Raw genomic sequence first — 121,896 nt, 5'->3', positions numbered from 1 at the left:
GTCAGCGTCGCCAGGCGTAACGTCATCACAGCGCGCCGGAGCCGAACGCCGCTCCCCCGCGGACGCGCCAGCCCGCTGGCGGCGCTGCGCGCGCACACACGCCGGAAGTCAACAGAGATTTCCTCTTCGAGACACCGGAAGTGCCTACGGTGGCCGGCAGGGCAGCCGCGGCTGGGCATGAAGCCGGGCAGCGACGGCCGCGGGGGCGGCGGCGGCGGCGACGGCGGCGACGGCGATGAGCGACATCGTAGAGAAGACGCTGACGGCGTTGCCGGGACTCTTTCTGCAGAATCAGCCTGTTGGAGGGTCCCCCGCTGCCAAAACGTCCTTCTCCTCCAGGCTGGGCGGCCTCATCCGCGGCATCACCGCGCTCACCTCCAAGCACGTAAGTGAGCCAGGACACTGGGGGGGCCTGGAGGTCAAGAGGCATCGTGGAGAGGCCCCCCCCCCCCCCACCCCGTGTGCGGACGCCCTATGTAAGGAAGGCTCTGGCCAGCTGGCCCCATGTGAGGAGACCTCGCATGGTGAGGCTACTTGATGGGAGAGGCGCCCTGGGGAGGCCCCTGCGTGGGAAGGCAGGCCCTTGCCCCGAGACCCCAACCCCCGACCCCGCGCTTTCGCGGGGCGCAGGGCCGCCGGTGTGGCACCTTGTCGTCCTTTGATCTGTCTGGGAAGCCTCACTTTTCCTGCTTTGATTGGCAGCAGGGAAACCGCGTTTCCACCGTTTGGCTTGGATACACCTGACTTATTCGGGTCCTGGAGACACATTTCTTTACCCTCTGACCCGCCCTATGTTTTCGCATCGTAGAGGCTATAGGTTGTTTTGAGGATCAGTTGAGATGTCAAGTCTGTGAAAGTACCCAGTGAGATGCAACTACCAGGCACGAATTCCTTTACTAAGTTCCTTTCTCTAGCCTCTTGAGCGGAACAGATCTGTTCACCTCAGCCTGCTGTTGAATACTTTTGGGGGAGTTTAAGGTTCGTAGTCAAAAGTCATTGGGGTTGCCCCCTGCCCCCAAATAACAAAAATGTTCCCAAAGTGAAAAATGGGCTGAGAAGGTCCCTACTTCATTCAGATGGACTTTGAAAATGAGTCATTATAATAGAAGTAATTAGGGCGGGTGGTGTGACTCAAGTGGTAGAATAATTTGCTTAGCATGTGCCAAGTCTCAGTACTAGGAAAAGAAAAATTTTAAAAAGTAATAGAAGTTATTACGTTCCCATTGACTGTAGGTGGTTGCATGGATTTCTCAAGATACTGATTTAAAGCCCAAGTATTGTGACATTATTCAACAGGTATTTGTAAGTAAGAGTTAAACAGATTCTTTTTTTCCCCCCCTTAAGGACCAGATGACCATCTGTTTTGAGCTTAAATATAAGCACAGATATAATGCAATATAAATAGCAGGAGAGAAGAAAAAGAGAATGAATGAAATGTTCTAAAGGTTCATGTCTGGCATCCATGGCTCAAGCCTGTAATCCTAGCTACTTGGAGGCTCAGAGAGGGAGGTCAGAATTTGAGACTACCTAGGGCAGAAGAATTTGAAATAATTGGCAAAACAAATTTGGCTCAAGTGACAGCACCTGCCTGGCAAACACAGGCCTTGAATGTAAATCCTAGTACCTTAAAAGAAAAAGATAAAAAAATTTGCTATAGTGGATAGTGTCGGCCTAGTGTGCTTAATATATTTTTGTTCTTTACTAATTTGTATGACATGCCCAGTGAACTTTTCAGAAAATTATGTGTGGCTTTAAATTACCTGTTGCAATTAAATATGGGTATCCAAATGTATCGGTTTCTCACTACTAATTCTTGATTAGTAACTTAACCAATACCTGCTAATTTAAAGATAGCATTATAAAAAAAAAAAAAGAGATAGCATTATGTTAGCCCAAAGTGGGACCAATATGCTTAAGGAGGTAAAATACAATGCAAACATTGAAAGTGACTCCATCAGTGTGTGTGTCTGTGTGTGATAGAAACCACCAGAAAACATTGAGAAAAAGATAAGGAAGAAGAAAAGATTTAAAAGAAAAAGGCTCCATTTTTTTCTGTATCGATTGTATAAGCTATTTCTATTCCATGAATACTTTTGACTTCTAAGGGGAAGAAAATATGTGACTACTTGTAAACTAGGAGAATTTCTTTTAACTTTCTCTACTTTTAATTTTTTTTTCTGTGGTGCTTGTCCTGGGACTTGAACTCAGGGCCTAGGCGCTGAGCTGTTTTGCTCATGATTTGTTTTCTACTATTTGAGTCACAGCTCTACTTCTAGTTTTTTGCTGGTGAATTGGAGATAAGAGTGTCACCGACTTTCCTATCCAAGAAGTTGGGCCCATCCTGGCTTTGAACTTCAATCCTCAGATCTCAGCCTCCCGAATAGCTAGGATTACAGGTTTGAGTTACCCATGTCTAGCATTATACTTTTATTGTTTAAAACTTTTTTTTTTTTTTTTGCCAGTTCTGGGGCTTGAATTCAGGGCCTGGGCATTGTCCCTGGCCTTCTTTTACTCAATACTAGTACTCTACCACTTGAGCCACAGTGCCACGTCCGGCTTTTTCCATTTATGTGGTACTGAGGAGTCGAACCTAGGGCTTCATATATGCTAGGCAAGCACTCTACTGCTAAGCCACATTCCCAGCCTTTTTAAAACACTTTTAATGGTTATTACAAAGGTGATGTGCCAGGCGGTTACAGTTTCATAAGTTAGGTAATAAGTACATTTCTTTTTGGACAATGTTGCCCCTTTCTTTGCTCTCTCCCAGTTTTCCCTTCCATCTCCACCTACATGTTGTAGAATTCATTTTCAACATAGTGTCTAGTGAGTACCACTGCTGCATTTGTTGCCAGCACAGTTCCACTTTTTGCTTTTTGCTGGCTAATTGGAGATAAGAGTCTCATGGGCTTTCCTCCCTTGGCTGGGTTTGAACCATGATCCTCACATCTCAGCCTCCTGATTAGCTAGGATTACAGATGTGAGCTACTTGGGCTCATCTTTCTGTCAGTCTTTTTTTTTTTTTCCATCTTTTTTTTTTTTTTGGCCAGTCCTGGGCCTTGGACTCAGGGCCTGAGCACTGTCCCTGGCTTCTTCCCGCTCAAGGCTAGCACTCTGCCACTTGAGCCACAGCGCCGCTTCTGGCCGTTTTCTGTATATGTGGTGCTGGGGAATCGAACCTAGGGCCTCGTGTATCCGAGGCAGGCACTCTTGCCACTAGGCTATATCCTCAGCCCTTTTTTTTTTTAATTTATTGTTGTTATGTTTAATGTACTAGGTGAACTTGAACTTCCTTTGGCATACTCTATGTGCTTACTGCATGTGATTTTGATACACTGGATATTGTATATATGCTTACCTGAACTAGGGAAGGGAAAGAAAAATGAGGGAGCGTGTAATAAATATGACAAGAAATTTGCTCACTACTTTATTATGTAACTGTACCCCCTCTGTACATCACCTTGCCAATAAAATTTAATCTAAAAAAATAAAATAAAATTTTTTTCCTGGTCCTGGCCTGAACTCTGGGCCAGGGTGCTGTCCCTGATCTTTTGCGCTCAAGGCTGACACTCTACCATTTGAGCCACAGCTCCACTTCTGGCTCTTTTTTTCTGTAGTTAAATGGAGGTAAGAATCTCTTGGACTTTCTTACCAGGCTGGCTTCTAACCGCGATCCTCAGATCTCTTGAGTAGCTAGGATAACAGGCTTGAGCCAAAGGTACCCAGCTTTCTGTAAGCCTTTGAAAGGGATAGCATCTGAGCAAAGAGAAGAGGAATAGTGGGTTAAACTCTCTTCAGGGATGCATCTGAATATTGGGTCAATGCTTTTAGGGAAACATATAAACACACAATATATAAATCTCTTATAATTATGTTTCTTTAAAATTGAAATTATTAAACACTATGTTTTCCCCTTTAAAAATCCTGCTAGTTTTTTTCTTTTTCTTTTTTAATGATACTGAGTGTCAAACCCCGAGTGTTGTACCTGCTAGGCAAGCACTTTGCCACTGAGCTACACCTCAGCCCAATCCTGCTAGTTTAAAAAGAGTTACTTAAACATTTAAATATGTTTACTTTTTCAGGAAGAGGAGAAATTAATCCAGCAGGAATTGAATAGTCTGAAAGCAGCTGTCTCTGCTCCCACAACAACACTGGTAAGTTTGCACAGTTAGTGCAGCACATTGGAATTTGAAATCTAGGTTACTGGGGACTTGAGAGTATCATCTAACTGATGGTTTCCAAATTTTGATGTGTTATGGTCAAAGTCAAAGGCTTTAACTTGGGTTTTATCCTCAACTGGCTGAGTCATTAGGATTACAGGCATGTGCCTGGCCTGATGCCAGTTTTTAAAATGAAGTTTTCTTCAACATTTGTGCAACAAATATTTAATAGAACCTTTTGTGTATTAATCATTGTGGGAATGTTTCTTCTCTCCCCAATAAAAATATTAAGGTAGTCATTTTGCATGAGGATATGATCATGTACATGAATGATACTTGTAAATCTGAAAGGATACATGTATTCCCTTCAGTGATCATAATAATATAGACAAAACTCAAGACATCATTAATCTGATACATTTATAGTACATATGTATGTGGATATTTATATGTGGATGTGTGTCTTTGTGTGTGTGTGTATAACATTTTTGTGCTTCATGACACATAATAGCAATGTTTCAAAATAGTTTCTTCCTTTTTATTTTGTTAGGTTTCAGTTTTCTACAGTTGGTATTACTATATACAGTTTTTCTTGCTACAAAGCATAAATCTGATGTTGTGTAAATTGAGATTAATAGTTTGGAAGTTAGGGAGTCAGGGTTTAGAAGGAAGCGTGTGTAATAATTATGGTCACCCAGCTATGGACATGTCTCATCAAGTAGTCTGTTTCTATGATGATCTTATAGAGATAGGATGACTGTTAAAGAAAATGTAAGGAGAATTTCTGTGTTGAGGAAAGGTGCTTTTTTTCTCTAAAAACAAGAGAATAATAATATATGCAATAAACTTTCTTAAAGCTCATAGTGATTTCTGAAAATTTCTGAGATATTTCCATCTTACTAGGATTACAAGAGTGTACATGGATTGCAATTTGATATTGAAATGTGAAAAGTATTTTCATTACAGAAATCGTTGCTAACTTCTGGGAATTTAATGCATATTTTTATTTGACAATATATTAAAATTTTAGATGTGGTGCATTTTAGATGCTGAATAAGATTACTATGGATGAGGTTTTGCTCAGTGTGATATGTTCCACATTGTAACCAAAAAATTTGCACACATAGAAGTAGTTGCAACTTAGTTATTTTGTAGTATTACTGCCAGTAAAATATTTGAAATGACTTTATTAACATTAATACTGACTGCTGATAATTAAGATTGAAAAGAACTTCTATTTCTATATTCTGATATTCGGTAATTAATTTCTAATGTCTCCCTTATCTCTTCAGTGCCTGGATTAAAAGATTATCCTGCTAAATAATTACTATACACAAAAATATAAAAACATTGCGATTCTGAATATAATAACTGGACATTTTGTTTTTTAGAAAATGATGAAAGAATGTATGGTGAGACTTATATATTGTGAGATGCTTGGATATGATGCTTCCTTTGGCTATATACATGCAATCAAGTTGGCCCAACAAGGAAACCTCTTAGAAAAAAGAGTAGGTATGTATGTGTTATGTTTATGACTTTCTTCATACTTAATGTTGTCCTTGAAGTTCCAATTATTGTATAAAAATGAATGATGGTAGGTATATAGTTGGTTTTTAGAACACTGCATTGTATTTTGCAATTTCCAAAGATTTAAATGCAAACACTTCAGAAACCCCAAGTCTATATAAATGATCAGTTTTCTTGAGTCATACCACTTTGGAGTTACAGAGAAGATTAAACCTGAGCCGGGCAGAGGTGGCTCACGCTTGTAATCCTAGTTACTCAGCAGAGATCTTAGGACCATGGTTTAAAGCCAGTCTGTTCAGGAAAGTCTGTGAAACTCTTCTCTCCAGTTAACCATCAGAAAACCAGAAGTGGTGCTGTGGCTCAAAGTGGTAGAGCACTAGCCTTGAGCAAAAGATCTCACAGATAGCACTCAAGTCATGAGTGAAGCCCTGTGATCAATGAAAACAACAATAACAACAAAACCCCAAACAGATTAATATTGGCTTAATCTTATGTTAGTGGTTGGATGCTTCAATATTTGTCAAAATTTAGTACACTTAATATAGGTAAATTTTAAATTATACCTTAGTAAAATGGATTTTATGAACTTGGTCTAGAAGTAGGCTATGGCTCAAGACATAGAGTCCTAGACTTGAGCACAGCCTTGAGCCTGAGAGACAGCTCCCAGCAAGCCCCAGGACTGGCACAAAAAATAAGAAAAGAAAAGCACATCATAGTTGGTAATTTTTCTTTTGCCTCTTCAAAACAGTGTCTTACTATGTAGCTTAGACTGAGCTCAGACTTGTAATTCTCCTTCTGCCTCATGAGTACTGGGATTATAGGTATGAGCCACCATACTTGGCTAATATTTCTGCATAAAATAAAACTAAGGGCTAGGATGTGGCTTAGTGATAGCGTGCTTGCCTAGCATGCATGAAGCCCTGGGTTCAATTCCTCAGTACCATATAAACTGAACAAGCTGGAAGTGGCTCAAGTGGTAGGGTGCTAGCCTTGACCAAAAAGAAGCTGGGGATAGTGCTTAGGCCCTGAGTTAGAGTGCCAGGACTGGCAAAAATAAATAAGTAAATAAATAAACAAAACTGAGGGCAAGGAATGTAGATCTGTAGTAGAGTGCTTTCCCAGCATGCTCAAAGCCGTAGGTTCAGTTCTTATCACTTCAGATAAGCATGGAAGGTAGGAAGAAGAAGTGAGGGAGGGAGGGAAGATGGAAAGGAGGAAAAGAAAGAAAACAGAAGTGGACTCGTGGATCTGAAGGGACTCTTAATTGGGTTACATTCAATATCTGCTTAGCAAAATAGCCAATAAAACTGAAATTGACTAGAATAATATTAAATATCTTATTCTCACTTCCACAGATGTTAGGTTTGAGGATTAGAGGTGCCTTTGTAAAAATTTTTGTAAAGGTTTAGTATTGGAATTCCCAGAAAGAAGGACTAAAGAGTAATGTAGGAATAGAATGTGTTCTCCTCTCAATGAGATTGGCAATGTCTTGTTGTTAGGGTCAAGCATTCTGCACAAATTGTATTAACCAGTGTTATCATACGATGGAGTGGATATGAAGGACGTTTTGGTAGAGTCAGAGGTTACATGTATATAATATTCTACTTGTTGAACCCCACTCCACCTCAAGTATTTTTCTATGTCTTAGATTTGTTGTATCCTATTCTAGTATTCTTTAGGGTCTTTTCTTCTTTTCCATATTCCAAATCAGTAATTCCAAATCCTTCTGGTATTACTCATATGACTTCCACCAAAAAAAAAAAAAAAAAGAAATCTTATTAGTTGTTTCTGTTTCTTAAAATACCAAATTTTCTTAAAGATTATAGAAAATGGAAACGTTGTAGAATTTTGTGGCCTCGAGATTGCTCGGCTTGTTTGCTGGCCTGGTGCTCTCGCTCGGGCTGCGTTTTGCTGGTTATTTTAGAGATGGAGTCTTAACAGGATGCATTTTGCTGGTTATTTTGGAGATAGATTGATCCTGCTCAGGCTGTCTTTGAATATCAGTGCTCTGAATCTCAGCCTCCTGAGAGTAGCTAGGATTATAGATAGACATGAGCCCATCTTTTTTGCTGTTAAAATAATATTGCAGTGCCCCACCAGCACCTGGCTTACAATTTGTTTGTATGTTTGCCTATGACTGCTATGTTTGACACTTATAACATAGACTATATTATTGCTTTGTATAACTTGGGAACAGTATATTTTTGGTAGGTACTAATGAGGCGTTACCTTTTTTTTTTGTAGGCTATCTGGCTGTTTCTTTGTTTCTACATGAAAGTCATGAACTGTTGCTTCTCCTTGTGAATACAGTGGTAAAGGTAAGTACTATGTGTCAGTTAATATGTTTGAAACTGTTTCTACTGTTTCTTTCTTTCTTTCTTCTTCCCCCCCCCCCCCCTTCCCCCGCCAGTCCTGGGCCTTGGACTCAGGGCCTAAGTACTATCTGGCTTCTTTTTGCTCAAGGCTAGCACCCTACCACTTGAGCCACAGCGCCACTTCTGGCCATTTTCTATATATGTGGTGCTGGGAATCGAACCCAGGGCTTCATGTATACAAGTCAAGCACTCTTGCCACTAGGCCATATTCCTAGCCCTTTCTACTGTTTCTGACATGGCTCCTTGATGTGATTCAATGGTCCTTGAACAAAAAAGGGAAAGACAGAAAGAGAGAGAGAGAGAAAGAAATAAGGACAGAAAGAGAAAGAAGGAAGGGAGGGAGAGAATAGAAAAAGAGAAGAGAGGAGAGGAGAGAAAAAGAAAAGACAGATAGGCAGACTATGAAGTTGTAGCTCTTCCTGCTGCTGCTCTTTTTGTCCATATTGTCATTGAGTTTGGAGAGAGCAGTTGGAATGATAGCCCCATCACCAGGCTGTTTGCCAGGGCACTGCGTGCTGTAGTCTTTTTCTCTAGGATTTATCTAAAGGGCTATTGATAGAAATGGAATAATTACAATCTTTAAAGTTCAAAAAGTCATTTCAGTGGGTATAAAGCATAATCGCTTATCTGAATTACACAAGTGAACATATAACTTAGTCCACACTTACAATTTTTTTCCTATTACATTTCTGATCAGATTTAATAATGAAGTATAATTAAATTATCGAGCCTTTTCCTGCTTTTTTTGTGCATTAGACTTTCAGTATGTGAGCATGTATACTTGTGCAATATTCTCTGAAGTTTAAATCATGCACCATATTTTTTTCAAGTTTTTAAAAATGTATTTTGAAGCTGTTATAGAATGACTTACAAAATATGTGCATTAAGTTAATATGAGTATATGTATTTTATTGTACAAATTCTGAAGTTACTTTTTTTTGGTGTCAGTCTTGGGTTTTAAACTTAGGGCCTAGATACTACCCCTGAGCATTTTTTTACTCAAGGTTAGCACTCTACCACTTGAGCCACAGCTCTACTTCCAGCTTTTTCTTTTGGGTGGTTAATTAGAGATAAGAGTCTCATAAACTAGCTTCATCCCCAAACTAGCTTCAAATTGTGATCCTCAGATCTCAGCCTCCTGAGTAGCTAGGATTACAGATGTGAACCACCAGCACCCAACTAAGTTTACTTCCTCGTATTTAACTAGAAAAATTCTTATTGGTTTTGCTATTGGTTTGGAAATGTTTTAAGCACTATAATAAAGGAGACAGAAATGGTTACCTTTTGTATTAGTTGCCATTTATCTATCTATATCTGTCTGCTATCTACCTACCTACCTATCTCCCTATGGGTTCTATTGAGACACATGAAACAGATAGGGATAGTTCCATAAAATGTGACATAAGTATAAATGAAAAAATTAAATAAAATCTGGGAGGAAATATATAGGCCTACTGTAGTGATAAGTTTGCCATCCATAGTTTGAAACTTTACACTGAAAGTTTTCTTTGTAATCATGCCAGGACTTGCAGAGCACTAACTTGGTGGAAATATGTATGGCTCTTACTGTTGTCAGCCAAATTTTCCCTCAAGAAATGATTCCAGCTGTTCTTCCTTTAATAGAAGATAAACTTCAACATTCTAAGTAAGTAAATTCTTTTGGCATGAATGTCTATACTGTATATTTCAAAATAAAAACATATACTAGATTTATTATAACTCTAACTTAATGCTACTGTAAGAGACAATATTCTTTGATTATCAGATATTACACAAAAATTTCCAATAGAATTAATTTTGCATTTTTGCAGATTTAGAAAATGTTAGGTAGCTCCCTAAAGTTAAGGCCTCTCTAAAGTGAGCATTACTATCAGGAATCCTTTGCTTTTCTCTAATTTCTGTTCCTCACAAGCAGTGGTTCTGCTTTCCTTTAGCTATAGAGTCTTGAAGTTTCTTAATTCTCAAAAATTATTTAGAAGATAAAGAAAAATAATAGAAAGCTGAAAAACAGTTGAAGTGCTCTGAACACAAAGCTTCAGTATACTGGGAAGGATCTTCTTTCCTCCACTTTTTTTTTTTTTGGTACTGGTATTAGGGCTTGAACTCGGCTGAGTGCAGCCCCTTAGCTTTTTTGCTCAAGGCTGGTGCTTACCACTTGCCTCACAGCTCTATTTCTGGCTTTTTGTTGGTTAATTGGAGATAAGAGTCACAGGGACTTTTTTGCCTTGCTGGTTTTGAACCTCAGTCCTCAAATCTTAGTCTTCTCAGTAGCTTGGATTATAGACATGAGCCACTGGTGGCTGGCACCCCCCCACCCCCCCACCACATACACTCACAGTGTATTGTTATATCCCAGGCTGGCCTGGAACTTAAAACTGCCTCAGACTCTCCTGTCCTGGGATTATAGGCACTCTTTCCTGTAGCCACCTAGTATATCATCTCTGTAGTTTTGCTTCGTGTTTGCTAGATTTTATCACTACAAATGAACAATGAGACTAGCATGTACTTTTCTTTTGGTATCATGAGGTTTTTAAAACAAGTATGGTGGGCTGGGAATAGGGCCTAGTAGTAAAGTGCTTGCCTCCCATACATGAAGCCCTGGGTTTGATTTCTCAGCACCACATACATAGAAAAAGCTGGAAGTTGAAAAAAAAAAAAAAAAAAAGCTGGAAGTTGGCGCTGTGGCTCAAGTGGTAGAGTGCTAGCTTTGAGCAAAAAGAAGCCAGAGACAGTGCTCAGCCCCCAAGTTCAAGCCCCAGGACTGGCAAGAAACAACAACAACAATGAAAAATAAGCAGGGCAAGGAGAAGAGTAATACCTGCACCTCCCCATCTCAGAAAATTTGGAATATGCTTGTCCATAATATAAAAAAGGTTTTCAATTGAGTTTGGTGGCTCATCCTGAAATCCCAACAACTTAGGAAGCAGACATGGAATCTTGAGTTTGATGTAGGCTGAGTTTGATGCAGGTTATCAAGACACTGTTTCAAAGAAACATAAAAAAGTAACATTTTAAAATATTAACTTATTGGCTGGGGATATGGCCTAGTGGCAAGAGTGCCTGCCTCGTATACATGAGGCCCTGGGTTCGATTCCCCAGCACCACATATACAGAAAACGGCCAGAAGTGGCGCTGTGGCTCAAGTGGCAGAGCGCTAGCCTTGAGCAAAAAGGAAGCCAGGGACAGTGCTCAGGCCCTGAGTTCAAGGCCCAGGACTGGCCCCCCCCCCAAAAAAAAAATTAACTTATTTCATACATTATTTTAATATTTGTAAATAATATATCTTAAATTTTAATTATAAATACTAATTTAGCTGAAAATCCTTATTACTGATTTAAACTTATTATTGACTCTTGTCTCAATTTCTAGAGATAATGCTTTAAAAAATGAAACTAGAGAATTAAGAAATGTGTCTTATTTTAACTGATTTCTAAAGTAATATTGCACTGGTGGCTCACACCTGTAATCCTGGCTCCAAAGGAAGCTGAGATCCTGAGGATTAAGGTTTGAGGCCACCCTGGGCAGAAAAATCAGTGCAACTCTCTGTCTTCAAATAACCAGAAGAAAGCAAAGCTGGAGGTGTAGCTCATGCTGTCATGGTTAAGCAAGCAGGCCAAATGACCTTGAGATATTGCGTTCAAATCCCAGTACTACCAAAAAAAAAAAAGTGCTAGAGCTAGGGATATTGCTAAGTGTTCGAATATTTGCCCTGTATCTACAAGGCCCTGATTTTTATTTTGATTTCAAGCACATTAAAGAAAACATTCTAGGGGCTAGGAATGTGGTAGAGTACTTGCCTAGCATACATAAAGTCCTGGATTTCAGTTCCTCAGTACCACAGAAAAAGCTGGAAATGGCTCTGTGGCTCACGTGGTAATGTGTTAGCCTCGAGCAAAAGAAGCTCAGAGACAGTGCCCAGGCCCTTAGTTCAAGCCCAGGACTGGCCAAAACAAAAAAAAAAAACCCAAAAGCATACTAGAGGAATATATAATATATCATATAGGCAGTTAAAGACTTTTGATCCAAATGTGGCTGTACACATCTGTAATTCCAGTACTGAGCAGGCTGAGGTAAGATAGAGTTTGAGTCCAACCTGAGCTATGTAGTGAGACCTTATTTCAAAAAGGAAAAAAAAAAGGTCTATAGAGATTTAAAAATAACTACTTTCTATAGTTGGTGTGTTAGAATAAAGAAACTGATAAGATATGTATCATTCTTTGTTTCTTTTTTGACTAGATAATAGCTGATATTTTGAAATCATCTGGCCCATAATCTGTTCAAACTAAATGTCTGATGGCTCAGATTCTCTTGGTGAAACTTCATTTTTCATCCTTAGGGAAATTATACGAAGAAAAGCTGTTCTAGCATTGTACAAATTCCATCTCATTGCTCCTAATCAAGTACAGCATATCCATATTAAGTTCCGAAAAGCACTTTGTGACAGAGATGTTGGAGTCATGGCTGCTTCATTGCACATATACCTTAGGATGATTAAGGTAAGTTGGAAACTTCAGCAAGTACTGAGGAGCAACCATAGGAAAATATAACTAGAATTAAAGGAAAACTCTTATATTTCAACAAAATGCCTCATTAACATTTTTATGCTGTTAATGTGACTTTCTTTTTATTGTAAAGGTGATGTACAGAGGGGTTACAGTTACATAAGTCAGGTAATGAGTATATTTCTTTTTAAACAGTGCCTTCTCTCATTTTTCCCCCAGTTTTTCCCTACTGACTTCCCCCCAGTATTGACTTTCTAATAGTAATTTTACCAAGTTGTTGAATTGTGAGTGCATAATAGAATTAGATCTCTTTGAATGTGCAGTGCTTTTATGTTACAGAAATGTGGAAAAATGGTAGCTAGGGAAGATGATTGACCTGTGCAGGTTTTTCAAGCAGTGAGTCTGTTTAATACAGCTTCATGGGATACCTAACAGCTGATAGAAGAGAGAAGAGCAGGTGCAGGTTGTGCCAGGTATAGTTGGCAGTGTTTGGGTCCCTACACTGAGACTGTTTTAGTCAAGGGAAGAGGAAGGTTGAATGGTATGGTAAAATATTTTTCTAAATAATGATGAAAACTAATTCAGTAATTCGGTCTCAGTGTATTGCCTGAAACTCTTTGTGTTCAAAAGTATACTCAGTCCCTAGTGTTACAAAAATTCTTTATATTTGTATATAAAAACATAAATACATATCTTTGTGGGAGGTTTTATAAGTGCCTGCTATCACAAAATGAAATGTGTTGTTGAACTTATTATGATTGTGGAACCAAAATTTAGCCAGGTGCTCCTGGCTCATGCTTATAATCCTAGCTACTTGCAAGGCTAGGATCTGAGGATCACATTTTGAAGCTAGCTTGGGCCCGAAAGTCTGTGAGACTATTATCTCCAGTTCACCTCCTAAAACACCAGAAGTGTAGATGTGGTCAAGTGTGGTAGAGTGCCAGCCTTAAGCAGAAAAGCCAAGTGAGAGTACGAAGTCCTAAGTTTGAGCCCCAATACCAAAAGAACCAAAGCTTATTTTCTTCTGTTTCATGCATTTTGTTACAAAATGGTATAGTATAAATATATTTGACATTAATTCTCATTCTCTATTTAATGTATGCGAAAATTTCCTTTCCAAAAATTTGCCCTTGATAGCATCATTGCAATGGCAAACCTCACATTCATTGCAAAGAGGATATATTTTATTTTCCCGGTTCAAGAGATTAGTCAGAGATACTCGACATTCTCATTCAGAAATAAAGTATACTTACATGCTATATGGGTAATTGATTTTTTTAATAGCAGCTCCCTGATTTTGAAGGCTTTGAATGTTTAAGGCCTTCAAATGTAGTCTCCATTTCTCTTCCCAGAATTTAACTCTTAAATTATGTTTTTACATACACATTTCAGAGGTTGCAAACAGGCCTTGATTTTTATTCAAAGTCACGGCGTTACAGCTTTTTATCAATATGCCAATTATTTTCACTTTATACTTTATTTGCTAACATTGTCTAGTGAGGATTCTAAGATTTATTATAAAAACTTGTAAAATGAGGTTGAACTGTGAAGGAAAAAGTAGGAAGTATAGAAGCTTTTCTGGGATGATGCCTCTTTGGATTGGGTAGCCAGAGGAGTCTCAACATGGGAGAAATTATGTATATCAGAGAACTCTTCTTAAATGTGAACATACACTAAGTGAGCATGTTTTTTTGTTTGTTTTTGTCAGTTGTGGGGCTTGAATTCTGAGCCTGGGCACTGTTCTTGAGCTCTTCAGCTCAGGGCTAGTGTTCTACCACTTGAGCCACAGTGCCACTTTTGGTTTTCTAGTGGTTAAGAGTCTTACGGACTTTCTTACCCAGGCTGGCTTTGAACCGTGATCTCAGCCTCCTGAGTAGCTAGGAGTACAGTTGTGAGCCACTGGCACCCAGCAGTGAGCATATTTTAAGGGAGGTTCTACATGACATTTCAACCAAGCTTATTTTATATTTGATAAGACCAACAAAATTGCTTTTTTTTTTTTAATGTAGGAGAATCCATCTGGATATAAAGACTTGACTGGAAGTTTTGTAACCATTTTAAAGCAAGTAGTTGGAGGAAAACTCCCAGTAGATTTCAATTACCACAGTGTGCCAGCACCCTGGTTACAGATTCAGCTTTTGAGAATACTTGGACTTCTAGGAAAAGATGATCAAAGGTAAACCATTCTAAGTAAGTTACTTAATGACTCCATACCATAGCACTTAGTCACCTGGAGGTTTTAGGCTTAGGCTTTAGTCACTTAGAGGTTTCATGGTCATCCGCATTTTGCCAGCACTTTGTTTACTTAGTAGTGATCAATGAATGTGAGAAGTTCATAAATTCTTGAGTAGTCACGATAGTCCTGGAGGTCCTTTACATCCTGTTCTACATCATCAATTATTCACATTTGCTTTATCATTCTCTCTCTTTCTGTGAGCATATATTCAGGATGTTTTTTTCTGAATTGTTTGTCCAATTATATATTAATTCTTTATAATCAGGAGGCTTGGTTAAAATAGTTGCTAATCAATGTTCTGACATTGATGTCATGTAGTATGGTGTATTTATGCTCTGATTTGGAGCCTAGTACTATAGAGGGACTGTCTTCTTTCTCTATTGCTCCTAGAAATGTCTTCCCATCTTCATACCAGCACCTATCTTCTGTGAGGTCCTCATCAGTGCTAATTGGGCTGTATCACTTTTGATTACTGTGTCAACTTTTTCCTGTGTTTATCAGTCTCAACTCCTGATGAAAATCTGGAGTGCAAAACCCAAGGTGATAAGGAAATACCCATTAGGAATGTTTCTCCTCATTTTATTTTTACGTAATTCCACACTTTGCTAATACAGAGTTCTGGAATTCATTTCTCTTTTATTTTAATGCCAGTCCTGGGGCTTGAACTTAGGGCCTGGGCTCTGTTTCTGAGCTTTTGTGCTCATTGAACTATGGCCTTACTTCCAGCTTTTTTGGTGGTTAATTGGAGATGAGAGTCTCACTGACTTACCTGCTTGTGCCGGCTTTGAACCACAATAATCACATCTCAGCCTCCTGAGTCACTAGGATTATTGGCATGACATTTAGCTAAATTGTGTTCACTTGGGCCAGTAATTGGCTTTTTTTTTTTTTTTTTTTTTTGGCCAGTCCTGGGGCTTAGACTCAGGGTCTGAGCACTGTCCCTGGCTTCTTTTTGCTCAAGGCTAGCACTCTGCCACTTGAGCCACAGCACCACTTCTGGCCGCTTTCTGTATATGTGGTGCTGGGGAATTGAACCCAGGGCCTCATGTATACGAGGCAAGCACTCTTGCCACTAGGCCATATCCCCAGCCCCCAGAAATTGGCTTTTAAAATTGAGAAACTTTTCTATAATCTAGAGGTGGTATTAATGATTTTTTTCTCTTTGAGGATTGGTATTATCTGCTATGGTGGAAGAATGCTTAGTGTAATAGGTTTTGTTTGTTTGTTTTTTTTTTTTTTGGTCAGTTGTGGGGCTTGAACTCAGGGCCTGGGCACTGTCCCTGAGCTCTTCAGCTCAAGGCTAGCACTCTGCCACTTGAGCCAAAGCACCACTTCTGGTTTTCTGGTGGTTAATTGGAGATAAGAGTCTCACAGACTTTTCTGCCTGGGCTGACATTGAACCATGATCCTCAGATCTCTACCTCCTGAGTAGCCAGGATTGCAGGAGTGAGCCACCAGTGCCCAGCCTGTAATGAATTTTACACTGTGGTTCTCTACTGTCTTTATTAGATGGTCAAGATAGAAAAAAAGTACTTGCACATAAAGTTGACTTTTCTATTTCTGTATTTGTAAAAAAAAAGGAAAGGACTTAGAATGTGGCTTAGTGGTAGAGTGCTTGCCTAACATGCATGAAGCCCTGGGTTTCATGCCTCAGTACCATATAGCTAGAAAAAGCCGGAAGTAATTCTATGGCTCAAGTGGTGGAGTGCTAGCCTTGAGCAAAAGAAGCAGCTCAGGGACAGTGCCCAGGCCGAGTTCAGTCCTCAGGACAGGCCAAACAAAAAAAGTTTCTGAAAGGAACGTATGTTAATGGTATCAAATTTATATAGCCACAGGTTATTTTGATGTTTTTGATCATTTTACAGGCATCATTTCTCTGCAACACTTCTGTATAACCTATGTGGGGTTTTGTTTGTTTTTTTTCTGATACTGGGGCTTGAACGCAGAGCCTCATGCTCTTGTTTGGCATTCTTGCTCACAGATGGCACTTTCTACTTGAGCCACACCTCCACTTCTCTAGGGGTTTGGTGGCTAATTGGAGCTTTTGGATTTGTCTGCTTGGGCCGGCTTCAAACTGTAATTCTCTACTCTCAGCTTCCTGAGTAGCTAGGATTATAAACATGAGCCACTGGTGCCCAGCTTCTGCTAGTCTTTTTGTCCATTACTGTTTTTGAATTTGTAAAGCATACAGAAATACCAACTGGGAAGCAATAATTTTCATATAGGTTTCTCTTAGCAGTTTGGAGGCTGAGTGCTTTGGCCCTTAAAGTACCACATGATTTTTGTTTTTCTCAACTCAGTTGCTGTTATTGTTATCAGTGACCATAAAGACAGATAGCTGGTACATATTTATTAATTTCACAAGATGTAATAATTTTAAAAATAAATGAAGGTTAAATTTTACTTCCTTAAGAACCTAGTAGCTCTCTGGGGAAAGACTAGACTTTTTTTTATTTTTGTTTTTGCCAGTCCTGGGGCTTGAACTCAGGGCCTTAGACTGTCCCTGGCTTCTTTTTGCTCAAAGCTAGCACTCTGCCACTTGAGCCACAGCGCCACTTCTGGCCATTTTCTATATATGTGGTGCTGAGGAATCGAACCCAGGGCTTCATGTATACGAGGCAAACACTCTTGCCACTAGGCCATATTCCCAGCCCCAAGACTAGACTTAATATAAAAAAAAAATAAACTGGATAAAAAAACAGGTAATTTCAGAGTTATTACTAGAGTAACTTAAATGTTACAAAAATACTGTTTGTTCAATCAGATTATAACAAGATTTGACTACTAAGACCAGATGAAGGAAGAGTTGACTGAGCTATGTATGTTTCCTCAGTTGCTAACTAGCCAAGTTTGGTAGAACAGGAAATTCAACTAATGAAAAGAGCAAATGAAATCTTTTAGAAGTAAAGTTTGGTAACTTTACCATAAAATGAATTTCTTTCACTTCTCTTCTGTAGATCCTCAGTTTTAAAGAGAGAGAAGTTTGAAAAACTATGTTTTGTTGGGTTAGAATACTATAATTCTACTGCAAATAAAATATCTTTTAAACAGGACAAGTGAATTAATGTATGATGTTCTTGATGAATCCTTACGAAGAGCTGAATTAAATCACAATGTCACTTATGGTAGGTAACATATACATGTTCTTGTAATGACTAATGTCATTTCTAGTATTGTAGCTAAATCTATGTCAGAATACTATAAGTTCAAATAGAATTTTATGCATTAATTTAAGGTGTTTTTTGATTAGGTAATGAATAATAGTAATAATTTCAAACTATAACTTTTTCTAATGTTGATTGAAATTTATTATTATCTATAAAACTTTTGTGTGCCTGCTGGCATTTTCAGATTTTTTTTTTCCTGCTGTTTTTGGCCTTAATTTTGTAGACAATGACTTACCTTGAAAGTTTTTTTTTTTTTTTTTTTTGCCAGTCCTGGGCCTTGGACTCAGGGCCTGAGCACTGTCCCTTGCTTCTTTTTGCTCAAGGCTAGCACTCTGCCACTTGAGCCACAGTGCCACTTCTGGTCATTTTCTATATATGTGGTGCTGGGGAATTGAACCCAGGGCCTCATGTATATGAGGCAAGCACTCTTGCCACTAGGCCATATCCCCAGCCCCCATTTTCAGATTTTTGCTTGCCAGTCCCCCCTCAGGATGTCACGGTGCAGTTCAGACTGGGTCTGTGTCACCCTCCTCCTGCCCTTCCCTCTTCGTGGTGGGGATCAGAAGCAGGGGAAGCTGCCCCCAGTACACAGCTCTGCTTTTAGGTCTGATTCTGTGCCATTGCTGTGTCTTATTTCTGATACTGTGACTGTTTAGGATATACAGCACTTTATGGTGTTTCAGTGGTTCTTCTTATCATGGCAAAACCCAGCTCTTCAATTCGTAGGGCTTTTGTTGTTGTTCGTTTTGTTTTTGGTACTGGTCTTGTGGCTTGAACTACCACTTGAGTACAGCTTTGCTTCTGGGTTTTTTTGTTTGTTTTTAATTAATGAGCAATAAGAGTCTCACAGACCTTCCTGCCTAGGCTGGCTTCGAACTGATATCCTCAGATTTCAGCTTCCTGAGTAGCTAGGCTACCACTGCCCAGACAACTCTTGTTTTTGGTTTTTTTGTTGTTGTTGTTTTGTTTTTGTTTTTGTTGGTTGTAGGGCTTGAACCTTAGGGTCTGGGCACTGTCCCTGAGCTCTGTTGCTCTAAGGCTAGCTCTCTACTATTTTGAACCACAGCTCCACTTCCAGTTTTTGAGTGGTTAACTGGATAAGAGTCTCATGGGTACTTTTCTGCCTGGGCTACCTTTGAACTCGATCCTCAGATCTCAGCTTCCTGAGTATCGAGAATTACAGGCATGAGCTACCAGTGGCTCAGTCCAACTCATGTTTTTTAAGGAATTTGAAAAAAAAAATTAGTGTTTCCTTTAATCACTAGAGTGGTAAGACTTGTGACTATCTTAGAAAGTCCATCTAGCACATCAACAAGAGGTGCAATAGGGTGCTTTATATATTTAACATTTATTTAAAAGTAATTGCAAGATTTTTGATTAGTAACCCTCTCTGAAACTTAGGCCAACCTAAAATTATTATATTGCAATGAACTACATATATAATTTCTGTGACTAAGTGGTAGAAACTATTTGAAAGTAAAATATTTTAAAGCATTCAAGGAGTGTTGGAAAGATTGTCTTCACGTCCATTAGAATGGTAGCTTTGTGGAGGGGAGGGTGTTTTGAGTTTTGCTTGCTGCTGCTTCCATGGTATTATTAGGTATTGAGCACACAGTAGAGGTTTAATAAATACTTTGTGCATATGTGAATGCATCAGTCTTATTACTGTTAATATAAATTTCTTTAAATTGTAATAACTGTGGAAGACTAAAAACAATGAAGATTACTTTTTTGAAAATTTTCTGTAGAAAGTTTTGTTTTAAGTCTTACAGAAATATATTCTTTCCTGAGCCTTAACAAGTCTGCCGTTGTTGTATTTTTTTTCTTCAGCTATTCTATTTGAGTGTGTGCACACAGTCTATTCTATTTATCCTAAATCAGATTTACTTGAGAAGGCGGCCAAATGCATAGGCAAATTTGTTCTGTCACCTAAAATAAACCTCAAGTATTTAGGTAAGGAAACTGGTTCTTTTGTTGGGAATTTTAAACATTGTTTGCAATTTGCTGGATACTCACTGTAAGTCACTTCATGTACTGTAATTTTTGTGTCTAGGACTGAAGGCTCTTACCTATGTTATCCAACAGGATCCCACTCTGGCTCTTCAACACCAGATGACAATAATTGAATGCTTAGACCATCCCGATCCTATTATTAAAAGAGAGGTAAACTGGAATTTTGAATAGTGTACGTAAAGTGTTAAAATTTCTAAACTTTTTGGTGGTGTTCTGGAGATAGTAAAGTGGCAGGCTGTGTTTTAACTTTTCAGTATATTTAATTCTGTCAACATGGATAAGAATTTTTATTTTGCTTTAGTTTTGTATTTTGAGATAGGGTCTTGGTAGGTATCCCAGGCTGGACTTGAATTCATAATCTTCCTGACTCAGCCTCGTAAGTGTCAAATTCAAGAGTTTAGGTCCAGTTATCTATCCAAGTTAATTAGTTATCTTTATAGCCTAAACATGATATAGAGGTCTTCTTATGAGTATGTATAATAAACAGTGTGTGTGTGTGTGTGTGTGTGTGTGTATGTGTATATGTGTATATATATATATATTTTTTCCAGTTCTGGGGCTTGAACTCAGGGCCAGAGCACTGCCCCTGGCTTCTTTTTGCTCAAGGCTAGCACTCTGCCACTTGAGCCACAGCGCCACTTCTGGCCGTTTTCTATATATATGGTGCTGGGGAATCAAACCCTGGACTTCATGTATATGAGGCAAGCACTCTTGCCACTAGGCCATATTCCCAGCCCCCCCTGGCTTCTTTTTGCTAGCACTCTACCACTTGAGACACAGTGCCACTTCTGGCTTTTTCTGCTTATGTGGTGCTGAGGAATGGAACCCAGGGCTTCATGCATTTTAGGCAAGCTGAATGTGGCTACCATGAAGCCACATTCCCAGCCCAACAGTATAATTTATGATGGATAAATTTTACATATGTAGAAGCCATTAGCTTGGGCCAGTCTTTTTTTTTAAATTTAATTTATTTATTAATTGAACACAAATTTTTTTGACAAGGTGTTGTGCAAAAAGGGTACAGTTACATAGTAGGGCAGTATGTACATTTCTTGTTGGGCCAGTCTTGAACTGCAGTCCTCCTATCTTTGTCTCCCAAGTAGCTGGGATAATAGGAGTGTGTCACTACGCCAAGCCAGAGCTTTTTATTCCTGAGTTTTAAAAATAGTAAAAATAAAGCTGGGCACCAGTAGCTGATGCCTATAATCCCAGCTACTCAGGAGGCTGAGATCTAAAGGATCACGGTTCAAAAGCCATCCTGGACAGGAAGGAAAGTCCGTGAGATTCTTATCTCTAATTAACCACCAAAAAGCCAGATGTAGAGCTGTGGCTCAAGTGGTAGAGCACTACCCTTGAACTAATGGAAGAGAAACAGCACCCTGGCTCTAAGACCCAGGATTGGCACAAAGAAAAAAATTCTAAATCTAAAAAGAAAAGAATCCTAAAAGCAAAGGGATAAAATAGAACTTGAGTGAATACTATATTTTACTTAATGACTGTAATTTTAAAAGGTCATGAATTTTGAATTTTAAAAGGAATTTTTGAAATAAAAATATTTATAAATTTTCATTCATTTGATAAGTACATAAGTATATTTATTCATAAATAAATAAATATATTTGTAGTACTGGGGCAAGAACTTAGACATACATGTTGCTTAAGGTGGAATTTTCTTGTATGTGGTTTTGTTTGCTTTACTATCAAGACTAAAGAAGGCACTATTACAGCTGAACAGAAAAATGTCTAGCCACGTAATTCCTAACTATACTCCATTCAGCTCTGGAAACAAACAGGCCATGGATTAGGAAATAAATTTGATGTAGATAATGTGGCCTATATAATGCATAATTAAGAGCTCACAGAGAGTAAGTTTGAAAATGCTCCCTACACAGCGAACTGTGGATGGAGGACCATATGTAAGACTGGATTTATAGAAATGTACACTTACACATACATGTATGTACACAACACAAAGGCATAAATAATTCACTTAAACTTTTATACCTTGAGAAAATATAAGCCTTTAACTTTTTAGTTTTTACATGTTTTGACATGTGGAAATCTCAGGTCTCCATTATCTCAATAATAATTGTGATCAGTTTGCTTTTTGACAATTTTACTTTAAGTGTTTTTTAGATAAAAGTTTTATTTCTTGATCATCTATTAACTACTTAGTAGACCTGTATAAAAAGTAGGCCACTAAACTGTTTTATTATCAAATACGTTATTGTATTTATTGATGTTTTCCTGCATAGGTTTTTAATGCTGTTTTTATTTCCCTTTGCTACATAGACACTGGAACTTCTTTATAGAATTACAAATACACAGAATGTAACAGTAATTGTTCAGAAAATGCTTGAATACTTACATCAGAGTAAAGAAGAGCATATCATTGTCAATTTGGTTGGGAAAATAGCTGAACTGGCTGAGAAATATCCTTTGCTTTGACTTTGAGTGATAAAGTACCGTTAGCTATACAGTTATTTTTAAATGATTGGTACAAACTTGCATGTTGGCTTTAGGGATCTAGTAGTAATTTGCATTTTTTTTTTTTTTTTTTTTTTTTTTTTGCCAGTCCTGGGGCTTGGACTCAAGGCCTGAGCACTGTCCCTGGCTTCTTTTTTGTTCAAGGCTAGCACTCTGCCACTTGAGCCACAGCGCCACTTCTGGCCATTTTCTGTATATGTGGTGCTGGGGAATTGAACCCAGGGCCTCATGTATACGAGGCAAGCGCTCTTGCCGCTAGGCCATATCCCCAGCCCCGTAACTTGCATTCTTGATTTTTAAACATTGTTTTTTCAAAATTAAGTGATTTATTTATTTTTGGTTGTGGGGCTGTTAAGCTTAGTTTCCGGACCCCCACAAAGACCACCAAAGACCCACACCAATGCAAATGCAGAAGGAATCTTTATTGCAAGCTCGCTCCGTCCTCCATGCACCTGGTAACTGGTGATGCTAGGAGGCCCCGAACATCGATTCAGCTCAGGTTTTATAGCATTAAACAAAACAACTTTAAGGAAATGTTACAGGATTGGTTAACAATTAAGTCAAGCTAACTTGGGCATACATGATTGGCTGACTATATTTAATGAACATAAAAGCGGTAAGGGGTTACTCATTACTCATAGGGGGTTGTGGTTGACATGCTCACTCACGGGGTGGAACATTCTGTGCCAGGAACACCCTGACCTTCTGACCTTAGGGGAGGTTGTTCTGGTCTTTGTTCAGACATTTTGACATCTCATCCTAAACAGGTTTAGGGAGTTCGTTCCCTGGTAGTGGGGTGAGCTAAGGGTCACAATACAGCATAGGGTCTTAACAGCATAAAGTTTCCTATATTCCTAACAGCAAAGCAGTTTACAGAAGCAAAGTTAGCAGGTAGTAACTACAAGATGGTAGTTACTATTTTTAGTCTCTCAGGGCTTGAACTCAGGGCCTGGGCACTATTCACCATTCCTGAGCTTTTTCACTCAACGCTAACACTCTATCACTTGAGCCACAGTCCCACTTCTGGCTTTGTTTGTTTATGTAGTACTGAGGAATCAAACCTAGGGCTTCATGCATAGTAGGCAAGCATTCTGCCACTAAGCCACATACCCAGCCCTTTACTCTTTTTTTTAAAAGTTAAGAACCTTACAAATCATAAGAACGTCACTGTGTTTTTAAAAAGACATGTATCATTTAATCCCAAGAAAAAAGAATGAATAACATTAATCAAATTCTTTCGATTGCTTATATATACAATTACATTCTAGACCTTGTTAGAAGTCTACAGCACAATGATAGAACTTTACGACTGATAAGAAATATAATAGAAAGGAGGTTAAATCACTTGTTCAAGTAGACACTGTTGCATACTAGATACCCAGGTGGGCCTCGAACCCACAAAAATAGTCACCAGCACTCAGTCAATTGGGCTAGGAGTCTTTATTTAGCTGTGTACAGTGTCTGCTCGCCACCACCGGGATGGTGACAACAGCGCTGGGGCCAGATAGGGCTGGGCTTTTTAAGGGCAAGTAGCACATGTACCACTCACCAGTGGTGGTCGTGGAGGAAGAATCACATTTACCACATACAGGTGGTTGTGGAAGAAGTATCACATGTACCACTCACAGGCGGTCATGGGGTAAGAATCACATTTACCTCTTGCAGGTGGTCTGGCAGGTTAGGCAAAGCAAGCAAGCAGACATACTGGAGCAGAATTGCTGTTAGTGATTACAATTCCAGTAAACTCCATAAACAAAGCAATCAAAGCAATACAATTCCAGTAAACCCCGGTAAACAAAGCAATCAAAGCAATACAATTCTTGGTTCTGGGTGTGACTAGTCTCTTAAGCTTTCTTTTCCTAGAACTTCCTCTAAACTGAGTGGTCTTTCTCATCCCTTTTTTTTTTTTTTTGCCCAGGTCCAGCTGCTTTGGGCTCCTGTTATTCGGCTTAGGTTTGCTTCTCCCCAGGCCCACTACTTTGTCTAAGCCTGCTGTTTCTAGGGACTCAAAAAAAGGGGGTTCCCTATACCTTTCACTTGGTTTCCTCAGATACACCACAGTACTTAGCCTATCTGACATGGATCTAATTTCTCATTATTTATTTGTCCTTAGATGTTTCATTTATTTGAAACAATTTGTACTTATTGAATGCTTATTAGCATATTATATAATTCAGGTTGTTAGATAAATTTATTAGCCTATGTCAGTAGTACAAGGGAGCCTGATTATGATAATTCTATACATGTATACAGTGTTCTTTGAACAGATCCACTTCAACTTAATATTATTGAGCACCCATTTTATGTAAAATGAAGTATAGATCCTAGGGCACAGAACATTTTGGGCAGAGATTAAAGATAAAAATGCCACTGTAGGCGGAGTTGGGATTATTTTGTAAAGGATTGCTGCAGAAGGGATACTTTTAATTAATTTGGAAGTATACTTATTCTTAACACTTTGGATACATATGCTCCTGATAATTCTTGGTTTATTCAGACAATGAATGCTGTGTTTTCAGTGGGCGGAGATGTAATGCACCCTGATATTCCTAATAACTTTTTGAGACTGCTAGCAGAAGGTTAGTTATGATTTAAAAAAATTTTAAATTATATTACAAAGTCATTTGGAAATGTAGGGATATTAAAATGGTGTTTCAATGTCTTTGTAGGTTTTGATGATGAGACAGAAGATCAACAATTAAGACTCTATGCAGTTCAGTCTTATCTCAATTTACTAGATATGGAAAATGTATTGTACCCACAAAAATTTCTTCAAGTTATGAGTTGGGTGAGCAAAGTATATTACATCATAAATTTTTGTAACTTCTTAAAGATAAAAACCAAATACGATTCTATATTTCCTCCAAGGCATCATTCAGCTGTACTTAGTTGTCATTCAGCTGTCAGGGTTTTTTTTGTCCATTATTACCTTCTCTTATTTGTTTACTTCTCTTCTTTCTGCCTCCTCATTTGTCTTGTCTTTTAATATGGTGTTTGCCTAGATATCATATCCATTTATGTTTACATTGTGTTGGTTTTCACATGAGGCTAGCGAATAAAAGGCTGCATTTTATGAATTCGTAAGTATGCTCACCTGAGAGATCCATTTGTTGTACGTTCTTACCAGAAAATAATAACAGTATGAAAGTATTTGTAAAAACTAACTCTAGATGTGCAGAAGAAAATAACTTTATAAAGGTATTTTGCTTAATACCTGGTTAATGATAAAGATGTAGAAAACATATCTATTGAATTCCATTTCTTTTGTGTGAAGTTTATAACTTTTGATGTACTCTTACATCTAAAATCTACAGTTTGTTTCTTTAATTATTTCTTCACTATGGGAGTATGTTTAATCTAGATTAAATACACTATCAGTATGCACTTCGTTTAGACTACAGTTAACTTGGTATAACATCTCTTTTTTTTCTCATAGGTTTTAGGAGAATATTCCTACCTCTTAGATAAAGAAACACCAGAGGACATTATAACTAGGCTCTACAAGTTACTTATGAAAGAGTCCATTTCTTCAGAAACAAAAGCCTGGTTAATTGCTGCTGTAACCAAGTTGACACCCCAAGCACACTCTTTTGATATAGTTGAGAAATTAATCCAGGAATTTACCACATCTTTGGATACTTGTATGAGACAACATGCCTTTGAATTAAAACATTTGCATAAGAATGTAGAGCTTATGAAGAGCTTATTTCCATTTGATAGGAGTTGTGAAGACATGGTGGTAAGACATCTGAGTTCCATGTTTTAAAAATTTGTGTTGTCTAAATTGTGTTAGCTTAGGTGTTAAAATGTTGTAGGTGTCATGTATTTTATGAAAGCAAGTTAGCTAAGTGGTTATGATAAAAGATAATCTCAAGGATCAGAGAAAAGGCAAATAAACAATTGAAGAAAGAGTGAAATGATGTGGCCATAAGCCAAAGAATGCAGGCATCTCTAGAGGCTGAAGGAGACAGGAATTGCTTCTCCTCTACAACATCCAGAAGTCACCAGCCCTGCCAACACATTTTGGCCTCCTAGCAACAGAAAAACTAACACAGTCAATCTGACTTGTAGTATGCATGTCTATTTCTTTTGGTATTTATAGAGCTCCTGAGGGTAGAAATTGATTCTGTCTTTGTCTCATTCATAGCACCTGATAGATGTTCTAACAGGTGCTCAGAAGCATTTCAGGGCTGAGAATGTGCCTTAGTGGTAGTGCTTGCCTAGCATACATGAGGCTCATATAAACAACAACAAAAATTTTTTTTAAAAAAAGCATCTGCTTTCACTGCATTGGAGTAAAATGAATACTAACACAAAAGGTTTACATTACTTAGTTCTTAGCTTGGTGAGTTGATGTATCAGAATGCTAGAATTGAGTAGTATTGTTAGAATTAAAGGTTCTAGTTTTTACTTCAGCTTTTTAAGGATATATGAATGTACAGTAATTTCTGCTTAACTTTTAATACAGGTAGATGCATCTTTATCTTTTCTGGATGGCTTTGTAGCTGAAGGACTCAGTCAGGGGGCAGCACCTTATAAACCTCACCATCAGCGCCAGGAGGAAAAGCTTTCTCAGGAAAAAGGTTGTTTTTTGTGAGTTTATATTAAGTCAGGTTGTAGGGATATAATTTTTTTGGATGTTTGTATAGTTATGTAAGTAATGATTAGGGGCATTTACTTTTTGTTATTTTCCTTTAAATCTGCCCGTGATTTGTTTACCTTAACTAGGTTTTCAGATAAAAAAAAAAAATTAGCCTTGAAGTTGTACCAAAACCAAAGGCTCCAAATAGCCTTGAACTGCTATCTTTCCATTCTCAGCCTCCCAAGTAGCTAGAATTATAGGTGTGAGCCACCAGCGCCTAGCTTAGAAGATACTTTTGCTTATAATGTATACAGTCTGAAAAAAGGTAAATTTACCATTTAGGATTATGCTAATTGCAAATAAATGAAACCAGTGGCTTCCAGCTGTAATCCTAGTTACTGAGTAGGCTGAGATCTGGAGAATTGAAATTTGAAGCCAGCCTGGGAAGAAAAGTCCAATAGACTCCATCTCCAGTTAACCATGAAAAAGCTAGGCTGGAGGTGTGGCTTAAGTGGTAGAGAACCAGCGGTGAGCAAGAAAGCTGAATGAACAGGTTTGAGGCCCTTAGTTCAAGCTCCAACATCCAAAATGAAAGCAAGGAAATGGGAGGCATAGTACACACTATAGAGGATGGTTATTGTTCTCTCATTAAAAAGAAAGATAATTAGGCATTTCATTGTGGATGACACCTTTATGATTATAAAAAGCACTGGCTTATCTGCTGTTCTCTCATCCAGAATGTTTCCCTTTGTGATCCAACATGGCTGCTTGTGCTCCAGCAACCAAGTTCCATGCTAGCCAGAAGGAAAGAGGAAACGGGGAAAAGAGACCATTTTTCCTTCTAGGAGGACTCCTCCTAGATGTTCCGTATAAAATATGTGTATAACTTCACTGGCCAGAACTCAGTCACAGGGCAAAAGGACTCTAGGACTGTCTCTTTTCTGGCTACCCAAGTACCTAGTTAAGAATGAAGGGCTGGGGTTGGGGCAAGAGTGCTCGCCTTGTATACAGGAGGTCCTAGGTTCAATTCCCCAGCACCACATATACAGAAAATGGCCAGAAGTGGCGCTGTGGCTCAAGTGGCAGAGTGCTAGCCTTGAGCAAAAACAAGCCAGGGACAGTGCTCAGGCCCTGAGTCCAAAGCCCAGGACTGGCCAAAAAAAAAAAAAAAAAAAAAAGAATGAAGGGCTGTATTAGAAAGAAAGGGAGAGTGGATGTTGTCATCTGTTCTGTCACTGTAACTGAATTTTCCTTGGTTGATTGAATTCACTTAAGTTATAAAGACTCAAAAGAATTAGAGCCTGAGTATACCTTGTTGCTTGTCAGTAAAGAAGATTTCACAGTGAAGTCTCTGTAAGTTCGTTTGATAAAAGAATGTGCCTAGGAACTTTTGTTACGCTAACAAGGTCATGTCTTCATTTAGAGCTCATTAAATATTTTTGCATGAGAGCAGCAACTTTTTGCATGGCCTGTAAGAGAGGCAAAAATAGAAAAATGAAGGGCAGCTTGTTTCTGATCATCTACTGTATAAGGACTTCAATCACCAATAGCTGCTTTACTATTATTACTACAAATGATTGATCATGTCACCTTGAAAGCTCCTTACCATGAAAATTTGTCACTGGCCTCCAATTTCAATTATTTTAGTAGTGAGTAGAACCTCACAATGTCTGCTTTTGGGTTTCCTTTTAAATATGAATGCCTGTTACTGTTTTAAAATTCTAGTTCTCAATTTTGAACCATACGGACTCTCCTTTTCTTCATCTGGTTTCACTGGACGGCAGTCTCCTGCTGGCATTTCTCTTGGATCCGATGTATCTGGAAATAGTGCTGAGACCAGCCAGAAAGAGTAAGTGGCTTTCCTATTAAAATGGAGAACTTTGGAGTGTTTGAATGTCTTTTAACATCCCATTGCTTTCTGTCTCAGCTTTGGGGTAATCACATCTTTGTATTTTGTAGGATGACTTTCCAGAAAGTTTAGTATTTCAAGGGTCTTCAAATTATTCAAAGGGAGAGGCACATTTGTGACTGTGTATAAAAGTATTTGAACCCTTTGAAGGGTTCCTTACACTGTTCAGGTTCTCATTCCAGATTGCTTTCAAGGTGTTGCTAATGTCCAGAATGCCCTTATCCTTTAAGAGCTTGCTTTACCTGCCAAGACAGCATAAGATGTGTATAAACTTTACATTGTAATCATGTTATTGCTACTTTTAAGAAGCACACCAAAACTCATTAGTAGGTATTAAGCATATTATTCTACATTCCGCACAATCTATTTATGTCTGATAAATTCTTTTTCTAACCAGCTCATTGGAAGACTGGCCGCTATTAGATGAACATACAACAAAGTGACTCTGACTAGTGGAAGCTGGATATTTGACTGGAAACACTTCCATAGCTTTTGTTCAGCTCCTTTGAATTGTTTCACCTTAAATACCTTAAATAGCTGATTTAGAGCCAAGTTTAATTTTTTTAAGTAAACTGTGCTTTTGGGCATGTAATCGAATTACTTTTAGAAGCATAGTTAATAGGATGAAATTATGTGTGCAAAGTGCATAAACACAATGCAGTCCACATCATGTGACTGAAACTGGTAACTACCACTATTAATAATACTTCCATCACTCTCCTTATGCAAAAACGGAGTTTAGCAAAGAAAATTTGTGATCATTCTGAACTATTTTGGTCAATATGCATGACCTTATTCAAAATAACTACAGTAGAAAAGGGATGAAGTTGTGGCTCAAGTGGTGTTTTGAGCCACCTAGCAAGCATGAGGTCCTGAGTTCAAACCCTAGTACTGCCAAAACAAGCAAGCAAACAAATAAGTTTTACATAGTAGTGACAAAATTGAGGCAAGATGACTCATGTTTTTAAAAAATTCTTTTAGAATGTGTTTCATATATTTAATAAGCATATTTTGTGTATGAATGGCGTGATGTTGCTCCTATATATTTGCCCACTTACAGACTGTCTCCAGGTAATGCATGACAGAAAACTTATGTTGGTAATAGATGTATATGTAAATAAAATAATTGGTAAAATCTTTATTTTTTCATGTGCTTGTATTGGGTTTGAACTTATGACCTCATGCTCTTGGTTGGCTTTTTTGTTTTATTTTGTTTTTTGCCAGTCCTGGGGCTTGGACTCAGGGCCTGAGCACTGTCCCTGGCTTCTTTTTACTCAAGGCTAGCACTCTACCACTTCTGGCCTTTTTGTATATATGTGGTGCTGAGGAATTGAACCCAGGGCTTCATGTATAAGAGGCAAGCACTCTTGCCACTAGGCCATATTTCCAGCCCTTGCTTGGCTTTTTTGCTCAAGGCTGGCATTCTTCTGCTTTCAGCTTTTTGCTGTTGTTTTTTAGAGCTAAGAATATCACTGACTTTTCTCCATTAAACCAGGATGCTCAGATCTCTGCCTCCTGAGTAGCTAGGATTAAAGGCATGAGCCACCAATGCCTGGCTCCTGGGAAGTATCTGCAGTGACATTTAGGATGTCAAATATTAAAGAATGCCTATGAGGGTCACACCTGAGGAAGGAAGGGGGAAAATCACGTTTGGAAGAAGATGAAGAAAATGTAGTGCAGTGTCTATGGCAACCTGTGCTGGCCCCATAGGGAGCTCTACAGCTAGAATGACCCTTCTAAATTGCCTTGAGTTAAGTCAAGACAGAGGCCAGAATGTTATACTTCTGTCTGCCAGTGGGCTGCCCTGGGTGAGGCTTGAGCTTCAGTGAAATACTCCCTACATCCAAGATAGTCTCTAAACTGGCTGAGAGCTGACAGCATTTCCAGTGGCTGGGAAACAGTCCTTTGTTAAAGCTATATCTGGATGGAACAAATTCGTGTCCCCCACACCTGTCTTTATTTGTTCCTCCTAGTCCTGCAACTGTCCCTGAGCTTTTTCAGCTCCAGGCTAGTGCTCTACCACTGGAGTCACAGCTCTACTTGCAGCTTTTTGGTGATTAATTGGAGATAAGAGTCTTACATATTTTCCTGCCCAGGCTGGCTTTGAACTGTGATCCTCAGATCTCAGCCTCCTGAGTAGCTAGGATTATAGACGTGAGCCATCAGCTCCAAGCTTCATGCCTGCCTCTTTTCTTTTTTTTGTCGGTTGTGGAGCTTGAACTCAGAGCCTAGGCTCTCTGTCCCTGAGCTCTTTTGCTCAAGGCTAGCACTTCACTTTGAGCCATAGCTCCGCTTCCTCACGCCTGCCTTTTTAAAAAGAAAAAACTCAATGAAAGTACATTTATGATATGTACAAATGCAGTTGGTGTTTTCATTAAGATAAATACTTGGAATTAAAAGTAAATGTACCACATAGGAAGGTATTTAAATAGTGTTTTTGCTTTTAGTGGGATTTTATGTCATGAATTTATGTTTATGAATTAATATTTTTATGGATTTATGTTTAATCCCTTTACAGGAACTTGAATCATTTCTGATCTTTGGCCTGTCAGACTCAAACATGAGTTTTTTTTTTCTTTAAGTCAGTAAAGGAAAGAAACTGATTTACAGTAGTTCTGTTTTCATACAACTTATTCAAGCAGTTAAGTGAAAAGGAAATGATCTCAGAATTCTAAAGTTTAAGAGTGCTTGGCTGGGGGTTGGAGAAGTTAATTATAATGAGAATAAAATTTGAAGATTGGGTTTACTTCTGATATGTAAAATATAATTTAAATGTTTGTTGTTTTTTTTCCCCTTAAAGCTCTTGGGCAATAATGTGTTTTGAGAAGGTACTCAAGGAAAGTAAATATTTGTCAATTATTTAGGTTGGCTTACTTTCCTCTTCGATTTCCTTAGGACAAATAGCTTGAAGCTAGAAGGTGTAAAGAAATTATGGGGGAAAGAGGGATATCTTCCAAGGAAGGAGAGCAAAGCAGGCGATGAAGCAGAACTGCCCCCTGTTCCACCAGAGATGGCAATACTGGAGAATAGAGATCAAGCTCTAGCAAGAAAAGATCTGTCTCAAGTCCTTACCCAGTCTAAAGAGGAGAAAGAAAAGCAGATGTTGGCGTCATCATTGTTTGTTGGGTTAGGATCAGAAAATACAATCCATCTGGTAAGTAATCTGTTCTTTTTTTTTTTCTTTAAGAGTCCATCTCCTGTTTGTACAGAAACCTTACTCTTGGAAATCTAGTTTTCATGTATTCATGGTAGGAAATGGCTTTCCCAACTCTCATTTGCCATCCTTTAGAGCTCCAGAGCTGCCAGTGACATACCATGTATATCCCGGAGGGGAAAAAATCTGGTCAGACTGAGTCAGGTGTGCTCTCGTCCATCCAGCTGAAGTAGAGGTCAGGGTCCAAATAAAGTGACAATATGACTAGGGGCACTCCCACCCCTGTGGGTAGCTGGGATAGTGAGAAGAAAGCTCTAAGGGAAGAGGGCTTGGTTGAAGTGCTGTTAGTAATACTCAGTATGCTTATTGATAAGCATACTGTGAAAAAGTACATCTCCACATGGCATTTTTAATAGTGAAATTAGTTTAGATGTACAACTGTAGGAGATTAATTTCATAGATTATATTTTCTCAGGTACTTAGCCACAAAAAAATCATTAGTATTGCTTTGCAAAATGAAAAGTACAATATATTAAATAAAAACTATAGAGTATAGGTTGAGGGTGTAGTGTAGCTCAGTGGTAGCTTGTGTAGAATCCATGAGTAATTGGGTAAAATCCCCAGCACTGCAAAAACAAAAACAAAACAAGATGTAAAGTTTTGGAGCAGTATTAGAGTTGAACTCAAGGTCTTATGCTTGCTAGGCAAACCCTTATGTTTGCTAGGCAAACCCTTCTATCTTGATAATTATTGTCTTCAGATGTTAGGATTATGACTTTCAAATTTTTTTGTGCTGATATGTTATTTTTCGTAGTAAAATATTGAGTTGTATAGGACAGGTGCTATGCTGAGCATTTGAGAATCCCACATAATCCTTCTCTGGGAGGGTCGTTGAAGTCACCTAGTACCAGGTTATGATTGGAGAGACATAGTTCCCTCATCAGCTTTCTGTCAGTGCTTGGTCACATGTTAAACTAAGTCACATGCCTTATCTGTACCTAGACTCTCCTTTCGGGTCTCCTTTCCTTCAGACTTGATGTGAGCTCACTGTCTTCTGACCTGCTTCTGATTAACAGCAGACTGCAGGCTTCTTTGAAGACAAAAAATACACAGTATCCAAAATGAAACATATTGAATGAAAGAAAAGTCCAAGGCAAAGCAGCAATACATCATAACAATATAAACAAATAAACAAAAAAAGCAGCATTGACCTTTTCATCTATCCCCTTTCTCTTGTTTTTCTCCTTTGGGTTAAGAGAATGGTAGTTCTTAAATGTCTTCTAAATTGGTAAGTGAGACTTCTCTGTTGAGAACTGGAAGGTGTTGGGGCTTGAGGGGAATGCAGAAGGTATGAAAGGGGAACTAACATTCTGATGGAGTAGTAATGTATAAAAGGTGCCATGTAGTATCGAAGTCCCTAGGAGCACGGAGACATGACTTGAGAACTAAGATTGAGCTAATAGTTCAATTTACAGAGCTGTCAGAATTTTACAATTTGTACTGATCAAGATGCATTGTACTTCATAAACTGCTATGCTAAATGGCACCTCCTTTGTACAACTACTTAAAGATAATAATATACTAAAAATTTTATGATTTAACATTTTATTGATGTCTGATTTCTATTAATGTATTATGCTTTATAGCTAGAATCTTATGTTCCATTTTCAGCTAGGAAAAGCAGACCCCGTGTCTCACAAGTTCCGAAGGAAATCAAAACTCAAGGAAGTGAGAAGTGGAGAAACAGCCCATTCTTCCCTTAGTTCTTTGTCAAATGTGGCCTATGAAGATGATGATGATTTGAATACTTTACAGGATAGAGGAGACACGGAACTAAAGAAATTTTCTCTCAGTTCAGAACTTTTGGATTCAAAGTCTCTCACGGAGCTGCCTTTGGTTGAGAAACTCTCAAATTGCAGCCTGTCTGCACCTTCTTTGTTTGCTGATAACAACATGGAGATTTTTCACCCTCCTCCATCTATTACAGCCTCAGTTGCCAAGGAACTCTCTGTAGTTTCTTCTTTGTTGGAAGAAACTACTGAGTGCTTGCATTCAAGTCTTATGAAAGTCTGTAGTAATGAAACCATATCAGTGTCTTCTTACAAAATTTGGGAAGCTGATTGTTTATTGATGGTCTGGCTAGTCGCCAATAAGACTGATTTGGAGTTGAAAAGCGCTCATTTAGAAATTTTTCCTGCAGAAAATTTCAAGGTAAGACAATGAATGATTTCTCATTTCTGCTGTTAGCTCTTCTATGTCCCTCTTGCCTCTTTATTAAAACAGGTAAGGGGTGTGACGATTTTGTGAGTAGGAACAAGTTACTCAAGAGAACAAGAAGGAAGCATATTTAAGATTGGCAAAGGCCATAAGTGAGTTTTGACAGACCACAGGACAAAGCCCAGACTCACACTGTTACACGGACAGCTGCTTTGGCCTGTTTGTCTTGTTTAAACAAAAATGTTACTTCACATGCTGTGAGGATGAAATGAGTCAATATCTGTAGAATTCCTAAGACATTTTGTTATGTTTCAGTGCATATTTTGTGCTCCTCCACTCTTTTTTTTTTTTTTTAAATCAGTCATGGACTTGAACTTGAGGTCTGGGTGCTGTCCCTGAGCTTTTTTTGCTCAAGGCTAATACTCTACGACTTTGAGCCACACTTCCACTTCTGGTTTTTGAGTAGTTAATTGGAAATAAGATTCTCACTGGGACTTTTCTGCCTGGGGTTGTCTTCAAGCTGCAATCCTCAGATCTTAGCCTCCTGAGTAGCTAGGATTACAAATGTGAGCCACCAGCACCTGGCTTTCTTTCACTCTTTAAATATCTCAATCAATCTTATACTCATGGCAACTACATTCTCAAATTATTTAACAGAACACAGTGGAACATTAAGGAGTAAGACTACTGTAGGATATATGGATATCCTGTCTCCTCTTTTCTCTCATTGATTTACTTTTTATACAGAGTACTCAGATATTGGTTCTGTTTCTTTCCTCCAACATATCACAAATTAAAAAAGAAATCTAGTAGCTAGGCTAGTGAGCCTCTCACACTTGTAATCCTAGCTGCTTAGGAGGCTGAGATCTACAGATCACAGTTCAAAGCCAGCCTGAACAGGAAAGTCTATGAGACTCTTACTTCCATTAAACCACTCAGAAAAAAACAGAAGTGGCACTGTGGCTTAAGAACTAGCCTTGAGCAAAAGAAGTTCAGGGACAGCTCCCAAGACCCAGAGTTCAAGTCCCAGGACTGGCAAACATGAAAAAAAAAAAAAAAAGAATTGAGTGTCATATTCAAATTTAATATTCTTTGAAACAATTTGGTGGTAGTGGATCAAACCCAGGGCCTTGTATATGCTAGTTGTTTTTTTTCAGTCATCTTCATAATGTAGTTTATTAACTTCTCATGTTTGTAGCTTTTTGTGCCACTTCAATTAAGTGAAAAATTGGGATTCATAGAATAGAGTATTGATCCTTAACATAATGTTTTTATCACTCTGTTTATAGATCACAGAGCAGCCTGGATGCCATTTGCCTGTGGTGAATGCAGAAAGCACCACAAGCTTCCAGCATCGTGTGCAGGTCGAGCAACCTTTCACGGAAGGGAATCTCTCCGGTTTCCTAACTTATCAGATGGTGGATGTGCATCCCGTTCAGCTAGACTTTTCCATCAACTTATCATTATTAGATTTTATTAGGTAAATATTTTCTAGAATGTTAATTTCAGTCATTCATTCTTTCAGCAAATATGTATTAGACTTTCTTTCTAGACCAGCACTACTCAAAGTGATAGAGAGTAAACAGTTAAAGTAGACACAGTCTCCCCCTCAGACAACTTTGATCTAGGAGGAGACATAGAAAAGTTACATGAATATGTATGTAATTATGATTGGCGAGATGAAGGGGAAAGAAAATGGCTGGGATGCCAAGGAATTCTGTGACCTACTTAAAGTGGCACTTGTTGGTGACCTATAGAAACTTTAGCATTTAGCACCATATTAGGCATTGTGTATATTGTAAGAAAGTTGGAAACTATTTTTCTATTTTTCTTATATTTTCTATATTCATTCACTTCTAAAAATGTGTTGTTCAGTATTTGAACAATTTGAAATGAACTAAGAATATGAAATACTTGTATTTGAATTTTTTTTAGCCTCTACATACTCACTTATGTTATGCTGCTGTAATTTTTGCCCATTCTTTGAAGTCTTCTAGTAAAAACAAGTCTTACCAGTTGTCCAAGAATATTTAGATCAATACTGTAAGATAAAATCCAGCTTTAAAAAATCTTGTATTTGCTGGGTGCTTGGTAGCTCACACATGTAATCCTAGTTACTCAGGAGACTGAGGTTTGAGAAATGCAGTTCAAAGCCAGCCCAGGCAGAAAAAAAAGTCCATGAGACTTATCTCCAGTTAATCACCAAAAAACTGGAAGTAGCACTATGGCTCAAGTGGTAGAGTACTAGCCTTGCATTGAAGAGCTCAGGGACAGTGCCCAGGCCCAGAGTTCAAGACCCAGGTCCGACAAAAAATATATATATAAAATAAAAAACCTTATATTCTCTGACTATGAAGGTATGCCCCATGATGAGCACTAGTAATCTGAAGAATGGTAAAGTGTATCACACGATTGTTTTGTGCATAAAATCCTCTGTATCTTTGCTTGTTTGTTTTGTTTTTGTTGCCTGTCCTGGGGCGTGGACTCAGGGCCTGAGCACTGTCCCTGGCTTCTTTTTGCTCAAGGCTAGCACTCTACCACTTGAGCCACAGCGCCACTTCTGGCTTTTTCTATATATGTGGTGCTGAGGAATCGAACCCAGGGCTTCATGTATATGAGGCGAGCACTTTTACCACTAGGCCATTTTCCCAGTCCCCCTCTGTATCTTTAAAAATATCTTTTTTCTTAAATATTGAATTATTGCATACTTGTCATAACAATTCAAATGCTATAAAAAATGTAAAATATAAAGTTGCCAATAATGTCACTCCAGGGATATACAGTACTAATTATTTGTTCTGTAGGCCTAAAAATAGATAATTTTGTTTTGTTTTGAGGCAGTGTTTTACTAATGTTTCTCATGCCTCAGATTTCTAGGAGCTGGGATTACAGGTGTGTACAGTCACACCCAGTTTTCATAACTGTCTTTAAAGTATATTTGTTAAAATTCTTTCCCTTAGCCTCGTTAATTAAAAGTGCAGGGTCTTTTGCTTGTTCTCTCTTTTTTTTTTTTTTGCTTGTTCTCTTTTTGTGACTTTGGTAGAATATCTTGTAAGTCCAATGTATATATAATAGAATGATTCATGAAATTACTTACTATAACCTTATTAAAATGACTTAATTCCCTGAGATAAAGCCAGGTAATACATTGAAAAAAACATTTTGCAGGTCAATATCTTCTACTTATAGTATTCAGGAATGTTGGAGGATAAAATACTACATAAATTTTGTGAAACCCAGTGATTATAATTGATTTCCATGAGTCCTTTGACGTGTATTTGCTTGTTTAGCATTATTGCATTCTTGTACATAAGCCTAATTTTAATATTTTCAGACCTTTAAAAATCTCAACTGAAGACTTCGGAAAACTCTGGTTATCCTTGGCAAATGACGTGAAGCAAAATATAAGAACCTCAGCATCTCAAGCTGTTCTGCCTTCTGCCCTAGAAGTGCTGCAGCAGAAACTGCGACTTCATGTTGTTGACGTTGTAGGTTAGTACAGTTATGAAGACTTAGAGCAGTCCTGTCACCATCAGCACACAAATCAAGTCTTGCAAGTGTTAGATCTCTTACAGCTACATTTCTTAATATGAGTATCTTTCAAATAAGTATATTTTTTATAGTAAGGATATTTTATTCGAAAAAAATAAAGGTTACCACTTTAGCCATGTTTAAGTAACATAATGACACATTAAGTACATTCATGTTATTTATTGTGCCGCTATCGCCACTGTTCATTTCTAGAACTTCTTTTTTTTTTGGTGATAATGGTGGTAGTACACTGGGCTTGAACTCAGGGCCTGGCACTGACCCTTAGCTTTTACTGCTCAAGGCTGCTGCTCTACCACTTGAGTCATAGCTTCACTTCTGGCTTTTTGGTGGTTAATTGGAGATGAGAGTCTCGCAGACTTTCCTGCCTGTACTGGCTTTAAACCGTGATTCTCAAATGTGAGCTTCCTGAATAGCTAGGATTATACACGTGAGCCACCAGTGCTCATTTTCCAGAACTTTTCTTAACATTTCATTTGAAACTCTGTACTCATTGAATACTATACTTTTTCCCCTTCTCAGTCTCTGGCAACCATGGTTAACTTTTTGTATTCATGGACTTGAATGCTATAACATTTGTCTATCATGTTTCAGCCTAGTATCTTCATAGTTGGTCCACATTGTAGCATATGTGAAGATGTCAGGCCAGATACTGTTCCACTGTATGAATTATCATATTTTGATGATCCATTTGTCTGTCAATTTGGATTACTTCCACTTTTTGGCTAATGTGAATAATACTGCTGTGAATATGGTTATAGAAATAGGTTTCTGTTCCTGCTTTCATTTCTTTTGCTTATATTGTGGATTAATTCCAAATTCATTTTTTGATAAGTCATCATATAGTTTTCATAGCAGCTATACCATTTTGAATTCCTGTGAGCAACACATAAATGTTCCAGCTTCTCCACATCATCACCCACACTTTGGTTTTCAGTTTTTCTTGTAGCAGCCATCTGCATGGATTGTTTCTCATTGTAAGCTTGATTTACATGTCCCTAGTGATTAATAATGTTGAATACTTCTTTATGTGCTTGCTGCCAATTTGTATATAATATTCTTGGAGAAATGTGTGTTGAAGTCTGTGTATTAAGTAGGTTTTCATTCTTGTTTTATTGTAGGCAGTGAAGGGCTGTTGGCCTGTCAGCTACTCCCATCAATCCCCTGCTTACTGCATTGCCGAGTTCACACTGATGTGTTAGCCCTGTGGTTCAGATCCTCCTGTGCTGCTCTTCCGGACTATTTATCATATCAGTGTCAAAAGGTGATGGAGGGATCCTAGCAGAAGCTCTGCTTCATTTTACTCTATCAAGATAAATGGTTTACATCGCGAAACTCATTTTACCAAAGTGAAAAGAACTCATGGTACTTTTTTCCCCCTTCTTTTTCTGTGCCACTACTGGGGCTTGAACTCAAGGCCTGGGTACTGGCCCTTAGCTTTTTGCTCAAGGCTGATGCTCTACTACTTGAGCCATAGCTCCACTTCTGGCTTTTTGGTGGCTAATTGGAGATAAGAGTCTCACAAACTTTCCTGCCCAGGCTGACTTTGAACCATGATTGCACAGATGTCAGCTGCCTGAGTAGCTAGGATTACAGGCGTAAGCCATCTGTGCCTGGCTTTTAATGCAAATGTACCTTTAATGCAAATGGGGATTATTACAAGTTGTGGTTTATGTGATTTGGTTTTGTTTTTTATTCCTAGTCAAGAAAGAGCCTCAAGAAAGTAATCCCTAACCTTTTACTCAGGATTGTACAGTATGTTTGGGTTCCAAAACAGTGACCTAAGCTTATGTTATAAAATGCTAGTGATTTATATATCATTTAGTGTGGAGTTGCTGAAAATATTTATTTTGTTATACATAATTTTATAGCAAGTTTACTCTAGCACTAACAATTTGTAGTAAAGCCAAGACTCAATTCTTACTATTAGTGGAGGGAGGACATGAAATTGATAATCCCAAACATAATTCTAATTTGGCTTTGGAATGCAGTGTATTTGGTGGTAGGTCAACCAGTATTTTAATCTAGTTTTGTATGGGTCAGTGTTGAACCTGTTTGACATCGCACACACTAACAGTTGTAGGAATCCATGAGCATGCTCGATGTTGGACAGATTCAATCTGTGGTAGGTTTCTTACTGTAGATAACTTCTTCCATGTAATTCCAGATAGTTTGGCTATAACTTTTTTTCTCTTTTCCTTTTGCATTTCTATTTTATTTTAAAATTGAAAATGGATCACCCACATCCTTATTTTAAAAATCCAGAGCCATTTACAAAATGTTAATAAGTAGAAACAGAGCTCAAAAAAGCACAATATAAAAACACACCGATATGAAGTACTTTTTGGTATGACAAATATGTTAATTACCACCTAGGTCTTGGCAAATTAAATAATTTGTGACTGTGGTACATAAATGGCAAAACTCTTTCCTGGCCTTTGAATCCACTACTACTTACTCAGTGGGTGTCGCCGAAGCAGTGGCCTTGTAAGTATGCCATACAAGTTCTTCAGCAAAATGTGTCATTTTCATGTTATAATTGTGCCTACATGGCCTCTCTTCATGTAAGAATTGCTTTCAGTAAGAGAAGAGGTTATACCTAAAAGGAATGATAGACCAAAATCAAGATCATACAGTACTGAAATAGTATTTTTAAAACCTTATGGTGCTGTGGGAAATGTTTATTATTTCACTTTTTCTGGCTTGTCACCATGGAGACTTTTCAGGTCATATAACACAAGTCAGTATGTGTTAATTGTGTTAGTTGGTTCCATTTCTTATGCAGGTCAGGCATTCTGGTTTGGGTTCCTCACCTATCATAACTGATAAAGGGGATTGATTCTTCAGAGCTGATAGATTTCAGTAGTCATATATATCTGTAGCAAAAAACACAAGCAGTATTTCTTTTGCTTGATTAAAGTTAAAAAATGTAACATCTTGTTAATTTCAGTCTTTTAAAAACATTCAGGGAAACCTTGCTGAAAGAGCAATAAGCGACTGGAATTTACTGGGTAATAGGTTCCTCCATTTGCCTCGAGGCTCAGATTCATTCTCAGGCTCCCAGCACTGTCAAGATGGAAGGGCATGTGCATACTCGGCTGTGGTAGACACTGGTAGCTAGCCTCATCACTTCCCCTCTCCTCTTCCTTTCTGCTTCGCACTAGGTTCCCCTGCCCCTCACCTGATCTTGTGCTCTCACTTTGCACAGCAGTGCAGCCTTTGACATAGGAGTCGCTTCCATGTGTTTGTGTGGTCATGAGGCTCGGTCAGGTATGGAGCAGTGGGGTAAGATACTGGGAAAGGTCACAGTTTTCTCTGCTGCTTTGTCCCAGGTGTGTTCATGAGTGGCAGCAGTAGTTGTCATGAGACATGCTAGGCATGCAAAGACACGTGATAGGAGAAGTATGTTTAGGGCTAGGAGCATGATCTTGGATCTGCCAAAGGGAATGTAGTGTCACTTTGTTCTTTCTGAACCCACTACATAAAAAGTTGAGTAACAGGGTTTCTCCTGAAATGTTTAGTAAAATGTTTACAATTTTTTTATATTTTTATGATTTTTAAGAACTAATAATAAAAGAGTAAATATTACAGAAGTTTAGATCAATATATATTTTATCTAAGCTCATTGAATATTTTAAGTTATAAATCAGACACAGTCATAATTTTTTTTGCCTTGTTGGGTGATATAAACAAAGTAGGGAGAATGATATTTATAGATAGACTCCTTTTTATTGGATAGCTATCATTTAGTCAGTGGAGGGCAACATCTGGGATGAGAGCTGGGATGGATGCTCAGCTGGGTGAGTTTTGTGCCAGGCATCATTCCAGGAGAGAAATAAGGGAAGAGAGAAAGGCCATAGGAGCAGGTAGAGGAAGAAGGAGCAGAGGAAGTTCCTGAGGAGTAGTTCCTGAGGAGGCAGGTGGATGAGGCTCATGGTTTGCAAGCAAGTCCCGGTTAGAGTCCTTTGAGAAACTTCAGGGGAAGCTGAGCAGTTAGTGAGCACTAATATGCGAAGAATACCACGCCTGGATATGCTTGCCAAGGTGGAGTTCTGTCAACTCCCCAAGTGATTGTGCTTAAAGTGCAGTATTTTATTTTTAGTTCATGTCAGTAGTTTTTAACGTTATTGAACTACTTGTCTTTTTTTTTTTTTTTAATGGATACACATGGTCTCTATGTCATGATTGTGAGCCACTGAAAGTGCACTGAACCTGTTCACGTGTCTTTAAGGAGTTTTGCTGTGTCAAAATTTTAGGGGCAAAAAATACAAGTAACAATTTAGTATACATTAACTACTTTATTTTAGAGTTGATTTCTGTTATTTCAAAGAGTTCAGTTCAACGTAATAAGTACAAATAAATACAATGTTGTTCTTTGGTGTACATGTTCTTTATTTAAATTGTTGAATAATAAATAACTATTTAATCAGTAATTTGGTAAGCATTATTTAACCCCTTTGTACAACTCCTTAATAATAACAGTAAAATAAATTGGTAAGCATTAGTTAAGAGAATAGATGCAACTGGAATGGGATGGAAAGAATAATTGACATCAAATAACCTGATCTGATTAATTGGTGGTATTCCTCTATGTGTTGTCAGAGAAAACTTGGTGGCTTTCAGGCAGATGAAAGCACACTTTGGTTCTTACTATACCTGTCCATTGCCTGTACTTTCATCCTCATCTGACCAGATTATTCAAAGCAGTGTTCTGTTTCTATATGGAAACTTACGTTGTGGAGACTTCAGGATACAAGAAGCTCAGCAGACCACTTACAAATTTCGTAACCAAAGAATCTGCGTGTGTTGGCTAGTTCTGTGTTTTGCATCCTAAAACACAAAAGTTAGGTCAGAAATGGAATTTAAATCCCTCCACTTTATGACTGGTTGGCTACAGTATTTAGGAGGCAAAAAGTCCTCAGACTTGAAGCTCCATCTTTTGAGCACTGAGGAAAAAGAGATTTCAATAACCATGGTAGTAAGTGAAAAGAAGGCAGTTGTTGAAAGGAGGAGTGGCCTACAGCCAAATGGGCCAGGGTTAGTAATTGAGTGATAGTTACTTGTGTTGTATTCATAACGAGAGATTGTGACCATTTCTTTGGTAGGAACTGTGTGTGCATGTATGTGTATATGTGTGTTTAAAATAGACTATTTTTAAGTTGTTTTTTTTTTTTAGGGCAATTTTATGTTCTCAGCAAAATTGAAAGACAAAATAGAAATTTTCCCATTACTTTCTCCTTCAACATCTGTATAGCCTCCCCCATACCAACATCGGCCACCAGAGTGGCGCATTGTGACAACTGTTGAACCTACACTGACACATTATTATTACCTAGAGTTCACTCTTGCTACAAATGCTGAGTTTGGACAAATGTATAAGGACATATATCCACATTATAGTAACATCCAGACTATTTTCACTGCCTTAAAACAAACAAACAAAACCTGTGCTCTACCTATACATCCCTGGGCCTACCCTGGTTTTGACTTTTCCACAGTGTCACATGACTGGAATCATAAAGTATATAGCCTTCTCAGATTATTCTACCTTGCTTTGAAATTTAAGTTTCTACCATGTCTTGCTAGCTGATTTTGTCTTAATGCTGAACAACCCATTGTGTGGATGTACCGCAGCTTTTTTTTTTTTTTCCTGTCACCTACTGAGGAACATTTTTGGTTACGTTACTTCCAAGTTCTCACAGTTTTGAGCAAAGCTACTATGAACATCCATGTGCAGGCTTTTGTGTGATCATTAAGTTTTCAACTCCATGGGGGTAATTTAAACCAGTTGCTGGATTGCATGGTGAATGCCATTCCTATACCAGGACTGTCAGATACTCTCATTTCTTCTGTGATCACGGCAGGCATGGCAACCTATCACTTTCTTCCTGCCCCTGTGTTCCAGACTCAACCACAGAATCCTGCCTACCACAGTACTTCATGTTGGAGTTGCTGTTCATATGAAATTGATAGTTCTTTTATCTTAAGTAGTTCCTAAACAGCTTATAACAATAACCTCCCTCACACTCAAGCTTAGGGGGAGGGAATTCTTCTAGCTTGTAGACTCCAGTTATGTTTTACATTTATATTTCGCTTCTCTGTATGGTTTATCTGCTATCTATGATGACTTTTTGCCTCTAATTAAATCCTAAAAGCCTCTGAGGAATAGAAGTTGTCGTCATAGCAGTTAGGAAATTTTTACTGAGTCCAGCTGGGTCAGAAGCTATTCTAAATGCACCCAAATATCCCCAAATCCTTCTAACAGGTATTTGTTTTCTATTTCACTGATGAGGAAACAGTGTATATAACTTGCCTAAGGTCACACAGAAAACTGTGGTGGAGTTAGGACTCACACTGGGATTTCATGATCTCCCTGAATATCCTTGGCCTTTTCTTCTTCATGTCTCCATTTTTTTTCTGCCACACCTTTGGCTTTGGTGGAGCAGCTGGCTGTTTGGGAGCTCTGCCAGTAAGAGTGTCATAACATCTGTGAGCAGATTGACAAGTCTCAGCCTGTCAGAGGAAGGAGGCGTTCTCCCTACTGGAAACATATATTGTCTTGTCTTTTCTTGGTTACTTTCATATTTGAAGCCATTCTGACTGCCAAAAGTCCAACCAGAATTAAAACAAACAAACTGAGAGTTTACAGGAACTTTATTATTTTAGATTAATTTGGCAGTTAAAGGAGGACATTAGACAATGCTATGATTAATTTATCTTATTGAAGTGGGTAATTGTAAAGCCAGATAAAAACTATTTTCAACAAGGTAATCATTGATTACTCTCTTGTATTTTTTGCCTTGTTTTGTTAGAAGAATCATCACCAAAAATGAGTGAACACATAAATCTGTCATATAAAACACATATACATATATGTGTATTTAATGGAGTGAGCAAGTTTGAAGTGATTAACCACTGTATTTATACATGTGAGGCATCTTTTCCCAGTTGATGGATTGGTTCGGTCACATCACATTATTCAGAAGGTTCTAAGGCCTTCTGAAAATGTTTCTCAGTCAGAGTGCTGTAACTGATCCCCAACAGTAGTGTGAAGAAAAAAAAAAAAAATCAGCTCTTACCCGAGTCCTGGCAAGAAGTCCATGGCTGCCAGAAGCCTGGAGTTCAAAGCTGTCTATGTGAAGCTGGTGTCAGATCAAAATGCAGCTAACTGTCTGGTCCAGGACAGCCCAGCTGCCAATCTTAGACATTACCAGCACCAGTTATCATTCTAACCTCCCAGGGGTTCTCCAGGGACTCAGTGCTTGAGAACAGAAGGGACATGACCTCACACACAGTCTTTGGGAGATTGATTGATGTTACCCACTTTACCCCCATTTTAAGGAATCTATTAATGGGATTGAGTCATCCCTTCCTGGGTTTGCTGCACTTGATCTCCATTTTCCATCTTCTATCCAGTGTTCCATTACATTGTTTTCCAAGGAGACAGCCATTTGACATCCAGTTATGAGGCCAGGGTACAAAAGCATGATAATGATGATAATGGATTGCTGTGTATCTGTCTTAGGACTATTCAGACTCCATCATGGCTACTTAATGCTTTACTTAAAAGGAATTCTGATGTTGGAATTTCAGGCTTTTCCTAGGAACTCCTGACAGTTCATGAAACCTATAGCGTTTTCCCCACAAGAATTCAAGAATTTGGAAAGTTGAACACGAAAGAAGATGGGAAACCATAGATTGAAAATGGCAGTTTTTATTTTTTGTAGCTTGTTTTTGTGAAGTAAACTTGAAGTAAGTCCTGATGATCATACTAGCTGATCAAAGGCTTATTCTAGAGGTATACATGTAACGTGGAGGAATACTTTGGGTTTCGTGGCTAGGGAAAGGGTATGGCCATCCAAAAGTAGAAATGATCATATTAGTCATTGTGTTTGAGCTCTGAAACCATCAAGGCATAAAGAGATCTAGAATGAGAATAGAGGTAAAGGAAAGAGAAGGATGAGAAACAAAATCAAGTGGACATATGGTTTTGTGAATCTCCAGCTCATTTCAAGAGTATAACCTGAGAACAAGAGAAATCAAAAATCACTTTTAACCTAGCCAGGATCAAATCCCGATCCTACGCAGCCTGACCACCTCAATTTTTAGGATCAGCCTCCTTTTAACTAGATTAAGTAGAATTTCCTCCAGAGGACAAGTAATATTAAACAGTGAATAATGACCCACACTGAGAGATTCTTCCAAAGCCCTAAAATTAGACAGTACCCAGAATAGGCACCCAAAGTGTTCTTTTATGACTTGCCATAAACACCAGCACTGTCAGTAACATCTTGATACGAGGAGGTGGCTTCACAGAGCTTCAGAAAGTTACAACCTCATAAATATCTATGAACACGTTATTTCAGTTACTCTTAACATTTTTTGTTCCCTGCTCCAACTTGGTTCTGTCCAATTTTAGAAGTTTCCATGTAAATACATGAATAAGATGGTAGGGGAAAAAATGCCAACAGAACAAAATCAGGTCAAGTATCTCATTTAATCCAGAAAAACTATGATACGCTATGAAATTGTTTTATGGGGTTTAGTTAAAATAGAATGTTCTTTTTGGTGGTACTGTGGGAGAGGCTATGTCTTTGCCCATCTAAAAAGAAAGGTTGCCTGAATAGGGGATGAAACGGGCATCTTTTTAAACCCTTTTTTCTTTGTTTAGGTACAAATGATTTGGTGGTGTCATAAAATATTAGACACAACACACAGATATTTATATAAGCGTATACTGACACTTCACAATGCTATTGTCCAACCCTCAGTACCTCTGAATCAGAGTTGATTCCCATCTGTTGTCACCAAGAGTCATTCAGATAAGAACAGTTTTAGTTCTACAAAGATATGACTTAAAGGAGCATTTAAGAAAGGTAATTTTGGAGCTGGGGATCTGGCTCAGCGAAAGAGCGCCTGCCTGGCGAGCGCAAGGCCCTAAGTTCGGTCCTCAGCTCTGGGAAAAAAAAAAAAACTATAAAAGAAAGGTAATTTTTTGTAGTGTTGGGGCTTGAACCCAGGGCCCTGTATATATATACACAGGTGGTCTACCCCTGAGCTGTTCTCCCAATAAAGGAGCATTTATAGAGAGGAGCTGTTTACTCAGTAATGCAGATACATGCCTTGAGTGTGGCGTAAGATTCTTTCTTCTTTCCTTGAGTCTGGAATCCTCTCCTGCTCTAGATTAGTTTTCCAATGACTTGGGGTGTTCCTAATGCTTTTGATTTGTGTTATAGGTTGAGAGCAGATGGATTTCAGGTTGAGGAGGCTCAAGTCTGTTTCTGCAGGAATACATTAAGGAGAGTTCAGTGCTATCTGATTGTCTCCGTTGTTTAGATTTCTTGGTGATAGGATAGATTAAGAAGGAAATACGTGGGCTGGGGATATGGCCTAGTGGCTAGAGAGCTTGCCTCGTATACATGAGGCCCTGGGTTCGATTCCCCAGCACCACATATTCAGGAAACGGCCAGAAGTGGCGCTGTGGCTCAAGTGGCAGAGTGCTAGCCTTGAGCAAAAAAGAAACCAGGGACAGTGCTCAGGCCCTGAGTCCAAGGCCCAGGACTGGCCAAAAAAAAAAAAAGGTAAATACGTTAAGTGACTGCCTTGTTTCCTCCAGTCTTCCTTTGAAGGCTCAAAGGAAGCAGACTAAAATTATATATAAACGAGTGTGAAAGTAGACATGGTCTTATTACTAATTTGGAGAACACAGGATGAAGAGGAATACCTAGTTGTGAGAAATCTAGTTCTCCCTTTTCTCCGAATCTCCTGTACAAAAAGGCAGGAGATATGGCTTTGGATAGCCATAAAATATGCTTAGAAGAACGGCAACAACAAGGAGAGAATGAAAAATACTAAAGATGACAGGTGCTGGTGGCTCATGCCTATAATCCTAGCTTCTCAGGAAGCTGAAATCAGAGGATCCCAGTTTGAAGCCAGCCTCAGTAGGAAAGTCCTTGAGATTTTATTTTTATCTGCAATTAACCACCAAAAAAAGCTAGACGTGAGGCTGTGGCTCAAGTGGTAGAGCACTAGCCTGAGTAAAGAAGCTGAGGGACAGTGCTCAGGCCTGAGTTTGAGCCCTGGAACTGGCACGCATGCGCACGTGCTACTATTCAGTCTAAAAAAAAAAAGACCTTACACTTATGTTATTTTTTGAAAAGTGCTAGTTCTGGACAACAATACCTGTCCAGCAGTGCTTTTAAAAACAGTTCCTATTACTGGGCAGCCATATGCAGAAAACTCAAAGTAGACCCAAGCCTATCACCATGCACCAAGATGAACTCAAAATGGATCAAGGACCTCAATATCAGACCTGAATCCTTGAAACTACTGAAGGACAGAGTAGGAAAGACGCTAGAACTTATAGGCACAGGAAGGAACTTCCTGAATATAGTCCCAGGGGCACAACAAATAGGGGAAAGACTCGACAAATGGGACTACTACAAATTAAAAAGTTTCTGCACAGCTAAGGACATAGCCACCAAACTAGAAAGACAGCCAACCATATGGGAAAGGATATTTACCAGCACAGCAACAGACAAAGGCCTGATATCTGTCATCTACAGAGAACTAAAAAAACTAAGCTCCTCCAAGCCCAATAAACCTATTAGAAAATGGGCAAAAGAGCTAAAGAGAGACTTCACAAGAGAAGATATAAAAATGGCAAAGAAACACATGAGGAAATGCTCAACATCCCTGGTAGTAAAGAAAATGCAAATAAAAACAACCCTGAGATACCACCTCACCCCAGTTAGAATGGCCTATACCCTGAACTCAGGCAACAACAAATGCTGGAGGGGGTGCGGGGAAAGAGGAACCCTTCTCCATTGTTGGTGGGAGTGCAAATTAGTACAATCACTTTGGAGAACAGTATGGAGGTTTCTCAAAAAGCTCAGTATAGACCTACCCTATGACCCAGCCATACCACTCCTAGGCATCTATCCTAAACAGCAAACCCCAAGATATCAAAAAGACATTTGTACTTCCATGTTTATCGCGGCACAATTCACAATAGCCAAAATATGGAAACAACCCAGATGCCCCTCCACAGACGAATGGATCCAAAAAATATGGTACTTATACACAATGGAATATTACATAGCGATTAGGAATGGTGAAATATTGTTATTCGCAGGGAAATGGTCAGAACTCGAACAAATAATGTTGAGTGAGACAAGCCTAGAACACAGAAAACAAAGGGGCATGATCTCCCTGATATATGACTGTTAACAAAGGGAGACGGAGAGACAGTAGAGACCAAGTCTGTGAAACCAAAAACTGCTTGTCAAATAGTATTCCCCACAGGATTGGGGCAGCGACCCAACATTATGTAACTAAAACCAAACAATTACTCAACATATAAAGGTCACAAATTGACCTCTCAGGGGAATACAATAGCTCAAAAGCTATGTTTGTATGTTCATATAAGACTACTGTCGACATATTGTCTAATGTCGACATTACATTTAAAGCCCTAGGCAAACTTTCTTGGGCGTGGCCACGTGGCTACTGTCTATGTTCTTGATACATTGTATATTGTATATATGTCTACCTGACCTAGAGAAGGGATAGAAAAACAGGGTGTAAGATATCACAAGAAATGTACACACTGCCCTACTATGTAACTGTACCCTTTTTGCACAACACCTTGTCAAAAAATTTGTGTTCAATTAATAAATAAATTAAATTAAAAAAAAAACGGTTCCTATTGCTGGGCGCTGGTGGCTCATGCCTTTATGTAATTCGAGCTACTCAGGAGGCTGAGATCTGAGGATTGCAGTTCAAAGCCAGCCCAGACAGGAAGGTCTGTGAGACTCTCATCTCTGGTTAACCACTAAGAAGCTGGAAGTGGAGCTATGGCTCAAGTGTTAGAGTGCCATCCTTGAGTGAAAAATTAGAGCCCTGAGTTCAAAAGCCCCATGACCAATGAAACAAAACAAAACAAAATCTCCTACTTCAGAAGTCGTTTTCTCTCCCCCTGGTTTCCATGGGAACTGCAGCTCTTGGGCCTTTTATAATTTAGGGCTTATAATGAGTAGATGACTAGGAACATTAACAGGTATATGCATTCCATAACCGCTACACATGATGTAGGTACACGTGCTAGATGTTCAGGAAGCTTTGGAGGCTGATGAGTAAGTACACCGAGGTGCTAGAACATGGGGGAAATCATTTCTGAGATGAATAACCCTTATTCAAACGCCACAAACACTGTTTGTCTAAACAGAAAGCCTTGAGGCCCCACAGTTTTTAATCCTGGAGCAAAAGATTTGGGTCAGAACCAAAGTTTTAAAGACTTTATTGAAGAAGTTCAAAGATTTCATTTGGCCAGCAGCCAAAGTGTGGTCTTGATTTGTTTGCATTTCCTCTGGGAATTCACAGGCAAGTGAAGAACTGGCTAGCCTTGTCTGTGAGGGTCACCCATTGTGCTGGCGGCCATTGCTTCCTGGGCAAATTACAAGGTGGAGGTGGAGAGCCAGGGAGAACCCAGTGTCTGTATTGAGCAGCCTAACCCTGGGGCAGTTCATTCTGGGCTGAGGAAGTCTCTTGTATCTGCAGCGTCTCCCCAGCACACCACCTCGTATCAGTGAACTCAGTAATCCGTGACTCCATGATGCTGCGGGTGAGAAGCACGGAGGTGGGCAGTGAAATCTCACCGCTGCTTTCCTCCACTGGGGGTGGATGAAAGACTTGTTCCAGGCCCTGTGGCACCACTCACATGTGCCAATGGACCAGTTCTCCACATTCAAGTTTTTTTAGGGGGGGGGGATGTTTAATTTAGGCAAGAGTTTTGTTTACACAAGCGTCTGTCTGATCATCTTCAGTTAATTCTGCAGGTGTGTGGGGAAATGGGTCAACTGGATTTAAGGTCTTTATTTTTTTAAATCTGTGTGCCAGTAGGGGGGCTTGAACTCAGGGTCTGGGCGCTGTCCCTGAGCTTTTTCTCACAAGGCTAATGCTCTACCACGTGAGCCACACCTTCACTTAAGGCTTTTTAGTGGTTAATTGGAGATAAGAATCTCACGGACTTTCCAGCCTGGGTTGGCTTTGAACTGTGATCCTCAGATCTCAGCCTCCTCAGTAGCTAGGACTACTAGTGTGAACCACTGGTACCCAGCCCAGGAGCATTTGTATTCTTTTGATAATCACAGAATTTGAGATATAAGAAATTTAAGTTGGCTGGGGATATGGCCTAGTGGCAAAGAGTGCTTGCCTTGTATACATGAAGCCCTGGGTTCGATTCCCCAGCACCACATATACAGAAAATGGCCAGAAGTGGTGCTGTGACTCAAGTGGCAGAGTGCTAGCCTTGAGCAAAAAGAAGCCAGAGACAGTGCTCAGTCCCTGAGTCCAAGCCCCAGGACTGGCAAAAAAAAAAAAAAAAAAAAAAAAAGCCCTCTCTACTGGCGTCAGCAAACTTCACTGTCTGAATGCCTTGCATGACAGCACCTTCAGGATGGGACCATTGACTTTGCATCCAGCCATGGACAAAGGAAGCTGAGGGAGTGGCCTCTTTGAGGGGGCTGGTCCATTTTGTAGACTCCACTTTGTGCGCGCGCGTGTGTGCGTGCGTGTGTGTGTGTGTGTGTGTGTGTGTGTGTGTGTGTGTGTGTTGTTTTTGTGGTACTGAGGGCCTCCTGCATGCTAGGCAAGCACTCTGCTACTTAGCCACATTCCCAGCCCCTGTAGACTCCACTTTCTTACAGAGGCCATTCCTCTGTGGAATAACAGCATTATGAGGTACAACCTAGAATACAGTTCAATACCATGCATCTTAATCACTTTGCTTTGCTTACTCTGACTCTAAGACCATCTATGATAGTTTGGTTGGGGGGGGGGTGAGGATCAATTTTTATGTTGATGGTTTGAAAGAGTAAAGAGGTGATTTTTGAAGGCCTGATACTTGATATCTTCTGCCCTCCCCCCATCTCCCTCTCTCTCTCCCTCTCTCTCTCTTTCTCTCTCTTTTTTTCTTTCCTTTTCTTTCTTTTTGGACCAGTCTTGGGTCTTGAACTTAGGGACTGAGTGTTATCCCTGAGATTCTTTTTCTCAAGGCTATTACTCTACCACTTGAGCCACAGAGCCACTTCCAGGTTTTTCTGAGTAGTTTATTGGAGATAAGAGTCTCATGGAATTTCCTGCCTTGGCTGGCTTTGAATTGCGATCCTCAAATCTCAGCATCCTAAGTAGCTGGGTTCAGGCATGAGCCACTAGCTCCTGGCCCTGATTTCTTTTTGAGGTGATGAAAATGTTCAAAAAATTATTGTAGTGATATGAATATATAAAAAACAGTAAATCTTTAAGTAGGTGACTTGTATGCAGTGTGAATTATACCTCAGTAAGGCTCTGTAAAGAAAAATGGTCAGAAAATAATTCATTTACTGGAAGAATGGCTTTAAAAATATACTTTGAATATCGATCATATCCTGTGGCATTTGATTCAAGTCAGTAATAACTTATTCATGGATTTGCTTATTCTATTCTCTGTCCAGAGATCAATTACTTGAGTCTGACAAGTCTCATTTTGACATGTATGTCTCAGTACAGGACTGGGCCTAGTGCTGAATCCCAGTGGGCTTCTGCTAGTCTAGGGGCCCCTATTGTGTAGTTTCCTGGTCTTTATGGAGTCTTGATTTTATTTTGTATTTTCTGGCTTAGAGCTTTTCCTCTCTGGAATCCATGACCTTAGTTTTATACTTAAAGGGCCTCAAGGGGAAGCACCAGGAAGAAATCATGTATCTGTCTATTTGCTTCACTTGAATAAATTTCCCTTCTAAGAAACCTACAGCTCAGAAACACCCAGGGCTTCTCTTGCCCAGGGCTTCTCCAATGCCCAGAACACAGAACCATGGGCAGGTTCTCCACCACCTTGTACAACTCTGCTTTGGCCCTTGAGGAACCTGAGACCCAGAGATAATGACTACAAGGGAATTGTGGGGGCAAGCTGTGAACCTCCCAACTCCTTCATGCTCTACTCTTTTTTCTGTGAAAACCTGAGACGAAAACTTCAAATATACCCATGTTCCCAAACCCAAACCCAACCAACCTATGTCAAACACAGTGGCAGCTATTTCTGAGATACAAAACGGCAGCCAATCTTATGTTGAGAGGAAATAGGACCCTATCGACAGAGGAGCTGGCTGCGACGTAGAGTGAGATCAAATCACACCCTAGGGACCAGCCACAAGCTCTTTCCTCATGAGTGACCGGAGCCTGAAAAAGAGCTCCTTTCCCTAACAACCTAATCACTGCTTCCCAACTAGCCTCCCGCACTTACTCTGTGTGCCAAGCCCTGGCTCCCACCCAGCCCCTCCTTGAGCCAGGAGCCAAACCCCAGACTCCCTTGTTCTAGGAACTGGTCCAGAAGCCCTTAGTAGTCAGCTAAGAGGAGCTCTATGTCACAGCCTGGGAGGCCTGGCTGTCTGGGTGGGCTGCTAGGACCTTCTGTAGAGACAAAGCTCAGCAAAGTTAGGACGGCTGAGGAGAGACGAGCTAGTAGACACAGGGCCCGTGAGTGTCTGCTCGGGATGAGTTCTCCTTTTCCTGGGACTGGGAGGAATTTGATGTCACTAGTGTTTGGGTGTCCTGCCTCCCCAGGGATTCTGAATTCCCCCCCCCACCCATGGCCTGAGACTTTCCAGCAAATGGGGCTAGAATTGGGCAGAATGTAGGCATTGAGGTGACTTCTCTTCTGCACAGGTGTCCTCTCCCTCTTGCCTTGCTTGGGAGTTGTCCAGTGGAACACTGCCACACCTTTGAGATTGAGGGTTGGGATTGCCAAATGGGCTGGTCAGTTCTTTGATCTGTTGGTTCTCTGATCTGATTTACAGGTGGTAGTCTTTCTCTTTTTGTTTTGTTGTTCTTACTACCTTTTTTTTTTTTTTTTTTTGGCCAGTCCTGGGGCTTGGACTCAGGGCCTGAGCACTGTCCCTGGCTTCTTTTTGCTCAAGGCTAGCACTCGGCCACTTGAGCCACAGTGCCACTTCTGGTCATTTTCTGTATATGTGGTGCTGGGGAATCGAACCCAGGGCTTCATGTATACAAAGCAAGCACTCTTGCCACTAGGGCATATTCCCAGCCCCTTGTTTTGTTGTTGTTTGCTGATCCTAGGGCTTGAACTCAGGGGCCTGGGCACTGTCCCTGAGCTCCTTTTGCTCGAAGCTGGCCCTCTACCACTTGAGCCACATCTCTATTCCCAGCCTTCCCTAAGTAGTTTCTTGCAGATAAGAGTCTCATGGATTTTCCTGCCTGGGCTGGTTTCAAACCACGATCCTCAGATCTCAGCCTCCTGTGTAGCTAGGAATTCCAGGTGTGAGCCACCTGTGCCTGGCCAGGTGGTACCTTTCCTTGGCCACTTTTCTTTCAAAAGGACCTTGTAGGAACCCGCCTGCATGTGAGTGCAGACCTGATGTGTCCCCCAGATAAGAGTTTCACCCCTTTTTCACCTTTGACCTTTGGGAAATGAATCACCATAATACACATGGTGATACTCATCCATCTGTTCTCTGCAAGCACTGATTCTCTGATGTTATGGCACTGTTCTTCAAAATGAATTAGGTATGGGCGCTCAAGCGATGCCTGTAGACCCCTCAGGGAGGCCAGACTTCAGTAAGTTCACTTGTGTTCTTTCACAGGAGGTACTCAGCACAATGGACACTGTAAACACAAAGGCAAATTCGGATTCTGAAACCAGATGGCATCACTGAACTATAAGGTCATTCCCACATGGTTCAGAATGTACTTATGTTGATTTACTTGTTTTGAAGTTGACAAAATGAAACCAAAAAAATTATTAAAACTCCTTTGAAATTCATGGACTCCACCTCTGCTTCTCTCCCCATCCCAGCCTTCTAGAGATTTGTAGATTTCCAGAGTGTTGTAGAAGGCTCTTTTCCCTGCCTAATGAGAGAGCCGGGAGGCTAGGCCCATTTTGAGCCGTGTGTCCTGTGACAGGTCAGAGGAAGTGGGGGAAATCCATTCGAGGTAGGACAGCCTTGCCAACCTTTCCTGCCCTTTAGGGCACCTGATTCATGACCCTGGTTGACATCCCAGTCCATTGTTTGTCAGCTCCTGCCAATACGATCTCTTTATACTCAAAGTTGGCTGCTCTAGAATTTTCACTGATTAGTTGTGGCCTTGACTTTTAATCATGTCAAAACAAAAGAAAACAAATATCTCTAAAAAATATTGGGGCAGAGGTCAAGTAGGCCTGCTTTAAGCTGCAGTGTGTGTGTGTGTGTGTGTGTGTGTGTGTGTGTGTGTGTGTGTATGTGTGTTGATACTGGGGCTAGAACTCAGGGCTTAGGTGCTGTCCCTTAGCTTTTTCATTCAAAGCTGGTACCCTACACAAAGTTGCCACAGCTCCACTTCTAGCCTTTTGATATTTAATTGGAGATAAGTCTCATGGGCTTTCCTGTCCAGGCTGGCTTCAGACGGCCAACACTCAGCCTCTTGAGTAGCTAGGATTACAGATGTGAGCCTATAACCTCTGGCTTTTCTTGGTGGTGGTCCTGGAGCTTGAACTCTGGGCCTGAGCGCTGTCCCTGAGCTCTTTTGCTCAAGGGTAGTGCTCTACCACTTGGAGCCACAGCACAGTGCCACTTGCCACTTCTGTTTCTTGGTGGATAACTGGAGATAAGAGTCTCACGGACTTCCTGCCTGGGCTGGCTCTAACCATGATCCTTAGATCTCAGCCTCCTAAGTAGCTAGGATTACAGGTGTGAGCTACCAGTACCCAACTTCTTTTTTGTTTTTATTTTTGCTGGTCCTGGGGCTTGAACTCTGGGCCTGGGAGCTGTCCCTGAGCTTTCTGTTGCTCAAGGCAAGTACTCTACCACTTGAGCCACAGGGCCACTTCTGGCTTTTTTTGAGTATTTATTGTCAATAGGAGTCTCACAGTTTCCCACCTGGGCTGTTTTAGAACCACAATCCTCAGATCTCAGCCTCCTGAGTGGCTAGGATTACAACTGTGTGTTACCAGCACCTGGCTTTTTTCTTTTAAACTATAAATGCATCAAAAAGTTCAATGAAGCAGCCAATAAGTGTCCTGATTTGTTTCTGGCAGGGGGGAAGGTACAGATGGGGCAGTCTTTTCATTTGATACATCACTGAGCAGAAACTAGAAGCTACTGAGAATGTCAGGACACACAGATGTAAACCCAGGGAAGAACGATCCAGATAACTTGGCAAGCATGGCCAGTAGGGAATGCATTTCAGCAGAGCTCAGACAGGAGGAAGGATGTCTATACCAAGGAGTGACTCGGGAACTTCAGTCGAGGTCTCCTATGAGGGCCAGGGCTGAGTGCTGAGGGAAGATTAAGACCCAGTGATGTCTCCAGATGACTGATACAAAGTGCTCCTGCCACCCACACCCTTAAAGAATGAGTCACATCTCTCCACTTGATTTGCTGAGCCCAGCTCTGTTCTCTGACGTTCTGCGAGCATTTGATCAAGTGATTTTGTACTGTTGCTTTTTTTTGAAATTGGCTTCATATCCTATCTTTTTTTTATTCAAAATGATAGCCTTTGTTATTGGTGATGTCTAAATGAACATATTCTAAGCTTTTGTGTGTCGCACAATTGGAAGATTTTTGTAGAGCCCAAATTCACATTTACAGAGACAACTGCATTTGAAAGCATCTGCTCTGTCTCTGACACGTTTAGAAGGAAAGGAGTACTGGTACTGAGCTCGAACTTAGGGTCTCATGCTTTTACCTGTTTTTTATGTGTTGTTGTTTTTTGTTTTTGTTTTTATTTTGTTTTGCTTAAGGCTGGCACACTACCACTTGAGCCACAGCTCCACTTCCAGCTTTTTGCTGGTTAACTAGAAATAAATATGGCTTTATTTGGGGGGAGGGAGGGCAATCCTGGTGCTTGAACCCAGGGCCTAGGCACTGTGTCCCCAAGCTTCTTGTGCTCAAGGCTAGGCGCTCTACCCCTTGAGCCACAGCTCTATTTCCAGCTTTTTTTTTGTAGTTTATTGAAGGTAAGAGTCTCACAGACTTTCCTGTGTGGGCTGGCTTTGAACTGGGATCCTCAGATCTCAGCCTCCTGAGTTGCTAGGATTACAACTGTGTGTTACCAGCACACACAGGGTAGCTAGGGTTACAGGCACGAGCCACCAGCTTGAGTTAATTTTTTGAATCAGAACTCCCAAGACGTCTTGTTTGAAGGCTAGGATTTAATTTATTAACAGACCAGAGAAAACAGCACAAAAAGACTCGTGAGAGACCAAGAATGACACAAAGGGAATCCTTCTGCCCGCTCTCCTGTGCACACTGGAATACAGACGTCCTGTGGCCCTCAGATGTGCAGAGGCTTAGTCCTGCAGGGGGACAGCCTGGAAAATCGCTCCTTGATCCCTCCATCTCTCAAGGCAAGTTCCCTTCCACAGGATTATAAAGCGGCACCTCCGAGACCTGACACGCACAGCTCTTGAAAAACATGTTCCCAATTCGCGACTACCTTTTTGCGCGCACCTTTGGGTTTCACTTTATTTTGTTTGAAGCAGCACACATAGAGACAGGTGACAAGCCCCGCCCCTTAGACTCTGTTATTCTTTTCTTCTGTGCTGCTTCATGGTCTAGACGCCTCCATCTAGGTTTAGCCTCTCACACCCAGAATATAGTAAGAGTTTTCCAACAGCCCTGGGAGGTAGCAGGCAGGCATCACAACTCCAGGTCGCAGAGGACGAAGGGGTCACGGTCACTGCTGAAGACGGTGGCTGAACCTATGTCCTCTGGCTCCTGGTTGTGGATTCCTTCCATTCTGAGATGAACTGAGCTCATCATTGAGATTAGCCACCCAGCATCTCTGACTAGAACAAAGTCCTTTGGGCTTACACTTACAAGTGACTGAAAGGACTAGACCTCATCATTGAGCTCAGGCGTGAACATACCAGAACTCAGCATCAAGGAGTGAAGGGGACAGAATGGGAACATCTTTAACAGGGTTTCTGCATGTTTGTTTGTGTTTGCTTCTCACTGGACCGGACAGAACGTTAACAACTTGAAAGCAGTCAAGTCCCCGAGGGAAGCCGTTCAAAGGACTTTGTCATCTAGCAATTTGTTAATACCTTCACAGATCCTCTTGAGGTTGGGCCTACAGTCTCCATCCAGACTATAGAGGGTGGAAAGGAACTCGACATCGGCAAAGTGGTTGAAGACGTGGTTGATACGCCCATGGCTCCTGGGTGTCAGGTGTCGCTGTACTAGTTCATGTACCAGGTCCTTGCACTCGTGCAGGAGTCTGGAGAGCACATTCTTGTCGAAGGTGTATTCTACCTCATAGAAGCTGACCATGGTCATGGCGGTCTGGTTCAGCTTCTTCCGGAACTTCTCTACAATCACAATCTCCTCCTGGCTGAACTGGTTATTCCGGTAGAGGATCCCGATTTTGATGGCCACCTTGATCAAGTCTTTCATGATCTTATGGGCCTCCTTCTTGTTGTGGGTGTGTTCTTTGGTGACTTTGTAGAGCTCATCAAAGATCTCACTGCTGGTGTCATCAATCAACATGTTGGCCACGGTTTTGCTGGCTATTTTGCTCAGGATCTTCTTCTGGGCTTGAAGGGCAAGACTCTTTGAACTAAACACATCAGGCCCTACGATAAGGAAAGATGAGAAATGTAGTTAAGAGTCTGAGAACTGTTCATTCCCACAAGTAAAACATACTAAGTTGAATGTTAAGTCCTTCCCAACTAACTACCACTCCAGTCTGGAGACCTTGCTTTCCTCTCCACGTGCTGTGCCTGTTCCCCCCTCTGTGGGAAGTGGTCTCCTTTCATGCACGCCACACCTCACTCTTAGCCCTGTCCTATGCAGAATGACATAACTGTCTCATGGAGAACTTCCTACAACTGCTGTCACCATGGAAACCATTCAGTTTTGCAAATTATATGAGGGAGAGTTATTGAATAGCAATAGCAATGTTAGCCCCAATGTCCAGCCCATTTCCAAGGCAGACACTCTTGTTGATGGATCACAGAAGTCTACACGTAGCTCAGGCTGGTCTTGAATTCATATGCTGGGATTATAGGCAGGTGCAACCTTCCCTGCTTCACACCCCAGGACGTCAGCTTTCTGGATAGTTTTATGATTCAAAACATTTGTTCACAGGCTGGGAATATATCCTAGTGGCAAGAGTGCTTGCCTCGTATACATGAAGCCCTGGGTTCGATTCCCCAGCACCAAATATATAGGAAACGGCCAGAAGTGGCGCTGTGGCTCAAGTGGCAGAGTGCTAGCCTTGAGCAAAAAGAAGCCAGGGACAGTGCTCAGGCCCTGAGTCCAAGGCCCAGGCCTGGCCAAAACAAAACAAAACAAAAACATTTGTTCAACGCATGCCTATGAATTCAAGGAAGATTCTAGTGACCATAAGTCTCCCAAGTATTTTTCTTCTTGTTGAGCATGGTGAAATACACATGTAATTCCAACTTTTAGGAGGCAGAGCAGAAGTATGAGTTTAAGGCCAACCTGGGCTATATAGTAAGAGCCTGTCTCAAGAAAAATAAATAAGTAAGAGAAGGTAGAGGGGGAGAGAGGAAGAAAGAGAAAGGAAGGAAAGGGAGGGAGGAAAAAGGAAGGTGAAAGAAAGGTAGAGAGAAAGAGAAGGAAGAAAAAAAGTTCCTTGGGAAGAAGGAAAAAAAATTTAATTAGGTATCAATTAAAATACATGACTTTCTGGGGATGTGGCCTGGTGGCGAAGTGCTTGCCTCGTGTACATGGGGCCCTGGGTTCGATTCCTCAGCAGCGCATATATATATATATATATATATATATATATATATATATATATATATATATGGAAAAGGGCTGGGAGGGGCGCTGTGGCTCAAGTTGGCAGAGTCCTGGCCTTGAGCAGGAGGAAGCCAGGGACAGTGCTCGGGCCCTGAGTTCAGGCCCCAGGACTGGCAAAAATAAAAATAAAAAAGTATATAAAATACTTGTATACTATATTAATATGCCCCATCAGTTTCTAGAGAGGAGACAACAGGTAGAATAATGGCTCCCAGTTCCCAACTCCATATCCTAATGCTTGGAGCCAGTGGATATGCTTTAAGTGGCAAAAGAGATGTGATTGAGTTAAGATGTGCAATCACAGGGGTTACTACCCATGAAAGGACTGGGGGCGGGGGGGAGGGGGGGAGGGAGGGAGGGGGGAGAGAGAGAGAGAGAGAGAGAGAGCATGCACTTGCACATTCATCTGTCCATTCAGTAAGTGAGAGGCAGTGAACTAAACAAAATGATGCACTTTTGGGGGTGGGTGTGGGAAGGAGATGGGAAGGTGGAAGGAGAGATTGGGGCAACTTGGCCACTGTGCTGCAGTGCAAGAGGTCATGAGCCAAGGAATGTGGATGGCCCCTAGCTCAAAAGAGCAAGGCAAGGAATTCTTCCGGAAGCCTCCAGAAGACAAGAATCCCTGCCAACACTTTGATTTTTAGCACGGGAAAGCCGATTGCAGGCTCCTTTCCTCTCTCCCTCCCTCCTAGAAAGGTCACTGCAGTTTTGTTTAGTTCACCACTTCTCACTGGATGGATGGACGGACGGACGGATGGACGGACATGTGTGCATTGGTATGCATTCTTGGAATGAGCCTGAAGGACTTAAGAAAAATCAAATCAAGACAATCTGGTCAATGAGAACATTAAAAAAAAATAATACCCAGAGATCTGTGGGGGAGACATGGAAACGTACGCATTACTACTGGTGTGGGGGAGATGAGTCCACAACATGGAAACCTGGGTCTTCTTTCCATTCTTCTGCCTCATCCTTGTACATGGAGACCATTGTAAGGGACCCTCTGGGAGGGGCATTGCAAAACATGAGGGCAGCTTCACAAGCCAAGGACAGAGGCGCTTGGGGTCTTTGGTGACGCATACCTAACTAGCAGACACATATACACACTAGTGGGGAAAACATCAAGGCATGCATGGCAAGCATTAGCACAGACTTTCTAATTTCTGTATATAAATCTTAGGAAAGCACTTTGGGCCCAAGGTAATTCTCTTAATTCTGTCTAAACAAAATTTCCCACTCTTCAGCCGTGAAAGGTAAGGGATAATTATGACATCTCACAATCTCCAAATAGAAAATTGTGATAGTGCAGCTAATGAATAGCTCTGACTAGCACAACGAGACAAGGCTGAGGAAGCTCGGATGGCCTAAAACCAAGACAGATGACAGAGGGAAGGGAAGATCTGAGAAGATCTGAGAAGTTTATAGAGCAAAGAACCATCCCCAAACCTCTGTTGGGGAGCATGGCGTGCAATGGTAATGAACTCATTTGGCGAGACATGCCAGGGCTAAATCTAAGTGGGCATCTCAACCACGTGGATGAGATCTGGGGCCAGGATGAGTCACTGCTTTTGTAAGCGCTGTGCAGCCCGAGTACAAGCCATGTTTCCATGTCTCTCGAAAAATACTAAACTCTCCCAGATGGTGACATGGCAGACTGACAAAGACAAACGGGTATTTTACCAAGCCAGGTAAATGGGCAAGAAAAGAGGAAGATGAGTGCCGGGAGAAAGCCAGGTGCTGAACTTTGGGGACAAATGATGTAAATGTTTATTGAAAGGAAAAAAAAAAAAGAAGAGGCAGGATCGGAGCTATCGGCTTACAGGCCAAGAAAGAAGGCTGAGTATCACCAGGATGAGGAGGTGGGAAAAAGTCAGGATTCTATCCTCTGACTCAGAAGACTGCAATTCTTTTCCTCTGTTTCTTCACTAAGGAGACTGTGTGGGCAACGGTAACAAAATTAGACAATTGGAAATGATTTGTAATACTCAGCCAGGGTAGATAAGATCACTTCGGTCAACCACTTAACAGGATGGCCAGTAAGAGAGTTACCTAAAAAGAAAAAGGATGAGAAGTGAAAAGAAGTGTTTAATGAGCACTGGGGTCCAAGCAGGTGGTGGGGGTGGGGGGTGGGGGGTGGGGAGAGCCCTCAGCAGAAGAAGGTAAGAGGCAGTCTGCATTTCTGGCACTCATTCACTTACGTTTTAACTCTTGGGGGAACTAGTGGACTGGGAAGTAAACCTTGAGATGGAAAAGACCACAAATGACTTTGAACTTGAACTTGCATGATGAGCAGCCATTCTTTTTCCCAGCTGTTTCTGCCATATCCTTACTATAATGAGGATGGGCCAAGAGTCCAAGGGGAGAGTGATGGTCTCCTTCCTCCCCTCCCACTTCCTTTTCTCTGATAAATGAGGAAGTGGCTGGTGTAGAGGAATGTAGTCCACAGGATGGAGACACCAGGAAAGGAAAAATGCCTTCTGGAGAGCACAGTGTCTGGCCTCTGCGGCCTCTGGCTTCAGCCCTGGTTCTTGGTTGTCTTTAAGTAGCTGCGGACACAAGACTGTTAAGGAATCTGCGTGTTTTTGAAATGTAAACCTAACACATTTGTGGTTTCCAAGAAGACAGGAGATATTGCAGTTAAATGGCATAACATTTTCCTTTTCTTGTAGAAAGCCTGCTGTTTGCCTACTTTGGGAGTATTGAAAGAAGGAACAGGGAATTGGAGGAAATAGAATGAAATAAGATTGCTAAGGGAATGGTGGGACCTTTGACTTAGGGATAAGCAATCATCTTGATTTTTCTCACCTCCCGTAGAGAAATGATGGAAACTTAGCAGTGCCTGAAAAATAGCACTTGTTCGAATATCTTTCATACTCGAGTGGGATGATACTTTAGAGGTGTACAAGAAATATCTTAATACAGTGCAACACAGATGGCCAAGGAGGGATGGAGGGCAAACTGTTCGGAGTGAAGGTTAACTTTAGGTTAATCCTTGAGGACTTCAGTGGCTCTCCCTAATCCCCCAACGGGACCAACTTCCTTGGTGAAAGATCCCATGTGATGATAGGAGACCTCTTCCAGGAAGACCTGAGGCCCCTCCATTTTCCACCACTTGCAACAAGAAGTAAGCAGTTTGTGGTGAAGTCACCACAATGTAAACCATACACCCCTAGCGGGTATGCAAAATGGAAATATTAGAACTTTCCATTTATTTCAGCATATGTTTAGATGCTCGCTTAAACAAACTACTGACTATATTACCTAATTCTAACAAAACTAACCCTCGCAAAATGAATCAGTGATTTCAAAAAGTTCCTGAAAGAAACACAACCAAGGGGACTGGGAATGTGGTTTAGTGGTAGAGTACTTGACTAGCAAGCATCAAGCCCTGGGTTCGAGTCCTCAGCACCGCATGCATAGAAAAAGCCGGAAGTGGCGCTGTGGCTCAAGTGGTAGAGTGCTAACCTTGAGCAAAAAGCAGCTCAGGGACAGTGCCCAGGTTCTGAGTTCAATCCCTAGGACTGGCAAAAAAGAAAGAAAGGAGAAAGAGACAGACAGACAAGGACTGAAGATAAGGAACTTCACACACTCACATGTGAACAGGACAGAATGGGAAAGGTGATGATTGATCATCTTCAAACTGTGCAAGTAACAATCTAACCAGATCTGGTAAGTAAGTAATGTGTCAGAAACATGTCAAACTTTTTTTTTTTTTTTTTTGCCAGTCCTGGGCCTTGAACTCAGGACCTGAGCACTGTCCCTGCCTTCTTTTTGCTCAAGGCTAGCACTCTGCCACTTGAGCCACAGTGCCACTTCTGGCCGTTTTCTATATATATGGTGCTGGGGAATCGAACCCAGGGCTTCATGTATATGAGTCAAGCACTCTTGCCACTAGGCCATGTTCCCAGCCCCATGTCAAAACTTTTAATGAGACAATTTGAGATATGGGTTTCAAGCCCTTTTACCCGCCTTGAGATACTTCCTGAAGACAGTGGTTTTCCTTTAGCTTGTTCTCTGGGTGATGGGGAGAGCAATAAGCGACCCATGGATGGCTTGGGAAAGAGGGTGAGTCAGGATGATGCTGTGTGCTTCTTCTGGCTTGGGAGACTGGGCAGGGTAGGGGGACATTAAAGCCCTATCGAGCCAGGTACCTGTGGCTCATGCCTGTAATCCTAGATATGCAGGAGGCCAAGATCTAAGGATGGAAATTTGAAGTCAGCCCAGGCAGACAAATCAACAGGTCTCTTATCTAGCCAGGCGCCGGTGGCTCACGCCTATAATCCTAGCTACTCAGGAGGCTGAAATCTGAGGATCACGGTTTAGAGCCAGTTTGGGGCAGAAAAGTCCCCATGAGACTCTTTATCTCCAATTAACCATTCAAAACCCCGACATGGTTCTGTGACTCAAGTGGTAGAGCACTAGCCTTGAACACAAAAGGGCTCCTGGACAGCACCCAGGCCCCAAGTTACAGCCCACAACTGACAAAAACAAAACAACCCCCCCCAAAAAAGCCAGCAAAAAGCTGGAACTACAGGTATGGCCCAAGTGGTAGAGCACCAGCCTTGAGCAAAAAAGCATGAAGCAAAAGCAAAAGCATGAATCCAGAATTTCAACTTGCCACAGCAGGTGAAGTGAAGGCCTGGTAGGCACTGCTGTCAAAACCTCTCAGCTCACTCAGGCAACAACAAATGCTGGAGGGGGTGCGGGGAAAGAGGAACCCTTCTCCATTGTTGGTGGGAGTGCAAATTAGTACAACCACTTTGGAGATCAGTATGGAGGTTTCTCAAAACCTCAATATAGACCTACCCTATGACCCAGCCATACCACTCCTAGGCATCTATCCTAAACAGCAAGTCCCAAGATATCAAAAAGACATTTGTACTTCCATGTTTATCGCGGCACAATTCACAATAGCCAAAATATGGAAACAACCCAGATGCCCCTCCACAGATGAATGGATCCAAAAAATATGGTACTTATACACAATGGAATACTACATAGCGATTAGGAATGGTGAAATATTGTTATTCGCAGGGAAATGGTCAGAACTCGAACAAATAATGTTGAATAAGACAAGCCTAGAACACAGAAAACAAAGGGGCATGATCTCCCTGATATATGACTGTTAAGATGGGGTGACAGAGAGACAGTAGAGACCAGGTCTGTGAAACCAAGAACTGCTTTTCAAATGGTATTTCCCACAGGATTGGGGCAGCGACCCAACATTATGTAACTAAAACCAAACAACTACTCAACATATAAGGGTCAAAAATTGACCTCTCAGGGGAATACAATAGCTCAAAAGCTATGTTTGTATGTTCATATAAGACTACTGTCGACATATTGTCTAATGTCGACATTACATTTAAAGCCCTAGGTGAATTTTCTTGGGCGTAGGCCACGTGGCTACTGTGTATGTTCTTGGTACATTGTGTATTGTATATATGTCTACCTGACCTAGGGACGGGAAAGAAAAACAGGGTGTAAGATATCACAAGAAATGTACACACTGCCCTACTATGTAACTGTACCCTTTTTGCACAACACCTTGTCAAAACATTTTTGTTTAATTAATAAATAAATTAAAAAAAAAACCCTCTCAGTTCATAATCTCATTTTGTCTGAGACCCCTTCCAGCCCACCAGCACTGAACGATCTGTAAGTCAGTTAATAACATCATAGGTTAAAAACAACAACTGAGCACAGACTGTATTCTGGAAATACTACGCACCATCTATTTGTCCCTCACAACAATCTTGGAGAGAAACTGACAGCTCCATCTCCTACGTGAGAAACGGAGGCACAATGTAAGTAATTCACTCAAAGCTATGTGACCAGTAAGTAGCAGAGATGCCACTTGGGCCTGAGTTTACAAGACATCACATAAAGCTTTGGCTTGCCAATGACTTCATTCTCTCACCTATTAGTAACATTAAATAAGCCTCAATTTCAAACTCCATCCATCTAGGGCAGAGCATGTTTCATTATTTAAAAACATACAAAAAGGATAGTTATGATAGATCAATATTGTGTGTTCCTTGAAATGGGGTAGATATAGCTTTCATTTTTCAAGCAAACTGTGTACATTTCAACGATTATGTGTTGATTTCTGCCTTTTCATACTAGCTTAACAGCCAGCTCTGAAAAGTGAATGAGCTTACCAGAGCTAACTGAAAAAGATATTTGTGAAGTCACTAGGGGGATGTGTGAATCATCTCCAACTTCACAGGTTAAATTTGCCGATCTGAGAGATATTTATGTCTCACGGTAGCAGAAGGGCAACAGTCACTTAAAAAAAAAATCTTCCAGGTGCCCGTAGCTCATGTCTATAATCCTAGTGACTCAGGAGGCTTAGATCTGAGGACTGCGGTTGGAAACCAGCCACGGTAGGAAACCACCAAATAACAACAACCCTAAAACAAATACAACAAACCAGCAACTCTACGAAAGAGACACTGATGTCTTCACCATCACCATTAGCAGCAGCATTTTACAGTCAAGGAAACCAAGTCAAGGAAAGACGATGTAACTTATCTAATAAGCCTACCGTTTGGGAAATGGCAGAGGTGGATTTTACCATCTGCCTCAGAGTCCTGTGCTTTATTTAACTCATTAAACCTGCATACCAAATTGCCATGCATGGGGTGACAAACCAATTATTTTAAATGCTTCCTGAACTGCTGCCCACTTTAGAATGGAGATTAAGCAGTGTGAGGTGTTTATTATTCCCTCTAAGATGTTTAAGGAAAAAAAACCTCAAAGCATTTCAAACATAGACAAAACAGAAGATAGTATAATAAATATCTATGACCCTCACCTAAAAGGAACACTATTGTGTGTGTGTGTGTGTGTGTGTGTGTGTGTGTGTGTGTGTGTGTCCTGGGTCTTGAACTCAGGGCTTGAGCACCATTCTTGAGCTTTTTTTTTTTTTTTTTTGCTGACAGCTGGCATTCTGCCACTTAAACCCCACCTCTACTCCCAGCTGTTTGGTTATTAATTGTAGATCAGAGTCTCTTGGACTTTCCTGGCTGGCTTGAAATCTCTATACTCAGATCTCAGCCTCCTGAATAGCTAGGATTACATCTTACAACGTCTGGCTTCAACTCTCTTTGTCTTCTGCTTCTACCTCAGATCTAATTACGCTCACTGTGTGAGTATAAACATCCACGTTATATCAGTCACAGTGCTTTTAAACTTCACATAAAAGGCATCATGCTACAAGGAATCCTATAAGTCTTCAACCTTGTGCTTTCAGGAGCTATCTAAAATGAATTTATTATATCTCCATCATACTCTCTGTTGACGGACATTTAAATTCATTCCACTTTCTGCACACACACAAAAACAGCCTTCCAGATTCTCCACCCAGAATGGATTTGCCAAGTCCTGTGAGCAGGGGCAGCCAAGTGCTCTCCAGCGAGCTGCATTCATTTTCACTCCCAGCAGCAACTGATGAGTTCCTGGGGCTCTGCTTCCTCGTCAACACTTCAAAGAGTTCAACTTTTAGAGTTCTGTCCACTTGATGGGTACTAAGTGGTAGTTTGCTTTAATGTGTCTTTCTCTGATTGCTAGTGAGATTTGCTGTTTTTGTGTTCACTGGGCATTCCCGTTTCTCTCTCCTCTAACTGTCTTGTTCTCATAATATTCTCCTTTCGGTTCCCCTGGGTTGGATGTCTTTTTCTTGTTCATTGGTAGGAGTTTGTACTTATTATGGAATCTTATCATCTGCTGAGCTGAACTGTGGCTGTGTCCTCCCAGTCAGTGGCTTTGATCTTTTAACTTCATTATGTTACCTGCAGTCATAAAGAAGATTTTTGTCTGTATATGCAGGGAGTGGGATTTGAACTCAGGGTCAGAGTGATCTTTAGCTTTTTTGGTGAAGACTGATATTCTACCACTTGAGCCATACCCCCACTTGTGGTTTTATTTTTGTTTGTTTAATAGTGAATTGGAGATAAGAATCTCACTGACTTTCCTTCCCTGGGCTGGCTTTGAACCCCAATCCTCAGATCTCAGCCTCCTTCGCAGCTTGGATCGCAGGTGTGAGCCACCCGTGCCTGGCATAATTTCCTTTTTTTTTTAATTGATTAGTTTATCCTCTTATGGAATAATTTACCATTCTGCTAGTGATTTGTTAGAACCCCACCTCCTTTTCAAGTGTCTATATTTCATGGATATGTTTCTGACTTTTTTTTTTTTACTCAATTCTATTGGTTTATTTCAAGTCCCAGTATTGGCAGGAAAAGAAAAACTAGGACTGGGCACATATCAGATGTGTGCGATTCCCAGGGACCAGGTCGCTAGCTTTCCTTTCACAGGCTGTTCCTACCATTCAACCTCTCTCTCTCTGCTCAGCTTGTGCCATCTCCATAACTGGGCCATCTCCTGCTTTGAGAACCCTGGGGCACTGACCTTAGTCCTGCCAGCTTTCCACTTCTGTGGCCTCCCTCCATCATGTCTCGGCTCTCATTTTCCTCTGGCAGACCATGGCCTGTGCTTGCCCCAGGGCAGGCGCTCAGCTGGCTACTTCTCCCCAGGGCCTCTTCCTGTGCCCACAAACCAGGCCGCAGACAGCCCGCCCCGCCAGGCTTTGGTCCCAGCGAGCTGTCCTGTGCTGACACAGCCGCCTGTGAGCGCTCTGGGGAAACCTCAAGGTCTGCTCTTCCCACTAGGCCTCCTATCTGTATCCTCCCAAGGGAAGCCGCTTGATCATTTTAGGCTCCTCGGCTCCCCAGGTCCAAGCAGCTCTTCAGCCATGCCGCCCACCCTGCCTTTGAATAAATGGTCCTCCAATCAGGGTCTCTGCTTACCTGCTTCATTTCTCCCCGGCAGGTCCAAGAAGGAAGCCCCTGAATTCTTTGCTCACCATCCTATCCCTGACATAGGGTGGGAATTATAAACTTAAACAACAACAACAACAACAACAACAAAAGGTAAACCAGGCCCTGGTGGCTCATGCCTGTAATCCTAGCTAGTCAGGAGGCGGCTGAATTCTAAGGATCACAGTTCAAAGCCAGCCTGGGTAGGAAAGTCTATGACACTTATTTCCAAGTGACCACCAAGAAACCAGAGAGAGAGAGAGAGAGAGAGAGAGAGAGAGAGAGAACACTCAGGGGCAGTGTCTAGGCCCTGAGTTCAAGCCCTAGGACTGGCAAAAAAATAAACAGTGATTGGTCAGTCCAGGAAGCTATCTGTGGAGCTATGGATGGTTTATCCTGCCCTGGTTTTCACTCCAAACTTGATAATTGCCACAAATGGTCTTTTTTTTTTTTTTGACTACTGAATACTATTTTTTTGTATAGGTCTTTGGTTTTGTTTTCTTATGCTTAATCGGATTCAGTGTGATATTTTCAATACTTGTGATCAAATCCAGCCTCTCTCAATCCACACATACCTGCCCCTCCCCTTTCCCCCAGCCTCTAGTAATCAATACCCCACATTCAGATTGGCTTTAAGGAAAATCCCACACATAAGAGGGAACATGTGGTACCTATCTTTCTGTGTCTGGCTTAACATAATGTCTTCCAGGTCCATCTATTTCCCAGTGAACAACAGGATTTCATTCTTCTTCCTTATGGCTGAAGGAAAACTCCATTCTGAGCCAGGCACTAGTGACTCCTGATTGTAATTCTAGCTACACAGGAGGCTGAGATTTGAGGATCATGGTGGAAAGCTGGAGTCAACCTGGGCAGAATCATGCCAGTGAAACTATTACCTCCAATTAACCACCAAAAAGCCAGAAGTGGTCCAGGCTAGCCTGGAAATAAAACACGAGACTCTATTCAAAACACAACTCAAGTAAAAAGCCAGAAGTGTGGCATAAGTGGTAGAGTACCTGCCTACCAAGTACAAATAAGACCGTGAGTTCAAACCCCAGTATTGACAACAACAAAACAAAAAACTAACTCACTCTATAAGTCTTACAGCATAATACCACATCCTCAAACCAGCATGATAGCATATAGCTACAATCCCAGCTATTTTCAGAGGCAAAGGTAGAAGAATCACAAGTTCGAGGTGAGGCCAGGCACAGCCGGACTCCGAAGAGAAAAAACAACACAATAACACAAAAAGGCTCAAGCAAGTGGGTAGGGGGAGGAGAGGGAGAGAGGGAGAGAGAGAGAGACAGAGAGAGACAGAGTGAGAGAGAGAGAGCAAGAGAGAGAGAACTTGACCCTTTTTGTCAGTTGTGGAGCTTGAGTTCTGGGCCTGGGCACTGTCCCTGAGCTCTTTTGCTCAAGGCTAGTATGCCTTGAACCACAGCACCACTTCCAATTTTCAGGTGGTTAATTGGAGATAAGTCTCATGGACTTTCCTGCCCCAACTGGCTTTGAATCACAACCCTCAGATCTCAGCCTCCTGAGGAGATAGGATTACAGGCGTGAGCCACCCGTTGACCAGTTTCTGATCCACTTCTTATGCTGGCTCCTTAGAAATAGAACACTTAAGCTATGATAGCTATTACATGTTTATACTGTTAGCTTTTACTTTATTTTATTGACTTTCAACTTTCTGCTATAGATGTTGAGAATTAAGCCTTCTTCCCCATTCATTTCTCTTTCTATTTTCCAATCTGGTTCTCTTCAACATTAGTTAAATCACACTTCAGAAATTATATTACTATGATTTAGATACCATTTATAGCTTAGTCATGTTGAGTTCTTTAACTTCAATGACTACATTTTGTTTCTTTTTTTTTCTTTCTTTTTTTTTTGGCCAGTCCTGGGCCTTGGACTCAGGGCCTGAGCACTGTCCCTGGCTTCTTCCCGCTCAAGGCTAGCACTCTGCCACCTGAGCCACAGCGCCGCTTCTGGCCATTTTCTGTATATGTGGTGCTGGGGAATCGAACCTAGGGCCTCGTGTATCCGAGGCAGGCACTCTTGCCACTAGGCTATATCCCCAGCCCCCAGCCCCTGCATTTTGTTTCTTGTTTATATTGTTTTCCTAGGAGTTAAAACTGCTTGTTTATTTATTTTTTGGTTATCTTCTTATGTCTAGAGCTAACTCTTAGCAGAATATAAAGTTCTCAGCCAACTGACATTGCCTCACACCTGTGATCCTAGCTATTCAGGAGGCTGAGATCTGAGGATCACAGTTCAAAGCCAACCAAGGCAGGAAAGTCCATGAGACTCTTATCTCCTATTAACTACCAAAACACCAGAAGTGGAGCTGTGGCTCAAGTGGTAGAGCACCAGTCTTCTTCGGAAAAAGCTACGAGATAGTGCCCAGGCCCTGAGTTCAAACCCCAGTATCAGAAAAAGAAATCTACCTTGTGAGTCTAAAGCATCATACCACTGCAGTCGGTTCTCAAGGGTGGCTCGTTAGCCTGTCTCAGTGGCTCAGACTTGTTACTCTTCCTGCTGTAGCTGGGGTAACTGGCTTGTGCCACCACACCCAGCTGTTCTTGTTGAAATGGAACCTGGTGAACTTTCTTGTCCAGGCTGGCCTAGAACCACAATACTTATGCTCTTAGCCTCACACATAAACTGGGATTACAGGCAGGAGCCTTTAAACCTAGCTACTGGTGGAGAAGATGTCTTGTCAACTTTTTGCCTAGCTTAGCCTGAAACCTGCATCTTCCTGTTCTCAGCCTCTTAAGTAGCTAGGATGACAGGCGTGAGCCACTGTGCCCGGCTTCAGAAATATTTTGATGTAGAGTTATTTTTCTTTTCCTTTCTCTCCCTCCATCTTATTTTCCCCTTATATTAGGAATCAAATCCAGGGCCTTGTGCTTGTATACCCAGTGTTTTCTAACAACAAAATCAAACAAAGCACCAAGGATGGCTCGAAAAAGACCTCCCTACCTAACCCTGAGACTTTATCACTGAGAGGCCTGGGATGGGGGTTTGGAGGCACAGAGTTGAGCTCACCACACTTGCTGGCCTTGGGACTTGCTGTACATCATTCTTGGCACAATGCCTGCTTTCTCCAGAGATGTACCCCTGTGTTAGTCATTCGGTCTCCGAGGTTCTCTATCTCTCCTTTTAAAAAACCACAGTGTTCAGTCACCAATGTGAGTAATACGATGGCTTCTTAATAATAAAGGGGCTGCTTTCCATGGACAAAACTAAGACTACTGTGTTTAAGTGGGAGGAGGTAATATTCTGAAAGGTGAAAATGCATACTATTCTATAATTTTGTATCTGAAAAACGGGTGAAAAGAAGTTCTTTTTCATAATGTAAGCCAAAAAAGTAAAGATAGACAACTTCCTGGCTTCCAGAAGTGTGAACCAAAATAAGCCACTTTTAACATTTTATTTTATAAACAACCCCGTCTCAGATGCTCTGTTACAGCAACAACATAGACAAAAAAACCAAATAAAATACTAAGACACCTCCCAAGCCCTCATTCTTCAGTCTCTGTCTAGAACTCCTATCAACCAATCCTTGTCCTTGGGTTACTGGAAGATAGCAAGAATGTTGACAGAACCATCCCTTCCATGTTATGAACTCTGTGGGTGCTGAGCAAGGGTTTACAAAGCACCCTAGCCACACAGTCTACTGGCAATAAGCGTTGAGTCTTTGCAGTTAAATTGGCTTCGTTTCTGTGAACAAGCTATACCATCCGGAGCAAGTTACTTAACCTCTTGGTACTTCTATTTCTTGGTCTAGGGGCTCATTTATAGTACTTAGACCAGAAGGCTGGTTGGTATAAGAACTGAATATCATAGAAAGAAGAATCTCTAAGACAGTGTAAGGATTTCATTAACATAAAATAAATGAGAAATATAACATGTCACAATGGGGCTGAACTCTGGCTGGCAAAGATCAGCCTCCCAGTGTCTCATCCTGTTTATCCACAGTTTCTTAGCACTCTAGTTTTACAGAGTTTTAATCCTCATCTCAGCCTTTTCTCTCCAATTTTCCTGAATTTTGTTGTTGTTGTAGTAGTACTGGGGCTTGAACTCAGGGCTTGGGGGCTGTCCCTTAGGTTTTTCACTCAAGCCCGGTGCTCTACTGATTGAGCCACACCTCCACTTCTGTTTTTCTGGTGGTTAACTGCAGCTAAGAGTCTCATGGACTTTCTTGCTCAGGCTGGCTTTGAACCACAATCCTCAGATCTCAGCCTCCAGAGTAGCTAGGATGACATACAGATGTGAGCCACTGGCAGGCAGCTAACTTTCTCAATCTTATCCAAAGGGAAACTAAGAAGCAGGACTCAAACATGGTGGGCAAAAACTCCCTCAGAGGGCCTTACCCTCTCCATTCCCTGTTTACTTATCTTTCCAGAAGAATCCACAGGCCCCCCAGTTGCAAGCAGGGGACATTCAGGCTCATTAGAAAAAACACTTACCAGAACTTCCTGCCTCCACTAATCAAAATCCAAGCTAGAATCTCCATGAAGTAGTATATGGCTAAAATGCTTCCTTTGAGGCCACAACAGCTCCTCAATAGCATATTTTACTTTCAAAACAGAACCCAGAATTAAGCTGTTGTCCCTGTGGATTCTCCACAATTGGACCCCAAGTTTCTGTCTGTCTGAATATCAATCTCTCTCCCTCTCTCCTCCCCCCTGGAGGACTGACTTACAAAATCCTGGTTTCTATTAGGGTGTGTCTAGCACTTTCCATGCTGCCAAACCTTCCATTTTTATAGTCTGCACACTGGTAGATTTTCCATGAACAGGCTCAAATTTATGCCCAAGCAATGAATGATGTTTAGGAAATCCAATATGAACGCGAAGTTTGTTCTAAAGCAGTCTCAGAATCTGTGCCGAGCAGTTGTCCAAAAGGAAAATTTCTGATGTAGGAGAAAAAAACAATAATGTGTTTTTATGGCTTAATGTATGTGGTGTGTGAGGGGAAGGTATTCTTATATTTTTTCGGGGGGGGGGCTGTTAGAGGAAAATTATGTTCTATATCCTTGTTTGGGGGGAGTTCTTCCTCTTCTCTCCTTTCATTTCCCCCCTTCCTTTCTCCTCTCCCTTTCTTCTTTCCTTCCTTCCTTCTTCCCTCCTTCCTTTTCTGCCTCCCACCCTGTCTTCTTTCTTTTCTCTCTCCCACCTTTCCTCCCTCCTTCCTCCATCCAGGTGTCAAAATCAGGACCTAGCACATGCTAGGCAAGCATGCCCTCCCCCCTCTGACCCTTCTTTTGTTTCTATATGTGTGTAGAATATCAGCCCAAATACCCACCTACTCGACATTTCACACAAAGAGGGGCTGAGGAAGAAAACAACCTTATTTATATAGTGTCTTCCTAGAGAAGCACATGTGGATTCTGGTGGGAGCCAATGGTAACAGTGGAGGAGTGAGATTCAGTTAGAGGAAAGTGTCAATGGAAAGTGTGACTAGAACTGCGTCTGGCTGACAAATGAAAAAGCAGATATATATATATGTATATATACATACATATATATATATAACATTTTTAAAAAAGAGGAAAAATAATGTAGGTAACAGCCTTCTCTATACCCTCATACACATTCTCTCTCTACCTCCAGAAGCCTTCCCATGACAGAAAGCCATGCTACACTGTGCATTGCTAGTGTGGGGCTCAGTTCTCCAGTCTCTGGGGAGTGTTTCCTCCCGTGGCTGCAGACATCTTGAAGGCATATCCAATTCCACTGCCGTTCATTAGCACTGCATGCAGCGCCTCAGAACACACAGCCAATGGCCTACCACTGTCTCTTGGATTGTTGCGGATTCGTGTTGGGGACGGAGCTATCTAGAATGGCTACTTGAAGCTGACCATCTTGACAGCCCTAAAAAGGTGTTAGGCAAGTTCACTGCTTGAACCATCATCCCTTGAGCTTGGGGAGCGGACGAGGCCACTGTCCCTAGTGAAAGTCCCCGTGTGTTATTTGTGGTGGATGTTGCCAGGCACCATCCAGGTTCCCCTTGAGGAAGGAAGGGTTTCCTCCACTTCCTCCACAGGCTGCTGAGAGTTCCCCCCTCAGTCATTCAAAGGGGAAGTCATGGGAAGGGCTATGTCTATGACTAATTGCCAGGGCTGGGAAGGACGGGCCCCTCACCCCAATTCAGAAGAGTTCCGAAGGGGCCTTCCACTTCCAGAGCTCCTCGCTGGCTTGGAGGCGGCTGTGGGAGGTCTACACCCAGCCTGCATTCTTCTCACCTTCCAGCTCCCTTCCCTTCTCCCTTCCTTTTTCTTCTCTTCCCTTCCATTCCCTTTCCCTTTCCCTTTCTCCCTAGGTGCCATCCTAGGCAGGGGAGTCAAGAGTCTCCATGCACTGCCCAAGGCTGGTCATTTGTGCCTGTGTCCTGCTCTTCCCGTCCCAAGTTCAAGCCCAGGAGGACGGAACAGACTGTGTCCTTATCTCCTAGCAGAGTCCAAGAGGGGGCAAGAAAGCTTTCAACACAGGAAATACAACCCAACGCTGAAAGAAGAGGTCTGGCAATTCTGCTTTACAGGCCAAGTTTCTAACCATGGCTCTGGCCTTTTTGGTGCAAACACCCCAAGAGGCTCATTCATTTATGATGCCTATAGACTCTCTTCAGACATAAGCCCCAGCTGAGGTACTGGCCATTAGGGCAGCTATGGCTTGTTGTATGCACATTTCAGGACTAAGAAATGGAACCGTAATAGCCAAATGGTTCATCATTCCCAGGTCATTCCTCCCTCCCTCGGCCAGTCCACCCCAGTATCAATCTGTTGACAAAAAAATCCTCAGCAGACTAATAAGGAATGTGGGAATCAACAAGTCCCTTAATGTCACACTTCCTCAAAACCAATGCACCTGCAGAGTTTAACCTCCAAAGAGGAAAAAGCCCTTTAACCAAAACATCACTGCCAAATGCCTGAAGGAAAGAAAGGGACGTGGTGGCCCGGAACATTTGTGGGGTGACAGAATCTGTTTCCTGCCCTTTCTCTTCTTCAGGATGACTGTCCTGCTGCTCTGCCCTCACTCCAGCTCAACAAGCCACTCAATGTGTCATGGCTCCCCCCCCCCTTTCCTTGCCTTTGTACAATCTGTCATCAACTTCTGTTGTTGATTTCTCCAAAATGCCACTTAACATCCTTTCTCTTTTACCTTCCTTGGTGCCACCACCTTCTTGGATATTGTGGTCACAGTCTGGGAGTAGAGGCTTGAAGTCTAGGCAAAACCCTACATTCCTCCATCTCTGCTGGACACATATTCTAGAATCCCACCTCAATGATCATAGCAGTTTCCTAGCATCACCAGGATCAAGTTTTTCTTTTGTGCTGGGACTGGGACTTGAACTCAGGACCTCGTGATCTTGCTTCGCTCAAGGCTAGCACTCCACCACTTGAGCCACACCTCCATTTCTGACTTTTTGCTGGTTCATTGGACTTCGGTTCATGGACTTTCTTGCCCAGGCTGGCTTTGAACCATGATATTAGCCTCCTGAGTAGCTAGGATTACAGGTATGAGCCACTACTGCCTTTTCTACAGCACCTAACCAGGCCTAAGTATATACCACCAGATGGACAGTTGTAAACCACATCATTGTGAGAGTTAGGAGTTCATCTGATCTCAGCTGAGTAGACTGTCATGGTCTTCCAAGTCCAAAGGGGGAAAAAGAAAAAGCTGAGGGCTGGGAATGTGGCTTAGTGGTAGAGTGCTTGCCTAGCATGCATGAAACTTTGGGTTTGATTTCCTCAGTACCACATAAAAAGAAAAGGCTGGAAGTGGTGCTGTGGCTCAAGTGGTAGAGAGCTAGCCTTGAGCAAAACAAAAGCTCAGAGACAGTGCCTAGGCCCTGAATTCAAGCCCTGGAACTGGCAAAAAGAGAGATCAAGAGAGCAAGAGAGAGTGAGAGAGAGAGCACGAGAGAGAGAGAGACACACACACACACACAGAAGGACAAAGCTGACATCTCTAGTGCTTACTCCCCTGATACTCCTTATGAAAGGCTCTTAATCACTCCACTTAATACACCAGTCTCTAGGATTTCTTTCTGAGCAATAGATGGTAGGTTTGCCAAAGGGACGACAGCCAAGTTGGGTCTCTGGAGTGAATCCAGTGTTCCATAAACCCTGCCTCCTTCCTAATCATAGAAAGAACCATTAAAAAAATGACAGAAAGCCAGAGGAGAACTGCAGACAGCAGAATGACACAGAAGAATCAGCCTATGCTTCCTGAAAAAAAACAAAAACATCCATATTGAGATCAATCTCATGCTAGCCCTCGCTCCCTACCCTGTACGGTCACAGGATGTTGTTCAAGGAAAGCTACATGCCTCATCAAGTGGGGGGATCTTCAGAGGAGTCCTTTGAAAAGGGATCCAGGGAAGTATGAGTGGTTTATGGAGATTGTCTCACTTCTCTGCCTATAGGTGGCCAGGAATTTTACTGTCATGGGCAAAAGGAGAAAGGTCCTGGATGCCACCGGTTCATGTCTGCCATCCTAGCTACTCAGGAGGCTGAGATCTGAGGTTCACAGGGTTCAGCCAGCTTGGTCAGGCAAATCTATGAGTCCAGTTAATCAACAAAAAGCCACAAGTGGCTCAAACGGTACATGGCTAGCCTTGAGTGAAAAGGGGTAAGGGACAATACTCAGGCCATGAGTTCAAACCCCATTACTGGCATATAAATACACTACATCACTCCTGTGTTTCCTACCATCCAGAATGGGGGTGGTTTGTGGGGTTGGGAAAACAGAAGGAAGGAAGGAGAAGGAAGGGAATTCCATCCTTCTTTCCATTGGAGGCAACAAAGGAGAAGGAGCCCTCCCATCTTTACCTTCGCAGATAGATCTGGGACTCAGTGAGAGGTTCTCTGCTTTTTTTTACAACTTTCCTTAGAGCTGGAAGAGAGGATGGTGAAAGCAGGAGGTTGGAGGGTTAGAGGTGTGGCTTCAGGGGCACAGGACTTGCCTAGGCAGCACTAGGCACCGAGTTCAAAACCCCAGTAACACCTCCCCCCCAAAAAACAACACACACAAGAGGTTGCTATGTTCTTACCTTCATGAACCGGAAGATGAACACAGATGAGCAATATTAACTAAAAGTCCTCCCCAACACAATACACATACAACAAAAAGGAGGAAAGCCAATATAAATCTCTCAAGGTAACTATATTATCATGATAATGACATTGATACTGATTGTTTTACACACACACACGCCTAATGATTGATGTAAAGCATCAAGATCCATTATTTGGCAATACTCTTTTTTTTTTTCTTTTTTTTGGCCAGTCCTGGGCCTTGGACTCAGGGCCTGAGCACTGTCCCTGGCTTCTTCCCGCTCAAGGCTAGCACTCTGCCACTTGAGCCACAGCGCCGCTTCTGGCCGTTTTCTGCATATGTGGCGCTGGGGAATCGAACCTAGGGCCTCGTGTATCCGAGGCAGGCACTCTTGCCACTAGGCTATATCCCCAACCCTTGGCAATACTCTTAAATAAATACTCCAATCCAGCAAGAATCAAAGTGATAGTTCCTAAGCCACTTTTCCTGTGTTCTTTTGTTTCTGCAATCCTCTAAGCCCTGCTGAGGTGATGGCTAGCACCATCTTACAAAAGAGGAAACTGAGATGTGAAGGGGCTAGGAATGTGCCCATTAGGTGAAAACAGAAACCAGTGTCTTTCTAATGTCAGAGTTTTAGTCTCTTAATCTTATAAAATTTTATGGCTTTTTCACAGGTTCAAACAGTGAAGGGTATTGAGGAAATAGCAGCTTTTGTATCTCAGCTAGCTATAAGGTAGGTAAATGTACACACACACACCTAGAAGATACACAACTCCACAGATGCATGCCAAGTGTCAACCCTTATGGATAACATACGTGTCATTTAAACTAATTATGAATCTGCAACAATTGCCATTTTCTGGGAGTGGTGGCTCATGCTTGTAATCCTAGCTAATCAGGAGGCTGAGATCTGATGATCATGGTTGGAAGCCAGCCCAGGCAGACAAATCTTATATCCAATTAACGGGGCGGGGGGGGAGTTGCCAGAAATGAAGATGTGGCTCAAATGGTAGAGATCAGCCTTGAGCAAAAAAGCTAAGGAAAGCATGGAAACCTTGAATTCAAGCCCCAATAGCAGGGGGAGAGAGGAAGAGGGAGAGAGGGAGGGGGAGCAGAGAGAGAGAGAGAGAGAAAGAGAGAGAGGGAGAGAGAAAGAGGATCCACTTGACAGGATGCGATCAAAGCAAGATGGCAAATTAGCATCTAGTTTTGAAGCTTTGTCACAAGGGAGAATACTTGAAGACTGAAAATAATGAGTGAGCCTAAATGCCATTTAGCAGAACAGCTCATGACATTAAAATAAATGCTCACGTTGTGAGATTCAAGCCCACGAAGAAACGTCTGTAGGAAACGTTAAGGTGCAAACAGCATTTAACAGGTCCTGAGAGCTGCCTGCCTCATTCTTCAGGTGATCACGTTTCCTCTTAGCTATGCCAGAGGCCTCTGCACACAAAGGGACAGAAATATCTACAGGCAGGAAGATGCATGGGGGGGGGGGAGGAGACAACTTTAGAGTGTGTATGAGTTTTCTCTCTCCTCACACCCAAGTACCCAAGTTACAGCAGGTTGTTGCTTACTGGGATTTTAGTGTCAATGCCTCCTGCCCTATGAGACCAGAAGTACATTTAGATACACACAAACACCTACTAGAACTTTAAAACCCGGGGAGATGATCCACGAGCCACCTGGGAAACTAAATCTCCATACTGGCCAGTCACAGACCCACGCCCGACATGTTGGGCTCTGTGGGGATGAACTATATCCTCATCTACCTGTGCAGGGCACGTGGTCTTTGTACACAGGCACAGGGATCCTCACACAGGCATTTGGGGCCTGTCACTTGTCCTCTCTTCCAGCCTTGGCCCTTTCCAGTTACCCACCCAAAGGTGACAACCACAGTGGCCAAGGGCCATAGTGGAATTTGAATTCAAGGCCTGGGCACTCTCTCTGCAGTGTCACTCAAGGTTGGCCTTCTTAATGCTTGAGCCGCATCTCTGCTTCCAGCTTTTGTCGTGTTCACTGGAGATTGGACTTGCCTCCCGGGGCTGGCTTCAAACCTCCGATCCTCAGATCTCAGCCTCCCAAGTAGCTAGGAGGCATGAGCCACCACCAGCGCTGGGCAATCAAATGTTGTAACCTCCCAATCTAGGTACAATGGAAATAGAAGAACCTCCTGGCTTGGGGCTGTGTGGATGGAAGTGAGTAACAGGTAGGGCTCCTTCCTGTCTGGTTCTGCAACCTGTCTTTCCTACACCTACGCCTGGACTTGATGAGGCTCCTGTCTCTTGATCCCCAGCCTGGGCACTTGGGGAGAGTGTGGGGACCAGATTGGGGCTTCAGTCCCAGCCAGGAGGGTTCCACGGGGCAGGTCTGTCAGCCTGGATGCCTTTAGGGCTGCGCTGGGTGGGGTTGGGGGGTGCAGTGTGTGTGTGTGGGGGGGATCCCAGGGACCCACCAGGGGCAGGAAGGGGGAGCAGGCTGGTGGAGTTGAGCTGAGTATAGCATAAGCCCCCCCCCCTCTAAGCTTGTGGGTGGGAGAGGCGAGGGAGGACGCTGATTTCTCTAAGTAAGCATTCAGCCTAACGCTTTGATAACCATCGATGGTGGGAGGCCGGCGGCGCCCCTGAAAGGCAAAGCCCGGCTCCGGGGCTCCGGGCCTCCCGCCCGCGCGTCTGGGTTTTAGGGAGGGTAACCCTAGGGGTGGGGACCCCCCCCCCTTCCCGACATGGGCGAGCACTTCTGCAGCCTCGGGAACCGCAGCCACCGGCCCAGACTGGAGTCCCGCCTGCCCAGATGCTCCCCCCCCCCCCACCACACCATGGGGTCGGCGATGGGGGGGGGGCAGGCCCCGGTCCTCCCCCCCACCCCATTCCGATCAGGCCTGGGCCCCTGCTCGGCAGTGGGGGGGGAGGGGGGAATCCCCACCACCCCCGCCACCCGAGATCGAGGACCGGGAGGGCGCCCGCAAAGTTACTTCCACAGGCAGCGAGCCGCGTCACGGCCCCCCTTCCCTGCAGCAAGCGACGGGGACGCCGATTTCCCGAACCCCCAATCCGGCCCGGGCGACCCCCAGTTCCCACCCCCACCCCCCCCCGACCCCCGAGCCAGCCGCGGGAAAGCCGCCGCGGAGCGAGCCCGCGGCCCCACGCACCTCCGCTCCCTCCTCCCGCGCGCGGCGGCGGGGTGCGGGGAGCCCCGCGGCTCAACTCCAAGGAGCAGAGACGCCCCCGGGGCTGGCCTGGCGGCGCGCCCCGACCCGGGAAAGCGAGCCCCGGCTTCCCGCCCCGGCCCCCCCCCCCACGCCTCCGTCCCCCTCCCCGTGCCCCCCTCCCCCCCCCCCGCCCCGTACCTGCAGCGGTCACCGGCTCGCCCTCGCTCTGCTCCCCGGAATCCGAATCCATGCTCCGCGGCCGCGCCCGCCCGTCTGCGGGGCGCGCAGGGGGACGGCCGTCCAGGCTCGGGCAGCCGGGGAGGTTGGAGTCGCTCCCCACCGCCCCCCTCCACCCCCCACCCCCGGTACCCCCCACTTCCAGGCTGCGGCCAGGGGCGAGCGCCGCCCCCGCGCCCCGCGCCCCGCACCCGGCTCCCGGCTCCCGGCACCCGCACCCCGCGCCCGCCGGCCGGTTCCTGGCGCGCGAGGCAGGCGAGCGCGGGGCGGAGGGTGGGGCGCTGCCGGGAGGGAGGGGCCGGAGCGACCGGCGCCCCGCAGCTGCCGGCCCGAGTTAAGTACCCAGTACCCTCCCGCCCCCCCCCTTCCCCCGGGAGGGGTGTCGCTCCTCCTCCACCGACGCCCGGCGGGCCCCTGGGCTCTGGATGAGGGGAGCAGCTATACAGCCAGCCAAGCCGAAACCCCCCCTGGCTTGGGGTGTGGCCAAGTTTGCAGGATTCCTTGGGGGTGCCAAAGCGACTCTACTAGTTACAGGAAAAGAGTTTGTGGGGTGCCCTGAGATCTTGGACGGGGGGGAGGGGGCAGAGGAGGAGGGGAAGGAGAAATAACTTTTTCCCGCATAGGAATGTTGTGCGGGTTAATAAAACAACGCATGCGAGGCCCCCAGCTCGGGACCTGGCACCTAAGGAGGAAGGAAAAGCAACTCACATGCATGCAGCTGATCTGACTACTGTGCCCGTCCTGGGCGGGGTAGGGAGGGCTGGGCCCGGCTCTGACTCACCTGGGTCTGCCCTGCCAGTCAGGCTGACCCCCACATTTCGAGATTCCGCCCCCTCTCCCCGCCCTGGCCCCACCTCCTCCCCAACTCCAAAGGCCAGGGCTGGGGTTTGAACTCAGGGCCTGGGAGCTGCCCCTGCAATTTCTTCCTAAAGGCTATAGTGCTCTACCACTTGAGCCACAGCTCCACTTCTGTCTTTCTCGGCTGATTCCTTCGGCTTCACACCTAGGATCCTGAAATCTCAGCCTCCAGAGTCGCTTGGATTTACAGGCGTGAGCCACCCAAGCCGGCCTTGGACTGTTTCAATCTGAACAATGATCCAGGAGTGGATTGAGGTTAACCATTTGACAATACCTTGGGACGGTTAAAATTTTTTTGTTGTTGTTGTTATTGAAAGTTGTCAATTTTTGTACAATCCAGTCCATTTTTACAGATGTGGAACCTGGACTTGACAGTGCGTGGATTTCAGCTCCAGTAAGCAGATGAGCTAATCAGGGTTGTCTAATGTGAGAAACCTGCTCTGTACCGTCGGGGTCTAGAGCCACATGGAAGTTTAGCTTGGAGTCTAGCTGTAGACTTTGCAGTGTACCAATACAGCTCTGGAAAAATTTTCTGGATGGCCAAATTAGTGGGTTTCAGTGATAAAAGTTGGGGGAGGGGATGTTTCAGTGATAAAATAAGGGGTCCAGGTGCACGTGGCTCACACCTGTAATCCTAGCTACTCAGGAGCCTGAGATCTGAGGATCAAAGTTAGAAGCCAAGCATTGGCAGGCAAGTCTGTGAAACTCTTCTAATTAAATCACAGAAAAAGCTGGAAGTAGCGCTGTGGGTCAAGAGGTAGAGCCCTCACCTTGAACAAAAGGAGCTCAGGGACAGGGCCCAGGCCCAGAATTGAAGTCTCAGGATCAGGGAAAAAAAAAAAGTTAGGAGAGGGGGTTGATGGAGTGGTGGAAAGTACCTTCATACTAGATGTGTGCTCCTGGGCAAATGGCTTCACCCCCATTTCCTCCTGGGTTGCTATCTCCTTCCCAGGCTGATTGTAAAGGAGTAAATAAAGTACTGGCAACAGAAGCTATTACCCAATGCCTGGCACACAGGTAATGATTGATAAATGGAAAGAACCTTATTGGATTTAATGGAGCCCTTTTAGAAAAAGCAAAATAACAACAATGATATTTTCACAGAACAGAGTGCATTGGATTGATAAAGCTATTGTGCTTCCTGTAAAAGATAGGGCATAGATTCAACAACAGGAATGTGAAACTTTTTTGATCACTACCAGGGCTTGACTCTTGACTTTTTTGATCACTACCAGGGCCTCACGCTCTGAACTCAGGGGTTTGTTTATGGCTGGTGCTCTCCAGCCCAGCTTTTTGCTAGTTAATTTAAAACAAAGTCTCACAAACATGTTACCTAAGTTGGCTTGGGACCATGATCCTCCAGGTCTCAGCCTCCTGAATAAGTAGGATTACAGTCTCCTGAATAGTTAGAATGACAGTGTCAGGTCACTAGCACCTGACTAGGAAAAGGTGAAAAATTTTCTCTTTTAACTTAAACCTCCATTCCTTGTCCTGGGAAATGAATGTTTTTGTTTATTTGTTTTGGATGTGTTTAGGAGAGAAGTGCTCTGGATTACAGAGAAAAGTATGGACTCATCTGTGTGTGTGTGTGTGTGTGTGTGTGTGTGTGTGTGTGTGAAATAGCAAATAAACAGTTACTTATGTACTGAAGGTGATCGACAGGATACAGGTCCTGGTAATATATGTTGACAGCAAATCTGTACCCTAGTCACTGGATCCCAGCTCCCCGCCCCCCTCCCCCCAGGTGCTTGAATTCTGGGCCTGGGTGCTGTCCCTGAGCTTTTGTGCTCAAATCTAGCACTCTGCCATTTGAGCCACAGCTCCACTTTGAGCTTTTTGTGGTTGATTGGAAATACAAATCTCATCTGATTTTTCCTGCCCAAGCTGGCTTTGAACCCTGATCCTCAGATCTCAGCCTCCTCGAGTAGCTAGATTTACATACATGAGCAGCTGTTGCCTGGCTGTCCCTGGATCTTTACTGAACAGCAGTACATCTTGAGGCAGAGATAAGAACCTGTGGGATGGAGACGAAGAAGAACTGGTCAGAGTGCCCTGGAAAGTCTGAGATGAGTCTAGATAAACAATGTGTCTCCAGTTAGCTGTTCCTATATTTGCTCATATTCTATTTCTGCCAAAAGGGACACAGACATAGAATAAAAGACTGAATGTGCAGTGAAACAATGGAAAAGAGACCTCCAAACTAAATAAGGTCTCCATTCTAATTTCCTATGAGATGCAACCTGTTGTGCCAGAACCACAAATGGAAACGACTGCTGGCATGCATTTGAGTTTTAATGAGGAAGGTGAATGGAGTCTATCTTATCTGTCTTCCCAGTGTGGAAAATGTATGTTGGAGGAGGAAGTCCTTACCATCGTGTTTCACAACCATCCTGCATGGAAAATCTAGGTGGTAAAAATCTCCCTATAAAATGTACATTGGTTATTTTTCTTTAACCAAAAAAAAAAAAAAAGTCCTTTGGAAAGTGAAAGAGGAATGGGTTTCTGTAGTTCCTCTGTATATTTTTAGAAGGCTGGCATCTTTTTACACACTTGAATCTAGACTTATAAACCACCTAGCTCGGAGTTTCCAGTACATCTTTGCAGCTTGGCAGTTCTTCAGACACCATGAGAAATTCTCATTCTCATTGGTCATTTCTTCATTTCAACAAACAAAATTGTTGGCTTTTTAAGGAAATCGCCCATGTTCTGGGAAACACATATCTATTTGCAAGGTGTCAAAAAAAACCCACCCAGATAATAAAATAGATCCATTTCTGTGAACACAACTATACTCCTTTAATCCCTGCCAGCGATGTGACTCATCTATCTGCCTGTCTTCCTTTTGTGGGATGGAAAGGGCTCTTGTCTGTAAACCTTTGGTGGCAGCAGGCTCTTGCTTTCCTTCCAAATTCCCTCAGTTCCACAACAGCCCCTGGGTTGAAGTGGCTTCTGGCTCTAGGAGTGAGAAATTGACCAGGCTGGCCCCATTTTTAATAATTTTCCCCAAAGTAGACACTTATCCAACAATAGCTTCTAGCCAGGGACCATAGCTCGCTCACATCTGTAATCTTAGGAAACTGAGATCTGAGGAACGAGATTTGAAGCTATCCCCCCCCCCCAAAAAAAAAGAGCCATAAGTGGAGGTGTAGTTTACATGGTAGAGCATTAGCCTTACAAACAAAAAACCCTCAGGGACAGTGCCCTGTCCTAAGTTGGAGACCCAGCATCAGCACGAAAAGAAAAGAACAAGAAACATTTCTGGCTGAAATGGCTGTGGTTTCCTGATGTTGCTTCTGTCCAGATTGCTTCATGCTGCCCTTTGTTTGGCTTCTCAGCTCTTCTCATGACTCGTTTAGCCAGTTCCCTGTGTTATATTAATTAATTAATTAATTCTTTTGAAATATGTAAAATTTGTTCCTTCTGGGAGCTTATCAGTACAGAGATAAGAAGAACATTTTGTTTCTGTTTTTTTTTTTTTTTTTTTTTTAATGATCACAACTGGTTGGTCACAGGTATTGTGAGAAGCTGGAGCCTTAGATTTTTAGGATTCCTTTGGAAGTCAAAGGAACTGAAGACAAATGGCATGTTCAAGCTTTAGAAATGGAAGAGCTGAAACTTGAACTCATGGCTGCTGATCTGTAGGCCAGCATTCTTTTTGATTCTTTTTGTTTGATGTCTCTGTCTTTTAATTCTACTCTTTTTCTTTTTCTTTTTTTTTTTTTTTTTTGCCATTCCTGGGGCTTGGACTTAAGGCCTGAGCACTGTCCCTGGCTTCTTTTTGCTCAAGGCTAGCACTCTGCCACTTGAGCCACAGCGCCACTTCTAGCTGTTTTCTGTATATGTGGTGCTGGGGAATTGAACCCAGGGCTTCATGTATATGAGGCAAGCACTCTTGCCACTAGGCCATATTCCCAGCCCCTTAATTCTACTCTTTTATGTTAATCATTCCTCTGAGGGATGGAAGGGAAAGATTGAGCCTCCTAAATTTGTTTTCTTTTCATCCTCTTGTAATTATGTGAGAACCCAGTTCAATAATGCTTACTTGTTTTACAGAGCAAATATTGCTCGCCAAGTGTTGAGAGGAAACTTATTGTTCCTCCCTTCCAAATAGTTTCTACTTAGAAGAGCTAAATACATGTTTCAATCTGGAAGTTTCCATTTATGCAAGTCTCTGATTTTGTAACATCTATGTTGAGAATAGAGGACTGGAGAAAGGAATGTTCAAGGTCATCTAGTCTAACCCTATCACTTTAGATTTGAAGAAACAAGTCCAGAATGATGGAGTGGATTCTCTAAATTTAGGAATGAACTGAGATTAGCACTCAGGTCTCTCTGGCTTGATTTAGGACATTCCATCCTATTACCATTCTCCCTTATGGCCCTTCTATTTCCATTCACTATCTTACTCCTCTTTCCAGCTCATTAGTAACCCATTTCTACCTGGAATGAAATATCAAAAGCAGGACTTAAACAAGGCAACTGCTGTTCATGCTGGTAATCCCAGCTACTCAGGAGGCTGAGTTCTGAGGATTGCGGTGTAAAGCCAGACATGGGCAGGAAAGTCCATAAGACTCTCATCTCCAATTAGCCACTCAAAAGCAAGAGACAAACGTGTATGTAGCTCAAGTGAAAGAACACTAGCCTTGTGCAAAACAACAATAACAACAACAAAAAACTCAGGGAAAGAGCCCAGGCCCTGAGTTCAAGCCTAGAACTGGCACAAAAAAGATGCAGAACTTGACTGACACTACTTTTCAGTTTCTTCATCTCAGCTATAACTCCCCCTCCTCCTCCCTTTTTCTCTTCCTCTTCTTTTCTGGATTTTTCAAATATTCCATTCCTCTCTCTAGTCTAGCCAATATTTTCCTTCCCAAGTCTTCCCTTGGCAATGTCCTTTAATTGATTCCCTCCCTTTTGGTTCAAAGCCAATCTGTGTGATTGAAGTCACCAACCCTTCTAAGGGAGGAACTGACCAAACCCTGGGCCTGACTGACCCTTGTTTGCTAGGAATCTTTATCATTCTCTGGGGAAAGGCACATTAATACCATCTCATAGTGAGATCCAATCTCCATTACTGCCCAGCCTCTTGACCGAGGATATGAGTCTCTTAATACCACGAACACTATTGTGAAGACTGGGAATCTTTTCATGTCCAAGAATATCAAATTTCCTTTAATTCAAACCATTAACACCTATCATTCATGGCCATTTCCTGTGTTTCAACAATTTTCTCCTTTAGCTTTTTGTATGCATCAGAGATAGCTTTTAGATCTTGGCAAATTTGTGTGATTTAGACATTCACAAGTGGTTAGGTTTATTGGAGGTCTTTGTGTGTGTGTGTGTGTGTGTGTGTGTGTGTGTGTGTGTGCGCGCGCACACACGCGCATACTAGTAGTGGGGCTTGAACTCAGAGCCTGGTTGCTGTCCGTTAGCTTTTTCGCTCAAGGCAAACATGCTTGAGCCACAACTCCACTTTCAGCTTTTTGCTGGTTAGTCTCATGGACTTTCCTGCCCAGGCTGGCTTCAAACTGGGATCTTCAGATCTCAGCCTCCCGAGTAGCTGGGATTACAGATGTGAGCCACCTGCACCTGGTTTAGTCTAGCTATCTGAAGGAAAAAGAACAAGTTGGTTTCTCTTTCCAGAGAATTTACGTAATCTTGTGCTCTTATTTTGACACAAAAATTAATTCAATTGGATTGTTTGCCTTATAATGCATTTTGAGAATATCATTAAAAATGAAGGAGAAATAATTAAGTAAAAGACTGTGAGCTTCTTGTTAAAAGTAATCTACATGGAGGAGAGCCCATTAGGTTCTCACTTCACAGTCCAGCTTACTCATTTTTCAACCCCAAATTCTGTGAGCTAGTGGAAGAAGAGCATGGGATGGAGCCCTGGAGCTGAGCTGGTGAGCTCTTGTGTTCACTTTCTTGATGGCTTCTTGCCTTCCTCTCAAAGTGCTAGGAAACTAAAAGCATCTCTCAAAGACAGAGAGGTACAGGATTTGGGATAAAAACTTACATTCCTGCTCCTGGCATGGGGGCAGTGTACACAGTCTTCAGTGGTCCTGGGACCACTCACCCTAGGGGTGAGGACCCTCCAGTTAGTCTACTGGGATTGGCTGCCTTCCCCTTTCCTGACACATGCCAGTCCATCTTGGGGCTTTCTAGAATCATCTCCCAAACAAATAAGTTTCCCTCCAATCAGTACTTCTTCCAGATCCTATCCTAAGACTTGCAATGAAAAGCCAGAAGCCAGGCACTCGTGGCTTACACTTGTAATCCTAGCTACTCAGGGTTGAGATCCAAGAATCTCAGTCTGAAGGCAGCCAGGGCAGGAAAAGTCTGTGAGGCTCTTATCTTCAATTAACCACCAAAACAACAACAACAACAACAAAAAAAAAAACAACAACAACCTGGAAATGGAAGTGTGGCTCACAATGTGAAAAGACAGCCTTGAGCAGAAATGCCAAGCAAGACTACAAGTCTCTGAGTTCAAGCTCCTGCAGTGGCACACAAAAATAATGATATAAATAAATAAATAATAAGGCAAGGAATGATGGAAAGGGAAAGGAGAAATATCTAAAAGCAGGAATCCTGTACTAGTCAGCCCTGAGATATGAAGACTTTTTTTTTATATACCCTGAGGCCAGAAACGTGATCTAGGTCTAGTATTTCTCTTTCAGAATCCTGGGGAATAAACTCCTATTTTAGGTTTCTATTTGAAAGGTTGAAAATCATTTGTGATGCTTAGAAGAATAATTCGTTGGCTGTGTAGATGCTTGAGTTTCTTGAATACCTTCCCCCCCCTTCCCCCCAATAGTAAGAACTTACTGGATTTTTTCAATTGAACTGAAATCATTCGCTCTCAAGCTTTCAAGCTCCTGGCTCCAGAAGTTTGGTTCTTTAAGATTTATATTCTTCATGCTAGTCTTTGGTTTCATCCTTTCCTATCCCCTGCTTGCATAATGGAGTTCTTTTTTTTTTTTTTTTTGAAAGTCTGCTTTCCCACGGAAGCCCCTTTCCCCCCCTTTGGCCACTTCAATGGGCCTTCTTGAAGGGTATAGAGATTGGCTTTGCATACAGAATTCCAAAGGCTGCTGCAAGTGAGATCCTGCGCTTCTGTTTTGTTTCTAATCCAAATTGATTATTTTTTTCCGTTTTCATCCAGATGTTTGATACCATGTAAACACAGCTTGAAAATGTGCCTGAACTGCTTACAGATGTACACCAGTGAAACCCTTTCCAAATTATATATAATGACACCCTGGGTCTATTTATATCGATGTCATAATCTCTGGCTGGAGTTTTAGTTCTAAGACTGAAGATGGAAAGCAAGTGAAAATTTCACATGTGTGGGTGATTCGTCTACTTGATTATAAAGACTCCATTTGGATACCATTTGTCATCGAATCCTGGCCTGTATTATAGCCAGTGTTAGGGTACATGACTGTGTCCCTACCCCAATTCTTGTGTAAAACCCTAGTCTCTATGTGATGTGATGGCATTTGAAAATGGGACTTTGGGAGGTAATTGGGGTGAGAAAAGGTTAGGAGAGGAGCACTCATTTAAAAAAGAAAATGCTCTTTTGAGATAGGGTCTCACTATGTTGTACAGGTTAGCTTTGAGCTCCTAGGCCTAAGTGATCTTCCTGCCTTGGCTCCCTGAGTAGCAGGTATTATAGGCATGTACCATGATGCTTGGCAAGAGTGGGGCTCTTATGATTGGATTAATGTATTTATAAGAAGAAACACACAAGGAGTCTCTCTTTCCTCTCTCTTCTATCCTTTCTCCTCTCATCCTTCTCTTCTTTGGCATTCTCTTCTCTCCTCTCCTTTCTTTTCCTCCTTCCTTCCAACAGGAGACCCTTTACCAGAAACTTCTCTGATTCTGGACTGCCAACATTTAGAATGGGAGAAATAAATTTGTGTTAAGTCATCTAGTCTGTGATATTCTGTTTGGACAGCCAGAGCTCACTGATCCTCATGAGGACCCAGATTGTGTTGATCCATTGAGTTTGTGGTCACTGTAACTTTCAAATTGGCTGTAGACCTATCTAAACTAAGCCAAGACCTTTCCACCAAGTGTTTGAATGACTCCTCGCTCAATTCTTATCAATTCTTGGCTGTGAGACTTGGAACATGGCTTAGTGATAGAGTGTTTGACTAGCATGTATGAAGCCCTGGGTTTGATTCCTCAGTACCACAGAAACAGAAAAAGCCAGAAGTGGAGCTGTGGCTCAAGTGGTAGAGTGCTAGTCTTGAGCAAAAAGAAATGCAGGGACAGTGCCCAGTCTCTGAGTTCAAGCCCTAGGACTGACACCAAGAAAGGAAGAAAGAAACAAAGAAAGAAAGGAAGAAAAACATGGCATGAAAACAGACCTGAAGACCAATGGAATAGGATAGAAGACCCAGAAATAAAGCCGCATTCTTACAGTCAGCTGATATTCGACAAAGGAGCTAAAGACATACAATGGAAAAACATAGCCTCTTCAACACTGGTGCTGGGAAAACTGGGCAGCCACATGTAGAAAACTCAAAGCGGACCCTAACCTATCACCATGCACCAAGATCAACTCAAAATGGATCAAGGGCCTCGACATCAGACCTGAAACCTTGAAACTACTGAAGGACAGAGTAAGAGAGACACTAGAACTTATAGGCACAGGTAGAAACTTTCCTGAACATAGTCCCAGGGGCACAACAAATAGGGGAGAGACTCAACAAATGGGACTACTACAAAATAAAAAGTTTCTGCACAGCTAAAGACATAGACAGTAAACTAGAAAGACAGCCAACCATATGGGAAAGTATCTTTACCAGCACAGCAACAAAGGCCTAATATCCATCATCTACAGAGAACTCAAAAAACTAACCCCCTCCAAACCCAGTAAACCAATTATTAAGTGGGCAAAGGAGCTAAAGAGAGACTTCACAGGAGAAGAAATAAAAGTGGCAAAGAAACATATGAGGAAAATGTTCAACATCCCTGGCAGTAAAGGAAATGCAAATAAAAACAACCCTGAGATACCACCTCACCCCAGTTAGAATGGCCTATACCCTGAACTCAGCCAACAACAAATGCTGGAGGGGATGCGGGGAAAGAGGAACCCTTCTCCACTGTTGGTGGGAGTGCAAATTAGTACAACCACTTTGGAGAACAGTATGGAGGTTCCTCAAAAAGCTCAATATAGACCTACCCTATGACCCAGCCATACCACTCCTAGGCATCTATCCTGAACAACAGGTCTCAGGATACCATAAAGACATCTGCACATCCATGTTTATTGCTGCACAATTCACAGTAGCCAAAATATGGAAACAACCCAGATGCCCCACTACAGATGAATGGATTCAAAAAATATGGTACCTATATACTACATAGCGATTAGAAATGATAAAATATTGGTATTCACAGGGAAATGGTCAGAACTTGAACAAATAATGTTGAGCAAGACAAGCCTAGAACACAGAGAACAAAGGGGCATGGTTAGGGAGGGAGGAGGACAGTAGAGACCAGGTCTGCAAAACAACAAACTTCTTGTCAAATGGTATTTCCACATGTTTTGGTCAGCGACTTTACATTATGTATCTAAAACCAAACAACTACTAAACATAAAAAGGTCTAGAATAGACCTATCAGTGGATCACAATAGCTCAACAGCTATGTACACATGATCATATAAGACGAGGATAAGCAAAAACAACTCTAAGAGAAGAACACAGGAGGATTCTACTGTTGACATTATCTTTAAAGTTCTAGGTGAATTTCTTGTGGCATACCCTACGTGGTTACTGTATATGGTTTTGGTACACTAGATATTGTATATATGCCTACCTGATCTAGGGAAGGGAAAGAAAAATGAGGGCATAAGATATCACAAGAAATGTATTCACTGCCTTATTATGTAACTGTACTCCCTTTGCACGACACCTTCTCAATAAATTTTTTTAAGTAAAAAAAACGAGGCATTAAGAATGTATAACAATGTTCTAGTTGCATTACCATTTGGATGGTATGTTTATGCTAATTTCTACTGCCAATCCTAATTACCAGCAGTTAGATTCATTAAAAAATATTTTTTTTTCCAAAAAAAAAAAAAAAGGAAAGAAGGAAGGAAGGAAGGAAGGAAGCTAGCAAGCTTGTTTTGGTATCCTGAGGGTTTTGCCTCTGTGTGTGTGTGTGTGTGTGTGTGTGTGTGTGTGTGTGTGTGTGCATGTGCACGCTTGAACTGAGGCTTGAACTCAGGACTTGGATGCTGTCCTGTAGCTTAGCATTATCTCCTTTTTTCTTCTTTTAAGAATTTTTCTTTTTTTAGCCAGGCGCTAGTGGCTCAGACCTGTAAATCCTAGCTACTCTGTAGGCTGAGATCTGAGGATTGCATTTCAAAGCCAGCCCTGGCAGGAAGCCCGTGAAACTCTTATCTCCTATTAATTACAGAAAAAGCTGGAAGTAGAGCTGTGGCTCAAGTGCTACAGTGCTAGCCTTGAGCATAAGGACTTCAAGGACAGTGCTCAGAACCAGAGCTCAAGCCTCAATACTGGCAAAAAAAAGTATACATATATATGGTTATAGTTATTATCATAAAGGTGATATACAGAGGGGTTACAGGCATTTCTTTTTGGACAATATCACCCCTTGCCTCACTTTCTTCCAGGTTTTCCTTCCCATCTCCACCCACAAGTTAGCATAGCATTTTCACTCAAGGAGGGCACTCGGCCATTTGACACAAACTTCCCTGCCCAGGAAACTAAGAGTCTCACATCTCAGACAGATCCTCAAAGATAGCCTGAGATCTCAGCCTCCTGAGTAGTTAGGATTACAGGCATGAGCCACCTGTATGGGACAGGATTCAGTTTCCAACTCCTGTTAGTTCAATGCTATACCCAACCCTTCTCTGGAAAATCATTGTTCCCTCAAAGAGACTCCCTGGAAAACCTTTGGGCTGTGTGCCTGCCTGTGGATGAGACTTTGTCATTCTGTAGTCTCAGAGCCTGCTGGCTTCTGGGCTGGGCCCTGTCACACAGAGAGGCGTGTGTGCCATTTCTTCACATATGGACAGGAACTGGAGAATGTGTTTTCAGTACCAAAATAATTCCTCTCAATGGATTCAGTCATGAGCAGATCAGCCAGGCATCGTGACCAAAGGCTTCCGGGTGGGGCTGGGACATTCTTGCATTTCATGTCACACAGCCTTTCCTGTAATGATGTACAGTTCGATGCCTTTTGGTTTCTCTTAAGCACCAGAGAAGAGAAACCTTGATCTGCAGGCTAGACTACATCCAAGGTCATCTCTCAAGCAGATGTTGATCGTATGAGTTGATTCACATGTTTCCTTCATGGCTTTTCTGTGTAAAAGATCTTTTGGTTTGTTATGACTCAGGGCATATGATGTAGGTGAGCCAAACAGTAAAACAGCTGGCCACAGTATACAAAATTCCACCATCTTGGTTCTTGTCACTGAATTAATAGAAAATTTCCAGGGAATATTTGGCTGATGGAAGAGACTTAGAAGTTATTTCCTAGTTGCAGTGAATAGGCAAATCATTGTGGAATTTAAAATTTTTTTTAGAGCCAGTACTGAGGCTTGAACTCAGGGTCATGGTGCTGTTCTTTCATTTTTAATTAATTAATTAATTAATTAATTATTATTATTATTAATTTTTTTTTGGCCAGTCCTGGGCTTGGACTCAGGGCCTGAGCACTGTCCCTGGCTTCTTTTTGCTCAAGGCTAGCACTCTGCCACTTGAGCCACAGTGCCACTTCTGGCCACTTTCTGTATATGTGGTGCTGGGGAATCAAACCCAGGGCCTCATGTATATGAGGCAGGCACTCTTGCCAGTAGGCCATATCCCCAGCCCTATTATTATTTTTTTTGCTCGAGGCTGTTGCTCTTCCATTTGAGGCAAACCTTCCACTTCTGGCTTTTTTGTGGTTAATTGGAGATGACTCACAGACTCTTCTGCCTTAGCTGGATTTGAACTGTGATCCTCAGATTTCAGCCTTCTGAGCAGTTAGGATTACAGGCATGAACTACTAGTGCCCAGAAAACTCCTTGTTTTAAATTTAACATTCAGTTTATTTGGGGTGTCTCTTGGAGGCAAATTGGTAGGGATATAGGCAATTGTATACATCATCACCAACTCCTCCATCACCACCTATAAATTCCCAGGGCCATTGTGGAAGATTCCTTTCCCTTCCTAGAGCCCCTGACTTTCTGCTAAGTTCTGAAAGTTGAATCTAGTCATGGTATCTTTCGCTATCATTGGTCTTCATTGTCCTTTAGATGAAGACTTAAGTCTTTTACATGACCTACAGAGCCAGTCTGAACCTATTATGTATTGATACTGTCACCTTATGGTCAGTCACATTGACTTATTTTCATTGCCTCAAGTACACCTGTGGTATTGGAACACCTAATCCTTCTGCCTATAGCAACACACACACACACACACACACACACACACACACACACACACACACCTGGTGATTCCTTCTGTTTCTTAGTTTACCTGCCCCAGATGTCTCATCATCTGGAATGTGTTCTGGCTATCCTTGCATATCTTGTAGGGTGTTGGCATGGGTGACAATAATAATCACCCTCAGATAGGAGGCTTTACTTGCTCACAGTGTGGGCAGCCTTGCTATCCTACATGGCCAGTTTTGGAATGCTATATCTCCCAGAATCTGGCACATCTCTGTAACATTGTAGGTGCCCAGTAATTATGTGTTGAATGAACGAATGGGTGAGAGAATGAATGAACGATACATGCCAATGGGATATATTCACATGGAAACAGCACTTATGGTGTTTCATCTGGAAAAGAGACACTCGGCGGAGGTGGGGAAGCTCTGCGTGATGGGTAACTCAGGTTGCTATGGGAGATGTTGGAAACCACAGCAAAAGCACTGAGCACAGGGCCTGGGACTCAGTTAGCATTCATTGCAAACATCCTCACCCTGGCTGTCCTCTTTGTGCCCATCCCCCAACCTCCTTTACCCCCACCCCACATCTGGATTGAATTTGAAGCAGTGAACAGAGTTCAGGGAGCAGCATTCTGCCTCTGGGAGGAAGAACTTTCTGATTGAATATTCTGGAAATGGACTGGATTCTTGTGACAATGACATCTCTGTACCCTAAGATGTTAAAACAGAGGTGCCCTACACCAGAAGATGGGGTCAAGGGGTGGCCCAGATGTCCTTTAGATTTCTTTCCCTCCCAAAGAAGTAGTGATTCATCGTCTTCTCTATTTTTCTTTTGTTGCTTTGATTTAAAATAGGTGGAGAAATGCTGTAAATTTAAATATGAGAGGATTCTCAGGAAAATTATGTTACTAGGAAACCAAAAAGGTTTGGCATGCTTTCAAGAGGAATTTATTCTGCCATCATATATTGTTCCTGAGGTCCTGCCAAACTGAATTATTTATCTGTGGCCAGTCTTTTTTGAGTTGGATTCTCTCCAAAAGTGGTCAAGACTTGACATCTCTGAGCACCAAATGTACATCATGGCTGTTGAGTTTCCTGTTCTTTTAAGTATTAAAATATAAAGCATGTTTTAAAGTTTTTTGGTTGTTTTTTTTATTGTGGCTTGAACTTAGAGCCTGGGTACTACACTTTAGCTTTTGTGCTCAAGACTGGCACTGTATCTCGGAAGCTATGGCTTCACTTCCAGTTTTTTGATGGTTAATTGGAGATAAGAATCTCACAGACTTTCCTGAGGCTGGCTTTGTAATGCAGTCCTCAGATCTCAGCTTCCTAAGTAGCTAGCATTACAGGGATGAGCCACCAGTGCCCCTGCTAAGCAGTCTTCTTTTTCCTTTTGGGGCCAGTCCTGGGGCTTGAATTCAGGTGCTATCCCCGAGCTTTTGTGCTCAAGGCTAGTGCTCTACCACTTGAGCCACAGCTCCACTTCTGGCTTTTGGGTGGTTAATTGGAGATAAGAGTCTCATGGATTTTCCTGCCTGGGATAGCTTTGAACTGCAATTCTCAGCTCTCAGCCTCCTGAGTAGCTAGGATTACAGGTGTGTTTATTCTAAACAAGAGTGTAGATTTATTCTGAGAACTTAGGGCCTTGTCAATTACATATATAAAAATACCTAGATCAAGATTCTTATAATATTGTAGGCAGATAGTACTTCATTCTACGCTCTTCCTTGTATTTTAGGATGTTTTGGAAATACTTTTGGCCATTACCCACTGGATCCCACCAGCATTTCCCCACTTGTCATAACTAGAAATGTCTTTAGATATGACTAATGTGCCCCAGGACAGAATAATTGACCTTGGTAGGGAACCTCTTATGTACATTAAGAAGCCCCAGGCTCCTTTCAGCGCTCAGCTCAGCGCTTACAGGATGCAAACCCTCCTGTGATCTCAGTAGTCACTCCATCTGATCACATCATGTTTCCAGCACCCTGATTTTTGGCAGCCAGAGGCATCTGCAGCCCTATTCTCCCTGTCCAGCGGGCCAGCCACGACCTACCTACAGTAACACGACCTCCCATCCTTTTGATTTAGCTTCACAGATTCCACCAAACACATACTCGGGAAGCCGACTGCGGTAGTCCCGCCCCTTCCCACCCTCCAGCGTCCTGTGATTGGCCAGGGCTTCCATCGTTCATGGGCTGGCAGAAGCAACTCTTAGGAAGGTGAGCCAAGATGGCGGCCGGGTAAGATGGCCGCTCACGTCTCCTCACGAGGTGCGGCACAGCCGCCTTCACCACGCCCGAATTCTCTCCACAAGAGCAAAAGAAGTCGGGTAAGAGGCTTTTTTTTTTTTTTTTTTAAGTCTGTTCTTAGTAGAACAAAGTGAAAAGATGTACAGAGTGAAAAAGTACAGAGCGAGTGAGGAAGGCCGCCAGGAGGAAGTTGCTGCCTCGTCCTTGCCTTCCCCCACCCCACAACCACCATCCCCAACAACAAAAAGTTCAAGCTCAAGGACTAGCACACACACCACACCACCACCACCACCACCACCAACAACAACAAAACAGGACACCATCACCACCACCAAAAAGCCTGGTACCAGGCCCGCCTTGGTGAAACCCAGTGTCCTGACCCCCAACCCCAGGCTAATACCTGAGCCAGGTGTACTGCCTTTGGCCAGATGATGGAGAGCAAACCTCACTACCTCTCCTCCAACTTTAGATGCTGGTGGAATGGGACTAGGAAAAGTAAAAGCAGGAATAGGGCAATAGGTTGCAAGGAGCCTAGTGACCAAGGTGGTAAGATTCAACTAGCACCCTGAAGGTGCCAGGCTGGCTGTGACTGTTGGTGCATGTAATCCAAGCTACTCAAGATAGGTCATGAGACCCTATCCACAGCATAACTGGAACAAAGCGCAAGTGCAATGCCCTGACCTTCTCCCCCCAACTCATTGGATTTTACCCACCCCATGTGCGCAAATATGCCAACACAACAAACAGAACAAAGAAAGCCTTGAAAGATTATGGAAGTTTCTGGAATTAGTCTATACTTGTAAAGCTAACGTTTCTAAGAAAGAAAAAAACTAAAAAGCAGAGATTGTGTCTGTAAAATAATGCACATCTTCTCAAGTGGTATTTCTACATATTTTGGTCAGTGACTTTATACCATGTCCCTAAAACCAAGCAATTACTAAATAAACATAAAAATGTCTAGGATAGTCCTAGCAGAGGACCACAGTAGCTCAACAGCTGTGTACACATGATTATATAAGATGAGGCTAAGTAAAATGAACTCCAAGACATGGAAACAAGAGGATTTTACTGTTGTTATCTTCAATGTACTATATGAATTTCCTATGGCTTATCCCTTGTTGTTACTGTATATGATTCTGGTACAGTGGGTATTGTATATGTGTTTATTTATCTAAACTAGGGAAGGGAAAGGGAACATCAGAAGGGTGAGAAAAAGAATAAAGGGCAAACCAATGTAGTAGGGATACTCATAAGACAAAATGTTGGAAAGGAACTGTACAACTAGCAGGCTGGGAGGGAGGGAAGGTGAGAGAAAAATGAGGGAGGGTGGAACAAGTACGACAAGAAATGTACTTGGTACCTAACTATGTAACTGTAACCCCTCTGTACATCACCTTGATAATAAAAGTAAATTTTTAAAAAAGCTAACATTTCTTTGAATCTATCAATGCACATCTAGATCTATATATAGTATAATGAATGTCTATAATTTGCATTTCTTTTTTTTTTTTCTTTTTGCCAGCCCTGGAGCTTGGACTCAGGGCCTGAGCATTGTCCTTGGCTTCTTTTTGCTCAAGGCTAGCACTCTACCACTTGAGCCACAGTGCCACTTCTGGCCATATTCTATATATGTGGTGCTGAGGAATCGAACCCAGGGCTTCATGTATATGAGGCAAGCACTCTTGCCACTAGGCCATATTCCCAGCCCCTAATTTGCATTTCTTTTACTAAAAGGCTTTGTGCTTGATGATGATGTCCAGCAGAACCACCCACAGACCAAACCGTGTATTAGGTTGATATGTATGCAAATCGTTACATTTAATTAAACAATAAAAGGTAATCTGTCCTCCCTACCCTTTCTTCCCTGTGATCCTGGGAATTGAGTCTAGAGTCCTTGTACACTAGGCAAGTGTTCTGCTGAGTGATATGTCCATCCAAAGTTGCATGCTTAACCTAGAGAAATAACAATTTCTTGACTTACTCTCGTATTTCAGGTTAGCAGTAAATACTTTTACAGGGAGCTTGCCTTTACCTTTACAGCTAAGTACCTGTTCATATCAGAGTATCACTCATTTTTTTATTTTTTTGTTGGTCATGGGGCTTGAACTCAGGGCCAGGGCACTGTCCCTGAGCTTTCTCACCCAAAGCTAACACTTTGCTACTTTGAGCCACAGCTCCAATTTCAGTTTTTTTGTGGTTAATTGGAGATAAGAGTGACATGGACTTTGTTGCCCATGCTGGCTTTGAACCTTGATCCTCAGCTCTCAGCCTCCTGAGTAGTTAGGATTACAGGTGTGAGCCGCCAACACCTGTCTACCGCTCATTTTTATAGGAGAGGGGAAAGGAGGCCTGAAGAAAGGTACCTTAGGAAGTAGTCTGGATTTGAATTCAAGGTCCTTATACTGTTAATTTCAGTTTAGGCTTTTCCCAGATGCTTCTAGATAGCTACATCTAGAAGACAGGTAATCTTACTCACAAAGGTACCAAAGCATAAAAAGGCTCCTTTTTACTTTTAGAATTACTTAAATTGCGGCAGGAGTTACTGCTTTAACGGTCAGTGCCAGACTCTCCAGTCTGGGAATGTAGCAGATTAACCCAAGGAGTTTTACAAAGGTCTGGATTTCCTGGCTGCACTTCAAACTGCTTATGGCAGAATTTTCTAGGGTGGGTCTTAGAACCCATACTTCTAAAAAGCTTCCAAGAAACAATTTTAGATTGAAACTATAACCATCAAATGAGTAAAAGGAAACAAAAACATTTCAAAATTTAAATTTTATTGCAAGCTAAATGAACACACAAATGATAGCTCAGGGGAAGCAGCACTGATACAAATGGAGATTGAGAGCCAGGGCCGATGGCTCATGCCTGTAGTCCTTGTTGCTCGGGAGACTGAGATCTGGGTATCTAAGTGCCTAGCCAGAGCAGATAAATCTGAGAGACTCTTATCTTCAATTAACCAGGAAAACTAGAAGTGGAGCTGTAACTTAAGTAGTAGAGTATTTGAGTGAAAAAGCTAAGCAAGAATGAGAGACAAGCCCTCAGCATTAGCACAAAGAAAGAAAACAGAAAGAAATGGAGATTGATAGGACGTTTTGTAAAGCCATATGGCATTAGTAATTAAAAATTAAAAAAAAAATAGCCTTTCAGCCTAGCAGTTTCATTCCAGGGAATCTCTCTGATAGATTAAAATAAAAGCAATATATATAGCTAGATATGTCCTAGGATAGTTATTGAGTCATTATTCATACTGACAAAAATAGGACATAGTCCCCATCAGTAAAGGGACATCTTAATGAATGGGGATTATCACTGGTATGGGAAATTTTACAGTTTTACAGAAAGTGTGACTATATTTCTGTATGCTATCATTAAATTAGAGAATCAAGTTAGCGCTCCAAGTGCCAGTGGCTCATGCCTATAATTGTTGATACTCAGGAGGATGAGATCTAAGGATCAAGGTTGAAAGTCAGCCTGGGCAGAAAAGTCCTTGAGACGCTTATCTCCAGGTAGCCAGCAAAAGGCTGAAAGTAAAGCTGTGGCTCAAGTGTTAAGTGTGCCATCCTTGAGCAGAAAAGCCAAGAGAGAGCACTATTCCTTGAGTTCAAGCCTCAATACTGGTGTGCATGTGTGCGTGCACACATACACACGATAATCAGAGAAAATTGATATGATGCCTTGTTTAAAAATGACAAAGATTGTCTCTTTGATATCCTCTCTGTCTCTCATCATTGCCATTATTATGCATGTCTGCCTGAATATATCTTCTGTAGTATTTTGTTATAGAAGTCTGAACAGATGAATGAAGTCAGGCTTTCATGGTAAATGATAAGATTCCTTCATTCCATTGTCTATGGACAGTATGCCTCTCAAGATGGTTATAGAATCTCTGACTTTCAACCTGCTCTGGACCCAGGAGGGAGACAGATCAGTAAACAGATGAGTGCAAGATGAGCCTTGTAAAGTACAGGTGCTCCTGGAGCTAAGAGAATGACTTAGACCCAGTACCTGTGACTTGGTAACTGTGTCTGCATTTCCACATGACAGCCACTGGTTAGCCTAGAGGAGGGGCTTCTGCTTAGAGACGGCTCTCAACTTACTCTCTGCTGTTCCCTATCATCTCCCTGCTCAACCTAATACTCTGTCTCTCCTTTTGCTTGAGCTTCTTGGCACAAACTGTTGCTTGCAAACACACATTAAATGTAAATGTCTCTACTCTTCCTCCTGTCTCATGTTAGCCACTGAACCAGGTTAATACATTATTTTAACCTATTTTTGCTCATTTGAGATTTGAACTCAGTCTTGCGCTTGCTAGGCTGGTACTCAACCACTGGAGCCACACCTCCAGCCTCTGATGAATGTAAACTAAAAACAGAGAATCAAGATGCTGAATTATGACAGTCATTTGGCGCTATTTTGTATCATAGACTTAGGAAATGTCTGAGCTGGGAGGGAACGTGAGGATTCTGCAATCCAAATTTCTCATTTTCCAACCTGGAAACAAAATTCCAGAGAGGTGAAGTCACTTACTCCAGGTCATATAGCTGGCTAAGTAGGAAACAGAGCAGCCAGGAGGGAGACATGATGTCCTGGTGTCTAGTCCAGTGCTTTCCCACTCTGATAAATAGTGTGTGTGTGTGTGTGTGTGTGTGTGTTTCTGTGTGTGTTTCCCTCCATTTGTTTTTTTTTTTTGTGTGTGTGTAGACAAAGCAAAGTAGCAGTTTTCCACATAGATTTTGGGAAACATTATCATGTGACTCTTTTTTTTTTTGCCAGTCCTGGGCCTTGGACTCAGGGTCTGAGCACTCTCCCTGGCTTCTTTTTGCTCAAGGCTAGCACTCTGCCACTTGAGCTACAGCGCCACTTCTGGCCGTTTGCTGTATATGTAGTGCTGGGGAATTGAACCAGGGCTTCATGTATTCAAGGCAAGCACTCTTGCCACTAGGCCATATCCCCAGCCCTCATGTGACTCTTAATCCACACTCAGGCCCCTTTCTTTTCACTGTCAGAAGAAGTGTCAAAAGAAAATTATTGGAAAGTATTAGCCATGTATTACAGCTTCCAAGCCCACAAGCACAGATGTCTACTGGCAAAACTGAAATAAAATTGGAAGAAATTAAAACTCATTTTGTTTGCCAGTCCTTGGTAATAAAAATGCTCGCTGCGGATGAGTGCTCTAGCTCCATCTCCTCCCCCTTATTACTAAACAAAAGCAGAACCCAACAAAAATAGAAATGAATGCAGAAATCTGCTTCCGTTTCTTGCTTTGTATACCAATGTTTCTTCTGTTGGTCAAATCACATTATGGAGCCTCTGTTACAATGACTTCTCTTAGATTAGGCCTCAAAGTAACTGTGAGAAAAATGAAGAATGGTCCATCTTGAAGCAGGATGGCTTGAGAGTTCCATCTCTTTGGGTTCCTTTATCCCTGAATTGGTGGTGGAAGGAGTAATTAAAATCCATAAAAGAATGAGCAGAATGAGAAGCCATAGCATCTGGTCAAATATGGCTTGTTGTCTAGCTTTGTTAATAAATAATAAAGTTTTATTGGAATAATAACAAAAAGAATAACCTTCAAAGGCATACCCCTAGTGACCTACTTTCCCCAGCCAGGTCCCACCTCCTACAGTTTAAGCTCCCCAAATAATGCCATTAATGGGGGACTGTTGTTGAAGACATGAGTCTATAGAGGACACCTCATATTCATACCATCACATTTGCCTCTCTCCTTCCTTTGATTGGCTTTGTATACTAGTATTGAAATGTGTCTTTTTTAAGCAGTGCATGCCTGAAGTGTTGTGTAAGGACCATTTACATTTAATACAATTACGGCAGCCTGGCACTGGTGGTTTATGCCTGTAATCCCGGCTGAGTTACTCAGGAGGCTGAGATCTGAGGATCACAGTTCAGAGCCAGCCGGGACAGGAAAGTCCATAAGACTCTTATCTTGATTAACCACCAGAAAACCAGAAGTGGAGCTGTGGCTCAAAAGTGGTAAGAGTGCTAGCCTTGAGTAAAAAAGCTCAGGGACAGTGCCCAGGCCCCCTGACTTCAAGCCCCACAACTGACCAAAAAAGTTAGTGTGTGTGTGTGTGTGTGTGTCTTAATTCTACTATTGTACTTACTTTGCTTTGTCTGTTTTGTGTCTTTCTTACGTTCTTTTGGACAAATAAAATATTTTAAGATATTTTAATATTGTAGCTTTCATTGAAGTGAAATTCATGTAAAATAAAAACTTTTTGTGCTGGTACTAGAGCTTGAACTCAGAGGCTGGGCTCTGTCCCTTTGCTTTTTCCCTCAGAGCTAGTGCTCTACCACTTATCCCACACTTCCCTTTTTGACTTTTTTGCTGGTCAATTGGAAATAAAAGTTTCTTGAATTTGTCTGCCTGGGCTGGCTTTGAACTACTATCTTAGCCTCCCGAGTTTCTAGGACTATAAGTGTTGAGCTTTCAGTGCCTGGCTTAAAATGAACTATAGTAGAATGAATAGCCTACTGGCATTTAGTGTCTTGTCTGTCTAGTTGCAAATTCTATTTATCATCCCACAAGGAAATCCCATACCCATTAAACAGTTGCTTCCCATTTTTCTCCTCTCCCCTGCCCTTGGTAACTGCAAATCTATATTCAGTCTCTTTGAATTACAGATACACCAGTTATTTTATCATTCATCTTCTATGGGCTTGTTATACATTCTTTTATTTATGTATTTATATTTCAGTAGTTACTTCAGACATTGTAACAAACATCCCTAACTTGCTAGATTAGTATTTTTATTGCTTTCCAGGGCAAGGAAATTACTTGAAAACACACTCCAGTTTTCATCTCCTCTACCCAGAACACTTACTGAAGGCCAGGATTAACTTCTTAAGTTTAGAGACATCATTTCCTGCTTGGCTTCTTGTTCGTTCATCCTGAACTGCTTACCTATCAGCAAATACATTGTGGAGAAATTGCTGATAGATTGCTGAGCTTACATTCATATGGTTTCTTCTCTCTGAGATCTTGTTCCCTCAGTCCTACTTCTTTTGGTGGCATCGTGTCTAGCATTTTCATATTTCTCAGTAAAGGCTTAGTCTTCAACTAGTTACTCTGCCATTATCAAGTGTGGAAACGTGGTACCTTCATTTTGTGGCAAGAATACAAAGATCAAAAGGGGAGAAGTAACTACCCTAATTTCACACTGCTAATGAAATCTGAGCTGGAATTAGAGCTCAGGTCTCCTGTACCCATTCTATTGTTGTCTCCCACAGCAAGCTGGGGTACAGTCAGTCTTGCTCTATCAGATATTCACTTAAGCTATCATTGGTTCACTTGAGTAGTTCTCAGGGAACTATTCTGTGCCAAGCACCAAGTAAATAAATACAAAAATATCTTCTTTTCCCTTTCTGCTGCTTTCAAGATTTTTGTCTTTAGATTTTTAGAAGTTTTATTATGAAATGTGTGAGGTTTGGGGGGGGGGGTTGGTTATTTTTTTTTTTTTGCCAGTTTTGAAAATTTCTCAGTTCTTAAATAATCCCTTCTGCTTCATGATCTGTATCCTGTTATTTATTCAAAGACTCCAGCACCTTCAAGAATTGCCCTTGAAGTAAGGGTCAGGGGTAAACAAGTATATTATTTAAGAACCAGATTAAGCTATATGGAGATCCAGAATAATAATGGCTTAAATAAAATATTTGTTTTGCATTGTACTTAACAGACTGGAATTATGAATCCCAGGTGGGAGGTGTATAAGAGGATTCTGTTCACTTTGTGGCAAACAGGAAGCACACTGACCCTTACCCACTAGGTGTTGCTTGAGCCAGCATGTCTGACTACTAGAAGTCCACTCCAATGAGAAGGATGGAGAAAGTGGAAAGGTCATAACCCCTCCCTTCAAAGTTTTCCATAGGCATTGTATACTCTACTCACATAGTTCATCAAGTGGAATTTGATCACATGGCATGTAACTGTAAAGGAGGCTGGGAGATATGAATTTTATTCTGGTAATTTCTTGAGCTAAACTGTAGGGATTCTATTATTGTGTGAAGAAAAGGATAATGACTACTAAAGGACAATGAGCAGTCTCTTCCCTTGTAAATATCAAGCTTAGACCTCAGAGAAATGCCTTGTGCTTGCTTGGCTTGCGTGCCACTTGAACAATGCCTTCAGCTCATCTTTTTGCTGGTTAGCTGGAGACACAGTCTTGTGTGACTTTTCTGGCTTCAAATCAAGGTCCTTTGGAGCTCAGCTTCCTAAGTAGTTAGGATTATGGGCATGAGCTACTAGTACCTAGCTTCCAGCTTGATTTTTCATTTCATTTTTTTCTTTTTGTCTGTCAGGACACAAAATTCAGGTCTTTGACACTGTCCTGGAACTTTCTTGTATTCAAAGCTAGCACTATACCACTTGAGACACAGCTCCACTTCTGGCTTTTTGGTGATTAATTGGAGATAAGAGTCTCATGGACTTTCCTGCCCATGTTGGTTTCAAAGCAAGATCCTCAGATCTCAGCCTCCTGAATAGTTAGGATTACAGGCATGAACTACCACACCCAGCTTCTAGCCTGAGTTTTATTATGCAAGTCACACTTAAAAAATCTCAGAAAGGGCCAAGAATGTGCTTAGTGATAGAGTGTTTGCCTAGCATGCATGAAGCCCTGAGCTTGATTCCTCAGTACCACATAAACAGAAAAAGCCAGAAGTGGTGCTGTGGCTCAAGTAGCAAAAGAAGCTCAGGGTCAGTGCCCAGGCCCTGAGTTCAAGCACCAGGACTGGCAAAAACAAACAAAACCTCAGAAAATACAGTCAAGGCCTGGCATCCGTGGCTCATGCCTGTAATCCTAGCTAGTCCGGAGGATGAGATCTGAAACTCGTGGTTCAAAGCTAGTCCCAGCAGAAAAGTCCTCGTGAGACTCAGTTAATCACACACAAAAAACAAAACTGGAAGTGGTGTGGTGGCTTAAAGTGATAGAGTTATAGCCTTGAGTAAAAAAAAATGTTCAGGGACAGCACACAAGCCTGAGTTGAAGCCCCATGACCAACAACGACAACAACAAAAAAAGAAAGAAAGAAAAAAAATTGTCACGAGAAAGAATTAAAATTGCTTACATTTGCTCTACCTATATTCATGTTTTGGTGAATATGGAAACAGACTTTATGTACTTTCCTCTTGTAATATCTATGACATATACATGTCAAATACTGCTCTAAGGGTTATATCTACATTTTATTATTAAAGCCTTATAGTATTAACAAACTTTTACAGATGAAGAAACTGAGGTACATAGAACACTTGAAACTTACCCATCATGAGTGTTGTTCTAGCCTATACATATATATTGGCATATTTTAAACGTGATAAAAACATTTCAAGAAATTTATATGAAAGTAGACAGAAATGAAGCTATACCAGATTCAATAACTATCAACTCCTGGTAAATCTGATTTTACCCATTTTCCTAGCCAGCCCTAACCTCCCCTCTCATTATTCTAATTCGGATCCAAGATATACCATTTTATCCATAATGCATGTGTCTCTGTACTTAGGAGACAGAATATTGCTATTGCCAGCCATCTAGGTGGAGTAACTTCCTAACATCATCCACTTTCTGTCCATGTTTTGCCTTCCTCACTGTCTCATAAATGTTTCCCTATGGTTTGTCTGACTCAGAACCATACATGCACTCTGAAGAGGTGGGTGGGACTGGAAATCATACCCAGATTGGTCTTATCCCATACCTATGCACTTTCCAAACACCAGGTCCACATTATAGCTTAGAAAATCGATAAGCTTCATTACACAGATAACTTTATATAGATGCTTGTAAGTTTCAGGGATTGATTCAAGAAGCAAAATTACACTAATATATATAAGCGGAACACCAGTGACTCATGTCTGTAATCCTAGTTAATCAGGAGGCTGAGATTTGAGAATAGAGGTTTGAAACCAGCTCAAGCAGATAAATCTAAGAAATTCTTTTTTCCCCCATCAGTCATAGGGCTTGAATTCAGGGTCTGGGCACTGTCCCTGAGAACTCTACTACCTTGAGCCACAGGGACACTTCCATTTTGAACAGTGATCCTCAGATCTCAGCCTCCTGAGTAGCTAGGGTTAGTGTACGCCATTAGAACCCAGCTATATAATCTTTCTTTACTAAGAAATGGAAAAACCACAGACATATTTTCTTTTATATATATATATTTTATTATCAAACTGAATTACAGAGAGGTTACAGTTTCACCCATTAGGCATTGCACAGACATATTTTCTGAACTGTCTGGAGCTAATTTCACTTCTTTATGACCTGCAAGACTTTCTGATTTCTAATAAATTTCTATCCTATTTTTTACTCTAGATTTTTTTTTGAGATTCTTATTTCAGGGTCTTCATAATTATTTTAACTGATTTTCATGTCTGCTCAACAAATTGAGTTCCTGTTATTTGTCAGCGAGTATGATTGACAAACATGGCCCTGTTTTGGATTTGTATTTTGTGGATGTAGACAGAAAAAGAGAGTAAGTAGAAAAAGAATTAAACCAGTTTCAAATTGTGATAAATATATAAAAGCTAACAAGGATGTACATCAGTTTGATAATAAAAATTTGAAAAAAAAAGCTAACAAGGAGTAAATGTAGAGAAGAATGAAAGCAGCTACTTTGCTTTTACTTGCTTGAAGCTCTTTTAAAGAGCAGCCTCTATTACTGGTATTTAAAAGCAATTGCACCTTTCAATATGTCTTTTGCTAACTGCTTGCTACTAACTACTTATTACTCCCCAGTGGCTTCTCTTTTTTTGTAATGCTGAAGTTGTGCTCTACACCTCTATAATTTGAGCACTCCAAACTTTCCCTCAATGTAGTAGTATTGAAGTTTTTGTACTTGACTGCTTTGGTGGAAAGAGAAACTTCTACTTTGAGTATAAGCAGGAATAAAGATCCCCCCACTGGGCAGTAACATAGTTACCATCAGGCTCGTTCAGTCATTCTTCTAAGTGATGGCTGTTCCATCCATGAAAAATTTTTTTAATTGAGTTGAGATATAGTCATTGAAAAATGTTCATACTATAAAAATGTGTGCATGAAATAAAGCCACTATCAGGACTTTTTCTCTGACTTGCAATCTTCAAGTTGGTCTGTAGTGGCATTTTGGCATGTGTCCTGCTACTTTCTATTTTCTGTGAGGTGAGCTAAGACTGTCCAGCGGGACCTCCCTGGCAGATGTGTGGGATGAAGGCTGCCTGGAGGCCTGGCTTATTACGACAGCTCTGGCACAAGCATGAAGAGTTTCTGTGACTATCACTCTCCAGGGCACTGTGAGTGTCCTTGGAATTGGTCTGGGTTGTTAATGTTCTTTGAGAAGTTTGTGTTTGGAGCTAGATGCAGCTCAGCACATCATTTACCACTTAGTAATTTTTGGAGATTAAAAAATCACAAAGCATAGTTATGATCATACATTGTGGAATTTCTGGGTATTTACCAAATTGAAAGTAATCATGGAAGGAAGGAATGAGACAGTATTAAAGTCATCAGATCTGACATAACAGACCATTTGAAGCAAGTGGGAAAAGGATGTTCAGATGTTTCAGCAGGTGTTTCAGGTGCTGGAACAGTGTATGCAGTGGGAGAAACACTGAAGAATGTGATTAATGACTAGAAAATAAAATGAGCTTACTTTGTCATTCCCCAAATGCCTTCATCTCATTTTGGAAATATGCGCCAAGAGTGAATTTATGTATGCAGAAGATTTACAGATTGTTCTTTTCACCTTACAATATCCTGGTTCCATCTCATTTCTTTTTTTTTTTTTTTTTTTTTTAATTTTTTTAAATTTTTTTTTATTATCAATTGAACATAAATTTTTTTTTTTACAAGGTGCTGTGCAAAGAGGGTGCAGTTACATAGTAGGGCATTGTGTACATTTCTTGTGATATCTTACAACCTGTTTTCCCATCCCTTGTCTAGGTCAGGTAGACCCATATGCAGTATACAATGTATCAAGCACATATACAGTGTTCACAGACTTGGTCTCTACTGTCTCTCCATCTCCTTTTGTTAACAGTCATATATCAGGGAGATCATGCCCCTTTGTTTTCTGTGTTCTAGGCTTGTCTCACTCAACATTATTTGTTCGAGTTCTGACCATTTCCCTGCAAATAACAATATTTCACCATTCCTAATCGCTATGTAGTATTCCATTGTGTATAAGTACCATATTTTTTGGATCCATTCATCTGTGGAGGGGCATCTGGGTTGTTTCCAAATTTTGGCTATTGTGAATTGTGCTGCGATAAACATGGAAGTACAAATGTCCTTTTGATATCTTGGGTTTTGCTGTTTAGGATAGATGCCTAGGAGTGGTATGGCTGGGTCATAGGGTAGGTCTATATTGAGCTTTTTGAGAAACCTCCATACTGTTCTCCAAAGTGGCTGTACTAATTTGCACTCCCACCAACAATGGAGAAGGGTTCCTCTTTCCCCACAGCCCCTCCAGCATTTGTTGTTTCCTGAGTTCAGAGTATAGGCCATTCTAACTGGGGTGAGGTGGTATCTCAGGGTTGTTTTTATTTGCATTTCCTTTACTAGCAGGGATGTTGAGCATTTCCTCATGTGTTTCTTTGCCATTTTTATATCTTCTCTTGTGAAGTCTCTCTTTAGCTCTTTTGCCCATTTCCTAATAGGTTTATTGGGCTTGGAGGGGCTTAGTTTTTTGAGTTCTCTGTAGATGACAGATATCAGGCCTTTGTCTGTTGCTGTGCTGGTAAATATCCTTTCCCATATCGTTGGCTGTCTTTCTATTTTGGTGGCTATGACCTTAGCTGTGCAGAAACTTTTTAATTTGTAGTAGTCCCATTTGTTGAGTCTTTCCCCTATTTGTTGTGCGCCTGGGACTCTATTCAGGAAGTTCCTTCCTGTGCCTATAAGTTCTAGTGTCTTTCCTACTCTGTCCTTCAGTAGTTTCAAGGATTCAGGTCTGATGTTGAGGTCCTTGATCCATTTTGAGTTGATCTTGGTGCATGGTGATAGGCTTGGGTCTACTTTGAGTTTTCTGCATATGGCTGCCCAGTTCTCCCAGCACCAGTAGTTGAAGAGGCTATGTTTATTCCATTGTATGTCTTTAGCTCCTTTGTCGAATATCAGTTGGCTGTAAGAGTGCGGTTTTATTTCTGGGTCTTCAATTCTAATCCACTGGTCTTCCGATCTGTTTTTATACCAATACCATGCTGTTTTTGTTATGATGGCCTTGTAGTAGAGCTTGAAGTCTGGTATGGTGATACCTCCTGCACTATGTTTTTTGCCTAGAATTGCTTTGGCTATTCTAGGTTTTTTGCTGTTCCATATGAATTTATGGATTGGTTTCTCTATTTCAGTGAAGAATGTGGCTGGGATTTTGATAGGTATTGCATTGAATTTGTATAACAATTTGGGCAGTATGGCCATTTTCACTATATTGATTCTGCCTACCCATGAGCATGGGAGGTCTTTCCATCTCCTTGTGTCTTCTTTGATTTCCCTTATTAGATTTTTGTAGTTTTCATTGAATAGGTCCGTCACGTCCTTGGTTAAGTTGATCCCTAGGTACTTTATTCTTTTTTTGGCTACTGTAAATGGAATCGTTTCCATAATTTCCTTTTCTGTTTGTCTATTGCTGGTGTACAGAAAAGCTGCTGACTTTTGTGGATTGATTTTGTATCCTGCTACTTTGCCAAATTGGTTTATTAGATGTAGGAGTTTGGGTACTGAGTTTTTTGGGTCCTTGAGATATAAGATCATGTCGTCTGCGAATAGGGATAACTTGATTTCTTCCTTGCCGATGTGGATCCCTTTGATGTCCTCCTCTTGCCTTATTGCTATGGCTAGGGATTCCAGTACTATGTTGAACAGAAGTGGGGAGAGTGGGCATCCTTGTCTTGTTCCTGTGTTTAGGGGGAATGATTTAAGTTTCTCTCCATTTAATATGATATTAGCAGTTGGTCTGTTGTATATGGCTTTTGTTGTTTTGAGGAATGTTCCATCTATTCCTGTTTTCTCCAAAGCTTTTAATAGGTATGGATGTTGTATTTTGTCAAAGGCTTTTTGGGCATCGACTGAGATAACAATGTGATTCTTGATTTTAGTTCTGTTTATGTGGTGAATTACATTGATTGATTTACGGATGTTGAACCATCCTTGTGACTGAGGGATGAAGCCTACTTGGTCATGATGTATGATATTCTTGATCACTTTCTGGATCCTGTTAGCTAATATTTTATTGAGGAGCTTTGCATCTGTGTTCATTAGTGATATTGGTCTGTAGTTCTCTTTTTTTGTTGGATCTTTGCCTGGTTTGGGGATGAGTATGATATTAGCTTCGTAGAATGAGTTCGGGATTTTTCCCTCCGTTTCTATTTCGCGGAAGAGTTTGAGGAGTATTGGAATTAGCTCCTCACTAAAGGTTTTGTAGAATTCATTGGTGAATCCATCTGGGCCTGGGCTTTTCTTAGTAGGGAGGTTCTTGATTACCTCCTGTATCTCACCGTAAGTTATTGGTTTATTTAGTTGATTTATTTCTTCTTGGTTCAGTTTGGGCAGTTTGTACTTCTCTAAGAATTGATCCATTTCTGTAAAATTATTGTTTTTTGTTGAGTAGAGGTTTTGGAAATAGCTCCTTATGATTGTTTGAATATCGTGTGTATTTGTTGTAATTTTTCCTGTGGAGTCCCTGATTTTACGAATATGAGTCTCTTCTCTTCTTTTTTTTGTGAGTCTTGCAAGGGGTCTGTCAATTTTGTTTATTTTCTCAAAGAACCAGCTTTTAGTCTTATTTATTTGTTGAATGGTCTTTCTATTTTCAATCAGATTTATCTCTTCTTTAATCTTTGTAATCTCTCCCCTCCTAGTCGTTTTAGATTCTGTCATTTCTTGTTTCTCCAGTTGTTTTAGTTTCATCGTGAGGGTATTCACCTGCTCTGCTTCCATTCTTTTAATGTGGGTACTGAGTGCAATGATCTTGCCCCTCAGTACTGCCTTAGCTGTGTCCCATAGGTTTCTTTGTGATGTGTTTTCTTTGTCATTGTGGCTTATGAATTCGTTGATTTCATCTTTAATTTGATCTGTGGCCCAAGTGTTGGATAGCAGCGTGGGGTTTAGCCTCCAAGAGTGTGTATAGGCTCTGTGGTATCCTTTGTTGTTGAGGGTTACCTTTAATCCACTGTGATCAGATATAATACATGGGATGATGTCAATTCTTTTGTATTTGCTGAGGTTCTTTGTGTGGGCTATGACGTGGTCTATTTTGGAATATGATCCATGGGCTGCTGAAAAGAAGGTGTATTGGGTCTCTGTAGGGTGGAAGGTTCTATATAGGTCTGTTAGATCCATTTGGGCAATGGTGTTATTTAGGTCCTCAGCTCCCTTACTAATCCTCTGGGTGTTGGATCTGTCTCTTGGAGAGAGAGGAGTATTAAAGTCACCCACTATGATTGTGTTTGCATCTATCTTGCTCTGTAATTCTGTGAGAATTTGCTTGACATATGTCGGGCCTCTTTTGTTCGGTGAGTATACATTTATCACCGTGATGTCTTGATTCTGGATTTTTCCTTGTGTCAATATGTAGTGTCCTTCTTTGTCTTTTTGAGTGGACTTTAAAGAGAAATCCAGCTTGTCTGAGATCAGGATGGCTACACCTGCCGTTTTGGTGGGTGCATTTGCTTGGTAGATCTTGCTCCATCCTTTCATTCGAAGCCTGTTTTTGTCCCTTGCTGTAAGGTGGGTCTCTTGTAGACAACAGATGTCAACTTTTTGCTTGCGGATCCATTCTGCCAGTCTGCTCCTCTTGATCGGGGAGTTTAAGCCATTTATATTTAAAGAGATCAAGGATAAGGGTGTTTTTTCTCCTTCCATTTTCTTGTTGGGCTGTTTTTTCCTGTTGTTTTTTTTTTTTCTTCTTGTCTTTAGTGAGCTTGTGTTTCTGCTGGACTTTGGCTATTGAAGTTTCTTTCTGAATCTGTCTGTGTGTCTTTTACGATCTCTGTTGGGTGGGCTTCCCCTCTTAATATTCGCTGTAGGGCTGGTTTTTTATTCACATACTCCTTTAGCTCCTCTTTGGTGTGGAAAGATCTGGTTCTCCCTTCGAATGTGAACTCCAGTTTCGCTGGATATTTGATCCGAGGTTGTAAATTGTTATTCTGAAGTACTTGGATGGTGTTCTTCCACTCACTTCGAGCTTGGTAAGTTTGTGTGGATAAGTCGGATGTTATTCGAATCCTCTTCCCATTGAAAAAAGTTTCCTTCTTCGCTTTGGCTGAATTCAGAATTTGCTCTTTAATCTTGAGGTCTGTAGTCTTGAATATTATGTGCCTTGGGGTGGTTTTCCTGGGGTCTGGCCTGCCAGGTGTCCTATAGGCTTCGGTTACCTGGATGGGGTCCCCTGTGAGATTGGGGAAGTTTTCTGCAATAACTTTATTGAGAACATGATTAAGCCCTCTGCTCTGATATTCGGCTCCTTCTTCTATTCCAATTATACGCAGATTATATCTCTTGTCTTTGTCCATTAGTTCCTGGAGTAATCTTCCCTGAAGCTTCACCTTTTCTTGGAGTGTGGTCATTTTCTGGTTGTTGTCAGCTGCTTCATCGTCCAGGCGAGAGATTCTGGATTCCATATGGTCCACTCTTTGTGTTATGGTTTCAATTGCGGAGTTTATGGATGTCAGAGAGCTATTCATGGTTGTCATATCAGCTCTGATCGTGGAAATTTCTTCCTTTAAAGAGTTGTATTTTAAATCTATTTTTTGATGCATTTCAATTCTCAGGGTGTGGAGATTTTCTTTAAAGGCGGCTTGCATTGTATCCATTTTTGCTTCCATTTCTTTAAACGAGGCTTGCATTGTATCCAGTTTTGCTTCCATTTCTTTCTTGGCTTCCTGGGTGTCCTTCCAGATTTCCGCTCTAAACTCCTGGAATTGTTTTCTGATTTCATTTCTGACGGTTTCGATCATTCCTGTTAATATGTCCTCATTTGCTTTTTTATTCTCCATCTCCTCTCCAGTCGTGCTGCTTTTTGGAGCTGGCGAGTTGGCTTGTCCTTTGATGAACTGAGTTATGTTTCTTTGTGATTTGCGCATCTGGAAGTCTGTGTAGATCTTCCCTCCCTTCTGTGTAGGCGTGTCTGCGTCAGCAGGTGCTGTCGCTGTGGCCCCGCCCACCAGTGCAGGGCACGCCTATCAGAGCGGGCGCTTTCGCCGGGGCCCCGCCCTCCTGTGCACTGTGAGTCCCCTACAACAGGCACTTAAGTGGGGTCTGCCTCCCAGAGCGAGCCCTGGGTTGTTGGGTTGTGCTTGCGCCCTCCCGCGAGTCCGTTGGGGGGGGGAAGCAGTATGTGTGGGGCCCAGTGGGATCGACTGTCCGGGTGTGGCTTGGCACCCTCAGACCTCGCCTCCGCTTCGAGGAGGGGGAACGAGATCAGGCTCAGGTGACCCTGCTGGGCTGGTATTGCCCACCAGCGCCTGTGATTTTAGTTGTAAGAGTCCGCAAGGTCTAGGCGCCTCGGGTGGGGCTTGCCCTGCCGGCCGTCCCTGGCCCCTGTTGGGAAGGGGACGGGGCCAGTTCTGCCAGATCAGGAACCTTTGGGGGCTTGGGGCTGTTCCGCCCTTCCCCTGCTAGACTGGCTTCCCAGCGCCTGCTGGGAGCTTCCCGCCTGATTTGGGGAATCTTTGTTCCCACGGGAGTGGGGAGGGGGAGGGAGGGAGATATATCGTCTTTGTCGGGCTTGCGTCTCCCGTTGGGGGAAGGGATTATGGGGGACTCACTTTTGCTGCTTTGTGTGTGTGTCCCGCACCGCCGTTGGCCCTTCAGGGGTTGGCGAAGTGTCGTGGTGGCTCCCCCGTTCCCTCTTTCTGCCGCGCTGGGTTCCCTTGTCCGAATCCGGTGTGGACCCGAACTTCTCGTCGCTGCTGGGTGTGTCTTGGTCCGCACCCTGCTTTGTGTCCGTGGGGTCTCCCGCTATATGGATTCTGCGCTCCTGGCAACCTGTCTGCCGATCGCCGGGTTTCCCTTTCCCAGCCTGACCCTGTTTGGGCCGGGGTCGGCTGGTGGGGGGAGGGTGCCCCGATTAATCTCCGGCTCCGTGTAGGTTTTCGGTTCTTCTTTTTTGCTCCTTTTTGTTTTCCTGCGTTTCTCCAGTGCTTCTGGATGCTGGTTTTGCTGGGTTCTTGGTGGAGTGTTGGGTGTTGGAGTTCCCAGCTCGCTATTCAGTTGGTGCGAGTCGGGGTGCCTCCCTATTGTCTCGGCGCCATCTTCCATCTCATTTCTTGATAGAAGGCATAGCTTCCCATATAGGAATATTCTGTACTGTAGATAACCATTCCTCTATGGATAGATACTAAATATTGTCAATAATATTGTCACAGTATTTCTGTACAAATACCTTGAGAGTGTGTGTGTGTACTCATAGGCTAGATTCTTTTTTTTTTTTTTTTGGCCAGTCCTGGGCCTTGGACTCAGGGCCTGAGCACTGTCCCTGGCTTCTTCCCGCTCAAGGCTAGCGCTCTGCCACTTGAGCCACAGCGCCGCTTCTGGCCGTTTTCTGTATATGTGGTGCTGGGGAATCGAACCTAGGGCCTCGTGTATCCGAGGCAGGCACTCTTGCCACTAGGCTATATCCCCAGCCCAGGCTAGATTCTTTTTATTTTTGCCTCTCCCAGGGCTTGAACTCAGGGCCTGAACACTGTCTCTGAGCTTCTTTGTTTGTTTGTTTTTTTTTTTTTTGGCCAGTCCTGGGCCTTGGACTCAGGGCCTGAGCACCATCCCTGGCTTCTTCCCGCTCAAGGCTAGCACTCTGCCACCTGAGCCACAGCGCCCCTTCTGGCCGTTTTCCATATATGTGGTGCTGGGGAATCGAGAGCTTCATGTGTAGGAGGCAAGCACTTTTGCCACTAGGCCATATTCCCAGCCCCTGTCTCTGAGCTTCTTTTGCTCAAGGCTAGTACTCTACCACTTGAGCCATAGTGCAACTTCTAGCCTTTTCTGTTTATGTGGTATTGAGGAATCTAACCCAGGGCTTCATGCATGCTAGGCAAGCACTCTACCACTAAGCCACATTCCCAGCCCCATAGGCTAGATTCTTACAAGTGAAATTCTAGGATGTCAGAGGGTAAGGATGTTTGATCTGTTAATAGACTTCATTATATTATTTTCCAAAGACATTCTAACAATGCACTGTGTACCAAAACCTTTTACATATAGCGTTTTGTTTTAGTTTAAATTTTGATAGTAGAGAGGCTGATCTCTTTTTATTTCTATTTTAACATCTACATTTATTTCTTTCCTGTTGTTTCTTTGGTTTTCATATGAATTTATAGAGTTCTTTTTGTATGGTAGGGATAATAACCTCTGGGTTGTTACCTATATTGTAAATATTTTCCAACTGCTTATTGTTGTCAGTTGTTTCATTGTATCATTTTTTTGTTATGTCAAGCTTTTTTCACTTTTAGGGAGTCAAATTTTAAGTCTATTTCTGCCTTATAGGTCTGTTTTCCCCAAGATTAGCCGTCTTCCTTGACTGTACATGCTTCTCTGTTTCCTACTTAAATACATCATGCATGTTAGTGGCTAGATTACAACCAGAGGTGGGGGAGGTGGGAGAGATGAAGTGGGACTGGGGAGGGAGATGAGAAGAGGATACTAAAGCCAAAACTCTTAGCAGACTTGCTAGAGCTCCCTTTTGTGTCTCTACCCTCTAAATGGTTTTTGCTTCTCTAAAGATGTTAGAACAGAGGTGAGTGGGGAAGTTTGTGGTTGCCTGGCCCCTCTCCTTGCCTTTCCTTGTGTTTCCTCCAGGAAATGCTCATACTTGTCTACCAGCCACAATCCCATTCCTTCTTGCTTCCCTAGGGGTAGTAGAGCTTTGACTTCTTTTCAGGAAAAGAAGAAAAAAAAAGTGAAGCTCAACTGGAGAATTTCTTTGCCTGAGGACATACATGTTCCATTGGTGATAGAAAGTACATTTTAGGTTGTGTAACAACCTAACATAAAATAACTTTGAATTGCAGGCTGGGAAAGTATTCCTTGTTTGCTAATCTTTCTAATTATATGGAAGAGTCATTTGGTGTGGTGGAAATGTTCTACACACCTCTTTAACTCTAGTGAATCTCTTTCACTAGAGAAACTAAGGTCCCAGGCTGACATCCTTGGCAGGCAACAATATGCAATTGTTTAAATCTTATTTATTTTCTATTTATGACAAATGATTCTGGTTGGGATTTGGAGTGGAATTAAAGTTTCCTTTTAAAATAGATTTATTTTCAGAAAAATAGAGTCATCATAATAAAGATTTTTACTGATGATTCTCTATACATGAGAATTTGGAAAACAGGAAGCCACCTAAATCCAGGTCCACAAAGCACACCCCTCCTTCCTTCATTCCACCCCTACCAGAGCCTCCACAGTCTGCTTCTTTGCTACCCAGAGGCTCCATGCACTCTAGCTCTTTCTCTTCCAATCACATCAGAACTAACCCACTCTTGGTACTCCCTTTTCTAAAGGGATTTATATAGGGGTGTTAATGAGTGCTATCCATCTCTAGTCACGTTCATAGGCTCACTTTAATAATGACCTTGGAGAGACAGTCCTTTTAACATAAGAGAAAGTGGGAAGAGCCTGTGGATTCTGCTCACACAGATCCCAGTCACTCTTCTCTCTTTACTAAATATTAGCTGTGACCTTGGCAAGACAACTAACCCAAGAAAGTTTGGCATAGGGAATTTGAAGCCTACTTTGAGAAAGAAATGACAGTATTGTGGCAAGATGTCCTTATGGTATGCTACAGTTGTTATAAAATGGGCCATCCCTTTCCAGAATCCTCCACAGGCACCTCAGTTGAAGGGAGGAAGACAGTTTTGTAGGGACACAGGAAGAGCCTTACAGAATCTTCCCTGGAGCTAGGAATGTAGCTGGGTGGTAGAGCCTGTGCTTTGCATGTATAAGGACCTGCATTTGATCCCCAGCATCAGGGAAAATAGTTCACAGCAGCACTGTTCTTAATAGTCTAGACTGAAACTGCCCAGATGTTCTTCATTAGGAGGATGGGTAAAAAGAGCACCCCGATGTTACAGTGGAACACTGTGCAACGTGGAGGGTAAAGCAGCACAACCTCAAGAAACAGAATGGGTGAAAGTTGTAAACCTAATGTGAGTGGGAACCAGCCACAACAGAATTCATACCCCACTATTCTACTTATATGTGAGAATTTCTGCTTGCCCATCCATGCTCAGAGAATGGATTCAGAGAGAAGGAGTACAGCAGAAATGAGACTTTTAGGGGCTTGGAATGTGGCCTACTGGTAGAGTGCTTGCCTAGCATACATGAAGCCCTGGGTTCAATTCCTCAGCACCACATAAACAGAAAAGGCCACAAGTGGTGCTGTGGTTTAAGAAGTAGAGTGCTAACCTTGAGCAAAAAGAAGCCAGGGACAGTGCTCAGGCCCTGAGTCCCAAGCTTCAGGCCTGGCAAAGAAAGATAGAAAGAAAAGAAATGAGACTTTTATGGTGGTTTTTGTGAGATAGTGTCTGGTGGGCAGCCACCCCCCAAAAAGTTGCTATGAACAATTCACTCCCCAATGGACAAATCCCTCCCTTGCTCCTCATTAGTTGAGTACTATGTGATGTACAGTCTTCCCAGATGTCACTTATGTTTTATTATTTTCTTCTTTTTAAAATTTTTAAAATTGTTATTATAAAGGTAATATACAGAGGGATTACAGTAAGTCAGGCAATGGATACATTTCTTTTTGGACAATGTCACCCTTATCCTTGCTCTTTCTCAGTTTTTCCCTTCTGTCCCCACCTACAAGTTGTCCCCACCTACAACATCGTGTCTAATGAGTACCACTGATGCAGTTGTTCACCCTTTGTCCCTCCATTTCTGTGCCCCCATCTTACCCTCCCAAGACAGATAAATGAACAAAAAAACCAAAGAGAAAATAAAACAAAAAAATCTCTTGTTTACATTTCCTGGAGTTCTTTCTGTAAATATTATTTTATATGATCAGATGCACATAGGCATTGGACTTTTCAGTAACTCTCTTAAGAGTATCATCCTTTGATCTCACTGTGTGTGAATGCCTTGGGTCCTGTATAATTTATCATGTCCTGGTGTATTATAGATCTAGCTTCCACACACGAGAGAAAACATTTTGTCTGTCTGAACTACCTCACTTACCATAATATTTGTTCTAGGTCCATCCATTTTCATTATTTTCTATTGGTAAAATTCAACCCACCTTTCAGGGTCAGTTGAATTTTAAAAGAGGGTCTTGTCTCCATCACCCCCACTCCTTTGTTCTCTTGTGGCTAGAAGGATTCTCTGGGTATGTGCCTGGTACATACACAGTTTTTACTTGCTTTTTTATTTCATTCTATCCATCCTTTCCCTTTTATGTCCTATTTGCCTGCTGTATTGATCTAGAGAGCTTCTAAGTGCATGAACTTTGTAACTGTCACATTATTAAGCTGTTAAGTCATCGTAAAAGCAATTTTTCACTCAGCATCAGATGCCTTGTCTTGAAAATGGACCACCATTGGTTTTTTTTCCCACATTAAGTACGGTGTAGGTACAGCATAACTAACCCATGCTGTTAGAAGTCATGCAGTACTTAGAAGATTTAACAGAACAGTACTTCTGGGAGCTGCTCATGGTCTGTCTCTTGATCTGAGAACTTATTTCATATGTGTTTACTTTGTGTAAGTTTATCAGTTTGAACACAGGTGATAGCCACTCATAAATTGTTTGACCACAGAAGTAGATTCTATCAATGTTTCATTCACCAATATCACTGCTGTGCATGTATGATAGTGTTCTTATCCCATCATAGATGGCAGAGATCAATCACCCTGCTTGGTTCTTGAATGAAAATAAGAGACACAGTAAATAAGATATACGAGGCTGATGCAGGCATAATCCATCATCCTGCTTCACTGAAAGTTTTGTGTTTTTTTTGGTGCCTGTCCTGGGGCTTGAACTCAGGGCCTAGGTGCTGGAACTGAGCTTTTTTGCTCAAGGCTAGTGCTCTACACTTAAGCCACAGTTCCTCTCCAGTTTAATTGGTTAATTGGAGATAAAAGTCTCATGGACTTTCTTGCCCAGACTGTCTTTGAACCATGATCCTCAGATCTCAGCCTCCTGTGTAGCTAGGATTACAGGTGTGAGCCACTGGCTTCTGGTCAGAAGCATTTTTAAATAAGTAGGAGAGTGTACTATACAGTAACATGTAACTGTAAACTATAAAGTACCATGGTTCAGTAAATATGCAGACTTCCATGATAGCTATTTATCAGGCATTCTGAACTGTACACAAGTGTCTGCACTGTACTCTGGATAACAGGTTAGTTTACACCAGCAGTATAACAAAGGTGAGCAGTGGGGTGCTCTGCTACTTCCCCAGAATTTTTCAGGTCCATTATAATTTTGGGTGTGTGTGCTGAGGCTTGAACTCAAGGCTTCAAGCTCTTGTTGGGCTTTTTCACTCAAGGCTGGCACTCTATCACTTAAGCCATCCCTCTTCCAGCTTTGTGCTGGTTAATTGGAAATAAGTGTATCTTGGGTTTGTTTTCTCCATCTTCAGGTCTCAGTCTCCTGAGTAGGGAAGATTATAAGCCACCAGCATCTGGCAACTTTGTTATAATCTTAAGGAACTACTGTCACATACACAGTCTATCTCTTACGTGAATATCACTGTGTGATACATAACAATATATTTTTTATCTGTGGGTAGTTATTCTTCATTAAAAGCTTTAACATATTAGTATAGAACAAGGCCTTCTCAGCTCTTTTTGTGCCAGCAAAAAGAGGAAGACTGATAACTTCAATTCATAAAAAGAGAAGGGGAGATGAATCAGAGAAAGGGAAGGACTGTGAAGAATGTAGGGCCTGACACCGAGAGCTGAAAAGCATCCCTGGTTTTGAAATTGCTTCCTAGAAGGGGATTCTTCCATAATGCAGGCAGATAGCAAAGTCTGTGGCTCTCCTGAGACAAGAGCCTGACTGGCTGTCCTGGAACTGGCGTCTACCATGTTGACTCTTTATCTTTCTCCTTACCCCTCTGGTCCTACTTTCCCAGATAGACCTGAGATCCAAGTGTACTTGTTCAGGAATTTAAAGATCAGGGAGACAGGAACTAGAAATTCAGGTAACATCTCTGCACAGAGCAGAGTGGGTCACTGTGGATTCCCAGGGAGTCTCAGGGTGGTTCCTCTTACTAGATCTGAAAAAATGCTCTTGGCTACTGTAGGTACTTCTTTATTGGTTAATTTTACTATGGCTCTGTGGCCTGACAACACTAAGAAGCCCAGGTGGGTAGGGACTTATATAAAAGGCAAGGGAGTGAATACTGTTCTGGAAAAGAAATCAGGGTCTTGGAAGGAGGGATGTTGGGTCCTAGAAGTAAATAAATGTGCTGCTGCCTAGAGATAGCAAGAGTGGGCCCAGTGGGAGAACAGGGTAGAGAGTGTCCTTCCCATTGAGCTGCTTAAGGATGCAGGCTGTGACCAGAATGATCCTGAAGAGTATTGTGCCTATGTTCCCAGTTTGTCTTTTAGACAACCCTGTATCCTCTTCTTGCCATATTGGCTTTAGAACCCCTTTCCCACTTCTTGCCTTAAAGAAATCTAACAGCTGGCTGGGAATGTGGCTTAGTGGTAGAGTGTTTGCTTAGCATGAATGAAGTCCTGGATTCGATTCCTTAGTTCCACATATACAAAAACAAAAACAAAAACAAAACAAAACAAAAAAACCCTGGAAATAGCACTGTGGTTCAAGTAGTAGAGTGCTAGCCTTGAGTAAAAGAAGCTTAGGGACAGTGCCCAGGCCCTGAGTTCAAGTCCTAGGACTGGCAAAATAAAAAAAACTAACAGCATGGATGAGTGAAGGCCTCACATGGCCTTCTTTTCTTCCTAAGAAGTGACTGCTCTCCACTTCATGCTGGGTATGTGTTTAATGTCATGAGCATCCTTTGCTAGGAGTAGTGGGTGTTCCTATAACCTGAGTATCCTTTACACTGCAGACAAGAGAGATAGATTGGACACACAGGCAGAGCTGCTGGGAAGGAGGGATGACTTAGAACATCTCAGCCAGGAAGCACTATGAGCTTGGAAAATGAGAGGAAGCAAACAGGTCAGAGACCACAGTGGTGCATCTGCCAGGGCGGATTTTCCCAGGGAAATGTGTGAGCTGTGTGCTGTGGCCTCTCCCTTGCTGTGACCCTATAAATCATCAGAAAAACTGCAAAGAGAGTGCACTGCTTGGGGGAATTGATTTCTCTTAGAAAGCACCAGAGGCTCTGCACTGGCCATTTCCTGGTAGTATGGCTGGTGATGGGACTGGGAAGGGGCACCAGGGCTGCTGGTCACTCCATTAGTGAAGGAATGTGGGCCTTTAGGGCTCTCTCCTTCTTCTGTCCACAATGCTGGGT

General features: G+C 42.0%; 2 protein-coding genes across 2 annotated transcripts; one reads left to right on the top strand and one right to left on the bottom strand.

Annotated features, from left to right (window-relative positions):
• Window positions 1-200: 200 nt before the first annotated feature.
• On the top strand, window positions 201-39,229 carry Ap4e1 (adaptor related protein complex 4 subunit epsilon 1). Its single transcript, XM_048332515.1, has 21 exons — window positions 201-385; window positions 4,080-4,151; window positions 5,549-5,672; window positions 7,932-8,005; window positions 9,586-9,707; window positions 12,399-12,558; window positions 14,574-14,740; window positions 17,852-17,925; window positions 19,798-19,920; window positions 20,021-20,130; window positions 22,273-22,412; window positions 24,934-25,046; window positions 25,137-25,255; window positions 25,904-26,206; window positions 26,936-27,050; window positions 28,775-28,898; window positions 31,854-32,112; window positions 33,784-34,323; window positions 35,619-35,809; window positions 37,664-37,821; window positions 39,000-39,229. The coding sequence occupies exons 1-21, from the start codon at window positions 236-238 to the stop codon at window positions 39,158-39,160; spliced, it is 3,399 nt and encodes a 1,132-aa protein (XP_048188472.1). The 5' UTR covers window positions 201-235; the 3' UTR covers window positions 39,161-39,229.
• A 17,817-nt stretch (window positions 39,230-57,046) lies between these two features.
• Window positions 57,047-81,077, bottom strand: Tnfaip8l3 (TNF alpha induced protein 8 like 3). Its single transcript, XM_048332704.1, has 2 exons — window positions 80,912-81,077; window positions 57,047-58,480 (listed from the first exon to the last, which is right to left on the bottom strand). The coding sequence occupies exons 1-2, from the start codon at window positions 80,961-80,963 to the stop codon at window positions 57,918-57,920; spliced, it is 615 nt and encodes a 204-aa protein (XP_048188661.1). The 5' UTR covers window positions 80,964-81,077; the 3' UTR covers window positions 57,047-57,917.
• Window positions 81,078-121,896: the final 40,819 nt, after the last annotated feature.

Source organism: Perognathus longimembris, chromosome 23 (assembly GCF_023159225.1).
Source record: "Perognathus longimembris pacificus isolate PPM17 chromosome 23, ASM2315922v1, whole genome shotgun sequence".
Taxonomy (NCBI): Eukaryota; Metazoa; Chordata; class Mammalia; order Rodentia; family Heteromyidae; genus Perognathus; species Perognathus longimembris.
This window is presented reverse-complemented; position numbering and strand designations above follow the sequence as displayed.

Excerpts from the sequence above, each read along its gene's own strand:
- Ap4e1 (XM_048332515.1), top strand. The coding sequence starts at position 236 with ATGAGCGACATCGTAGAGAAGACGCTGACGGCGTTGCCGGGACTCTTT. Across the intron at positions 12,559-14,573 it reads TATACCTTAGGATGATTAAG|GAGAATCCATCTGGATATAA; the intron begins GTAAGTTGGAAA and ends TTTTTAATGTAG. Across the intron at positions 19,921-20,020 it reads AATAAACCTCAAGTATTTAG|GACTGAAGGCTCTTACCTAT; the intron begins GTAAGGAAACTG and ends TTTTGTGTCTAG.
- Tnfaip8l3 (XM_048332704.1), bottom strand. The coding sequence starts at position 80,963 with ATGGATTCGGATTCCGGGGAGCAGAGCGAGGGCGAGCCGGTGACCGCT. Across the intron at positions 58,481-80,911 it reads CGAGCCGGTGACCGCTGCAG|GGCCTGATGTGTTTAGTTCA; the intron begins GTACGGGGCGGG and ends TCCTTATCGTAG.